Genomic DNA, 141,693 nt, shown 5'->3' on the forward strand with positions numbered 1-141,693 from the left:
AAATTACTCGAGCCATCCAAAAACCCTTACAGAAACCCTAATCCGCAGTCAAAACAGAAGAGATAAAAAAGATAATCTAGCCTCAGTTTTTGGAACAGTTTGACACAAGAATGGACTTTTTACGACGCAACTCGCTCTTGATAATGCAGGGAGAGGGAACCAATGCAGTGGAAGAAGGAGCTAATTGACAACAAAGCTTGTTTCTTTCTGGCACGTCGTCGCCGTCTGCATCTACCTTTGGTGGTTGAACACGAAGAGCGACAGGCATGTTGTTGTTGCTGCTGCTGTCCGCATTGACAGGGGTCGTACGAGGGTAATAGAAATCAGTGGGGAAGAAGTAATAATTAAGGCCAGCCATTAATGGAGCTCTACAAGCCAAACAGATTAAAAGATTTGAATCCTCTGGTTTGGTGCTTGGGATATGTGGGGGAGTATGTTGGTATTTATTTATCGTTCTTCATGGCTTGGGCTCCAAGTCAATCGGAAGAGTCGATTCCGTTTCCAACTTGAAGACTTCTTTCTCAGTTTCTTGCGCGTGAAATCGAAGTCATTGTTGGGGAGGGCGGGCCAGGCCCATTGTCGTGGACCGCAAGGTCCATTCAGAATTGGACCGTACATTTTTTTCGACCCAACTTTCTTAGAGGTTTTTTTTTTTTTTTTTCTTTTTTTAGTAAGAGTTAAAAAGACTAGGATACGTTTAGGTAGTGAGAAGTGTTGAGAATGTTTGTAAATAGTAGTAAAAAAGTAATAATAAAATATTAAATAGTAATAAAAAATAGGTGAAAAGTAATGAATAGTAAAAAAGTAAGTAAAAAGTAATAATAAAATAAAGAATAGTAGTGAGAGTACCTACTTATACCTTTTTCAAATTTTTATACAAAATATAATAAATAATTCAACTTTTTCAAATCTCAATACACAATTTTCAAATCCCAAAATAATAATAATATTAAAACATAATATTTTAAACTTAAAAACAAAATACAAAATTCTCATTCCACCTCCCAAACCTGCCCTAATATACCATCGTTTGTTTTCATATTTCTTTTCAACTCATTTTATTTTATCTAATCATTATAATTTTATCAAATTTTCATATAAAATAAAATAAACAATTAAATTTTTTTAAATTTTAAAATAAAAATAATATTAAAAAAATATTTTAATAATATTTTATTTAACTTATAACTTTAATCTTAATTTATATTATCTCATCTGTAAAAATAAATTAGGCCTCAGTGTTATAGGATCCAGTAAATTTCTCTCTATTTCAATTTCATGTTGAAACGAATTATATTAATTATTACAGCACGTCACTCTTTTTAATTATCTTTTTGTTTTAATTAATGTGTTATGCGTGTACTCAATGATGAATGTGGACAACAAATATCATTAAAATATTATACTTGTATTCAATATAGTATAGCCGTAGAACTCAAAGTTTCCTTCCTTTGTTTTCCCTCTCCTCTCTCATTCTATTTTCATTTTAATTTCTTTTATAATTAAATTTATTATTATTATTATTATTATTATTTTAAGTAATGTCTCTAGGCCGCATGCATTTTTTCTCGAAATTAATTAAAAGTAGTTTTATTTTTTCTTTAGCGAAATTAATTAAAAGTAGTTTTTTTTTTTCTCAGCGAAATTAATTAAAAGTAGTTAATAGCATTGACTCTGTGTTTGTCGTCATCGGCGATTAAATAAATACCATTTATTATATGTTTCCTCAGCCGATGGTATATATCTGATCAAGACCCACCGTCGATCTGATCAATTTTAAGGTAGTTTTCTGCCCATGGTATATACTCTTCTACAGAATAGATTAATATTAAAGAAATGATATATATATATATATATATATTTATATATTTTACATTAAAGAAATGATATGAGGTGAAGAGAAACATTATTTTATTTAACGTTTTGATTTTCTTAATATTTTATGAATAATATTATTATGTCGTGTCATTTTGATTATTTATATATTTAACTTTTTTTTTTAAAGAAATGTCTATTAAAGTATTGGTTTATTTTTTAATTTTTTAAAAATTTTTAAATATGTTAAAAAAATATTAAAAAAATAAAAAATAAAATTTGTAGTGGACAAGCGATCAAAGCTCGGCCGCACAACAACCCATATTTTTATTTTTAAAGATATTGATAAGCTGACTTTTAGCAGTTTGATTGCAAGGCTGAGTGTTACTTTTACGATACTGGAATAAAAAAGGTCTAAATTTTTTTAAATAGGAATTTGTCACTTTCACAAATGATACTTGTGAGGCATATTCTAGCATATTCACATCAAGAAAGCAGCCTCATGAAGGGCTGCGCGAGGCTGCTTACGTACCCATGATGAAAGTTGAAAGTCATCATGCTCTTGAAAATGAGAGAAAAATGAAGTAGTTGAAGAACCAGAAGGCATGTTATATTTCTTATTTTTTGGTGGTAAGCAAGCCATCTCAATCATCCCATAAATATTTGAATCCAATTTGTCAATCAAAAACAAAAAAAAGAATCTACTGGCCATGAGTTTCCTTTCCATTCATTTGTTTCACAATTGCAAGTTTCTCCACCTACATTGAAAAGTTCTGAGCAATTCTGTAACATTGGAAGTGCATATCCAAAATCACACTGCATGTTTAGGTTAATTAACATGGAATATGGGCTTTCAAATTAATGTAGACATCTCGATCAAGTTGTTCATCCATTTCTAGATATATATAATAAGAAGCAATAATCGTTTGAATACAGAAGTTGTAGAACATGCTGAATTCTTTCTTTGATAACCACAATAATAACTTGATTTTTACTAATTATTGCAAGAACATTACAGGACAATTTTTTTTTTCCTTTTTTATCATTACAATGTCTGCTTAATATATGCATGACAGAAAACTTCTAAAAAATAACCCACCCAGTTTCATGGGGATCAATCTACATGACAGAAACTTCTATTAAACTGCAGACTCCGTGGGATCTTGTGGAGTCGACGGCAACCACGCACGAAAGCGGTCGATTCTGCTAAAAGTTGAGATGTTGGGGCATACAGCTTGATCATGATCATGCTGTCCTTGATCTAACCAGCTTGCTTCTGATTCTTCTGTAGTACTAAAGGGTGTAATTTAACAAGGTTGTTCTGAACCAGAGTCTTGGAAGCTTCAAAATCTTTGGTCGCCTCCTTGATGGGGCCTTGCTGCTGGAGAGGAAGAACCACTTTGTGAGCAGCGTCTGAGGACACAGACTGTGGACGAGGGTAAAAGAAATCAGTGGGGAAGAAGTTGTACTGAAGGCCAGCCATGTGATCTGAAAGCGCAGCTGATAATTAGAGCTTGGTTGATACTTGATTTGAGAGAGATCACATGTACAAAATGGTTGATACTTGGCGTCTATATATTTATAGAGGAGAGACAGTAGTTGGGTTAAACATGTCATGAGTTATTTCTCAACCAATAATATAATTAAAAAATAAAATAAAAAGGCTAAATAATTAGTTTGTATGGAGTTCTGGGTGGGTGGATACGGCTGCCACTTTCCCACCAAACAAATGTTGTGCCTTGCTTTTAAACGTGGATTCATTCTCATTAGATGCATTGGGAAGATGGACGCCAACGAGACTCTAATGTGCCTACTTCGCGCCACCTCACGTGTCCATGTGTGCGACTGGTCTGGTTTGAGTGTCTAGCTATTCTTATTCTTATTATTTATTATTATTTTTAATATTTTATTATTATTTTTTTACTACTATTTATATTTTGTTTCAAAATATCTCACTAACTAAACGTAACTTAATTACTGTCGTCAGGGGTAGCTGAGTTTACTATTCTTCCACACCGAGTGCTTTGTCGCACTGCGAAAATAATCACATGCTTTTTGTTTTTTATGTTTTTGATGTAAAAAATAATCAGATGTTTTTATAACGAAAGATGTTCACTTTTTTATAGCAACTCACTCGGAAGTCGGAAGTGAAAGGGCTATTCATCTAAATCTACATTGTCCGTCACATCCTCCAACAGCATCATTGTCGCCTCCTCCGGCTACTGCCAGCATTCAGCAACACCACTACCACTCCAATTGACTTCTCCTCCCCGAGCTTGCAACAAGATTTACTATTTCGGGTACGCGGTCCGTGTGTAACAAAATAGAGGAGAGGAACGGAAATGCTCAGAGAGCATGAGGCATAGAATTCTGGAAAGTATTCACTGATTTCAATTAATCACTATGCACGATACAAGCATTCTCTTATACACATGTTTCCTAACAAACTAACCAACTAACAGAAAGAATCTTTATTATGGAAATATGTACAAAATAGCAAATGTAACAGAATAATCAACATAAGGAAAGTATGGCGTATCTAGTCAGCCTTCTTCAGACTTTAGTATCTGTACTAGACGACATGTAGCTGTTGTGGGTGTGGGTGAATGACGACCTGCAGCTTCATTATGTAATAGCCCCCCGCAAGATGGAGAATAGAGATTCACTATTCCCATCTTGGACAAATGTCTTTGCAAAAGGTAAGAAGGAAATGCCTTGGTAAAAATGTCAGCTAGTTGGTATTGAGATGCAATATGAGCTGTGGTGACAGCTCCTTCTTGAATTTTATCCCTTATTAGGTGACAATCCAACTCAATATGCTTCGTCCGTTCATGGAAGACCGGATTAGCAGCTATGTGAAGAGCGGCTTGGTTGTCACAATAAAGGACTGCAACTTGTGGATGTGAAATTTTAAGATCAGAAAGTAAGTAGCGCAACCAAGTGAGTTCGGAACAAGTTGAGGCCATGGAACGGTATTCGGCTTCAGCCGATGAACGAGATACCACAGCTTGTTTTTTTGTTTTCCAAGAAACAATGGAATCACCAAGAAAGATACAATATCCTGTAGTGGATCGACGAGTGTCGGGGCATGAAGCCCAATCCGAGTCGCAATAAGCTTTGAGTTGAAGTTGAGAGGTAGAGGGTAGCAAAATACCTTGTCCCGGGGCAGCTTTGATATATCTCAAGACTTTATGAGCAATGGCTGAATGTTGAGTCCTTGGGTTGTCCATAAACTGACTAAGGAGCTGCACAACGTAGCACAAATCAGGCCGAGTGAGGGTGAGATACAATAGACGACCAATGAGCCTCCTATACGAGCTTGGATCTGAAATGGGGTCACCAGAATCCTTGCTCAATTTAAAATTCTGGTCAAGTGGCAGCTTGGTGGGTTTGCTGCCAAGGGTTCCTGTGTCAGCCAAAATATCCAATGCATACTTGCGTTGGCATAGGTGAATTCCTTTAGAAGATCGGGCAATTTCCAAGCCAAGAAAATAGCGTAAAGGACCAAGATCCTTGATCTTAAAATGGCTATTAAGGAAAGATTTGAGAGCTGTGATAGTGGCTGAACAGTTTCCAGCCACAATGATATCGTCTACGTAGACTAACAAGACAGTAAATGCAGTACCATCAAGCTTGGTAAAAAGACTATAATCGGCTCTAGATTGTTGAAAACCAAAGGCAATAAGAGAGGAGGAGAATTTTGAGTACCATTGTCGTGATGCTTGCTTAAGGCCATAAAGGCTCTTAAGTAACTTGCATACTTGTTGAGGTCCTCCTTTGTTGTATCCCGGGGGTTTGCGCATGTAAATCTCCTCTTCTAAGTCACCATGAAGAAATGCGTTATTGACGTCAAATTGATGAAGAAACCATCCATAGATGGCTGCCACCGAGAGCAAAACCCGAACTGTCACAAGTTTAGCTACCGGAGAAAAAGTCTCCATGTAATCTACGCCCTCTTGTTGTGTAAAACCTTTGGCAACAAGTCTTGCTTTCAATCTCTCCACTGACCCATCAGAATTAAACTTAGTTTTGTAGACATACTTGCAGTCAATGGCATATTTTCCAAGAGGTAAATCAGTGATAATCCAAGTTTGGTTCTGTTCTAAAGCTTCCAGCTCTTTATTCATGGCCTGACACCAGCCAGGGTGTGCCACGGCTTGCTTGTAGGTTTGAGGTTCAAACACAGTGGAAATAGAGGTGGAGAAAGCACTAAAAGTGGGTGAAAATTTCTGGTAGGAAATAAAATTTGAGAGTGAACAGGAATTACCATGAGGAGGTGCAGGAATCTTGAATAACGATTGATCTGAGGTTGAAAATGAGGCCTGGTCACAGTGGAAGTCCTGCAAATATTGGGGAGCTCTTCTTGATCTAGTAGACCTGCGTAGCTGAGTATTGGATGGATTTGGTAGAGGTGGAGATGGAGGAGAATTGATGGGAGACATATGGGAGGGTGTAGTAGGCAGAGAGGAAGATATAATTTCTGGTAGGGCAGTGGAATTGGAGGGTGAAGTTGAAGTGGGAAAATCAATGTTATTAGGTAAAGGTTGAGAGAAAACAAAGCTGGGATTAGAGGATGTGGTGGAAGTATGAATGGGCAAGGATTGGAAAGGGAATATTGACTCATGGAAAATTACATCCCGAGAAATGAAAATGGTGTGGGACTCAATGTCAAGTAGTTTATACCCTTTGGTACCAAAGGGATAACCAAGAAAAATGCACATGCGACCTCGGGGATCAAATTTTTTTCTACCGTGGGAAAGGGTAGAAGCAAAACATAAGGAACCAAAAATTTTGAGGTGAGAATAGGTGGGTGGGATGTGGAACAAAAGTTCAAAAGGGATTTTATTCTTGAGGAGTGGACTAGGAGTTCTATTTATTAAGTAAGTTGCTGTCAACACACAATCATTCCAATATTCTAATGAAAGACCAGCTTGGAGTTTTAAAGCACGAGCCACATTAAGTATGTGTTGGTGCTTTCTCTCAACAATGCCATTTTGTTGAGGAGTGGCAACACAAGTGGTGTGATGCACAATTCCTTTGGAGTTAAAAAAATCTGTCATAAGGAATTCACTGCCATTGTCAGTCCTTAATATTTTTATTTTCAGTTCAAATTGGGTCTCAACAAGATTTGAGAAAGCTTCAATGGTTTTTCTTGTTTCTGATTTATTTTTAAGAAGATACAGCCATGTACTTCTAGTGAAATCATCCACTAAGGTAAGGAAAAATTTGGATCCATCATAAGCAGGAGTCGAACATGGTCCCCATAGATCACAGTGCACTATTTCAAAAGGTTTTGAAGTTTTGTGTATGCTGTGAGAAAAAGGAAGTCGATGTAACTTGGCCAAAGGACAAATGCAACAAGGCTTTTCATTAGAAGTGATATGCTGTTTTACAATAGGATCTGAAATTGAATGCAAAACAGGAAATGAAAGATGGCCTAGGCGACAATGCCATAGGTCAGTGACGTTGACAGGACTCAAAACAGATGCAGAAATTGAAGATTTGGCAAGGGAAAACTGTGAGAGAGTGGTAGCTAAAGTTGAAGGAGAGACTGTAGTTTTGAGCAGGTAGTAGAGACCATTCCTCACTTCACCCTTCCCAATCGTTATCCAAGATAAAAGGTCCTGGATGAGACAAAAATCAGAGAAGAAAACTAGGCAACATGTGAGTGTAGCAGTCAATTTTTTTGCTGAAAGCAGATTAAATTGAAAGGAAGGGACACATAAAACATCCGTGAGAAAAATGGAGGGTGTGAGTTGGACACATCCTATGTGAGTGACAGGGACTTCAGTCCCATTTGGTAATTTGACAGAATAAGATACCTGTGCAATGATCTTTGTGAAAGAGGAGGTGCAGCAGACCATATGGTCTGTTGCACCAGTGTCTATAATCCAAGGAGTGTCGCGTGTGTGCAATAGTGTGTGTGTGGATAAGCAAAGGGAAATACCAGAAAGCTTAGAAGCAGAAGCTGAATGAATGTTGGACTGGATCTGATTAGCAGATGGCTGAGCAGCAATGGGAGACTCCCTTGGCTGGAGTAGGGCCATTAATTGTTGATACTGGGACTTAGTTAAACCAATTCGATCATCACTGAGATCCTCAAGGTCAGAAACAGAACTTGAAGTAGTCTGAGTGGCAAACACAGCATGATTTGGAGTTTTATTGTAAAATTTGTGGCCTAGTGGGTAACCATTTAACTTGTAACATTTTTCCATCGTATGGCCAGATAAATGACAGTGAGAACACACAGGGGGCTCAGCATTACCGGCTTTGAAACAATTCTCAAAAGAATGTCCAGTGATTTTGCAGTGAGTGCAGTAGACCCGTTCCTTCTTTTGGTTTGGTTTGGATTGGAGTGATGGTTTAGGGGTAAAGTGGAAGGGCCTTTTGATGGCAAAGGCCATGGAATCAGGGGAGGGATTGGAAGTTGGAAGGAGTAGGTGTTGACGTTCCTGCTGATGGATAAGTGAGAAAACTTTTGTGATGGAGGGCAATGGATCCAAGAGCATGATCTGATCCCGAGCAGGAGAGTAAGTGTCGTTTAATCCCATGAGGAATTGAAAAACACAATCTCGTTGGTATCGGTCAACAAATGATTTCAGAGAGTCACATGTGCAGATGGGAAGTGGATCGTAAATAGATAGTTCATCCCAAAGCGTCTTAAGTTTACCATAGTAAATACTTACAGAGTCATTTTCTTGGAGGAGTCGAGCTAGGGTCTGCTTGAGCTGGTAGATGCGAGGCCCGTTCTGATGAGAAAATCTGTCCTGAAGATCGAGCCATATGTCGCGAGCAACATCAACGAAGACCACGCTGGACTTGATAGCTGGGCTGATGGAGTTCTGTAGCCATGAAACGACCATGTCGTTGCAACGTTCCCAGATTTCAAGAAAAGGGTCCTCTGGTTTGGTGGGTCGAGGGATGGCACCAGTGATAAATCCCAATTTGTTTTTGGCACGGAGGGAACGCCGCATAGCGCGGGACCAGGTTGCATAGTTATCGGAGGTAAGCAAATCAGTGACTAAAATCACTGCAGGGTTGTCGCCGTTGTCCAATCGAAACGGGTTGCTTGGGTCTGTTAGGTTTAGGTATTTTGTCGAATGGTTGGTAGGCAAATGGGTTGTGTGGGCAGAGTGGTTCGCGGAATGGGTTGGAGATGAATCGGCTGAACTTTCCAGAGGATCTTCCATGGATGGATGCTCTCAGGCTCTTGATACCATGTAACAAAATAGAGGAGAGGAACGGAAATGCTCAGAGAGCATGAGGCATAGAATTCTGGAAAGTATTCACTGATTTCAATTAATCACTATGCACGATACAAGCATTCTCTTATACACATGTTTCCTAACAAACTAACCAACTAACAGAAAGAATCTTTATTATGGAAATATGTACAAAATAGCAAATGTAACAGAATAATCAACATAAGGAAAGTATGGCGTATCTAGTCAGCCTTCTTCAGACTTTAGTATCTGTACTAGACGACATGTAGCTGTTGTGGGTGTGGGTGAATGACGACCTGCAGCTTCATTATGTAATACCGTGTTCACAAAAAAAAAAAAAAAAAAATAGGAGATTTTTTGAATCTTTGATCCATTATGGGAGATGTTCTGCTTCTCCACATGCATAAGCTTGCTGCTTACAGGCCCAAATATGTGGGTTTGACTCACCCACCCATGTTTTTCTTTTTAAGGTCTTACAATTAGGCAGACACCAATTCAGTAGCTAGCTTAATCCTGGTCAGGAGCCACCTGTATGCATGTTTGTTCCTTGTTCTTCATATGTGTTAATGTGGACGGAAAAGGTTTGGTTACTATATAACGGTAATTTACCTGTAGTCATTGGCAAGAGATGGTCTGGAGAGAGAAACAAGTATATATTTATCTGATAGTTTCCGGAATAATTTACAGTACCACGTTTTAAACTAGTGATTATGGTGAACCTTTCAGTCTTCAGAACTCGAAATAGCATTTTCCTGTATAAAAATGTGTAATAATAACTTCTCTTCATTTTTCACAACCTTTTGGCCTCAAATAAGCCTTGAAATCATACAAGAAGTGTATGCACCTTACAATCTTCATTAACTCATAACTTGCATCTACATGGTTTATGTACTAAATGATAGAATGAATAACAGTTTAGTTGTTCAGCCAAACGGTCGTCTCTGGGAAAATTTCCTCTAAGAGTGGTGCTACAGAGCCATCTCCAGTGACCATTTCAAAATAGCTGCTTTTTTATCGCCTTACCTGTATAAAAAGAATTTGTGAGACTCCAAGGAGATATATGCATTATTCTTGGATTAATACATGTTACGTTAAGAACAGGGGCATTATTATGTTCATGATCTGTCTCTGTTGTTATTAGTTTCTTCTTTCCAAGGTCTTTTGCCTACTTTTTTTTAGCTTTGTGAGCTCGTTTGTGCTATTATCATACTTCTCTTTGTGTATTGTTGGACTTATTGTCTTGCCTTGTGTGATTGAAAAGGAAAATTCAAGCTCTTTGTTTTTACCTTAGTGACGTATGGATTGAACACCGTTTTGCATTATTGGAAGCTGCTGCATCTTTTCTTTCATCTTCCAATGGTTGGGATGACTGTTTCGAAAGCTTGAACAAGCAGCTCCACTTTTCTTTTCCGTGCCGGTGTTAATCTTGCAACAACTTGTTGAAGTGCATAATCAAGCATCCATTCCTCACCATTTTTTCTCTGATCCATGCCCTGATGCCTCAAATGAACTTTTTCTCTTTCTGTGTTGGGCTCCAAAGGCAGATAACGTGGCTCCCGTGCATTAAATTTCCCTACCTTTTCCAATGCCTTGATGAATCTTTTAAGCAAGATCCACTTTTTCAGAGTGCTCCAGTTCCTTGGCATTTCCTTGTTCGACTTTTTTCCCACGTTCATTGCTGCTTTATCTTCTTCTTGGGTACTGATCTTACCATATTTGAGCCATTTTTCTCCTGGATATTTTTTGTGGGACTCTGTGAAGCCGTCTTTGTAATTAGAGATGAATGGTTCCCCTCCCTCACCAGTTTTCTCTTCTGAGAGTCCCTCAGCTGGAATCATGTCACTAGTGCTCATTAGATCATTAGGTGAGAGGTCCTGTATTTCTGGAAGACTGATTTCATCAATTGCTTCTTCTACCAGCTTAATGGCTTCAATACGGTGGAGTTCAACCTTTTGCTCATCTGCCTCATTATACCTATCTGTTTCTTGATCCATTTCTGAGGAATCTTGGCCAGAACTAGAAGTGCTTGTTTCTGGCAATGAGTTGGCATCATCCAATTGTTCTTCTTCACCTGCTTCACCAAAATGTGGCTTGGCTCCATCTGTTGCTGCAATACTCGACACCATGTGCTTATACACCAAGTACCACAGCCTCACGTTTCTCTTTTTTTCAAACCGGGCCTCATTTGCTACATCAATGGTGCAATCAGGCTTAAATTCTTCAAATGAAGAAACTTCTGGAAGGGATATAGATTCTAGCTCAGTTCTTCCATTTCCTTCTTCTTCGGCTTTTATCCGTTCCTTCAATTGGCAAGGTTCACTGATTAATATATGCATCCCTGAATCTCTGCCCTCTGATTCTGAACCACCGTTGTAGAATTCTGAACTTAAAGTTATTTCTTTGGAGACTTTCCAATTCTCTCCAACTTCTTCATGACAGGTGCTTACAATGTCCTCGGGCTTTGAGGAGAATTTATTACCTGAGCTGGGATCTTTGATCTCTGGTGAACAACTAATGATGGAATCAGGTTGACCATCAGCAAGAAGGAATTTATTGTCCACCTTATCAAGATTGATGGCGGAAATTTGCTTTTCCTTCGATTCTTCATCAGTGTCTTGAGAGGCAGTTATTTCCTGTGCTGTTTTAATGCAACAACAATCCGAACTTGTTTCTCTGAGCTCGGAAAATTTCATTGGAGGGATCTGTTTGTCCCTGAGAAAATCACCGACTTGGTCTGGGTAAGCTTTGAAATTTTTCTCATGAAATGATGTTTTCCCAATCAAAATTTCAGTAAACTCTTCATAGTTACTTTCTTGACTTGTTTCTCCTCCACTTTGAGTTGAGGAACCATCACAGATGCAGGCTTGAATGGGATTGGCTCGAGTGCAAACTGCAGAATTGGACCTTTGACTGGTTTCAACTTCTGACAGTGGAAGAACTGACTCAAAAGCTTCGACAAGAAGAGCTACTTTTCGTTTTTGAGCTGGAGCTAGTTTAGAAATGACCTGTTGAAGTGCATTATCAAGCATCCATTCCTCGGTGCTTTTTCTCTCGTCTGTTGTCTGGTGCCTCAAATGGACTTTTTCTGCTTCTGGGCCAGGCTTCAAGGACAGATATCGTGGCCCCCGGGAGTTGAAATTTTTCACCTTCTCCAATGCCTTGAAAAATCTATTGAAGAGAATTAGCTTTTTCAAGTAGCTCCAGCTCTTGGGTGCTTTCTGGTCGGATTCATTTCTCACGTTTGATGCACTTCTCTCTTCTTTGGGAGTGCTAATGCTATCAGCTTTGAGCCATGTTGTTTCTGGATTTTGTACCATGCTATCTTTAGCTGGCTCATATGAGGCTGAGATGCTCCATTCCCGGCCCTCTCCATTACTCTTTTCGAAGAGTTCCCGATCTGAACTTATGCTACTACTAATTGATGCATCATCCATTGGGTAGTCTTGAAAGTCTCGGAGAAGGATATCATCAAATGCTTTTTGTACCAGCTTAATGGCTTCGTTCTGCCTGATCTCATTCTTTTGGTTGTCAGGATCATGACTTTCCCTGGATGTGCCCTTACCTATCTCAGAAAAGCCCTCAGAAGAACTGCAGTGGTTAGTTCCAAGCAAGTTGTTGGTATCCTTCACTTGTTCTTCATCCTTCAATTCCTCTAGAGGAAGCTGGTTTCCAACTTTTCTGTTGATACCAACTACTGCATGCTTATACATCAGGTGCCACATTCCGATGTACTTTTGATTTTTAAACTGCATTTTGTGTTTTGCATCATTGATCCTATTGGGCATGGAGTCACTTTGGGTAGAGATCTTGTGAAAAAGTTCATGTTCTGGCTCCAATTCTCCTTTCTTTTCTTCATTGCCTGTGATTTTTTCCTCCAATGACTCCAGATCAAAATCAGAAGAGCCAATGCTGTTACTTCCTGATAGTTCTAGAAATTCATCATCGGTTGGTCTTCTAGTTTTGTCAGTGAGAATGGAATTAGCCTCCGCCTCTCCATTGTTGGATGTACCAATTTTCTCTTCTTTTCTGTCTTCATGAGTGGCTTCAGACATATTTGAGTGCGTAGTGTCACTAAGCAGCATCTCACCCTGATATTCCAAATCACAGAGATTTTCATCTTCTCCACCTGATGCGCCTACTCCATTTGCCATGCCCTTTGGATCTTCAGCTTGGATTTTTACAAACAAGTCCCTGCCTTCTTTTTGTTTGACAGGAGAGATTGCTCTGGTGGCATTAGCAACTGCAAGATCTCCATTATTGAGCATTTGGTTTGCCTGAAGTTCGTTCTTCCTATTTCCAGAACGTTTGCCGTTAGAAAATTGACACTGCCGTTTCATGCTCTTTTGGGTCTTCGGCAATCGCCGCCTCATGGAAATGAAGCGCCTCAATGGAGGTGCAGCATTATGGTGATGGCCATGAAGGGAGCAATAAGTATAAGTACAAACCTTCATGACTGAAGTTCCTGCAGATTCATGTTCACCAGGCTGAAGCTCGAGCTCTAAGGAGCTAGGGAATTTGGAATCCTTGAGAATTGAAGAACAGGTAGCTTTATGCATGCTTGAGTTAGGAGATTGACATATTTGACAACATTTTTCCGTGGAAGACTTCTTAGATTTGAAAGTACCCATTTTTGTTAAGACTCTCACAGGTCTCAAACTTGATGCTCTAGTTACAACTCTCACAGATTTGTTACTAGACAAAGTAGATTTCGGCTTTGAAACACATGATTTTTTGCTATTTTGATAACTGCTGCTAAAACTGGATTCATAATTACGGGATCTTGCCTGATACCGGAATTTGAAGCTTCTTGTGGAAGGACGTCGCCCCTCCAATTTTTCCTGTCTGATTGATCTTGACCTCTGTGCTTTCCTCTGCACCTCAGTCCCTCCAGAGCTTTTACTCATGAAAGTCCTCTTGAATTTCAAACTAGCCATTCTTGTCAAACTCTTCTCAGGCTTTAAACTCGATCTCCTTGCCGAGGTTGTCATTGGATTCTGTTCACAAGAAGTAATATTTGGTGTATAAGAAAATCTATTCTTGAATTATTGTTACCAAGACTAGATTCAATGATTTCAAGTACTTGCCTGAAAACTTCCCTTCCTTGCATCTGAACTGCTTGTGGCCTTCATATAACATGGGGACACATCTGACATCTTATTTGGAGTGGACTGTCCCGAGCTTGATGGATTAGCAGGTAAGGTAATGAGAAGGTGATTATTTCGAGATTTCATCAATCTCTTGGATGATCTTAAGCTTGGAAATCTTGAGAACTTGATTGACCTCAGCTTCTTCAGTTTCTTCTTTGGCTCCTTTCCTCCTCTGTCACTGTTGTCCCCAAAACAAGACGAGTCCTTGGTTATTGATGCCATCTCAGACTCCGCAGAACCAACACTTTCATAATCGGTGCCAGCTTCAAGCTTGTTAGAAATCATTCTTTGAATTTGTAACGAGAGTATTCAACGCTATGGAGGGTGGAGTTATCTTTTCAGTCTCTATCTTTACTCTGCGGTGGAGAATTAAGCTTTGGAAGAAAAGCATAAGTGCCCTTCTGGCTGTCTGGGAAGGACAAGGGATTCAAAAGCTTGTGCCTGGTTATAGTGACTGGTCTTCTTCATCTTCCTCCAACTGCTTTTTAAAATTTCAGCCATGACTTTGGCACGTTACCAAGTTTGATTATGGCGGAGAAAGGGACAGGAAGATGCCTTGACTTGTACAAACACAGAATACATGCCAATGACTTTGTCTTTCTGATGAAAAATTCAAAAGACAATAAAGAAATATTCAAATCTTAGCTTAGATTATAATATTGATTCCTGTGCATGTTGAAAGAATCCTGAGATATGATGAAGATCAGCTGCAACATGCTAGCATGACTTTCTTTTTCCTGTGAAGTGTAAAGGCGCATGCAGTGACCCACACGGTTTGTATGTGAAATATTATTCCTGAAAACAATGCGTGGCTCTTAAAATTTAATGCCATAAGATATATTAATGTATTCCCTTCAACGAGTCGTTGCTTTGAAAATTTCATTTCAGATTTCAATCAGTCTAACGTCAAGTAATTCCATTCCATTTTTTATGGTACATTTTGTACATTTTCGTAGTCCGAATTATTTTAAGAGCAATGTTACGTCCTTATTCGGAGACTGCAATTCAAGTTTAGACAATTTTATCTTTAAAATTTTTTAAAATTACAAAAATATCTCACTTAAAATAATTTTTTTCTTATTTAATAAAGGGTCTGTACATACAGTCTCCAAGTGAGAGATTGCAAATAGAATTTTTTTTATTTTAATATTTTTAAATCATGACATTATTAACTATCAAAAGGATCAATTTACATCATCAAACTGCCATTTTTGTGATAATCGATCTGTGTTCTCTCAATCACGATTTTCCATAAAGTTGAAGTTTTTTAAACATTATTCAACAAACAAATTAATTGAATTCCGCATTAGCATAATATAAAATAATTCAACTATGTATGAATATAAATACTGTCATGATGAGGTAAAAGCATTTTCGTTTGACTAAATTGATTTCATGTTTGGTTTAAAAAGTTTCCAAATCTAATCCAAACATCTTTTAGATCTTAGAATAATTATATATCTTAAAAAAAACAAAGCTTTTCATCTAATCACTTACCCTAATAAAAAACAAATTCAAAGATTTAATTTACTCGAACAATTTCTCATTTTTCCTATCAACTTTCACAAAACTCAATAAATATTCATTTCAAAAACAAAATTCTCATTTTTTAGTCTTAGGGTTCGTTTGGATACAAAAATCATCTCAACTCATCATTATAATTTTTCTAAATTTTCACATAAAATATAGAACAATGCTAGTGCCACCGCTGGCTCTAGCATGTGTTTTTTCATGTGTTTTTTTTAAACTTATTTTTTATAAAGATTTTTTAACATTTTTAAATATTTTAAAAAAATAAACATCATTAAAAAACACTCATTTAATCAGAAAATAAAAAAAATCATTAAAAAATACTTCCTTAATCACGAAGTAAAATAAAAAAAATCATCGTGATTAAGGAAGTATTTTTTAATAATGTTGTGAATTTTTTTTATTTTTTAAAAATATTTAAAATTGTTAAAAAAAACTATATAAAAAAAACTTTAAAAAAAAACACATAAAAAAACTTGCTAGAGCCCAGCAGGAGCCCCAGCGTAGCTCTAGCATTATTCTAAAATATAATAAACAATTCAATTTTTTCAAATATCAAAATAAGAATAATATTAAAAAATAATATTCTAATAATATTTTATTCAACTCATCTAAAATCAACTTATCTTATCTCATCTTAATATTTTTCAACTCAGGCTAAGTCTAATATTATTAACAGATTTTCATAACATATTACTTTTTTAATAGAAAAATGAAAATTTAATTTTGGAATAAGTTGAGAATACTTTTAAAATTACATAAGTTTAGTCCTTCATCTTGATCCCGATTGATTAAAAAAGAAAAAGAAGAAATTGATATATCCTACAAATGGACGGTTGAGATTTGAAAAAATGACCATCACAAGGGAGACAATAGGAGGTGGACACGAAACAAAACGCGTTGGTCTTAGGTCTATATCTTCCATGGACCATGGGCCATGCTGGACCAGCAAAATGCTTTCTGGCTTCGGGATCCATTTTCAATTCCCTGGAGTAATTTTCGGTGGCCGGAGGGACCAGGACCCATCTTCTTTTTTTTAAAAAAAAAACAACTCCCTTTTTTGTGGGGACCCGGCTGAGGAACTTCATGTTGGCAATTATGTTTTACAACTATAACGCATTGGAGTATTCTATCTCAATGTACAATTTTTTTTAAGGATTAGTTTTTTTTTTTTTTAAGAGAAATTATTATCATTCATTCATCAGAAAAATTTACATCTATGAATGGATACATTTTGAAATATTCCCATATTAAATACGATATCATAAATCAAAATAATACATTTAGAGCTCCACCAGTACATTACTTACTTTTGTGTATGGTCTAGTCTTCACTATTGTTGATACTCTCTACAGAAAAAAGTCTAAGAGACAACATTCTCTGCCTAAATAGAGATTCAACTTCACCATTTATAAAAAGAGATGACTCAACCAATATAGACAAACGTCCAAGAGACAATTTTTTTTTAATTAACAATAAGGAAACCAAAAAAGAAAGTAGTAAGATAGATGCAAAAAAGAATGGATTACAGTTTGGACCAATTTCGGTAGACTTTGAAATCTGTGACGGCTTGTGAAGGCAACACACTTATCTCTTTTCAACCACAAATGATTTTTTTTTTTTAAGACATGTGAAAAATAGAATGCAAAATTTAATTAATTATTCCTTCTTTTTTTCAAATTACAGTACTCATTTGGTTCAGGCAAATGTTGCCAACCAGACTTTTGACACTATGAAGAGTAGCTCTTCAGGAGCTTAATATCTTTGGAGTATTGATCAATATCTGATTTTCAAGTGAAAAAGCGAAAGATAAGATGCAATTTGGTGCTCTGCAATTCTTGGAGTTCCCTTTTTTGTATCTTTTTTGCTTTTAGTGCCTAGGGCAAGTCCATGGCAGTGCCCCAACCCCCTCTGGTGTCCTTGACACCGTCCAGGGACTCTGCTAGTGGAGTGTTTGCTAACAAGTCTTTTGTGCAAGCGGTTACGAGGTAAGAACAATCTTCTTTCAAACTTTCTATGAGGTACCCGGTGGACGTAAACGGCGAACCAGGATTTGTTTTTATGGATTCTGAGATGACGAAAGGCCATCCATTGACAAGATACGCTTGCATGTGATGAAATCTTGGGGTCTAATGAAGATTCCCACTATTAGTTTTATGGATGCATACCATGTTCTAATTCAAATGCAATCTAGAGGGACTTCATTGATGCTTGGGCTCGAGAGGGCAGAGCAATTGATGGTTACGTATTTAGACTTTTAAGGTTGACAAAAAGATTTTGACCTTCACGCGGAATCTTCTCTGGCGCCACAATGGATATTTCTACTGAGTCTACCGATGCATATGTATAGAACTGATTGTTTACAGATCCTTGCTACTAGATTTGGTCGGTACTTGGGCACAGAAAATGCAACGTTGCACAAAACAAGGGCTATGGGGGCATGTATATGTGTCGGGTGGATCTGAAGGAGGAACTAGTCTAAGGTTTTCCGATTGTTGTGTCGTTTGACAGGACAATCTGGCGGGAGGTATAGTATGAAAAACTTGGCTTCTATTGCTCTAAATGTTGTAGGCAAGATCACACGAAGGTGGTTTGTCGTAAGGGGAGCCTCGGCGTAATGCAGGTGGAACAGAGCATTGTGTGTATCAAAAGAAAAGTTAGAAAGGAAAAACAATTGAAAATGAGGGGGAAAAGGTGCAAGACGTGGGAGGAGTTGGTCCATCTTAGCCTGTTTCTTCGGAAGTTCCTCCACCTCAGGATGACGCGGCTGAAAAGATTTTAGTTTTGATATATGCGGATGGGAGTTTGCTGAAACAAAGCAGGGAGGAATCATTTACTTTGCAAAATGTGAGTAACGATAATGCTATTGAGACGAGGCCTATTGAAGAGGAGCCTAGCAATACTATGATTCATGATGTGTCTGCCGTGCATCCAGATGATCTTGGGCTCTTGCAGGAGAGTTTGGTCTTACCTGACATGGAAGGAAGAGGAAGTGCAAATCGTGGCATTATGGGGAGCCCTATGGTTGAATTGTTACCACTGGACAACGTTCTTACCATAGATGATTTTAAAGGGGGGCAAAATGCTTTGATATCTGAGCTATTGGAGTTGGAATGCAGGTCCAATATTGTGGTTGATGATGCGCTCGTTGCTGGGGATGATAATGAAGTATCTATTTCCGATACTGAGGATGGAGGCAAACTTTTAGTTCTTGCTCGAGAAAAGAATTATAACTCTGATCTGAGAAACCATGAGACGAGAGTTACGACATCTGAGACAAAGAAACAAACGGTGAGACAATTACAACGGGTTTTATCCTGACCCTTTAAACTGAATTTATGATTGATAACATATTGGTGTGAAACTTGCGAGGACTAGGTCGATCTAGAGGTCACTTAAAACGGTTAGTGAAGAAGTATGGTGTGAATATTGTGGGGATTTCAGGACCTTTTGCTAATGTTGGAAAAATGTCTCGCTTGGCTTGCTCGTTAAGGCTTCCCCATTATTGTAGCAATGATGCAATGGAAGGCAAATTGTGGATTTTCTAGAGTGATATTTGCAAATGGGAGGTGTTGTCCATGACTAATTAGATGATCATTGGGTGGTTTTGGATTGGTGAGGAAAAGATCCTTCTTACATTTATTTATGCGAAATGCAGGCCACTAGAGCATTTTGATTTATGGCATAGGAGCTGACCAAATGAGTCGCCATGACTTGCTATTGGGGATTTCAATATTATCAGGGCCGATGGAGAAAGAATTGGTGGGAATCCAAGGTCTATGTCTTCTATGGAGGAATTCAATGCTTGCATTGACCACTGTAGTTTACTGGACCATTAGGTTGAGGGACGTAGATTTTCGTGGTGTAATGGCCATGAGGGTCATACTCGTAGTTGGGCTCAGCTTGATAGAGCTCTCATTAATATCCCGTTCGCTTCTCATTTTCCTTGTGCTTTCTTTAAATATCTTGATAGGCAGTCTTATGATCATTGTTCGATGCTTATTCATTTCCAGACTAAAGTGGTAAGCTACGCCCTTTCTCCTTTTCAATTTCAAAATATGTGGTGTTCTCATGCAAATTTTAAATGTTGTGTGGAAAACGCTTGGAAGGTTCCTTCTCTAGCATCGAGCCTTTTACAGTTGGCGGAAAAATTGAAGAGAACTAAATTGGCTCTCCGAGCATGGAATAAACAGGTTTTCGGGCATGTAGGCCAGACTATTAAGGAGTTGGAAGAGAGACTGGAGGTCGTAGAAAGTCGTTTGCAAGAGAGTTATGATCCTGAGGTTGAATGTGATTTTTTGGTCACTAAAATTAAGATGGACACCTGGGAACATCGAGAAGAAACCAGACTTGCTCAACTGGCGAAAAATAAATGGCTTAGGGAAGGGGATCAGAACGTCAAATTTTTTCATGTTGTTGTTAATCAATGGAGAAAAAAATAAAGTTATCTCTAACATGTGGCTAGAGGATGGCACGATACCGGACACTCCGGAACAGGTTCACCAGGGAGCGCTCAATTACTTTCAGAATTTTCTTTCAGCACCATCTTTTGTTGAACAGGTTAATTTTTTGCATTTAATCTAGAGTTCTATCTCTGAGGTGGATAATTTGTTGCTTGGCCTTGATCCTACTGCGGAAGAGATTTTTGCCACCTCGAAGTCGATTTCGAATGAGAATTCACCTGGACCGAATGGGTTTGGCTCAGGTTTCTATTCAAGCTGCTGGGATATCATTAAAGATGATGTGATAAAGGCATCTAAGGATTTTTTCTCTGGCTTTCATTTGCCTCGCTTTAATACAACCTCTTATATTGTCTTGATCCCGAAGGTGAAGGATCCCAAAAGTATTGTCAAATTTAGACCTATCAGTCTCTATTCCGTTGCTTATAAAATTTGTTCTAAGATGTTTGTGCAACGTATGACCCATCTTTTACCTCAGTTGATTTCTCATGAGCAGGGTGCGTTTATCCAGGGCTGCATTATTTTTGAAAATATTACTTTAGCACAGGAATTGGTTCATTCAATGAGCAAGACAAAGGGCGGCAATATTATGGTAAAAATTGATATGGCCAAAATCTACGATTGAGTGGAATGGTCATTTTTGTTAAACGTGCTAGAATGTTTTGGTTTTTCGTCTCGGTTTCGCAACTTAGTGCGGGAATGTGTTTAGTCACCATGGTTCTCCATTATGATGAACGAGACTTTTAAGGGTTTTTTCCAACCATCCTGGGGGACTTCGGTAAGGTGATCCGCTCTCACCCTATTTGTTTATTCTCGTACTTTTGAAAATACTTCACATGCCAAACAACTTAAAATATTCTCAATGGGACCCACAAACCCACTTCAATCTCTACTCATAACTATTCACAAACATTCTATAATACTTATCACTATTATATATAAATAAAAAATAAAATCACTATAATATTTATCACTATTAAATATAAATAAAAAATAAAATCACTATAATATATAAATAAAAAATAAAATCACTATAATATATAAATAAAAAATAAAATCACTATAATATATAAATAAAAAATATTTATCAATATTATATATAAATAAAAAATAAAATCGCTATAATATATAAATAAAAAATAAAATCACTATAATATATAAATAAAAAATAAAATCACTATAATATATAAATAAAAAATAAAATCACTATAATATATAAATAAAAAATAAAATCACTATAATATATAAATAAAAAATATTTATCACTATTATATATAAATAAAAAATAAAATCACTATAATATATAAATAAAAAATAAAATCACTATAATATATAAATAAAAAATAAAATCACTATAATATATAAATAAAAAATAAAATCACTATAATATATAAATAAAAAAACTAATCATATAATATAAAAAAAATCATTATAATATATAAATAAAAAATAAAATCACTATCACTATAATATAAATAAAAAATAAAATCACTATAATATATAAATAAAAAATAAAATCACTATAATATATAAATAAAAAATATTTATCACATAATATATAAATAAAAAATAAAATCACTATAATATATAAATAAAAAATAAAATCACTATAATATTTATCACTATTAAATATAAAAAAAATCATGATAATATATAAATAAATAAAAATCACTATAATATATAAATAAAAAATATTTATCACTATTATATATAAATAAAAAATAAAATCGCTATAATATATAAATAAAAAATAAAATCGCTATAATATATAAATAAAAAATAAAATCACTATAATATATAAATAAAAAATAAAATCACTATAATATATAAATAAAAAATAAAATCACTATAATATTTATCACTATTAAATATAAATAAAAAATAAAATCATTATAATATATAAATAAAAAATAAAATCACTATAATATATAAATAAAAAATAAAATTATTATAATATTTATCTCTATTATATATAAATAAAAAATAAAATCACTAAAATAGATAAATAAAAAATAAAATACTATAATATTTATCACTATTATATATAAATTAAAAATAAAATCACTATAATATATAAATAAAAAATAACATTACTATAATATTTATCACTATTATATATATATAAATAAAATCATTATAAAAGTTATCACTATTATATATAAATTAAAAATAAAATCATTATAATATTTATCATTATTATATATAAAAGTAAAATAAAATCACTACAATATTTATTAATATTAAAAAATCACTATAATAAAATCATTATAATATTTATTACTAAAAATAAAATCACTATAATATTTATGGGATCCACACATTTTTCAACTACCTACTCAAAAGTCAACAACTCAACATATTTCACACATCCAAACAACTGAAAATACTCTCAATGGGACCCACAAACTCACTCTAATATCTACTCATAACTATTCACAAATATTCTCAACACTTCTCACTACCCAAACGTACCATTAGAAACTCTTCTCGCAGAAATTCGGAACAAAGTGGCAAGGTGGAAATTGAAACTTCTTTCCCAAGGTGGTAGACTCACGTTGATCAAACATGTTCTCTCATGTATAGCTACACATCTTTTGGCAGTTTTGAACGCGAAGTTGAAGGTTTTTTAAAAAATCAACTCTCTGCTGTCAACATTTTTTTGGAGTGAGATTAATGGGAAATCGAGAATGAAATGGTGTGCTTGGGATAAAATGTGCACACCAGTCAAGGAGGGGGGTATCGAACTGAGAAATTTTCATGAGGTTCAAAAGTCTCTCCACATGAAATTTGCATGGAAATTGCTTTCAGTTGACAATCTGTGGATTCATTTCTTTCGGGCTAAATATGTGAAGAAGGGTCACATTATACAAGCTGAAATTTGCCGTACTGCCTCTTGGTTTTGGCTTTCGATTATGTATGTTCAACCTGATGTGGCTAACAACATCAAAGTGAAGGTAAGAGAAGGGGGTCTTCATTTTGGTTTGATCGTTGGTTGGAGAATGGGCCTCTTTGTGTTTATGGGAATGATGAGCCAGCTAATTTTCGTATACATGATGTCTCGGTCGATGGCTCCTGGGATGAAAATCATCTTGTTCAGGTTGGCACTGATTAGGCTAGAGAGATCATGCTTGAAATTGTGGCAGGAAGAGAAGGAAAGGATATTACAATCTGGAAACCATCAAGGGATGGTCTCTTTATTTCTGCCACTGCTTGGGATATCATTCGTATAAAAGGGACAAAACTAAAGGGGATGAACTGGATTTGGCATCATCTTTTACCGAAAAAAAAATGGTTGTTTGTATGTGGAAAACAAGATTTAATGGCCTGGCTGTCGATTCTCTAGTGCAGTTGTTTATGGGAATTCAGTTGGCCTCTAAGTGTGATTGATGTGCACAGTGCCAGGTTGAAACTTTAGATCAAGTGTTACGGTGTGGGAGTGTTGCTTCTTAAGTCTGGAAGGTGGCTGCTAGTGCACTAGGCATTTCGCAAATTGAAGGTCTTTCATGGTGGATGACGGTGATGCAATGGTTCAACCTGGCTAAAAAGTCGAGTCACAGAGGTCTTTTAATTGGGCTCATTCCTTCTATCATCACTTGGCACCTCTGGAGGCGCCGCTGTAAGGCACGGATGGAGAATCACATGGAATCGGCAGCAGGTGTGTGGTTAGTAGTTAAGGTATGGATAAGGAAGCTCTCCTCACTTATGGTAAAACACTGGCATCTCTCTGCACGTGATGAGGAGATTCTTCGTGAACTAGACGTCCTGTATGTCTCTTGCACTAGGACTCAATCGAAGCTTATTGCCTGGGGGAAACCTGCAAGGGGGTGGATCAAATTGAATGTAAATGAGAGTTGTCGAGGAAACCCGAACACTTGTGGTGGAGGAGGTGTCATTTAGGACCATTGGGAAAATTTTAAAAGTGCATTCTCTTCCTATTTTGGTCACGATACAAATAATGAGGCCAAATTGAGGGCTCTAATTTACAGCATTAGTTTATGCAAGGAGCTGGGATTCAATCAAATTTGTATCGAAAGTGATTCCATGTTGGTCGTTACTAGGTTGGCTAGTCAGAAGTGCACGACATGGTATTAATGGGACTTTTGAGAGGATCTTTTGCTCCTTCTAAAGGGTGTGAACTTCACTATTGAGCATCAATTTAGAGAGGGGAACAATGCCACGGATTTCCTAGCCCAACGGGAAGAGGAAGGACACAATAACAGATTTGTTGATTTTGATTCTTTGCCTCGTAAATTGAAGGGTATTCTTCGTTTGGATCAAGCTGGCCTTCCACATGTTCGAGCTTAATGGTTTTGTCAAGTTTAATAGGCTTGTTTAGTTTGGTTTTTTATTTATAGTTTATTGTTTGCTTTTGCTTTCTGGTTTTGGTTTTTGGCTTGTGTTGGCTTGATATTTGGAATGTTTCTTGTAAATTCTAAGTGTATTGTTTGTTACAACGGTTTTCCTCTGTCATAAGTGAGGGCTTTTAATAAATTTGAGAGTGGGTCACTTTTGGACATGTGATATTGGACTCTTTAAAAAAAAAAAACTTTTGACACTATTTTTTGAAAAATATGACTATATTTAGACTTCTGACTTTTCTCTTTTAGTCAAAATGCAACCACGTTATACGTCACTACATGCCCTATATAGACTTTCTCAATGATTCATTTCATTTTATGTGTACTTGTGTATGTATATAAAACTGGGAGAAATTTTACAAATATAAATAGATTGTATAAAATAAATTTACCAAAATAAATTTATAATTTAACTTATCACATCATCCATTTGTGACTTTGTTTTTATAAATTTTCTTTTGTCATCAAAACAGTTATCTAAAAGTTGACGAAATAAACCTATTAACAACGAGGATGCAAGTAACATATATTCTTCCACAGGCTTTAACTTTTCTTCTTCGACTAATTGTGGACTGCGTCGGTACCTCATAAAGAGCTTCGGTTCGAGTCCCAACTATTTTCAGGTTAAGATTTATCGAGAAACAAACAAAAAATATAGAAAATGAGTAATTTTACTCTTTAGTCCCTTATTTCTCCAACACCACACACCCGGGTGAAGTGGACTTCTTTTGATTTTATTTTTTCAAAGAGCATTGCTATTCATAAGTCCATACACCACACACCAAGATTTTTTTATTTTTTTTTATTTTTTTTAAATTTTTTTTAGTTTTATTATTCTTAAAATAATTGAATTATTCTACTCATAATCTACATACCACACATTTGGTAAGAGAATAAAATTATAAAAATTATAAAAAGAATGGTGTGTGGTGTATGAGGCTTAGGAATAGAATTTTTCCGTTTGTTTCACTTCCCCCTCTCCATCTTTGTTTTACCCAGCCCCCCTCCCAAAATCCTGAATCATCCCATCCCCTTTGCATCAGGCCCCCACACCCAAAATCTAATCCTCTCTCTCTCTCTACAAATTTATATCTTGGGTTTTCCTCAAATACAAAATCTAGTTTTTTATAGAAGGATTTGATTTTTTTTCTCTACAATGTGGAAGCTAGAAGTGAATAAAAATGAAATGTTGATACTTGAGATAGAAGGATTTGATTTTTTTTTTTTCCTTTACAGTACTCAGATTTTGAATATTTGACATTTCACTCTATTGTGTTTAACGTTTGAGATAAATTTATCTGTATTTTGAAAATTTTGATGTTTAGATGTGCATGCATTGGTTAGACTCCTCAACTTAGTCATCCAAACATTCTGATGTTTAGAGAGAGAAAGAGGGGGGATTAGATTTTGGGTAAAATGCAGATGGGAGGGGGAAGTGAAACGAACGTTTTGAAAAAAAAAAATTAAAGGAAGTCCACCTCACACAAGTGTGTTGGAGAAATAAGGAGCTTAAGAGTAGAATTATTTAAAACCATAACATTCTACCACACTTCAGAATCTGATGTCTACGGGAACCCACTATATCGACATTAACAATGTGGTAGCCCTTTTTCTTTTGGCAACTTTACTCATCTATCAGTATTCAATGACTTAACAGTTAACACTATGTTTATATAAAGTACTAAGATAATTTAATCCAGCTTATAGGTCGTTCCTTTCATAACTTGAATCTGTGATGTGATCCTTGCTCTCATACCAATCATTAAAAACACAATCATTGATCCAAAAGTCTTATACTAATTTGGTTAATAACAAAAAACCAAATGATCAACCCCTCATATCGCCCAACAAATTTTGTTTTCGTTGTCATAATTTAAAGTGAAAAATATTTATTCTCTTTTTTCTTGTAAGCAACAAAATCAAAACGAGCTTTCTTTTACGCATAAACTTTGGGAACCAATCGTGTTTCAACTGTCACTTTCTTTAAATAGAAAGGTCTAACGATCTGACAAAGCCAATGTCTTTCTTTATCCTCTTCCACCTCATCTAACTTGTATTTACAACTCCGTCACATGCTTTATCCGAACCTTTCTCTCCGCCGTTTCCGTATTACTATCTGTATCTTTATCTATTCCCAGAATCCCAGATCTCAATGCTTCGTACGTTTCAATTTTTCTGGTAGTATTAATAACTCTCACGCGTCTCTCTTTTAAATCAATTCTATAATTGTATCCCTTTTCTACTATGTGGGATTTCGTTTCTGGTTTTTTGGGCAGGTATTGATGGTTTTGGGTCCCGATTTGAAAACCCATTTGGCGGTTGAGTTTATATTTTGGTTGTATTTGGGCATTTGAAGGGGAGATTTGCGTGTTTTTTTCCTCCTATCTGGGTATAAGATAGGATTTACAGGTATTTTGAACCACAGTTGGGATTTGAAAGGTCGCGGCAGTTGTTCTTTTATCAACGTTTTTGGGGGTGAAGTGTGTGGAATTGGGGAATCTGACCACCAACGAACACTATTTTTTCCTAATTCTTTGGAGCTAAAGGATTAAGCATCAGATGCAATTATAGGAGAAACCAGCTATTCGAGTTTTGAGGTTGAAATTGTTTTCTCATTGATTTCGTTTTTAGTTCTTGGTAGATATCCAATTTTAAGTTTGCAGAGACAAACCCATTCGCATAATCACCCTCTCATGTTTCATTAAATTTCACAGCCAAACACAACCTGTATTTTACGCATGTCCGGTCTTTCATTCTTACATCTATACATAATTTTTTAAATTTAGGTTGCCAAGTGATCGTCTGCATAATAGTATCTTAGAACTACGGTAGGTTTTTTTTTCTCCTTCAGCCTTGAGCAGATTCAGCAGTGATACCACCACTCATTTAGAAGCAACCTATTATATTGACAAAAAATGGATATTAGTAACGAGGCCAGTGTTGATCCCTTTTCGATTGGACCTTCAACCATTGTTGGTCGGACGGTTGCTTTCAGAATTTTGTTCTGCAAGTCAATCTCTCATTTGAGGCATCAAATACTTCATGTGTTGTTGAATTTCATATATAGATTTAGGGACTTTGTGGCACCCATGGCTGCATGGTTGCATCCCCGAAACCCACAAGGGATATTGGCGATGGTGACAATAATTGCCTTCTTGTTGAAACGATACACAAATGTGAAGCAGAGGGCTGAAATGGCTTACCGGAGAAAGTTTTGGAGAAATATGATGAGAGCTGCATTGACCTATGAGGAATGGGCTCATGCTGCGAAGATGCTAGATAAAGAGACCCCAAAGATGAATGAGTCTGACCTGTATGATGTAGAACTAGTGAGGAACAAGCTTCAAGAGCTCCACCATCGTCGCCAAGAAAGATCTCTGAGAGATATTATCTTTTGCATGCGGGCTGACCTTATCCGAAATCTCGGCAATATGTGCAACCCTGAGCTTCACAAAGGTAGGCTTCAAGTGCCCAAACTCATAAAGGAATACATCGATGAGGTCTCAACTCAGTTGAGAGTGATCTGTGATTCGGATTCAGAGGAGCTATCATTAGAAGAAAAACTTGCTTTCATGCATGAAACAAGGCATGCCTTTGGGAGGACAGCTTTGCTCTTGAGTGGGGGCGCTTCCCTAGGAGCTTTTCATGTTGGTGTTGTTAGAACACTGGTTGAGCATAAGCTTTTACCCAGGATAATTGCTGGCTCTAGTGTAGGATCCATTATGTGTGCTGTGGTTGCCACTAAGTCATGGCCTGAGCTGCAAATTTTTTTTGAAGATTCTTTACACTCATTGCAGTTTTTTGATCAGATGGGTGGGATTTTTACTGTAGTTAAGAGGGTCATGACACAAGGGGCTGTTCATGAGATCAGAAAATTGCAGATGATGTTAAGGCATCTAACAAGTAACCTTACATTTCAAGAAGCTTATGATATGACTGGTCGAATTCTTGGGATAACAGTTTGCTCCCCAAGGAAGCATGAGCCGCCTAGATGCCTTAACTACTTGACTTCACCTCATGTTGTTATATGGAGTGCAGTGACTGCTTCTTGTGCGTTCCCGGGCCTCTTTGAGGCCCAGGAGCTGATGGCAAAGGATAGAAGTGGAGAGATTGTTCCTTATCATCCACCATTCAATCTAGGTCCGGAGGAGGGCTCCGGCACTCATGTTCGCCGGTGGAGGGATGGTAGTCTGGAGATTGATTTACCTATGATGCAATTGAAGGAATTATTCAATGTGAATCATTTTATTGTTAGTCAGGCAAATCCTCATATAGCACCATTATTGAGGATGAAGGAATTTGTGAGAGCTTATGGAGGCAACTTTGCTGCCAAGGTATGTAATTGCATGAGAACCTCAATCCAGTTTATGTGTTATTCTTGGCTAATGCTTGTTCTTTCTTGTGTCGCTGATATTCTGGATTATGGTGTTCATCGCCAACAGAAAACGCATAAAAATGTTGCCTTCTCATTTCTTCTTTTACTTTTGCCCTAACACGCTCCCCCCCCCCCCAACCCCCTTCAATAATCCCCGAAAAACTGAAGAAACTCTAGTAAACAAGCAATATGAGTTTGTACTAAAGTTTCAGATATTTGACCATCCGACTCTTGCCTCGTTTGGTTACACAATTCAGATGAGATGATATGAGATGTTTTGTTGAAAATTGAATATTGTTAGAATATAATTTTTTAATATAATTTTTATTTTAGAATTTAAAAAGGTTGAATTGTTTATTATATTTTGTGTGGAAGTTTGGAAAGTTGTAATGATGAGATGAAATGAGATGAGATAAAGATAGTTTTGTATATCTAAATCAGACTTAGTTGTCTGATATTTTCTGAACATTATCAGGAGTCAGGACTGGTTCTCCTTTTTTATGCTTATCAGTGCACCAGGTGAACCGTTGCTACTTGATACCAATAGAATATAGCTTTCTGAAGATGAATGGGCTGACATTTTTGTTAAGATAATTATACCTTTTCCTCCCCTTCGAGCCCATCTCATAGGTTAAAAGAGATTGGTTGTACTGGTTGATCTGCAATGATTAAATTCCATTAATCTCTTCTTCCTTTTTTCTTCCTTTTTTTGGATAGTCTAGATGGTAGAGTTTGGCTTTCTTCTTCTTGTATTAGGGTCAACCTTTCTTTCTATTTCTTTTCTTCTTTTAATTATTTTTTTATTGGGACATAATTAGAGAATTTTTGAAACTTGTTGGAATGAAAAATCATTGGTACTGGTGAAACATGATTCTCTTGCATTAATTGCTTGACCTGTCATTTGAGTAGAGATTCATGGCTTGCTTATATGGTCTTAAAATTTCAAGCAGGTTAGGTTGAGGCACAAGTAAATGATAGAAGGTCACAGAGATTTGTTTATGTGCAATGCACAGAGCCACAGAGGAGTTGGTACACTTAGTTGGAACGTCATAGGACCTGCACTTGATTGCAATATAATGGCACCTACACTCAGTCGGAATGTTACAGCAGCAAATATTGATGTTAATTTGAACCGTTGAATTTCACACCACATCTTAAATGGACTCCAGCTCAAATCTTTTTCCAAAAGATTCTTAATAATCTGAACTAGTGTCTCATCTTGTTTGTTTATGTTAGATATGATTTGAAGGATAGGAAAATTTGGTTAAGAGTGGTGGGCTCATTGGTCCATGCCTAGTTCATATTGGTTTCAGCTATCAAATGTTTTTCTTGGCATTTTTGTGTGAAAATTAATCTTTCTTAATCTTTAATCTTGTAGCTTGCTCACCTAGCTGAGATGGAGGTGAAACATAGATACAACCAGATTCTGGAACTTGGTTTCCCTTTAGGGGGACTTGCCAAGCTGTTTGCTCAAGATTGGGAGGGTGATGTCACCATTGTCATGCCTGCCACGCTTGCTCAGGTATGTGGAAAGAAAAGTTGTAAATTGAAGTGGGTATACCCAACCTAACGACAAAACTTCTCAAAAGTTTGTTTGACTAAACTTCAATTGTTGAATACTTGCGAGCTGTCAGAAACCTAGCTTTAAAGTTCTCTTTGTTTTCATCAATTGAAGAATTCTCACGGCGACTAACAATTTTATCTCTCCCACCACCTCTTATTGTTGTTCCAGTACTCAAAAATTATACAAAACCCATCATATGTGGATCTTCAAAAGGCAGCAAACCAAGGGAGACGGTGCACTTGGGAGAAGCTCTCAGCCATAAAAGCAAACTGTGGGATTGAGCTTGCTCTTGATGAGTGTGTTGCAATTCTCAACCACATGCGTAGACTCAAAAGGAGTGCTGAGAGAGCTGCTGCTTCTTCTCATGGCCTAGCCAGCACAGTGAGATTCAGTGCTTCCAGAAGAATTCCTTCTTGGAACCACATTGCACGGGAGAATTCCACAGGTTCCCTTGAAGACCTCCTTGCTGACGTCGCTCCCTCATTTCATCAAGGAGTTAGTGGATCCACTGGAGGGGGACCTTCAGGTAAAAATTTGCGAACCCATCGCAACATGCATGATGGAAGTGATAGCGAGTCTGAAAGTGTTGATTTGAATTCTTGGACAAGGTCTGGTGGGCCCTTGATGAGGACTACTTCAGCTGAAAAGTTTATTCACTTTGTCCAAAATTTGGATATCGATGTTGAAGAAAACAGAGGTTTAATAGCTAATGCTAATTCCATTACACTTCACATAGTTGGCAACAATCAAAGTTATCGTAGCCCAAGGGTGAAAACTCCAGATAGAAGCTCAGAAGGCACAGATTCCGATCAGAGGGATCTTGCCAACAGAGTTTCCACTAATGGTTCCAGCATAACAGTGACTGAAGGCGATCTTTTGCAGCCTGAGAGTACCCATAATGGGATTGTGTTTAATATTGTTAAGAGAGAAGATTTGACAATCCCACCTAGGAGTCATGATGCAGAAAGTTACAGCAGTGACGTTCCTGAATGTGTGCATCTTGACTGTCTTGAAAAGGAGATGGATAATAGCTCTACATCTGAATATGGTGACGAAAATGTCACTCCAACAAACAGTCTAAATCTTCCAGTTTCTACTTCTAGGGATCCTCCTGGCATAGATGATGGTAGCAGTCAGCTTGTTGTTGATGATTAATTTTGAGGATCATTTTGTTTCAATGGTTCTGGATTTTGCATTTGATCGCTAGATTGTAATCAAATCCGAAGTTCTACTGTCTCCAGTGAAGTGTTGGACCATGACTTCAAGAAAATAGTATAAGGGATACCAATGCAGCTTGAAGTTTCAAATGGCTACCCCATTTGGTATTACACTTCGTGGTATTCCCACTTATTTGGAAAGAAAGTCTCTTGATTCTGGATTCTGCAGACATCGTCGCGTTGAATATGTAAGCTAATCATGCTAGTAGACACTACAGCTGATCATGTCATTCTTATATGTCAACAAATGAATCTCTCTTTATCTCACTTTCAATGTGTGCGTGTTTGTGTATATGGATGGAGGGATGGATGGATGTGTGTGTGTGTGTATGCACGTATAAATGTATATTGGAAACATAAAAAATGAGCCAAAATGTGGAAAGGCTCTTCTTTTTACACATGCTAACTGCCAGACGGCATGCAAGCCGAAAGGAAAAAAGACTAAAGAAAGTGTTTATTCCTTTTATGCCTCGTTTTATATCAAATTAAGTGGAGCATCAGGTCTATGAAATGTTTCACCAAAATTTGGTTCTAAATTTCTGGTGAACCAAGAACCTTTGGAAGAATCATGGATCTTTTTTCCCATCATGCAGTTCCATGCTTCTCAAAAGCACTATTTTCCTGTAAATTTTTCTCTTGGATAAATGAACCTCTTAATTCCCATCATCGGAATCACATCTGTGTGGATGATTTCTACCATTTTTAGATCCTTAAATAGGGGAGACTCCTACTCTTGTGGCTATTGTAACGGAAGAAATTCTACTAAATTCTACTTCGTTGGCAGGGTTTGTTGGTTTTTCTGGTTTTGTGGCTGGCTGTGTTTATTTGTAATTCTCTCAAGCCCGATGACAATGAGGGAGAAAAAGATAAAAGAAAAAGGCGATCATGCTGACCCATGATCGACTTCACATGGCTCATCTTTCCACCCAACATTTGCTGAGAAATTGCCCAAAGCACATTTTTCTTTGCTGATGAAAGTTTCCATTACTAATATGCTTTTGTCCTGGTACGGTGATAAATTAATTGGCATTGAAGTAGTTGAACAATCTAACTATGCACTTAAAAGTAGTATGAAGCGAAACTTCTCCGCAAGGATGGATTACTTTACCAATTTTGACTTGCATCCAAGTTCAGAACATAAGAAACACAGGACAGACCCGACAGCCCTGTCCAAATTCCTCGTGGACAAGATGAGTAAAATGGCAACATAAAACATTGACATTTCAATGCTTTTATCCTTAGTTTCTCACAATTTGGCGCCATGTTGTGTCTGCCGAACCCATTGCCCCACTCACAAACAAAATGCAAACAACTCCACTTTGAGTTTTCTTCTTTCTTTTTCCTCTTTTTTTTTTTTTTTTTTTTTTGGGTGTGGTTTTTGAGAGCAGTTTTTGGAATTGAATAGTGAATTATTAGTGATTCCACGTATCGTCTGGACAGTCAGGGCCAAGTAGCAAAAACACAAACAGCTGGGTTGGAAAAATAGAACATAATAATACATTGGCCCATGGCATCAAAACAAAACAAACAAAAAAAGAGAGAGACAAAAAGGGGTGGATACCAACGAGTCAAACACCCATCTCCCTTTAGACGTATCAAAAATAAAATAATAATTCAACTTATCATCTATATACATTATATATTATATTTATTTTAATTCGTTTTCTAATTTTTTTATAATAAACATGTAATTTATGAATAATAAGTAGAATAATTTAATTAATTTGATAAAAATAAAATATAAAATAATAATTTTAAAATATATAAAATATGTAGCATTAGAAGATGAGTAACATCCCACGGAGGCGGGACAAGTGGAGTGAATGTCCAGTTGTATTTCATGTCTCCGCGCGCGTCTCTCTCTCTCTCTCTCTCAATTATTTGAGATTTTTTCCATGTCGACCAAGGAGCTGATTACAATTATGATATATTTAGGGGATGTTTGTAAAATGAAATGAGATACAAATTTTATAAAAAGTAATGTTAGGTATAAATTTTAAATAGATAAAGTTTATACAAATTTTTTATAAAAAAATAGGTCCCACTAATAAAGATTAGTTTTTTTTTTTATTCTTTTTTTAGGTGAGGTTTATTTTTTTACAAGGGCTTGTATGAAGTTTGTCGATTTGGGACTTGTATAAATTATCTCTTTTGTTGTGAATAATAATAAGATAGTTTGGAAATAATAATGAAATAGTTTGAGTTAAGCATTTATTAGATTTTGAAAAAGAAAAGTGAAAGTGTTAAATAAAAAAATTATAAAGTTAGAATATTGTTATAATGATTAGTTTGAAACTTTGATAAAGTTGTAATGATTAGTTTAAAAAAATTATAATAATTAGTGTTTGTATTTGAATGATGTTTAGAAAATAAATGATTTTGTGACTTTTAAAATGTTTAGAAAATAACACATTAGGAGTTAAAATGGCGACTGTCATAATTTAATGATCCAAAAAAAAAAAAAAAAGAGATGACTTATGGGATAATTTGTAAATTTTATATTTTAAAAGTCTTATAATGGTCATAGTGTAGTTTGGGATTTATCGTTGAAGACGGACCGACATTGTAATAGTATCTATTAAATATATTTATTTGTGTTTGTAAAGCATATTGTATATTTATATTAAAAATACTATAAACATAATTCTAAATAGAAAAAAAGTATATCAATATGCTCGTGACTGTTGAAATATGGGATATACTGGCTTCAATATAAACCACGTCATTCCTCTTTGAAATTGTGGTTGTGAATGAGAGAAATTAATCGAAGACATTGAGGCTAAGTTTGGATGTTGACAACTCGAGTTATGAATAATAGTATTTTGTAGATCTGGATAGATTTAATTTTTTTAAATTGAGATTTGTTTAATTTTTTAAGTTGAAATATATGAAGTAAGTTAATATGAGTTTAACTTTTTTATGAGAAAATAACAAAATAGTGAGTCACATCAATGATTAAATTGAGACGAATTGAGTTTGATTCAACAACTAAATAAATATGTAGGAAAGTCAGGATTTTCTTTTTCATTTTTAAACTTAATATAGTCGTTATTAACCTTATGTGAATTGGATTTCCTACGTAAACATTTATAAAATTTACTATTTATAAAATTATGGCCATGATTTAAGGTTATGGACAATGAAGTGATACTATCTATCAATCTTTAATTTGTTTTTAAATAAATAAATAAAAGATAGTGTGAAGTACCTCATTTTGTTCATGATAAAAACGATATGAGAATACAATATGTAGCATTACTTATTATATAATAACCTTAAAAATGTAAATGTATTAGTAAATATATTTTGTAACAAGTCTATGCGTTGATGGATAAATAGTTGTAACTTGATAAGTCCATAGTAAATCGTAACAATTATGGCTCGTTTAGATACATAAATCATCGATTATCTAATCTCATCATTATAACTTTATTAAATTCTTACACAAAATATAATAAATAATTAAACTTTTTTAAATTTTAAAATAATAATAATAATAAATAATATTCTTATAATATTTTATTAAACTCATATAAAATCATCTCTTCTGATTTTACGATCCAAACTAGCTCTTAGGTTTTACTATTAATAAGTCCATATTAATAGTTGGGAACGTCATTCACAGTCGATGCAACTAAAAGATGGTTGGTATATTCATGGCGAACTTGATAATATAAGCCCAACTTGGCCTCCATATGTTTAGTGAGGTCTTTCTAGCCATTATAAAAGCAATAATTCAATAATTAAGTTGGCCATAATAATTTATGTTCACACGAGTTTTTCAAATAATATTAAATATTCAAATAAATATTATAAGGCTCATTCATGCATTTATTTCTCTTTTAATTGGGAGTTGGATAAGAACTTCATAATACATTTTTTCGGTTCCCTTGGAATGCAGTCTTCTACGCCTTGAATGCCTGAAGATTAATGTTTTGAATATTGTTTCGGTACAGACGTTAAAACGAGATATTTTGATATTAATATCATTTCGGATATCATTTTGAAATAATTTATATATTAATAAATTATATTCTAAAATTATATTTTAAAATAATAGTTTATATATAAATAAATTATATATAAATAGTTTGATCTGAATTAGGAGTCTAAAAATGAGGAAGAAATGAAAAAAAAAAAGAAGTAAAAGTTGAAATCCGAAATATTAGCCGAAATCTGAAATATCGGTCAGCATAAGCCAATACGGTCTAAATTCTGATCGGTACAAAACTCGACCCTTCTCTATACCGACTATCTGGCCGGTACAACATTTTTCAGGATAAGAAACGATATTAAAAACCTTGCTTGAAGTGCCTAAAGTGTCCACTACAATTACAACTAAGTCACCTTTGAATGCTAAGAGCATCTATATTGGTCTATGAATATATATATATATGTAAAATCATATTTACATAATATGACCTTAAAATTCTCTAAATTGATTTATGCATATCCAAATATTTAGCTAGCTATGAATAATACTTATCTAAATTTGGATAACTACTATTCATTCTATAAAACATATTTTAATCATTATTTATCTCTCCTCTCACTCTCTCTCTCACAATCATTTCATTTTCTTTCTCTTTCAACAATACAACAAACATTCACCTGCACATTCATTTTATTATTATAAAATATTATATATATTTTTTCATTTTATTATATTTTTAATATAATATATAAAAAAAATTATATTTTTTATTATTATATTTTTATTATTAAGGTCAAATATATGTAGTGGATGCTAATTACAATATATATATATAAATTGATTTTAGTAAAAAATTAATAATAATAAAATAATAACATTTTATTATTATTTTATCTTAAATATGCATAGGTCAATGTGAAAATTTTTTTTGAATGACAAAGTGATTATGTAAAAGAAATAATTTTATATATGTATATGTATAGACCTATACTAATACTTTTAGTGATCCTATAATAAATGAATAGTAATAAAAAAAAGTAGTAAATAATTTATAAATAATAATAATTATTTAAAAATAATAATAAATAACAAATTTCCTTACCAAACACATCATGATCATGCACCGGTTTACTCGAGAGCCTCACCCTAGGCATGGAAAGACTCAGCCACCTTTTTAAATGTGAAACATAAAACTATTATTTATTTGTATTCAGAGGTAGAAGTCTAGGTAGGTTGTTGAATGCTCTGGCAGGAAATGTGAACTCGTGAACTGGATTTTCTCAGCTAGCTACGTACAGGAGCTGAGCTTTCAAGCATGGAGTCGGATCGATCAAAGTCAAGAGACACTTTTCTTATTTATTAAACATTTTCCTAATTTACACGGCATTGTGACTTTGTGAGGCTTTATCCAGACTAATCAGAGAAACATCCTCAGAAGTTTCACAAAAAATAATATTTATGATAAATTATTTGTAATAAAAATAATTATTTAAGATAAAAATATATTTATTTTAATAAAAAATAATTATTTTGTTAAAAAAATTGATCACAAATAAATAATTTTATTATAGTGACGATTTTTCTAAGTACAAAAAAAGTGCTTGCATTTGAGGTTTGAGAAACAGTATAAAGTATGGTGAAACGAAAATGAAAAAAGATATTTGTAATCTTGAATTGTGTAAAATTTATATACTTTAAAAAAAAAAGTTAATAAATCAATAATTTATATAAAAATTTTATTTTTCTAATAATAAATTTTATTTTTTTCAACAAATATGCGATGAAATTTATCCACCTATATAAAACTGTATACAGTATTTGTTGAGAAAATCGTGATTGATATTATGGTTGTTGAAGATGGTGAAATAGTAGCCACGCTGCCAAATGCAATGCACGAGTATTGAATTTGATGCAGCAGTGTCTTATCACCGGTGATGATTATTCATGCTCCCATGTCTCATATTTTCTATTTTCTATGGAACATAAAGACAGAGAAATTTTCAAGCACAAATGAGTTTTCCATATCCTTTCCCAGAAACTGATCCGGCAACCAAGTACAAATGGTATGTGTTATTCGGTGATTGTCAAGTATTGAATGATTCTTGATAAATTCAAATGAATACTAATAAATATTTTAAGAATTCATCTTATATATGCATTTATTTATCATACTTTAGATTGCGCATAATATCTAACCAATATCAAAGCGTGCTAAAGAGTAGTTATAATTACATTCAAGCGATGTTCCACTTTTATATATAATCTCATCTTAGGTAAACAGTTCGTGCATTTAATTGTTATATTTAACCTAAAAAAGCAAAGTGTGAGTAGAAAATAAATGAGTGAAGCCATATTCATGCTAGACTTCTGTACCTTTTTATCTTCTAAATAAAAAAGGAGATCACTCTTCCTCTATTTAAGAGTAATAATTCTCTTATACTTTCTTTACTACTATTTTACTATTCAACTATTTTGTTCTTGAATCTAAATTAAAAATCTTAAAACATTACCTTTTTACATGGAGAAAAGCTACAAGCCAGATGGGTTTGAAACTCATTTTTGCACCAGCTACTTATCGAATATTTGTCGCAAGACTTTCCAGTATCTTTGCGGACCTTCCAAAGAGGAAAAAACACATCAACAAGATGGAGAGAGGAAGAGAGGTAGATTGAGTGAGAGAGAGGGTAGATTTCGTTGAGGGCAGATGGAGAGAGGGAGACGGGAGACTACTGGGAGAGAAAGCAAATAGAGAGTGGTTTGGTACTGCCGGATGTAGGAGAATTGTGTTAAAAATATTTGTACCGTAATGTTAGTGGCTGGGGCAAAAATGGATTTCAAATCTATCCGACTGGAAGCTTTTCTCTTTTATATAATATATATATAATAAAACAATAATTAATATAATCATGTAATTTAATTAAAAATAAATTTAATTTTATATAACTTTTTATTATCTAAATAACAAGATGAAAAGAAAAACAAAGAGCCGTTTGAGGAGGCAACGCCATTATGCCAGTCAAAAGAAGCAGATGAGATCTTTACAGAACACTCATCACCGGTTGGAGAATCCAAGGTTAGAATCTCTTACAGGACAACCAATTGAGCCATGCCTTCATTTGGTTACTAAACATCTCTTAACTCATTTCAATTTATCATTATAATTTTTTTAAATTTTAATATAAAATATAATAAACAATTCAATTTTTTTAAATCTCAAAATAATAATAATATTAAAAAATAATATTCTAACAATATTTTATTATCTCAACTCAATTAAACTCACTTCAACATCCAAACGCAACCTAACAATATCTGACAGGAGATTGATAGGTGTATTTCATATCCATATATAACTTTTTTATGTATTTTTTTAATATCTTTAAATATTTTTTTAAAAACAAATTCAACAACATTAATAAAAAAAATATATGAACCCACCATCGGGAAAACCCATCAGGACCATAGCATTTCTCTATCGAAATCGGAAAATTACTGGTCTTTTTTTTTCAAAATTAGTTTAATGCAGACTTTTATTTAATCGAAATTGATTGTATAACTAATAAATGTTGATTTTTTACTATGTATTTGCTAATAGTTACTCGTTTAAATCATAATAATTTTTTTAGAGAAAATAATAGACATACAACTCTTTTATAATAATTTATATAAATATATTTTAAATGAATATAATTATTATAAAATAACTTAAAAAAATAACATCATTTTATATAAATATCTTTATTTTAAAACAAAATTATAAAAAAAAAATGTACGTATCATTATTATTTTAAGTACTCTCCTGATATCCGGTAGTAACCCAGGTCCCAACATCCACACATGACCAAAAAAAATAGGCAAAGTGGCATGGTAAAATCCTCCACATAAATCTTAGGGTGTTTATTAAATATTAAATAGTTTAAATTATTGTGGTTGAAGTTTGAACTACATTCCTTGGTTTCTTAACATTTTCATTCCGATTAAATTTTCTATGTTTTAAAAAATATTATTCATCAAATAAACAAAAAATAACAAATAATTTTCACTCATTTGATATCTCATCAGCCAATTGATATGGCTCATTCAAAAAGCTACACAATTTTCATAACAGGAGTACTTCAAAGTTAAACCGAGAGCTAATTGAAATAACCAAATCTAATGTTGTCGCAGCCGAGAGCGTGATGGCATGTGATCGGTTCTCCACATGAAAAATCCGAGTTTGAAACCCTCCACCCTTTTATAATAATAATAAATAAATAATAATCTAATGTTGTCGTGTATATTAATATTAGAATATACTTATTTGATATTTTAAAATGATGCAACTGGGTTTTAAATTACATATATATATATATATATATATATATATATATTGGGCTGTAAATGAATCAATCTGTTTGATAGTCAGCTCGGTACTCATCCGGTTAAACTCGAATTGGACCCGACTCAAAAAAAAATGATCGCCCGTGAAAATAGATACCTACTCAAATTCTCAATTAATAAATGACACATACCCGACAAAACTCAACTCGGCTAAAACTAGTTAAGGCCCACTCATTTATGCCCGAGTCAACTCGTTAGCTCGACTCGATTAAAACTCATTTATATATTGACAAATATATACATACACCTATATATATACGTATATATATATATATATGTATTAGATAATAATATAAGCATAACATTTTTATAATTAAATATATAATACGTAACTTAATTATTTATGTTTATATATTGAATATATTTCATAGGTATATTTTATAATTTGTACAATATTTAGTTGATAAGATTTAATAATTTCATATACTAGTATGCCGGAACTATATATGAAATAGATATATGCTATCATATTATATATATGTATTGTAAGAGTAAAAAAAAAGGTGAACTGATAAACCAAACCAAACCGATTTCATTTTTTTAATAATATATGTGCATGTATTAAGAATATATGTGTATGAGTTCGGTCTGGTTCTAAATCGGCTCGATCTGGTACTAATTTCATTTTTTTCAAAATCGGTAGAAATCGGCATAATTCTATTTTTCTTTTTTTACACCAGACCAAACCGGATCGGACCAGTTTATATAAATATATATTTTTAATTTTTTTATATTATATATAATTTTGATATCTAATATATATAATTATATATAAAATAATATTGTGTTATATGTTAATTACTAATTAAAATAACATTAAAACTTAAAATCCTATATAAATAACTATATATTATTACTATAGTTTATAGTATAAGTAGTTATACTAACACAATATCACTATATATATTATAATATATCACAATAGTCTCTAATACAATTACAATATATATTATAAATTATTGCAATATATTATCATTATATTATTATATATTATAATATATATAGCATATTATATATATTATATATATATATAATATACTAGAAAAATAGGATCGAAACCAGTCAAATTAAAAGTATTAGTTTAGATATATAACCGGTATGTTATCGATTTTTTAAATTTAAAAACCGGTTAGGTTATAAAATACGTCCAAAACACGACCAAACATAATCGATTACATCCCTAAATATATGTAAACATATAATATATTGTTATTATAGATAAATATAACTAGTCAAATATTAATTATTTATAAATTTTTTAAATATTATAATTCAATAGAGGTTCTATTATTTGTTATACAAATTTAATATTAGATTTTTTATATATTTAATTTATTAATTATTGAATCTTATTAAAAAAATTAAACAATTTAAGCCAAGCTCAAGCTCAACTCAAGCTCATTTGTGGGACGAGCTTGATCTAGACTTGGAAGTTTAGTTTACCAAGTTGAGTTCAAATAAAGAATAAATAAAAATTTTGAACTCAGATTCGAGATATAGCTTAATTATTTTGAATTGAGTCGAGTTAGACAAACCAAAAATTGACTACACGAGCCGAGCTGAAGTTTACCGCAAGACGTACCTCTAGTCTATTTTTTATTTTTTTCTCTTTTATTTTTTTCAATAATTTTTTAATATTCTTAATAATTAAAAAAATAAAAAATATATATAATTTAATTAATAATTACTTCTACAATCGTTAAGTAAAAAAATTAAAAAATTAACATAATTGCTCCACTGGCATTTTCTATATATATATATAGATATAAAATATATACATGTCCTTGAAATGCTCAGAGGAAGCTTCCTCGAAGCTGCCATGCCACTCCATTCATTCCAAGCATTTAACACCCCATCCTTCCACCTTCTTTCCACTCAAACCTCTCTTCTTCCTCTCTTTCCTTTCTACGTTTTTTCCTACTGTTTCTTTGCCTCTTTGGTTCTCTCATTTTTGCCATGAAGCTCGTCAAGATCAACCAGCTCAACCCGAAGAACCTCATTGTCAGCCCGACACGCTTATTTCGGTCCAAAAAGGACCGGTCCTCTGTATCCAGGTCCGACCCATCTTCTTTCGGCTCCGGGACGTCGTCGGCATCGAGTTCCGATGCATCCACGTCACACCAAAAGCCTGGTTCCGGCGTCGGCATCACCAATCTTGGGACCCCCAAGAGTGTTTTGCCCGAGATATTGGGTAACTGGTCCGATTCCTCGGCAGATATGAACGTCGAACTTGCGCAAGCGTTCAGGCTCACAGACAGAGATGACGACGGGTTAGTGTCGAGAAAAGAGCTGCAGGCTCTTCTGAGCCGGATCGGAGCCGAGCCTCTGAGCGAGGAGGAAGTGAAGATGATGCTGAACGAGGTGGATCGGGACGGAGACGGGCACATAAGCTTGGAAACGTTGCTGAGCCGGTTCGGTTCGGCTTGTGGACCGGCTTGCGACTCGGAGCTGCGCGAGACGTTCGATATCTTCGACGCGGATCACGACGGGAGGATCACGGCGGAGGAGCTGTGGGGATTTTTCACGGCCATGGGGGACGAACAGTGCACGTTAGAGGACTGCCGGCGCATGATAGCCGGGGTGGACAAGAACGGCGACGGGTTTGTGTGTTTCGAGGACTTCTCGCTCATGATGGAGCTGCAGAGATGAAGTGATGATATGATACCATCGTATATGAATGATGATAAAAATGATGATCATGCGATGACGTGGCTCCCGATTTTCAAGATAATGAAAATCCTTTGTATTTTATAGTGTTTCCGTTTTGGTTGTAAGGTTTTTATGGGAGCCGAGAGCGATCAAAGGGAATTGAGATCTTGACGATTGTGAAATCGACGGCTGTCGTTGGTCAAAGTTTAAGTCGAGAATGAATTTGTGTTCGGTTTTTAACGTATGAATATTAACTTGTCTTGAGCATTTTCCTTTTTTCAAGTGTCAAATTATTTCCATGGTCGAGAAACATGAAATTGATCTTAAACTGAAATAAGAAAAAAATATTGATCTTAAAATATTGATTAGTGTTCGATATAAATAAATTATCCTGCCAACCTTAAATGCAATCAAAAAATCTATTTTATGAATCTATATATATATATATGAAGACTTCGATCTTATTAAGCAAAATAATTACATTATCATAATAAATATAAATTAAAATAACATATTTAATGCAAGAAATAAACGCCTTCATGACCCCATAATTTGCCAGCACAAAGATAATTTGTTAAATTAATTTACTAGTTGGTTGCTTAAAAACATTTGTTGCAATTTGCAAAAAGAAAAGAAAAGAAAAGAAAATGTACCATTAGCAAGGTATCCAATATCAATAGTTGAGTATTTAATTATAAAGAATGCTATGCATTAATTACTATACACTTCCACACTTCATACATATAATTTTTTCATTGGTTGTCTAGGGATGTAATCGGTTCGGTGCGGTTTTGAATAAAATTTAAGACCGAACCGGTATATATTGGTTTTGTATTTTTCAAAACCGATTACGCACCAGTTATCCTCCTAAGCCGATACTTTCGATCTGATTTTTCAATTTTTTTAAAATGTAAGTTGCATAATTTGTCATTAAAAATTTGTTTATAAAAAAAAAAAATTGATTTAAAAAAAATTGTTTTATACTTTTATTAATATATTAGACTATATAATAATATTAATATTAAACTATTGGTATAGTTATAAGTTATATATTAGTATTAGTTATAAACTTTTAGTAATTTAGTATTAACATTTTATGTAATAATTTATAAATTATAATAAGAAATTATTTCATATATGAATATATATAATTATATATATTATATATAAAAATTTCACATAAAAATTTATAATTATACATTATATATAAAACTTATATATATTAATATTTAATATATATAAAAAATATTCTGTATAAAACTTATATATAAAATATTATTTTTTATTTTTTTTAATCAACCAGTCCGGTCCGGTCCAAAAACTCCCAAAACCGGAACAGGACCGGAACCGGCCCGTTTTTACATTTTAAAAATCGGTTTCAGACCGGACCGGTTCAAAACTGGTAAAACCGGTCCGGATCGATTTTTCGGTTTGAGTTTACACCCCTAGTTATGTCGTTGTTAGAGTGTTTTTTTGGAGGTGTTTTCATAAGGTGTGAGGTAGTGAATAGTAATTAATGAGAAAATTTTTTCTTTAATTATATATCTACCTACACAAAAAACAATTAAATGAAAATAAGAGTATGAATAAACCTAAAAATAGAAATTACAAAATTTATTCGATGGTGATAATATGTGAGCGCGCGCTAGGACTGCAACCCGATCCACTGAGAATAGATTTGAGGCCGACTAGACCCACCAACAAGACAGAATAAAAACTAGCCCGACCCGAACCGCAACATTTGGGTCGGGTCAAAACCTTTCAGAACCGAACACTGCATTTCACCCAGTGTTTTAAATTTCGTACCGTACCGGCCGGTACAGCCGAAATTTTTCGTTTCGGCCGGTACAGGTATGATATATGTTCCGTACCCCGTACCGGTTAAAATACTGGCTGTACCGGCCATTTCGGACTAAATTTCGACCTGTACCGGCCTATATTTCGACCGATACCGGCCGGTACCGGCCGATATTTCGGCCTGTATTTTTTTTTTTCGTTTTTTCAAACTACAAATTTATTTTTTAACCCCCTAATTTAGACTAGACTATTATAATTTTTATATATATGTATTTATATATAATTTATTTATATATAGACTATTATTTTGAAATATAATTTTTATATATATTTATATATATAATTTATTTATATATCGACTATCCCGAAACGTTATTTCGAAACGGTACCGATATCGAAATATTTCGTTCCAATACCTTGACCGGTACGACGTCCAGTACGGTATTCAAAATATTGATTTCACCTCTTCCATTTTATTTTCTCCCTTTTCTATAGTCTTCCTCTAAGCACTGACTCACCAAGTTGAGGTGCATCACTACTGCGCACATCAAAACGAGGAGACGCTCAGCTTATCGGGTTGGAGTATGTCATATCAGAGCCCCTGTTACTGACGGTACGAGACTACGAGAAGCGCCTATGGTATTCCCACGAGTATGAGATAAAGAGTGGGTTGTTGTTCATGCCAAGAGTTCTAAGTCCAATCGAGAGACAGGACATGGAGAAGCTTGCCAAGACGTATGGGAAGGTTTTCCACTTCTGGCAGGTTGACAGGAGGGACAATCTTCCTCTTGGGATCCCGCAGGTTATGATGGCCTTCACTCGGGATGGCCAGATTTATGAAGACATTGTCAAATTAAGCTATATTTGATCCAACGGATGCAGGTGTTGAGAACCGATTTGGGATATCAGTGGCAAAGGAGAGGAAGAATTGAGCTTACATGTCGGGGCCAACGCATGGAATACACCCACTGGCAAATTGTGGAGGAAAAGGGCTCAAGGATGTGACTCAGGATTACAAGACCCACCAGCACTATAACTACGGTTTCAAATGCCCAAACATCTCCCAAACATTCAATTTCCATATCTAAATATATTGATCAGGTTCAAAATGACGCCCGACATTGATTAGGCCAAATGGGGGGTCAAAACCGATTTTATATCAAACCGATTTAACGGGTCGTATTAAATTAGGTCTTACGGGTTGATCGGGCCATCATATTTCTTGCACGGGCCTAGTGCGCGCGCGTGTGCACATTTTATTCATGACAAGAAAAAAAATATTAAAAAAAAGAGGATGTGAGCACAACTAATGTTTATAGAGTTAAAAGAACGTATTTTTTCCTATTTTATGGAGACTAAGAATTTTGGATGGAATTAAAAGAGAGTTATTTTTATATTTTTATTTTTTAAGAATCTCGAGAGGGTTTTCAAATCTTTTGGGAATAAAACTATTTTTTCAGTCTTTGTTGGAAGTTAAATAAATTTTGTTAATATTTCTTGGGGGCCATGGCAGCCTCTAGTCACCACTTGGATCATGGGGCTAGTGCTATTATGCACGATACATATAATAAATGAAATCGTGATCAGTCATGATATGTGTACATGGGATAGCACAATGTCTGCCATTGAGTTATGTTACCAACTGAACAAATCTTGTAGAAAATGCGAATATAAGAGTGAGACTTTCCCTTTTGATAGTATATATAATAGGTCCTTAAGGCCAATCATTATATTGATTCCATGCCCTCTTCCTTTAATATTCGGTAGTTAATATATATGAAAACAATCGTAATAATAAGCTTATAAAAGTTTTTAGGCTTCCCGAAAGATTTTTTTTTGTCGACAGAAGTTTTGCTTGAAATCTACGTCCATGCATGAAAGAGACACATAAAATAAGTCTTATTTGTATATCTTGATTTTCGAAACTATTACAATATTGGTCAATTATAAACATTTTCGCCTCACGGATTTATGACTCAAGACATTTGATACAAAGAAAAACAGTAGAGATGTGATTACAATTTCATTGAATTATTTAGTTATTAGTCATGATGATGAAATGGTTTCCGATTCCGGTCATGATACGTTAAAATATTAATAAAATTATATTCCGGTAAAGCTGTGATATTATTTTGATCAAAGGCCTGTTTATTTTCACTATCATTTTTATTTTATTTTGTTTTATTTAATCATAATAATTTTTTTAAAATTTTTACACAAAGCAAAATAAATAATTCAAATTTTTTAAATTTTAAAATAAAAATAATATATTTTAATAATATATTATATAAATTTTAACTTTTATCTAATTTCATTTCATCTGTAAAAATAAACAGGCTGTCGAATAAGCAGGAGAACGTGAAAGAAAGAAAGAATTTCTTAACACCAGCTTTCTTTTGTTGGTTGCCCATCTGTTGTTGTCGGTCATAGTTTCAAAGGATGGTGGAGGGAGAGAGGGGGGGGAGATGCAGAGAATGTTTTAATCAAATCTGTTGTTGTCGGTCATATTTCACGCATATTGTGCTCTTGTATCACAAACTTATAATCTAGCTATTAATTTATCCTCTAAATTATTGAAATCAATTTCTATAACCCACACTCTTACTCTTACATTATGTTTAATAAATTTATAAAAAAAAAATGCTTTAAACACCCTATGAATACAACAAATGATAGATCTGATAAATTAAGCATCAGACTTATAAATAGCATAACTCATTGAAAAATACGACGACTTAATTATGTGATTTAACGGAGGTGTTTTCGTTGTTTGGCAGAAGTACATGTTTTAAAGAAGGAAGCAAAACAGATTAGGATATGGTGATTAATCAAATGTTGTATGCTATTAGAAATAGTATTATTCATTAGTTTCTGTTAGGTTTCTGTTATTTCTGTTTTTAGTAAGTTACATTTTTAGTAACAGAGTTATATTAGTTCTGTTACTTAGGTATTTGAAATATTTCCTTTCTTTCTTTTCCCGCCTATGATACTGAGTGTATAAAAGCATTATATGCTTTGATGTAAAGACAAGTTAATGAAGTAATACAGAACTTCTTCTATGCTCTGCATATTTTTGGTATTTTCTTGATATCAATCTTAACATGGTATCAGTTTGAAAAATATATTTCCGCGCGCAATGACTGATTCTTTTGAAGTAGCACATTCTTCACCTGATCCTTCTTCTGATTCCTCCAGTCCTTACTATCTTCACCATGGAGATAGTCCAGGATCTATTCTTGTTACTCAAGTTCTCATTGGTGACAACTACCATACTTGGCGTAGATCCATGTTAATGGCCCTCACTGCCAAGAACAAAATTGGTTTCGTTAATGGCTCTATCACCAAACCAGCAGTTACTTCTCCTTTTTTTCATAGCTGGACCAGATGCAATAACATGATCTTATCTTGGCTTCTTAATTCTCTTTCTAAAGAGATTGCTGCCAGTGTCATATATGTTGAATCTGCAAATGAAGTTTGGTCTGATCTTCAAGAACGTTTCTCTCAAGGTAATGGTCATCGGATCTTTCAATTACAGAAGTCTATCGCTTCTCTTATGCAGAATGATCTCTCTGTTAGTGCATATTTCACTCAAATGAAATGTTTATGGGATGAATTGATGAACTATAGACCCTTACCTGTATGTTCATGTGGAGGTCTGCGTACACTAATGGCCATGCATCAGCAAGACTATGTTATGCGTTTCTTGATGGGGCTGAATGACTCATTCTCTCAAGTGCGTGGTCAAATCCTTTTGATTGATCCACTTCCTCCTATGAACAAGGTTTTCTCTCTTGTTCTTCAAGAAGAGCGTCAGAGAGACATTGGATCACCTCTTGTTCCTCACATTCCCTCTGCTGCACTCTCATCAACAGCAAAACAGCCTCATCAGATCAAACCTTCCACTCGCAAAGATAGACCTATTTGCTCCCATTGCTCTGTTCCTGGGCATACAATTGAAAAATGCTTCAAGTTACATGGATATCCTCCTGGATATCGCTCCAAAGGAAAATATTCCACTCCATCATCTTCAGCTCATCAAGTTGCTTGTGATTCTACCTCTTCATTTCCACTCACATCACAGCAATGACAACAGCTTATAGCTCTTTTAAATTCTGAACCACATGTGTCTCAGACAGCCAATGTGATTTCTTCAGTTGACCATCTTTCGGGTAAATTTTCTTCTGTTTTTTCCATTAAAACAGCATTGCCTATACACATTACTTCAGATGATTGGATCATAGACACTGGTGCCACGGATCATATGGTCCATTCCACTTCTTTTTTTACTACTTTTCATTCCACACATAACTCATTTGTCAAAATGCCCAATGGCATTTCTGCACCAGTCACACATATTGGATCCATTCACCTATCTCCACAACTCATTTTGCACAATGTTCTATGTGTACCTTCCTTTCAATTTAATCTTCTTTCTGTTAGCCAACTAACCAAATCAACATCTTGTTGCTTGATATTTTCTGGTAATGCTTGCTATATACAGGACCTCACCCATTGGAGAGTGATTGGGAAGGGTAAAGCCAAATGAGGATTATACATACTGCAAAAATCAGATGATCATGTTACTCTTCATTGTAATTCAAATTTCAATTCTGCTTTTGTTTCACACTCTAATCATTCTGAGTTTGATATTTGGCATAAAAGGTTGGGTCATCCATCCTTTTCTCGAATGAAGTTGTTGTCTTCTATTGTACCTACTGCTTCCATAAATAATGACATTCCATGTTCAATTTGTCCACTTGCTAAACACAAGAGATTGCCATTTCCTTCTCACAGTGCACACATTTCTTCATGCCCTTTTCAACTTGTTCACTGTGATATATGGGGCCCCTTTCAGTTTCAGTCATTGGATGGTTTTAAGTACTTCTTAACCATTGTAGATGACTTTTCTAGAAGTACTTGGGTTTATTTGATGAAGTCAAAATCTGACACTCGAGTGCTATTGCAGAATTTTATTCATATGGTTGCCAATCAATTTGATTCTTCCATTAAAACTACAAGGACAGACAATGGCATTGAATTTGCTATGCCTCATTTTTTTTCTTCTAAAGGCATAGTTCACCAGTTATCATGTGTGGCTACCCCTCAACAAAATTCAGTAGTTGAGAGGAAACACCAACACATTCTCAATGTTGCTCGTGCCCTCCTTTTTCAGTCAAATCTTCCCTTAGTTTTCTGGTCTGACTGCATTCTTACAACAGTGTATCTCATTAACAGGATTCCTTCTCCCTTGTTAGCAAACAAAACATCATATGAATTACTTTTCAAAAAGCCACCCTCATACCTTCACCTTAAAGTGTTTGGCTCCCTTTGTTATGCATCTACACTAGCTCATAATCGATCCAAGTTTGCTCCTCGAGCTAGAAGATGTATTTTCATTGGCTATCCTCTTGCAATTAAAGGATATAAACTCTATGACCTTGATAGTCACACTGTTTTTGTATCCCGAGATGTTGTTTTTCATGAACACATCTTTCCCTTTAAGTCATTAAATCAAAATCTCAGTGCCTTACCACAACCTTCTCATGTCCTTCCAACACCTATTCTTGATCAACATATTTCTTTTCCATCCATTCCAGTAAGTTTATCTCTACCTGATTCTACAGAAACTGCCCATTTGGAATCTATTATTTCAAAACCTATACATTCAGAATCAACTCATACAGAACCTGTTCCTAATCAATCCACACCTTTACAAAATCATTCTCTTCCTAGAAGATCTTCTCGAGTACATAAACCACCTGGTTATTTGCAAGATTTTCATTGCCATTTGGCATCCTCACAGGCTTGCTCTTCCTCATCTTCAACTGGGGATTCTGGTTCTTCATCAAGTAAGCAATATCCACTTTCTCATTTCATTGGTTATTCTCATTTGTCATCTAAACACAAAGCCTTCACATTAGCCCTTTCAACATATGTTGAACCCAAGTTTTATCATCAAGCTGTTAAAATTCCTCATTGGAGAATTGCTATGACTGAAGAAATTCAAGCCTTAGAAAACAATAACACTTGGACATTAACTAATCTTCCCCATGGAAAGAGCCCAATTGGATGCAAATGGGTTTATCGAGTAAAACTAAAATTTGATGGAACACTCGAGAGGTATAAAGCAAGATTGGTTGCTAAGGGTTTCACACAGCAAGAAGGAGTGGATTACTTTGACACTTTCTGTCCAGTTGCCAAAATGGTCACTGTCAAGTGTCTTCTATCCATAGCAACTGCAAAAGGTTGGCATTTAATCCAATTGGATGTCAACAATGTCTTCCTACATGGAGATTTGTTGGAAGAAGTCTACATGTCCTTGCCTCCTGGTTTTGGTGATAAAAATGATACAAGAGTTTGTAGGTTGAACAAGTCCTTGTATGGTTTAAAGCAAGCTTCAAGATAATGGTTTGCTAAGTTTTCTTCTACCATTCTTGATCTTGGTTTTAAACAATCCAAAACAGATTACTCTCTTTTTACACGATTGCAAGGCACTAGTTTCATTGCTGTATTAGTATATGTGGATGACATCCTCATTACTAGCAATGATATAGAAGCTGTCAATAACTTCAAAACATTCCTTGATCAGAAATTCAAGCTTAAGGATCTTGGGTCCTTGAAGTATTTTTTGGGTTTGGAAGTTGCAAGGAATAATTCTGGTATATCTTTATCTCAAAGGAAATATGCCTTAGAGATTTTATCAGATACTGGATTCATGGGTTCTAAACCTATTAAAACTCCCATGGAACAACACCTCAAGCTCTCTCGGGTTGATGGTGCTCTTTTGGAAGATCCTAAGGCTTATAGGAGATTAGTGGGCAGACTTCTTTACCTTACTATCACACGGCCAGACATCACTTTTGCAGTCCACACCTTAAGTCAATTCATGGACTCTCCTCGACTGCCTCACCTTCATGCTGCTCAGAGAATTTTACAATACATTAAAAATTCTCCTGGCAAAGGATTATTTTTTTCTACTAGCTCCAATCTTCAATTGACTGCTTTTGCTGACTCAGATTGGGCTGGCTGTCAGGACACTCGAAGATCTATAACAGGTTTTTGTATTTTTCTTGGCACCTCTCTCATTTCATGGAAATCCAAGAAGCAATGCACAGTTTCCAGATCCTCTGCTGAATCTGAATATCGGGCCATAGCTAACACAGTTTGTGAGCTTGTGTGGTTACTCTCTTTGCTCCATGATTTACAAGTTCCTCACTCTCAAGTTGTTGCTCTCTATTGTGACAACAAGGCTGCCATTCATATTGCCACTAATCCTATGTTTCATGAAAGAACAAAGCACATAGAAATAGATTGTCACTTTGTTCGTGACAAAGTCCAAGCAGAAGTTGTGAAGCTCTTTCATGTTTCCTCTCATCATCAACTGGTAGATTGTTTTACTAAACCATTAGGATTTCCTTTGTTTTCTGATCTTGTATCCAAGCTGGGCCTTATCAACATACATGCTCCAGCTTGAAGAGGGGGTATTAGAAATAGTATTATTCATTAGTTTCTGTTAGGTTTCTGTTTTTAGTAAGTTACATTTTTAGTAACAGAGTTATATTAGTTCTGTTACGTAGGTATTTGAAATATTTCCTTTCTTTCTTTTCCCGCCTATGATACTGAGTGTATAAAAGCATTATATGCTTTGATGTAAAGACAAGTTAATGAAGTAATACAGAACTTCTTCTATGCTCTGCATATTTTTGGTATTTTCTTGATATCAATCTTAACATATGCTATTATAATGTTAGCCACATGTAAGATTAAATATTAAGTTTGACAATAACGACTTGCTAACTAAGTCATATAGAGGGAATGACACACAGATTGATTCATGGATAAGTATTGTTTGGTAGATCCTCAACCTGAAGTAATGAAAAAGTATGAGAACTTGATAACCCATGTTTTAATTTAGGTCAGTCGGCTGAAAAGTCAAGGAATATGGGCGGTTTGGCGTGGAGTCAGCGGCTGTACCGGACTCAATATGCATGTGGTTTTCCTTATGTGCAAATGGAGATCAGAGATTGCATATCACTACAAAACAACCATCACTTTCTTTGAATAATAATGGAATGATTTTTTTTTTTTATTTGTTACCAAAATGACCATTGGTGACAGATTTCTGTACGCTAATAATTGAGTTTAAAAGTGAGAAATATTATGATAAAAAAAATTAAGATAAAAAAATAAAATTATTTTTAAATTAATGGGAGGTTTGAAAGTAAAATAGTTTTGCTAGAAATAAAAAATGAAAGAATAACCATACATACCACATTTTACAATAATATTTTAAGATTATGGCATTTTTATAAAATGGTGACAGTATATGACAGTGCAACTGCAACCTTTATTGCTTTCGGTAGAGGTTTTACTGTTTCTGCTAGTGTTTTCATTGTTCACATTTTTATAAATATATTTTCTTCTTTTTATAAGATGGCGTCTTTTTATAAAATATGTATATAAATCAAAAAATTGATATCAAATAAATCCGTCCACCACTTTATACTGTTTTCTATTATTTTTTAAAATAATTGTTGGAAAATCCACCTCCCTTCATGCATCATCTTTTTAGTTTAATGAATTAACTTGCTTTTTTTAAAAAAAAAAAAAAAAAGGGGGGGTGTTTTTTCCGAAGTTATCGGCCTTCTGGCGGTCCTGCTTGTGACATTTTTCCAGGGTTTCAACTTTCCCGGAAACTTCCTGGCCTATCCCCATCTGTTAAGAGGACAGAAGAAGGAAAAAAAAAAAAAAAAAGGCTGGACTCCTGTTGGCGACAATGACAAGGCAGTGGATTTAGACCTTGTTTATTTTTTAATTAAGATAAAAATTAAAAATTAAATAAATATTATTAAAATTTAAAATATATATTTTTATTTTAAAATTTTAAAATATTAAAGTATTTATTTTATTTTGTATAATAATTTATAAAATAATTATAATATTATTTAAAAATATTTTCTTAATTATTAAATAAAAAAGATTTGTGGCCTTTATTTATGGATTAAATATTATTTTTATAAAAATTATAAAAATAAAATAAAATAAATTGTGAAAACAAAAGGAGTGATTAGACTTTTGCTTTGGGTCATTGCACACTAGATTTGAATTCAATTATGAACTGGAGACCTTTGATACGATAAATATCATTGGATTCGTGCGCGCGCGCGCGCTGCTGCAGCTAGTGCAGAATACACAAAAACCCAAAAGAGTTCGTTTGTACTGATGGGTAATAACTATCTAATACTATTTTACTTTCTCATTTTGATCGCTCTATTTAATTCGCTTGTTAATTTTTTTTATTTAACAACTAAAAAAATGATTTTAAATATATTAATATATTTTTTTATTTTTTAAAAATATTTAAATATATTAAAAAAATATGAAAAAAAAAATCACTACACGGTAGTCCAGCAGTAAGAAAGTAACTCCACTCAAAAATATCAGCAGACAGAGAAGCTATGCTGTTTGATATGAACAATTAGATTCGCGTTTTTGTCACTTTGTGTGTAGAAAAGTAGATGAATAAAACAAAGTCATAATCGAGGCAAACCCAAAATTTGGTTCCAGAGTTGCAAGTAAATTCACGCCAAAATTAGGCTAGTTTGGTTGGTAAAATGAGATTAGATAAAATAATTTTATATAAGATGAGGTGGAATAGTTTTAAAATATTATTTTTTAATATTATTATTATTATTTAAAAATTTTAAAAAATTAAATTATTTATTATATTTTATATAAAAATGTGATAAAATTATAATAATAAAATAAGATAAAATAAAATTATATAAGATAAGATAAGAACGTTATTCTGTCCAAACGAACCAAATAACACAGCACAACAAAACAAAACAAAACAGCCTGCAGTTATACCAATTGATTGAAGGTTGAAAAGTTGAAACCATTTGATGGGGCAGGGTAGGGCATCGATGTCCCACCCCATTCATTGTGACATGACACCGGCAAAAACGACAAGCGCGCACTCTACATTCTACAACCTGGGGTATGAAAATTTGATTAAGACATGCTACTGCTACTAAGTATGGAGTATGTACCAATATTTTGAATACTATATGGATGATTGTTTTGATTAAGGTATTAAAATAAAATATTTTAATATTATTATTGTTTAAAAAACTGTTTTGAAATAATTTATATATAAATAAATTATATATATAAATTATATTTTAAAATAATAGTTTATATATGAATAAATTATATATAAATAAATGTATATAAATTATAAATAGTCTGATTTGAATTAAGGAATTTACAAATAAGCCTACAATTTAAAGAAATGAAAAAAAAAAAAAGCCGAAATAGGTATTAGCCGGTACAGGCCGATATGGCAAAAATTCTGATCGATATGAAACAATATACATGTCGATATCAGCTACCCGGCCAGTACGCCATATTTCGATTGTACCGACCAATATGAAACAGATTTCAAAATAATGATATGGACATCATACTCTCAAACTAGTATCTATGTTTTGCTATCTTTCTATCAAATTGTCAATTACCTTAATATAGTTACTCTCTATTAGAAATTATAATATTTAGAGTGGTAATGCTACATACAGTTATAGAGTATGTAAGCGTTGTGCAATCGTTTTGAAAGATTGAAGTTTACTATTTAAAAATTAGTTTGTTTCATGTAGATCTCGTATTTACTTATTTTTTTAAAAAAAATTGTGTTGTGCTTATATATTTCATGATTATAAATATTATTTCTCTATTTAAAAATAAAGTAAATACAAAATTGTACTATTTCTATTTGGTTTTAATTTTAATGGGGATTTTTTCTTTATAAATATTATAGGTTTATACTGTCTTTCTGATTTTCTTTAAGCGTAACTTTGACTTTTTAAAAAAATAAGTGGAGTGCGTTGAAGTGATTGCCAAAATTGACTTAGGTGATGATGGTAAAAATAAGAAAATAAATTGTGTAGCATAGAGGATTCAAGTGTCAGACTCTTTAAAAAAGTGGGGCAATAAAAAAAAATGTATGTTTTTTTTTTTTAATGTTCAATTCCACTTTTTATAAATTTATATCTAACGTTATTAAATGATTCTTTTAACACAGGAAATATAATTGCATACTTCGGCAGCCTATGCCATAGAAAACAAAAATTATTAACCAAAAAAAAAAAAAAAAAAAAATCAAAATGTAAGATCTCTACGAGCACCCTCATCTCGATGCCTAAACCTTCATTTATGCTCCATCTGCCTCCTCATTTTAGGATTTGAGTTGGGCGATGCTACAGTGGCTCCCCATATATCAGGAGCCACTGTACATCCTCAATCCTCCATTTTGGTTCCTTATCTTATGCAACTTATTTCTTCTCCGTGTCCTACTTGCCACTGACCGTCGTTCGTGTCTCCATCCGACAACCCCTTAAGTTGTTGTCTCTGATAAGGCTCTACACCTCGCACACGCACACGCACACGCACAAGCATACGCGCGCGCGCACACACACACTCTCTCTCATCAGAATGCTTTGTGTCGATTCCTCTTTATGTGTTTACCCATATTGCTTCATTGTTTTCAGATTCTTTGTGATTTACATCCATTTGTGTTCACTCATATTACTTAGTGATTTACTCCGATGGGTATTTGTGATTTACTCGAATGAATATTTCTGATTTACAGATTGTCTTGCCTTGTGATTTACTCAAATTTTGTTGTCATTATTTTTTGTGATTTGCATTTGGGTATCTGATTATGAAGGTGTAGCTATGAATTTTAAACCTCTATGTTTTGCAAAATCGGGGCTTTGATTTACAGTTCACCCGGATTGTTGGTCTTTAATTCGATTTGTTTAGGATTTTACATTCGAGTATGTGATTTTGTTACTATAGATGTGATTTTGTAGATTGTGATTTACATTTTCTTACATTCTCTAATTACATGTTACGATAGCTCTCATACATGAACTTATCATTTTTGATGCATTGGACAATGTAAATGTTTTTATTTGGGTCTCTGATTCGATTATTCCTTATGATTTATTATGTTTTGGTCTCTAATTTACATGTTGCTATAATTGTGAATTTGGAACTTTTCATTTCTCCAACATTGGGGATTTATACAAGTTTCTATTTAGGTAGATGATTCGATCATTTCATATTATCTACATCTAGGTCTTTGATTTATATTTTACTATAGTTGTGAATTTTGCCAAAGTCTTTTCTACAACATGGGCTATGATTTACCATTCCCATGGCTCTGATTGGAACTTTGTGTAATTTTTAGATTTTGTGGTTGGCGTTCGATTAGGGGTGTTGTTTGAACTGTATATGTAAAGTGGCAGGGCCTATGGTGATGGTCGAATTGTTGTTGTAGCCGAGTGTAATATCAGCAGCTCTAATGAATGCTCATCGATCGGTATGATAGGGTAACCCGGATGACCATCTTAATTGTGAAATTTTCACAAAGGCAAGGGGATTTGCAGCCATCCTATCTTGTGCCATTTGCTATGCTTGAAAATGAAAGATCTGAACCTCCTTGATATGTAAATATAAGCAATTGTGCTTTCTTGGCTTATTTGGTTGGTTATGCATGAAGGGTTGACCCTTGTTGGTTCATATGGAATATGTTTTCTGCTTTGACTTGTGCCTTATATCCTATTTGGGAGTTTGGTTTTGTGATTTCTTGGCAGTACTTAGTTGGTTGTGCTGCAAGTTGTTGTTCATTGTTAAAGTTGCTGTTCAGTTTTGTAAAACTTGGCTCCGAGATATATACATGTATACTATTCTTAGTGTCATTTCATAAAATGATGCTTGTAATTAATATAGGCCGTATCATTTTGATTTCTGATTAGTTGGCCTTGAGGCACGAGTTTTGTGATTTAGGTATTCTACTGCACTACATGCATGATGTTCAGTTTTTTGAAATAGATATTACTTTGATGAGTTTGTTGTTTAGTCGTGATTGGCCTGTGATCATTAGTTTTTTTATGAAGGATCAGTTTCTTATTTCACTAGTTTTGATGTGAGATATTTATGCTAAACATAATTTCATCTTCTTCAAAGCTACATCATTTCTTGCAGTTGTGTTGTGATACCATCCTTTTAAGCTTTGTTGGATTATTTATTACTTTTTAGAGACATTTGTTGTGCTATGATACCATTATTGTTTGTGATAGGAAATATATATTTTCCTTAGATGCTTTTCTTGGTTGGTATGATTTTGATTGTTATCCCCCTTGGATGTGATGATAGAAAAGTTTGGGGGTTTCGCAAGAGAAAATTTGAGTGTTGACAATGAAAATGGGCAAAAACTCCATGGCAGAGTAACTCAGATGTCCAATGAATTTGACAACCGATTGTTACAACTATTAAGACATTGCCGCCCAATCAAGGTTTTGTGAATTGTAGTAAAAACCTCACGCTTTTAGTTTGTACTCAAAATAAGAGTTATGCTCATTGTTTGTATACAAACTTCAAGCAAAACAAAATACAACACTATGAAATGCCTGGGTCAAGTAGTAGCACTAGGAATAACTCACCCTCAACAAATTATCGTCAAAATTAATACCTAATATGTTATTGTGGTATTAAAACATCTTAGCCAATTGCTCACACTAAGGATAATGAGGGACTCTGATTTTTTGGTTGTCAAAACTATGAGATACTTTTCATTTGTTGGTGATCTTATTTGTTAATTTGTGTCGGTACTGTCATGCTTACAGATTTCAGTACTAGTCAATTGTGTAGGCTAGACAGGCTTGTAGGTTTTTCTGTTGGTATGATCCAGAAATACCAGTATATGGTCAAAATACAATTAACCGATTAAAAACTGAACTTCATAAGATACAAATATCAATGAACATCCAAACCAGTTGACATTGACTAGAAATTGATTCAGAGAGGCGTAAGAAAAAACTAGAGAAAACCAGTTTCATTATGGCAATTTCAATGTTGTGGTTATTTGTTTTGGCAATTTATTTTGAAAAATTCTAAGCAACCTCATGGCGACATGTACTAAACTTTTAGGCCCGGTGTATGAATATTTTTTAGCAGTTGTAATTATAATATAGTTTTATTGTTCGCACATTCAACTTGTGTTTTGAGGCTAGTGTGAATGAGCAATAGTAGTATTTTATAGATGTATTTTAGCTATTTTCATTAACTATTTCAATTATTAAGATATTTCAGTTATTGAGAATGAATCTGCAATTTATGAAGTGGGTAATTTATCTTAATGTGTGAAAAAGCAGATTTATCTATTTCTTTCCTAAAGCTTAGGGCCAGTTAGATTTGGTGGAAAAATGATAATCTTTTTTATTTATTTATTTATCCATGACAAATAAAATACCATTAAAAAAGGTGAATATTTATTATTTATAAAATCGTAATAATTTCAAATCTATTCTTGTACCAAGATATAAAAATCAACTTCGTGTTTAAGATTTATGTATAAGGTGATATTGCTCAACATAAGGTAAAAGATAAAAGAGTGAGTAGTTAAGAATCTAAGATTGTAAATGAAAGTGAGAGAAAAAATAATAAAGAAATAATAGAGAAATATTATTTTAATAGAATAGAAAAAGTATAAGGAATGAGATGTTTGAGGTTTTTGAAGATTAGTAAAATTTAGGATAAAGTTCTAAGAATGATATATTTTAAGCTAAAATTAAAGAAAATTTATAGGAACTGAGATGTGATAACATACGATGCATCTAGTTTCTTAATAAATACGAGATTTTGATTTCTCTGAGTTAGCCCATTTTCTAGTCCAAGGAAGCACCTGAAGCACTATGTGAAGGATTGTACTTTGAAAGGCCAGAAGCCCAAACTGCGAAGAAATGGAAGAAGTAAAGTCCAAGCCCAAATCTCTCTCTCTCTCAAAATCTAAAAGAGTGTATAAACAGAGCCAACCTCCAAACAATTTCAAAGAAGTGGAGGCAGCGCATTCTCACTTCTTTGCCATTGTTGCTTCAATGCTTATGCACCTCAGAAGAATAAACCCACTTGGATTCAGGCCTTCAATTAGCTATTCTCTCAAGCTATTCTCAACTCTGTTACCGAATCCTTCAGCGGTCCCCCAAACACTACCTTCAACCCCGGACCCTACCGAACCCCTTACTAAACCCCAGCTAGAACACCTGGTGCTCAGACAATACTCCCACGGCAAGTTCTTCAACCTCGTCCAGAACGTCGTCGCTTTGCCCGCCGTCCTCCTCACCGCCTGCCAAAACCTCACCACCCGACGACCCAACAATGCCCTCAAACCTCCCGACTCATCGTCCCTTCTTCACTACGTCTCCAAGCGGTTCGATATCGCAGATATGGGCCGCGAGCTCTGCGAGAATAGGTTCGATGTTAAAGCTTGCTGTGTCACAATGCTGCCCTCGAGAAAGAAAGGTGAGTCTTTGGTTTTGCCCAATTTGAAACTGAAGGTTTTGATTGAAGCTATTAGGATGGTGTTGGAAATTGTTTATGATGAGCGGTTCGTGACGTTTTCTTACGGTGGGCGTGTTGGTATGGGGCGCCACACGGCCTTTAGGTACCTTAAGAAATCAGTAGAGAATCCTAGTTGGTGGTTTAATGTTTCATTTGATCGTGAAATGTTTGAAAATCGGCATGTAAATAGGTTATGCTTGTTTATCGAAGAGAAAATAAATGATAGGATTTTGATTAATATTATAAATACCTTATTTGAATGTGAGGTGGTGCGAATTGAATTGGGTGGTTGTTATTTGGGAAGGGGGTTTCCTCAAGAATCCGGGTTGAGTTCGATTTTCATTAATATTTACTTTAATGGGTTTGATAAGGAAATTCAAGATAAGCGTCTTCTGAAAAATCAGGAGAATCTCAAATTTGATCCGAATGAACTGGTTTCAACAACTGGTGTGTTTTATAAGCCAGTGAAGATATATGTGGTCAGGTATTTGGATGAGATATTAGTGATAACTTCGGGGTCAAAGGTGTTGACTATGGATTTGAAGAATTGGGTTGTGAATTATTTAGAAGGGAGATTGGAGTTCAAGGTGGACAGGATGAAAACAGCTATTCATAGTGCAGTATCCGAGAATATTAATTTTCTCGGCATGGAACTACAGGCAGTTACACCTTCAGTTTTGCATCCTCCTATGACAGAAAAAGCAATCAGGGCACGGAAGAAGTACCTCAGACAGAAGGAAGTTAGAACCTTAGAATTGAAAAATGCTAGAGAGAGGAATAGGAAGAAGTTGGGGTTGAAAATATTTCAGCATGTTTTTAAGAAATTGAAGCAATGTGATGGGTTTAAGTTTGAATTCCAAATTGAAAATGAAGTTCAAAAAATCTTCAGAAGTTGGGCTGATGAAGTAGTCCGAGATTTCTTGGGGTCCTTGGAAGAGCGTTGGGAATGGCACCGGAATCTGACAGCAGGTGATTTTCTCTCTTTAAGGCACATTAGAGATCAATTGCCCCAAGAGCTGGTTGATGCCTATGATAAGTTCCAAGAGCAAATATACAAGCATTTGAGTCCGGCCAAAGCTAGAAAGGAATTAGAGAAAGAAGAAAGGAGGGTGGAGGAGGAAGAGGAACTAAAATATGCTAACAGAACGGTTGAGGATTTGACGAGGCTGTGTATGAAAGTTGATGCACCTATAGAACTTGTTAGGAAGGGGGTTAAGATGGCCGGGTTTACAAACAGCATGGGTCGCCCGAGGCCGATCAAGTTACTCGTTGCTCTTGAGGATACTGATATTATCAAGTGGTATGCAGGTGTAGGGAGGAGGTGGCTGGATTTCTTCTGCTGCTGTCACAACTTCAAGATGGTCAAAACTGTTGTAACGTATCACTTGAGGTTCTCTTGCATATTGACGTTAGCTGAGAAGCATGAATCAACCAAACGTGAAGCCATGAAGCATTACACTAAAGACTTAAAAGTCTCTGACTTGGATGGAAACGAAGAAGTGTACTTCCCTACAGAAAGGGAGGTTAAAATGATGGGAGATAAAAATCTTTCGGATCCGAAGCCCGTTGATGGGACATTATCTTTGGCTTTGATCAGATTGGCTTCTGATGAGCCTTCATGTTCCTGCATTGCTCATTTCTGTGACCAAATGGCTACTGTTTTTTATCGGGTACGGTTACTTCAAAACTGTCTGAACGTGAACCCATCAGATCAAGAGAAGTGGGTCCCCGGGATGGGTGCGATTCATGAAAGTCTCAATCGGAAGTGCCTCCCTCTCTGTTCTGATCACATAAGTGATTTGTATATGGGGAAAATCACCCTTCAAGACATTGACTGCACTTCATTTGTGGATGAGGATTGAATTTTTCTCATTCTGCTACTTGGTTTAATACGAATTAATTGGTTCTGGAGGATTCTAAAATTCGAAGTCCTGTTCAAGAAATTCTGATGGATATCTTCTCAAATGAAGCCTGGTAGGCGTGTGTGAATTGTTTTGCTTTTCTTGATTTCCTTTGTTGGTAATATAACTACCACTTCTATTCCACAAAAAAGTACAATTACTACTTTTTTGGTGATGAATCCACATGCATATTTCAGAATAAGAATTGCATAGAGAAAAAGAAAAGAATGCATAGAGAACTTTTTCAAGTAGTCATTATCCAGAATTTCTTCATTTCTCTGTGTGTTTATGTAATATTATTTTTATCCAAATGTATTACGGGCCATTGTAGGGTGCAATGTTCATAACTCAGGATACGAAGCAGAAGTGCGTGGGTTTGAGTCTTGATGGCTATGCCATTTAAAAAAGAATACGGTAGAAAACGATTGTGCTTTTAGAGAATAATTAATATATGTTCGGCTCTTGTGAAAAACTCAAATTACTTCTCAAGTTTTTTATTTTTAAATAAACTTCAAGATTTGACACTTGTTTTTTAACCAGTCTCTGGTTTTTGGTTGTAGGAGTGTCTGCTGTTCGCTGCATGAAAGTGTTCTGTATGGGTTGGCTTCAACAGAAGATGCCATTTTTGAATCAGTCGTGTGTTATATTATTTGAACCTGGCAAAAATACTTCAGAAGGGAAGACAACGAACGTATTGGCAATAATTACTTTGATTAAAAACTGAGTTTAGATTGTGTTGCAAAAATGAGTTGATTTTTACAGTCGTGACTAATAAAGGGTTCGAGAAGTGATTGATTTGAGAGTGTGATTTTAATGTGTTAGATGGGAGCTATTTTTCGTTTTGTATTTTCACTTGTCTGATGCCTAATCTATATGATGAAGTAGCCAACTATCTGAACAGAAAAGAATGTTGGTCATTGATGATGTGCAAGATGATAAAAAGTTTTTAGTTTTGAAATTTTGGGTACTTCCAACATTATTGAGACAATGAGCCTCTAAAATGGATGATATTTGATAATCAGATAAAGTGAGCTACAAGAAAATAAACTAAATAAAATTAATTCCTGAACTAACAACATATAATAGAATGAATATTTGAAGCCTCAAATATGATATAATATTTTACCTACTTTTATAGTTCGGAAATAACGTTGCGTCCCACATCGGAAATATAGGCAGCAAAACAATGCTTTATATACCATGGCTAATACTCTAATGGGCACGACCTTACTTGAACAGGATCTGTTCTATAGGCTCGTACTACTGTATCCTTGAGTTCTAAGGAGACAGGATCCCAAGTCTGGTTGATGAACTATAGCCGCGTGATCAGAGCGTGATTAACAGCCTCGTGGCCCTCGGACCACTGATGCAGTAGAGGATCGTTCTCAGCCATCCGAGTGTGGCTGCGATGGTCATGCGGCTGTCTGACAGACTTCCCATTACCTTTTTTAACTTGCAAGTTGTTTTGGAGGAGAGAGCTCGCCCAGTTTATTCACACCTGTGAAACGGGATTTGAGCCTTTTTGCCGAGGATAGTTTTTTGCTTCAGAGAAACGCCATAAATGGTGCATTGCGTTTCGACGACATTTGGTTTTGAATCTTCGTGCATATTTTTTTAAGCAATGATCGAGGTTTACGTAGGTTACGCTCGATAATTGTTTGATGAGTTGTCTCCTAGATATTTGGTTTCTTGGACATCGATGAAAATGATCTCGGCGATGGTGAAGGAAACAGTAGTGGTGCTTTTGATTCGCTCCACGAAATGAGGACCCAATTGAGTGACTTCGACGGTAATGTTGCAGGCGTGTTGCGCCGGTGAAAGTTTGACCCCGGGAAGGCAACTTTCATGAGTTCATGGTAATGCAAACAGTATATACGTCCACCATTAAAGGACACGCTCTGATCACATGGCTATGGTTCTTCAAGCAAACATAGGTTCCTTTCTAACTACAACTTAAAGAACAAAAAAAAAAAAAGGTCTATTGGAACAACACAACTATAAACGTGGCATTTCAAATATCTATTAGTTCATGAAATAATAAAAAGATGTTGACACTTGTGAGTGAAGACCCTTCTGGATACATAACAAGCCAGAGAGGTCCTAATAGCAGAGGATAAGCCTTTAATTTGAGGCCGAGCAAATACCTTCGTCCTTCTGCTAATTTACATTTTTTTTGGCCCACACTTTTAAAATAAATGAGACCACCTCCACCAATCGTGGTCACTAGTCAGTGTTGTTCTTCAGCTAAGGATCTTTCTCAGATTTGTAAATGGTATGGTCCAACCGAATCCTCCTGAAATACCAGAAACCCAGTTGAGATAGAAAGATAATTAACAGAGAGGAAAAGGAATAAAGAAGGAAGAGAGGCTGAAAATGGGTGGGCATGCGCTGGTTTCGCCGTTTGATTCGAGATCAGGGCGGATGATAATGGTGGCTCTGCTAGTAATGGTGGGCACCTTCTACGCTGGCACCCTCTTCGGTTACAATGCCCCCATTTACGTCTCCCAGCTCCCTGTCAAGTCTTCTTCTTCATCCACTGGTAACCTCACTCACTCTCTCTCTCTCGCTGCAAAACTATTTTGGGTCTCCAACTTTTTTTGTTTTTCTTTGTTGGATACATGTTGAGTTCGGCAAACTGGACAGCGTGAATTGACGAATTACCCTATCGATTGATAATTTTTATGTACTAAAACTTATCAATATTCCATATCGATATACAAAAAATTTGGGTCAGTAACACATCCCCCTAAAAACTGAGTTTTGAAGGTGAACTATTTTACGATCATATATTGCAATATTCCAAATTTTTAGTGCTAGCTAGTGAATGCATGTTGGAAGTTTGATATTTGATGTATATTCTTTATTTTTGCCTTTTAATTAGCCTTAGTAGATGATTTAACACATTGTAAAGCCATGCAATCTGGTGTTTCTGAGCCTTGTGACTTCATATTTTTGTGATTGATATTTTTTGCATTTTGCACGTGCAGATAATTCTGAATTTCCAAACAAAGTTGCTATTACTTACAGAAAAACACCGCTTTTGATCCCTGAAACTGGGATGAATGTGTGCCCATTGACATTCACCCATTGACATTCAATGAGTATATCCCCTGCCATGATGTTTCTTATGTAAAGAATTTTGTCGATAGCTTGGATGTTTCTAGAAAGGAACAACTAGAGAGGCACTGCCCTCCACACAAGAAGCGGTTATTTTGCTTGATTCCACCACCAAATAACTACAAGATACCAATAAAATGGCCAACCAGCAGGGATTATGTCTGGCGAAGCAATGCGAATCATACAATTCTTTCTAAAGTTAAAGGAGGACAAAATTGGGTGCATGAGAAGAATCAACTCTGGTGGTTCCCAGGTGGTGGTACCCATTTCAAACATGGGGCGGCTGAGTATATTCAAAGGCAAACCTGTTCTTCTAAGCTCTTTTTTTTATAGACATGACTGGCCTTTGGGTTAGCATTTGACAATGTTTTGTTAGTCAATTTATTGGAATAAGATTCATATTATCTTAGAACACTATTAAAATGATTAATTTCACTCTTTCCCATCATCTTATGCTTTTAGGGTAGCTGATGTTTGGCAGTGTTAAAACTGTAGTCATGCATTAATATCTCCCAACACTACACCTCCTATATGAATTAAATATTCCACAAGTTAAACCCCAATTGTTAAGGGGGAGCATTTGTATACTGATGAGACAAGTGTTAGAAAACTAATAACTCATCCACTCCTTACCATTATTACCTCTATATATTTTTATGATTTAAATGTTTTTATCAGGATTGATTTCTAGGGTTTGATTTATGCCTTATATTTTCTAACTTTTCAGATTCTTGTCTTAAAATACAGGTTAGGAAATATGATTACGAGTGAAAAAGGCGATCTGCATTCTGCAGGGGTAGTTCAAATTTTGGATGTTGGTTGTGGGGTTGCCAGCTTCTCTGCTTACCTCATTCCCTTGGATATACAGACAATGTCTTTTGCTCCCATAGATATTCATGAGAGTCAGATTCAATTTGCATTAGAGCGAGGAATTGGTGCAATGATCTCTACTTTAGCCACAAAACAACTACCATACCCCAGTAGCTCCTTTGAGATGGTTCACTGCTCAAGGTGTCGTGTTGATTGGCATGAGAATGGTACACTCCTATCCTGAAGATATTAATATGTAATATAGATATAGTTGGAATGTTGGCCAATAATAGAAAGTAAAAATTCCTTAGCATCATATGAATTTAATTGAATATTTTATTTTGAATGATAAAAAGTATCCAACACGTATGATTATTTGTTATAGAGATTGGTGATGAAGGAAACATGTTCCTAGATAGCTTTGCCAACTAACATATTGTGTAACTTGTTTGTAATAATTTGATGCATGTGTTCAAAATTATGGACATATATTGGCTTCAACAATGCCACAGCTTGTGAGAGCTCATATATCTTCTGCACCTAAAATCACTTCATTTTGAAGTTGCTTACATGTCATAGTCATTCTGAACTCATTTGACTGGTTGAATGTGTGAATGCCGGGAATGGTTATTTATCCTTTAAGATGTCCGTTATGTGCTATTGACCTTGTTTATGTGAAGGTTACTCTCCACACCAGCGGGATTTGCAAATTGCCCTTTTTTGAGTTGTTAGGGTAATTTTTTGTTTGCCCAATGTAAAGTTTCCTTATTCTTGTTTTATACTCTTAACTCTTACTTGCAGATGGTATTTTACTCAAAGAAGTGAATCGCCTTCTGCGATCTAATGGATACTTCGTATATTCAGCTCCACCTGCCTATAGAAAGGATAAAGATTTTCCCTTGATCTGGAATAAATTGGTAAATCTGACTTCAGCAATGTGCTGGAAACTCATTGGTCGAAAAGTTCAGACAGCAATCTGGATGAAACTAGAAAATCAAATGTGCCTTCTGGTCAATGCAGAGCAGAAGCGGTTGAGCATATGTGATGATGTTGATGATTCCAAACCATCATGGAATACGCCACTGAGGAATTGTATACAAGTACGAAGTGAAGAAAGAAATTTTCAGAAGCTACAGTCTAGGGCAGATCGTCTTTCAAAATATCCAGAGACTCTCTCCAGAATAGGTCTGTCTACTATTGTGTGCAGAACTTTAAAGAAGCTACCTTTATAATTATAAAATTTTGAACATTTATATTGTGTATTACAGAGCAGTGCTGTTCAGTCTGATAAGATGGTTAATCTATTCACAACAGGTATTAGTGAAAAGGAATTTACTTCAGACACTCTGTTTTGGCAAGATCAAGTTCGCCTTTACTGGAGGTTGATGAATATCAGTAGGACAGAAATACGAAATGTCATGGACATGAATGCTTTCTGTGGTGGATTTGCTGTAGCTTTGAATCCGTTGCCTGTTTGGGTAATGAATATAGTTCCGGCAAGCATGAAGAATACCTTGTCTGCTATTTATGATCGAGGAGTAAGTGGCGCTTTCCATGATTGGTAAGATATTGTCAATCTATTACGTAGTGTCGATAAATTTTGATATTTTCAAAGAAAATTGACTGAGATTGCTAAAATACCTAATTCTAGTCTAATTTGTAGTTATTGGCAGCTAATACATATCTTCATCAGGTGTGAACCATTCTCAACTTATCCACGCACGTACGACCTGTTGCACGCTGACCATCTTTTCTCTCACTATAAAAATCATGGAGAAGGTTGCTTACTGGAGGATATTATGTTGGAGATGGACCGTATAATCCGACCCCAGGTATTTATTCTGTGATTTTCTTTGCTTGTGTGAGCTGGAGATGTCATAAGGAAAAATTCCTTTAAAGCCATCGGAATGAAAAAAAAAGAAGAGGATATTGATAGTCAACTTTGACATTTTGCTTCTAGCATTAGACCCCTGTGCCAATTTACTCATAAATTAGCTGCATGCATCACAATTTAAGTAATTACCATCCTGAGCTAATGAAAGATGAATGAAAATATTTTGACCAAGATGTGGCAAACTCGCAGTGTAAGGGTACTGTTGGGTGGCATAGGATGTAGGCGTTGGAGATCTCATGCCAAAGATGTGTGGAAATAGCAATACAGAACTTTAGTAATAGGACACATTTGAATATATCTTGGCCTTGGTTTTGTGAATAAAATAGCTGAAAAACTCAGCTTCTGGCCCTTTGGAATCGAACCAGAGCTAATAATTGTGTAGAAAGCATGATATAGAACAGGTCTATTTGGTTGGCATGAGGTACATTCTTTAGGGATTGTCTCTAGCCAAGGTTGGTATTTGAAATGATCTTGTTTGTTCCGTTCCAAGTTATTTCCAGAATTTTTATTGAAAATGTTAAAATGTGCAGGGATTTATTATTATCAGAGACGAGGAATCTATAGCATCAAGAATCATAGATGTTGCTCCCAAATTTCTGTGGGAGGTTAAATCACATTTGGTAGAAAACAATAAAAAGAAGATGGAATCTGTGTTAATTTGCGGAAAGAAGTTTTGGGCAATTTGATAAGGTGTAGCCCGCCTGCAGAGCTTTGCCAATACAGGTTTCTAGACATGTAGGCTGTTTTTGTAATGACTCTGTTTTTTTCTTTTGCATCTGCTTGTAGAATCAAGCAAGCTCACGTAAATCGTTGTCTATTTGCAATCGATTCCTCCGTACATGTAGAGAGAGAGAGAGAGAGAGAGAGAGAGAGAGAGAGAGAGAGAGACTTTCAATGTATGACATGCACTTCGCTGTTATAAATTAATTAACAGCCAACCAAGTTTTGTCTTTGTCTGTATATATGTTTGTATTTATTCTGTATTTCTTGGGGTGTGAACATGCATGGCTGTGCATTTTGAGATTGAGAGAGAGAGGACTCACATACACATTCATGCATACATACATATATATATATATATATATATATATATATATAGATGGAGTAAACGAAGTCATAAACACTTATTGGGCCTTTGTTTCGTGTTTATTTTCATATGTATAGTCGAGCGAGGGAATTTCTCTATTCTTCTAATTTTTTCCTTTTTGAATGAATAAGTTTCGACAGAATTAATTCGTGACTTAATGAATGGCAATAAAGCAATGATTTTATGATATAGGGAACGAAAAGGAAGTGGTCCATATGCAACATTGCAAGTATAATCATAATTACTTTGGGTCACAAATATGATAACGTTTAACGTTAAAACGAATGACACAAAATCAAATTAAAGGGGGGAGATCAGAAGCCCTTGAAGTTATATACATTCAGAGAGAGAGAGAGAGAGAGAGAGGCATTGATGAAGATGATATGACAAGACAACCCCACGCTTTGTCGCCCTTTGCCTCCGCCCTCCCCCCCACACCTCTCTTAAATTATAAATACATAGATATAACGTACCCCACTATTTGATCGATCATTTTGGTGATGGTACTGCATGCTTCTCTGCAATATTGATTTATTACCCTCTCCGCTCCTTCAAACCAACCCTCTGCCATAATCCAAGTTTCATCTGCATTTATAAAGTACTGAGAGTTGCATTAACGTATGCTTCGACTATTGTGACACACGTACTGGGTTCTAAACATGTATGTTGTCACCCTTCTCGGACACATCCTGATCACCTCACTCATCTACTTCATTTTTTGGGCGACAAATGTACTTTGAACGAGTACTCAATTTCTTCTACTTCTTTTTTTTTATTTTTTAAATACCTTTCTCGATCATGGGTCTTTTGTCTGTCATGATCAAGTACACATGAATTGGTTTCGAAGTTATGGGTCCTATGTTACCGATCCAGGGCCGCTCGTGCTCTGTTAAACAGTTTTCATCTCCCCCCTCCCCAGGGGGTGCAAAATCCCCTATTCATGTACGTGTCGTTGTATGCGACAGTGCCAGGAAGTAATAATATGCAGCTTGCTGAATGACATGATGCAAATTATAGATAGTATATAAAACAGCTCGATCGTTAATTAACCTTTGGAATAAACAATATTACATGTACTAGCCAGTACCAGTGATTGGTCATAAGAGATTAAAGGATTTTACAATCGATGGTCATAATTAGCATGCATTTGTTTATTATATGATGTTTCAAAAAAGCTTGTCAAAAATTCGATCGATCGGCCTTTATATATAACAAATTAAATGGTCGCTAGCTGATGATCATCGTCTACTTGCCAATTTCGTTTCTTTGTTTTCTTTAATGCAAAAGGTTATGAATTATGAACTTCCATTTTGAGGCATGCATGCATGCATGCATACCCAAAAGCAGTTTTTGCTTTTACAAAAGATATATAGATAGGCTAGCAAACTAATTACAATTCTTAAATGCACCATCCGTACTGCGCGCTTAATGTCTGGCAATTGTCATCATCATGTGGACCAAGAACAAATTCAAGTTGTTTAATTGTTTGGAAAGATAGGGAGGCCCACGTCTTGATCATGATTTTTTATACGATGTGACACATGATCACTTAATCTATTATATATATATATTAATAGGAGCAATATACTGCTACTGCATTCTGATCTTGATCTATATAAATATCATGAAATCATTTAATGAACGGCTTGGGTCGTGGGTGAGCCGTTTGAGTGTTGATGATGATGATGATGATCAGGGCGCTGGGGTAGTACTAAACTTTTCTTCCTTGTATTATATTATTACATGTGAGAGTGGCCGGCAATTTGGTCAGAAAATTCCAAGCTAGCAATCCAATTTCCTTTTTCACGCACATACGTACGTCTTATACGTCAAATGCACACGGCCGGATCATACATCATATTGAGGTGGTGAAAAATCTGCATCCTACATATCACAATTCGAGATGATCAGTAGCATTGTGTGAGACTTGAAACGAACGACAAAAGTACACATGAATCAGCAGTACTACCGAACCAGCTTAATATATTTCCTTATAATCGATCTACTACGTCGTACGTACGAACTTCTCAAAAGTGGACGTGTGTCGTTCGTGTATATATATAGATATAATCTTCAAATTATAGGATCTATTATCATTATGATCATGGAAATAATAAGATCATGCAACATATATATGATAACATGAATTGGTCCTCATTGTGGACTTGATCCTAAAGTATTTTATATATACATATATATATATATATATATATATATATATATGCTTATGATCATCATCATCCTCTCCACTATCTAAGAGACAATGTCTCACTCGACTACTTTTTCAAGGAAAAGCTAGCACTTGGTGCTGCTTGCTTTGTAAAAGCAAAGATATGATAACATGAATGAATGCAATTAATTAATTAGAATATTAAATCCTAAAGTTTGGCCCAGCTAGGTGTCGAATTCTAGCAGGTGATAATGTTTATAAATGGGTGCGTTGAGTAGTTTTCGATCTCCTTTTTGTTTTAATTGGTTATTAATCTCTCTTTTTTCTTTTTTATGAATTTAATTTAAATCATTTTAATACCCCTAGAAAATACGATCGAGAAAGTATTAGACGAGGCTAGGGTTTACCTGTTGATTTGTGTGTATTTATGTGCTGTAATAGAGCATATACTTTTACGAGACATTTGAAGCCTAAACCTAAAATTATCATATATTAGATGGTGTAATACGCTCAATAAACTACCAATTTTGATAAATACACTGTATTATATACCTGCAGACTACTAAAAGGTTGTATTTAATCATGTATATTCCGATCAACTCTAATTGCTAGCTAGCATGCCCGGGGTAGTCTATTTTGTTTTTAAGCCAGAGATTCATGAGGATGATGAGTCTCGTTTAAATAAAATTAGGGTCTGCATATTATAAGTTTTTAAAAAAAAAAACAGTACACCACCTTCACCTCGGGGGAGATCTTGGAAGACGTACGATTCAATTCATTAAAAAAAAGTCCACAAAAATATTTAAAATGCAATTTGATAAGATGACATGAGTGCCAGCCTACACCCATGAGAACATGCATGTTAATTTTTTCTGACTGCGAAAACCCAATGGTCACAGACCCTTAACTGCAGTGAGCGCAGTGGAGTCCTTAAGGCGGAGAACAAGACCACTCGCTGCTCTGAGAGGAAGGGAAAGATGGATCAATGACAAAACCAGAAGAAGGAAAGGCAAAAGGAATGAGGGGGACGTTGATGGAAGGGACGTGTGAATTAAACTTATCTCAACTCTCTGATCTCCCTCTATCTTTCTCTCCGTTTTTAATGAAGCGTCCCCTTGCTTTTCAGTACCTCTGGCTAGTGGCTAGTTCGAGATCGAGGGAGACCCTGTATCTCGCGTGTCTGTCAAGTGCATGGATCATCGTTAGCACGTGGGAGTCAGTGCCCATTCACACAGTAAACAAACAGACTAACAAATACATGCCACCTTTCCAAATACGTGGACCTCTGGGACTTGTCGTCTGTAACTAGCAATAACTGTGGAACATCCGAGCTGAGAGAAAGCGAATACTGAGGATAGGGGCGGGTAGTGGAAGAGATTATGAGTTGACGACACGTGTACAGTTTACGTAATCACTTCCCAGGGGACCGTTTCTCTAATCGACGGTACGGGTTCTTAGCCGTTTTTATAGCATAAAGGCTCTGTGTTATGTGGCTCATGTCTGTGTGCCCAGAATACTGCCATGGCTGGAATTGAAGGGTCATGTCAAAAGTCTACATCACATCCCTCACATGCACTCCATCGTCTTGTCAAATCATTTAGAATCATTTAATTTCCAAGTTTACCACACAAAATTACAAAACGGGGCGTATGTCACTAATATTATTTGCACTGTTTCTGAATAACTTTTCCCATACACGAAGATGCTTATGTTTTGTTTTGTTGGGTCGCAAATGGTTCAGAAAACTAGGGAGAGTCGTGTTGGCCGTATATACGCACTGCATGGTCTCTGATCTTTGTTCATTTTTAATGTAATTAACGAAAGGATCTTCTTGCTTTGGAAGATCAATTAATTATGAGAGTCAGTACTGCATGTTGTTATTTTTGCTTGGAAAGTCACACTATTCATATATAATAAATGTCTTGATACAAAAAAAATCTAACAAACCAAAGTCATTGGTCCAAAAAACATGCAAGGTTCTGAAACTGAAAGCATATAATATGGCTTTTAAGATGTTGGAGGGAGGCAGCCTTTCCAAACAAGATATCAAAGATCTAATTCACGTGTTGGGGGAAATCTAATATAAAGTCTACAGTTTATCAATCGCACTTTATGATCTGGACATCCTTGGAAGGAAAAAAAACAAAAACAAAAAAACAAAAAACTCTTACAAATGGTCAAAGTGGGAAACTTTTCGAGGGTTATTAGGGAAGAGAAATTTGATGTATATATTTATAATTTTTTATTTTTTTATAAGGTGCGGGGTGTAAGATAGTGAATAGTAATTATCGGAAAAATTTTTCATTTGGAAAAAGTAGGAATAGGGCACCGATACATGAGGTCCAAATTTAGTGGGACCTTTCAGGACCCTTGCAAATGAAATCATCTCAGGTTATGGTCTTCATGCATGGAATACAACTAATTCTGGTTCGAAAAGATCATGTCTAATTTATTATTGGAAACTACGTACCCAATAACCACTTGAATTCAGGCTCGGTTTCTATCTAAAACCACCAAGATTGTTGAAAGTATAATGGAACTAACTAGCTAGGAAGACAACCCATCCATCTATATACGTTGAAGAAAAGAAGGGGGGGGCCGAAGAAGGTGGTTGTACGTGGGAGAGAGTATGAGAGGGAAGGAAAACCACAACCTAATTCCCACTCAAAGGCCGGGATGGTTCTGCCAATCTCATGATGGTATATTTGCCCTAATTGGTGGAAGTCAAAGGGGGCCGGCGTAAGAAAGTGGGTTTCGCTAGGGATCCCTCGCCCTCCTATACATACATATATACATATATATATATGTGTGTGTGTATGCTTTTATCATTAGTGGTGGTGGTCTCCTTAAGGGCTGCAGGGTCACTCAATGATATGAATTAGCTAGCTAGGAGTACTAGGCCTTGTGATCAAATTTAAATCCAAATTAAACTCCGGCCACCACATTAGGGATCGGATTTCATCAATGAGACTCCGGCCACCACATGATCGGATATCAGAAAAATGGCCGGCGGCCCTTCCACAATTCATGCCATTAATTGACGACAAAAATTTATAAATAATTTTATTTGAAGTTCTTTACCACATACTAAAATTTATATATATTTTTGTTTTGTAATTCGTTAATTCTTGTCGTATTTAATTAATGCCCTGTGCACATTATTATTATTGATTATAAAAATTTATGTCACATTAATCAATTAAGTAAATTAATCACAATAATCTCTGCTTCTCTATTTCATGTAATCATGACTTGCATTCCTACTAGGATCGATATTAATTATAATAAATTCGATCGATAGTGATAATCAGATGGTTAATTAATCATATGCATGCGTCAAATGCTAATAATTTTCCCCACGACCAATATCATATTATATGCATGTGGACAGATGGCATTATTATATATATATCACAAATGTGGCAAACCACATGTGTAGTCAAAACCTTATATCTAGTGTTCAAACCTTTCGGTCTGTCATTTCACTAAGTCAAATTAAATTGGTCGATCTTTAATTGGGGGGGGAAAAAAAGGATCAAAATGCTTCTCCAAAACGCAAAGGGTTGAGGAGACATAAGAGTTACGAGAGAGAGAGATAGAAACCTAAAAGCTTTAATTGGTGGAATGTGCATTAATAGAAGAGGAATTTGTAATGGGATGGGAAGGCATTGAGCTGACTCGAATAATGTTCGATCCACTACCCATACGCAAAATTAATTGTGCTATTTTTTGACCCTATACCCACCACAAAAACTTAACGTGATTCTTTCACTCACTTCCCATTTATGGAATATATTGTCATATATCCTCTCCCAATAACATAATATCAAGTTACCAAGTACTCGATCGTCATTCATCACTTTGACACAGAGAGAGAGAGAGAGAGAGAGAGATGCAATCCAAATGGGCACCACCTATTAATTAAGATCAGTGCCTGATCCTAGCTAGTCAAAAGTCAACCGAATCCTATCATTGTAACCATTCAATAGACATAATTTAGTTGGACACCGGCCTTCTCCCATTAGCATCGACCCTCAACCTCTCAAAAGTGAATATTGTACTAGAATTAGATAGAGGCGATGCATGCATGCTATGACAGTTTTAATTGCCAAGTTGTCTGGCCTTAATATATTATATTGGCAGAAGCTTTCGATCGAAGAAAACTCTGGATCATTAAACCTCGATCGGGCATATATAGTATGATTGGCATACGTACGCCTATCTAGCTAGCTGAACGTCTAGCCGTGGCTTTCTCAGCTACAGTACGCATATCCATCGGTATATATACAAGCTAGGAGTACTTGGACTTGGTCATTTAATGAATGGAGGTGCCCATCATTTCATGTCCAATCTTTTCTCTCCTTTTCTTTTGGCAAAGAAGATACGACACTCGTAATTTTTTATTAAAGGAAACTCATGACTTGTAGCAGCCGAGAAATACCGCAATTACAATTAATATATTTTATTGGTTACGTAGTCCTTTATGGCTTAAAAATATGGTATTCATGACTTGAGTAGTACGCGAGCGCCAGGTAGGGGCCGGCCGGAATGTTGACCACATATACCTGTCCAATCTCAACTATATATATATTGAATTGAATTAATGTCGGTATTCAGAGCATGTACTATGTAAATTCGTTTGATATTGGTTGAATGTTCATGAGCATGAAATTAATTAAATAAGATCTACCATAAATTATTACAAATATTGTTGAAGTGATTGGTACTGAAAATCCAATTAATTTTACTGCCTAGCTTCCAATGATTGGAAGTGGTCGGCCTAATAATTATTCAATCCTATATTAAACTAGATAATAAATGTATTTGAATCATATAATTAATATAACACGAGCTCGAAGGTGCACTTATGCGTGGGAGAAAGTTAGGCATGCAACTTGTTTCGAGTAAAGGACACATTTAGATCCGATCGATGAGCTTGCTAATGGCCGTACCCTTATTTCAATGATCTAATATATTTGAAAGGTATGGACATGATTCGAAGTTAGGCAGCCTGCAAAAAGGATCCATTTTTAAGGTTTTGACATCGATCTTTTAGAAAAGACAGCTTTGAGCTATCTAGTCTTTGACGACACATACATTGTACGTGCCAGAGACAATCTTTGCACATGCATTCTTTGACATGAACTTCATTGACTTGCCTTTCATCACTTTCTTTATTAGCTAGTTTGATCTCCTATATATATTTCTAGTTATATCATAACCTTTTTTTTTTCAATCTTTTATATATAGCTCGAATGGCCCTTTTTATTTTATTTTCTCTACATTTTCTGTCATTGGAAAACTTGATGAATGATCTATTTTTCCAGTGATAAAAAAAATTCCTTGATTTCCCCTTAGATCTCTTTAATAACTCATGCATCCCGGATATGTAAGTCCAGTCTCGATTCACTTATATCGACGACACTCAATGAGCTTTCAATCGGATGCATCTTACAGCAATCACAAATATTAATTTAAATCTAAACGTACGTACATGGTAAGAAAAATTCCGCATTTTTGTCAAAAAATACATAAATTAGGACTAATATTCTTGGCCAATCTTGGTTGTTGATCAAATCCTAGTTGCATGGTCAAGATGCTTGTAAAATCAAAATGGGTTGCCACAGTACTGATCGATCTCTCCAACCTAACAAATCAGAACGTAGTGCATTGATTTCAAGAAATTATTAGGTTGGTAGTGTTGACATCAAAAGCTAGCATTGGTCTGTGCATGAAAAGCTAATTAGACGATCGAGTCAAGAAACAGGTTGCTAATTAAGTATGCATGCTTATTTTATATTATTTCCTAACCTTTAGGAATGAGATATTCGTCAAGTCTTTTGAACTTGACTAGTTTTATAATTTCAAGATAAATGCTCGAGCTCGATCTATTGAAATAATAATTATCTAATTAGGCTGTGCCAATCTCGAGCAATATATATGGATTTGACTAACTTGGCTAGCTACTCTGTACAAAATCATGTCGCTTATACTTGTTTTATTTTTCTTTTCAAAAAAATTATAGGGCACTATTATGTATCATGCAATCTCATGACCTTATCGCAATATGCCACACATATAATTAAATTATCGATATAAATATTAAATTTAATTTACATGTTATCTTAATTATGATAAAGGGTTTGGCTCAAAAACTAAATGAACAAGATTGTTTAAAGTGAAAAAAAAAATTATTATTTAAAAAAAATTTAATATTATCCATTTACTTTTCTTGAACATGATGATGTATATATTTCTTGGGGTGCTTCTATTAGTTTTATTAATTAGCTGCTTCACAGGCTGGCTTTAAAAAAAAAAAAAAAAAAAAAAAAAAGAAAGAAGAAGAAGAAGAAGCTGGTTCTGATTGATCATCAACCTGACAATGTTACTTTTTAGAACTGAAACATTCTGAAAGTTGTGTTAAGTGGTGAATCATTAATTTATTATGGAGCCTTTAAGAAGATGTAGTCGCGTTAAATGTGGTCGTTACTCGTGATTTTGTGCCAAAGTTAGTGTTGAGATACTACGTAGTACTGTATGTAAGTCACCTAGTATTTTGTATTTATTTTGGTGCCAGCTTTTTACTGTTGATCAGAACTACTACTACTGCACACCATGCCATGCTCATAACTAATCAATTAATTCCCCCAGCAGCTAGCTATAGAGGCCAGAACCAGTACGCCACGATGCATGCTGGTTTCAGATCAAAGCTACCTTTTACAGCTCCCACCTCTCACACTCTCTGATCTCATTTACTGTATATATAAACATGGTCAAAGAAGATTACTGGCTGTGATCATATCATGTTTGTGGGCATGCTGCATGCGCAGTTTTAGGGGGGCGGCTAATATTAATTTTTTAGAATACTCGAGAGATCAGCATGCATGCTATTTTACATTAATTCTTATATATACAACGGTCATGTGTTAAAAGAGAGTTTTTTTAAGTTAATTCTGCTGATCATGTATATATAATTAATTTTACTAATTTGGTGAAAGATGATCGTGCACATGAGGGTAGCTGCTCATGTACTATATAATATATATATAATTAATTGTAGACCGACATGAGATCACTTGTGAGAATTAGAAAATATTGAAACATGATGATCAGGCTGATCATCTTTAATTCAGGGCTTAGATGATCAACATGTTAAATGTGGATAAAATAAGGAACTAAAAAGAGATTGAAGTGACTCTCAATAGACAGAAAGGACCAAATCACATCTGCTTTTGGTGATGTCTATGTAATTAATTATTTTTACACCAAGCATCTTCAAGATGCCTACTGTACGTACCCATAAAGATTAAAGAATGCGTTTAACTTTATAACAGCAAGCTGGATTTATCTATTTCGGGGTAAAGGGGACCGCCAGTACTCCACCACGCCATAGACGACTAATTCATGAAAGCACTCCTCCAAATCACAAGAAACATGGCTTTACGCAAGTAATTAATTAAAGGTTAATGGTAGATCATCGATAGAGCATTTTTACTTTAGGATCAGGAGGGTCATGTAATATCAACGGGCCGGGAAGAGAACGGCCTTGACAAGGGTATCTTAATTCCAACATATTATTATCAACGCGGGGGTTAAATAATAATAATAATAAATAAAGAGAAGATGATCATGATCATCATATGTTTATTATAAAAAAAAATATATTGTTTATTTATTGTCAATTATTAATTTTTTATAAAAATAAATCTATTTTCATCGTAAATAATTATTTTCATAATAAATATAACTCATCATAAGTATTCACTTTCTTGCAATGACTTACAGTAATTAATCTTGCAAAGAAAATTGGGAGGGCGTACGCGTACTCCTACCTTATGGTGGCCAGATCATGTTAACGCAATTTTCCTTCAACTCAAAAAAATAAAAAATAAAAAATAAAACGTAGGGATGGGATCGAGCTAGCTCATGACGTCCTTATAACGAATGACAAGAACCTCTCACCAACCCAACTCCAACAAATATTAATTAAGTAAATTATAAACGAATGCATATAGTATGTTTCTTTCTCTCGTTACGAAAAACAGATTTTTGTGATTAATTTATTATAATTAAAAGATTATTTATAATTAATTTTTATTATAAATAATTATTTTGTTAAAATTAACTGATTGTAAATAAACAGTTTTCTTGTAATATCTTATATATATATTATATATAAGAATGTTTTAATTTCATGCATGCTCTTGGTCGATCTGAATAATAATAATATATAATAACGTTGAGGCCAGTACTACTGTTATTTTTCCAGTCAAGCACTGCAGTAAGTAGGTTGAAATTAAAGCATTTGATTTAATTTCTGAGGTCACTTTCTTTCTTTTGATCTTTTCGATCGTTTCTTTTTCAACATGACTCATGAATATACTTTTAAGTTTTTAACTCTTCTCAAACTCTATCCACGGAGTCCTACGTACGTACGTTGTGGCCGAAGAGAGAGAGAGAGAGTTCTACAAAAGCTGAGTCCCTATCTCAATTGGTGTGTATATATATATATATATATATATATATATATATATATATATCTAACAGAATTTTACAAACAGAAATCTGCCTCTGCTAATTTCTTTCTTTGACCTCAAAGCCGTCGGCAATGATGTAATACCGCTAGCTATTATATATATCTGGTACGTGCTTGCTCTGGTATTCTTGAAAGAGATGGGTCCAGCTTACAGCCAATTAAAACTGTCACTAATTAAGTATATACAATTTTACATGCACTCCATTTTTACGTGTTTTCTCCACCTAACAATAACCGAAAGAGACATATATATATATATATATATATATATATCTATATATATATATAATAATAATAATTCAAACATACCAATAATGATAATTCCGTAGAATAGTCATCGGCATCGACCGAAATTGCTTTTAGTAATTCATCTTGTATATATCTCAATCGTTGCAAAGTGAGAAGAATAAATTGAGATTAAATTTAAAAGTTAAATAAAATATAGTTATAATATATTTTTTTATTTTATATTTATTTTGAGATTTGAAAAAGTTGAATTATTTATTTTATTTTGTCTAAAAATTTATAAAATTGTAATAATTAGATGAGATGAAATGACTAGATGAATTGAAATAGTTCATATGAAAATAAACGAAACCTAAATTAACAAATGAATCACAAAGGGTTGAGATCTCCCTCTCATTCGCCACTATATATTTAATATTGCGGTGCCAACATTAATTGGGTTGAAAATTGATATTCATTATACTAAAATATACCTGAAATTTTGCGAAATTATAATCGCCTCTAATTATGATCTATCACTATTCATAAAGAATTGAGATTTGCCCTATTTAGTCATCGTTTGTTTTTACAACTATTGTCATCTCATCTCATATAATCATTATAATTTTTTTAAAATTTTCACACAAAATAAAATAAACAATTCAACTTTTTCAAATCTCAAAACAAAAATAATATTAAAAATATATATTCTAACAATATTTTATTTAACTTTCAATTTTTATCTCGTTTGTTTTCGCGAGCTATAATATTGTAATTAAGCTGAATTCATGAATCTAGTTTTGAGTACATTTCTAGTCCGGATTGAATGTATTCAAAATTAGACTAACATTAGTTGAAGTTTTTAGTAAAGAGGGATCGAAGTGGTTTTTTGTTGTAATTTATTTCTGTTTGTTTTAATGAAGTTATTAATTACTTTCTAACTAAACACTTTGAAAACATATTATTAGTTACAAATAGGGGTATAAGTACTATAACTTTTCGATAGGGATCAACTAATTGCATAAATACATGATGAGTACATAAAGAAGAAGTTAGGATGTCCATGCATCCATTGGTTTGCCGATAGCCAATGTTATTTGGTAAAAAAAGACTTTGAACAAACATCTTAATCAATTAACCGATTAAATCGACCCTGCTTGACAGCTCTACTGATATGATCATTACATTATTTTTAAAAGATATTAGAAACAAAATTATTGCTTGGTCCTCGAGAACTCTAGACTAGACATGATTTGTTGTTTTAAAAGTTCTACCAACCATATTTGTTGTTGGGTCCTCTTACCCAACTTAGGCTCATGTTTTTGACCGACCAAGTAATACCAAGCAATCGTGTAGGTACACTTTAGTTTAGGTATGTTTGGATTCAGAAAGTGTTTCATTTTATTTTTATTTATTATAATTTTTTTAAATTCTCATACAAAATATAATAAATAATTCAATTTTTTTTAATTTTAAAATAATAATAATATTAAAAAATAATATTCTAATAATATTTTTTTTTAATTTTTATATTTTATTTAGTTAAAACCATCTCATCTCATCTCCAGATCAAAACCTCACTAATTAGCATTTTCAATCTCCAATACCTAACATCTTTAAGGCTTCGTTTGGAACTAAAAATACTCTCAACTCATCTCAACTCGTCATTACAACTTTTTCAAATCTCAATATAAAATATAATAAACAATTCAACTTTTTCAAATCCCAAAATAATAATAATAATAAAAAATAATATTCTAACAATATTTTATTATCTCAACTCAACTTAACTCAACTCACTTCAACATCCAAACGCAACCTAGCTCCCAAGTAAAGTAGCAAGGAAATGGATCATCCCATCAAGAAGCCAGCTAGCACGTTTTATTTATTTATTTTGGGGCGTATTGATACGCGTAAAAAGATTTCATTTATATACATATGTATATATACACACATATATATATATATATAGAGATTGAAGTGGCTAAAACAGATGAGAACGATGTCAAATTGTGTATGTGTATAAGCAATTGACATGGTACACAGTACAGACAGAGAGGTGGGTGGCTTCTTTTGAGGGCGGTGTGCAAGGATTAAGAGAGTGAAAAGACAAGTCAAATGTCAAATCGGAGGTCTTTGAAATCATAAGACAGTCAGGGATGTGCTGTCAATCAACGGGATTTTCTGTTTTTTCCTCTTATTTTCTTTCGATACAGAGTAACAGATATACTTTTTTTTTTCGGAAAATGATAGTATCACTTCTTACCGTTCCTTTTTATGGTTGGATTTTTTTATTTATTTTATTTAGTGATTAAAAAAATATTTTTTAATAATATTATAATATTTTTATTTTTTAAAAAATATTTAAAAGTGTTAAAAAATATATGTAAAAAAACACAACAAAAAAATAAAAAGGGGTTGGTTTTTTTTCAAGATTAAAATACAAAATTTTGAATATTTGCCTCACAGTCTTACTGACCACTAAACTAACAAGATTGCATATACAGTTTATAGCATTTTGCAATACCTAATTCTATCAAAAACAAAATGGGCTGGTTTGTTTTCAAAATTAAAATACAAAATTTTAAAAAAAAATTATTTTATTATTATAATTTATTTTTAAATTTTCAAATAAAATAAAATAAAAAATTAAATTTTTTAAAATTTTAAAATAAAAATATTATTAAAAAATATATTTTAATAATATTTTATTCATTTTTTTAATTTTAGTTTTAATTCATCCCATCTATTTTATTTTATCGATAAAAACAAACTAAGGTACTTGGCAACACCTCTTTCTACACGTGCCAGTTCTTGTCTCACGTGTACAAATCCTGTCCTACTAAAAATTAGGAAAAACCAAACTCTCGATTAGTTAAGGTTCATTAACTGCTATCATGTTTTGTTTGGCTCCAGTCCCAATAATATGAATCTTGAACGGTTGAACCAACCCGCACGCTCCCCAGCTCCAGTACACGGCCTCCGCTACTGTGTTCATTTAAGTTGTGTTTGAGCAGTGAATAGTGAATGATTTCAAACATCTTATAAATTATAATAAAAAAAGAAAAATTCTGTTTACAATTCTAAGTGGGGATTACATAATAAATAAGAAAAAATATTATTTTATAAAGGATATTTTTATAATTTTAAAAATAAAATTTTCTAAAATTATATTACAATTCTCATTTAGGGACTGTACGTAGCATTGTTTATAAAAAATATTAAATAATAATAATAAATAATAATAAAATAATAAATAATAATGAAATATTTTGAAAATACATGAAATATTCTCAATACGAAAAATTTTATTCATATGCCTCATACATCACACATCATATTTTTTGTAATTTTTTAATTTTTTTTCTCTCACTAAATATGTCGTATATGGATGATGAGTAGAAAAATTCAATTATTTTAAGAAGAATAAAAAAAAGTTTTAAAACAAATTTTAAAAAATAAAAAAATTATAATATATAGTGTGTGGGGCTTATGAATATCAATGTTCTTCTTTCCCTTTCTTATACTTTTTCTAGTCTAACATCAATGTGATTCAACGTGACAAGAAAAATAAAATTAGTGTGTATTTTCAAGGGCGGAAATCATGATATCTCCAAATAATGGTTTCGTTGAAGGAATAATGGACCTTCATGATCACAAGTTAACAACTAAGTAATTACTAATAAGACAACTTTCATCATCATTTGATCTTATATGATCTTAACAATATATGTATTTATATATACCAATTACGAACATATTTATTAATGTAAAATATAAAACAATGATGCTTTATTTGTTTAAATAGAAACCTCATTATTTATTTATTTTCCATATTGGTGAATCTTTTAATAGAGAACGACAAGTCTTGCAAAAAATAAAAAAATAAAAAATAACAGTAATTAACATAATAAAATTTTGGCTGTATCATGTGCATATATATATATATATATATATATATATATTTGTATGTATTTGAATGGTACTTGGTGATCAATAAATTATAATCTCACTGATGATGTATATACGACAGACCTTTATAATATTTTTATATATTGGTTTGAAGTAAAGTATTTTGTGTCAAATCAACTCTAATTTTATTAAAAAATAGTGTGAATTAATATTATTGGATCTCCTCCAAAATGGACGATATATTATATGATGGTACTACTGCTGATCTCTCGCGAGAAATTATAACGATCGAGCTCATGTACGTGTAGTCGTGGTTTTAAGGGTAATTAATTTCCTTCTCACGCGCGCTATATATTTTTTTTAAACTTGTCATCAACGACATTATAAGGTTGAGAGAATTAACAAACTTAATAATAAATAAATAAAGATGTTGGGTAATTGGGTACGGATTATATATAGAAAACTTCCAACATCGGTAAAGGTAGTAGCTGCTAGCTACGTAATTTTGTATGGAAGTCAAGCTATCCCAATCCCAGATATCTTATATTTCTAAAGGCTAAAAGCAAGCTAGCTAGCTCTAAAGAATCTTTTATTACCAAAGTAGGGCAAAAATAAATTAAAAGCTAGCCTTATTTCTTCAAAATAATATATAATATTATATCGAAGTACAAATAATTAGTGGGAAAATAGGTAGAAGATGTTAAATTAATGGACTTTATCAAATTAATATTATTGTTCGGTATTGATCATGGTGAGTTACAGTTCATGTACGTACGTTGGTGCGACATGGGACTGGCCAAGAAAGTGATGGCACTAGTCGGCAAAGGCAGAGATGATCAACAAGATCGATCATCAGTAGTCTCTTCTCTCAGAAACCAAAAAAGTCTACAAAACGCTTTAAATTTTTAATTTTTTTTTTGCCTATATATATATAGTCTGTTAATTAAGGATATTAAAATTCGATATAATGATGAAGCCCTTGATCAGACCACAACAGTAGTAGTAGCAGTAGTCGTCGTCGTGATCTTGGCAGTCAACAGCACATCCATATATGTCGTCTAAAGTAGTACAACACTTTTTACAAATAATTCTTTTGTTTAAGACTCATGACGTTCTTCTTCAATATCATGTTAATAATGTACTGGTTTTTTAGTATTTACAATATTACCAATAAGTGAAACACGGACTAACCAATAAATAATTTATTTTAAATACACATAAGAAATGCTTTCATTTCCATCTAATCATTAAATATTTATTCTTTATCCACCAATCTAATTTATTAATTAATTGTCAATAATTATTCCAATTTTTTTTTTTTTTTTTTTAAATACCTCAGCCGCCCAGAACAGCCACCCATATTGCGCTCTCTCTCTCTCTCTCTCTCAAAATATCTACTTGTACACTTCTACTAACACAAAAACACCGCCATCCCCACACACGCACTACACCACTCCATTTGAGTCTTTGACACAAAGAATCTCATAAAAACACACAATAGTGCCATCATCAACAAGAGAAGAGGAGCAAATGATCCCAATCCTCTTCCTGTTTTCTTGCACTACTTCCTAATAACTCTTCTGTTTCCACCTTTCTCTCCCCCTCTCTCTCTGATCAGACACGCACTCCAGTAAGCACAAAAAGAGACGACGCAACCCTAAAACCAGAGACAATTAACCATGACCCTGGATGACTCCCTAAGATCCCTTTCCATGGACTACCTCAACCTCCTCATCAATGGCCAAGCCTTCAGCGACGTAACCTTCAGCGTAGAGGGTCGTCTAGTCCACGCCCACCGATGCATCCTGGCGGCGCGGAGCCTCTTCTTTAGGAAATTCTTTTGTGGGCCAGACCCGCCTTCCGGGCTGGATCCAGCTGGGTCCAGAATCAACCCAGCGGCGTCACCGGGCTCGAGGCCGGGCGTCATACCGGTGAACGAGGTAGGATACGAGGTGTTCTTGTTGCTGCTGCAGTTCTTGTACAGTGGCCAAGTCTCTATTGTGCCTCAAAAGCATGAGCCAAGGCCTAATTGTGGGGAGAGAGGGTGCTGGCACACGCATTGCACCTCAGCCGTTGATCTTGCTCTCGACACTCTTGCTGCCGCTAGATCCTTTGGTGTCGAACAGCTCGCATTGCTCACTCAGGTTTCTTTCTACTTGTGAGACGATGCGTCGTTCTCTGTCTTTCGTGGTCAGCGTGGTAGCTAGAGTGAGCAAGTCATATGTTTTTGTGGGTTTTGGGAATTTGGGCAATTACTGGGTTTGGATTTGGAAGTGGGTGAGATCTTAATTTGGCGGTTTTTCTTCTTTAATTCTTTATATATTATCGTTTAGGAATTTACTTACTCTTCGGATGAAGTGGGTAAAAGACTGGGTTTCTGTTCTATAATCTGCAACTTTTTTTAAAAGAAAAGTTATGTCCAGTCTTCTCCTTATAAGCACTTGAGCTTTATTTCACGCCGTTTCAGTTCTCCTATCGCGCGTGCCCATTTGAATTAGTACTCTCTCCTCGTTTATCTGGTCGGATACAATCTGTTATATATTCAGTTCGTCTTCGAAGTATCTCATCCGATTAGCTTTTCAATTTTCCTACAGAGTTTGTTGTTCTTTACCACCTCCTCTTCAATATATATTGTCTTCGTTTTCTTTTGCCAGTTACACACTAAAAATAATAATTTCTTTTCTTCTGGATAAAATGTTGATATGTTCGTGTGACAAAAGAAGCATATATATCTTGGTTTCATGTATAATTTCGTGTTTCTTGAATTGGGTTCCTTCTATATATCTTTATGCTGCATACCCCAGTTTCTAAATTTAGATCGTGATAGTCTTGTCTTCCACAGTCAGCACACCAAATCTTTCCCAAACATTTTCACTTTCCTCATTTGGGTTTAAATTGAAAAACTTTAGAGAGAGCAAACCACGACAGAATGGCTACTAAACGCAATTTTACCACCACAAAACATCCCATCATTTTCTTTTCATCTATGCGAAAACTTCCCAGACATCTAACACCTGTGATGTAAATTCTACTTACCATAATTATCATCTTTTTGTCTTTTGGGCCACAGAAGCAATTGGCGAGCATGGTGGAGAAAGCCTCAATCGAAGATGTAATGAAAGTCCTACTAGCTTCAAGAAAGCAAGAGATGCACCAGCTTTGGACCACATGCTCCCACCTTGTTGCAAAATCTGGCCTCCCTCCTGAAGTCTTAGCCAAGCACCTCCCCATCGATGTCGTGACCAAGATTGAAGAGCTTCGCCTCAAATCCTCTCTCGCCCGCCGCTCCCTCATGCCCCACCACCACCACCATCACCACCACCACCACCAAGATCTTGGTGCAGCCGCCGATCTCGAAGACCAAAAGATCCGTCGTATGAGACGGGCACTCGACTCGTCTGATGTGGAACTTGTCAAGCTTATGGTTATGGGCGAAGGGCTAAATCTCGATGAGGCATTAGCTTTGCATTACGCAGTCGAAAATTGTAGCCGAGAAGTTGTGAAAGCCTTGCTTGAGCTCGGTGCAGCAGATGTTAATTACCCTGCTGGACCGGCCGGGAAAACCCCACTTCACATTGCGGCCGAAATGGTGTCGCCCGACATGGTGTCGGTCCTTCTCGACCACCATGCCGACCCGAATGTTCGGACCGTCGATGGGGTTACTCCCCTCGACGTACTGAGAACCCTAACGTCCGATTTCCTTTTCAAAGGAGCCGTCCCGGGGCTAGCACATATCGAACCCAACAAGCTCAGGCTTTGCCTTGAGCTGATTCAATCAGCAGCCCTCGTTCTTTCTCGTGAAGAAGGCAATGCAAATGCTCCTTCTTCCACCAACATATATCCGCCAATGAGCGATGATCATAGCAGCGGTAGCAGTGGGAACAACATGGCGAACCTTAACCTTGATTCCAGGTTGGTTTATCTCAATCTGGGTGCGACGGCTTCAGGTCAAATGGGATCTAGATCAATGGATGGAGAGGATGATAGCAGCCACAATAGCCAGAGGGAGGGCATGAACAGGCATGGGTCGCAAGGTGGCTGTGGCCCAACATTGTATCACCACTCTCATGACTTCTAAGCTGAATCAGATATATTTATCTTTAATCTAATATAATATATCCATGGATGGTGAAAGAGAAGTTGAAATTTGATGAAAACTACTCATGGAGTTTATTGGATTATATATTTTCCTTTAATTTTAGTCACTCGCTTTTCTTTTCCTTCTCTCTATGTTCTGTAGGGCGTACTTTTGGGTTTTTGTGGGCTTTTCAGTGATCAGAAGATGAAGTTCAGTTTCATTGGAGATGGAAGATGAGACAAGGTGGATCTGAGATTTTGCACCGAGGATACCCGACGGAGGATAGACGCAGGTCAATCTTTTCACACCCGGCTTGTCAACTCCTTTGTATTTATTGATCAATATCTAATATCATGGCCTATTTATTGTGATCATTTTGTTTCTTGTCCCCTACTGATCACCTTCCTCATGTTGCCCCCGTTATATATATTTCTATACACGGGAAAATCTTTGGTTTCTTTTGCAAGGGGGGTTTCCTGTTTTTTCATTCTTTTTTCAAGCTTTTGTTTGGATATGGGTGCTTTATATTCGATCTAATGAAGGAAATGAGCTGTCTCGACTCTCTTCCCCTTTTACCTATTTCTTTTCTAGCACCCAGAGGCTTTTGGGGAAACTTGATTGGCTATAGTTTTGGCTGATTATTTTAAGATAAATGTATGGCTGTGGACAAATTGATTGGTTGTCTTGCATGAATGCAACATGAGTGAGTGTGACTACACACGACAGCCTACTTATATGTTAATGCTATATATATATTTATCTAATTCTGGATTCCCTCCATGCAATCCTCTTTTTTGTCCCCCCCTCCCTTTTTGGACCTTCTATAATTTTAAAATCTTCCTGCTAAAACCCTAGGGTTTTTAATGCATTTTTTTCTTGACCAGTGGGTATAATGGTCTGTTTCGTTGATCTTTGAGCTTGTCTAGTGTTTTCCTGTACAGTGTATCTTGTTCTTGCCCCGTTTTTTCTTCGACTTAATTTGGGTTCATCATCTTTGAAAGAAAAATTAAAAAAACGTCAACTAGAGTACTTGGCATCACTCTCATGAGAACATTCATGTCTTCGTCATGACCTCTCACGGATAGACAATTTAATTTGAGAATCCATAAGGTCAGACTCCAATTGAACAACTGAAACACAGTTGAATCATTTAATTAAGTTGTATTTCAGTTAGGGAGTTGTTTACTCCAGCCATTATTCATTGTTATTGCTTTGAGTTCATCGATCAACACTTGTAAATCTGATCTCTTGCAGAGAGAAAATAGCATTAATATACGGTCAGAATGCCATATAAAATGATTCTTAATTAGTCATTATGAGTGTAGTTTGGCATAAATCAATTGTTTATTGTTCTGACAAGTTCTACTTATTATGATCATGATGATCTATATATATATATATGATGCAAATTCCTCCTTCGTCAAATTGACTCTTCAAGTTTTTTTCTTTTGTAGCATGTCACAATTGAATTATAAGCAGACAACAGGCTTTTAATTATTGGTTCGGTTATGCTTGAGTGCCTTTCGAAAACCCTAAGGAGTCAAGGACCAAGGAAGCTTTATAAAGCTTATACATGATAGCTAGTTATACGAGAATTTGATCTTATCGTGTTCCATTAATCTTAATTACCGTGTTCTAAATGAGTTACTTTTGTAAACTATAATATATGATCTCACAACACTAAATATATATCACGGCCCTCTAATAGATAGATAGTCGTGTGATCTACAAATTAATTATCCGGAAAAAAAGCCATTTGCAGCAGAATATTAATTGGTACATGCTAATTAATAGCATTTCATGCAGCTAAGAGGCCAGCTTCCAGCTTATAATTAAATATCTTATGCTTGGTCATTTTCTTATATCTATATCTATATATATATATATATATAGCCTGGAATACAGAAATGTAGGTTCTTTCCTCAAGAAGATTATTATATATATATGTTGTATCAAGAAATGGTTGCTAATTGTCTAGATTTATCTTCCAAATTCCAATGATCATCAGCTTCCTCATTCTCTTTTTCTCTAATTCCGTTGTGTCTGATATTATATATGTCAACTTATAAGTGCGTTTTGTGAATGTCCATATATAATCATCTATATATGCTTCAAAGTGAATGTTGTGCGTTCTTTGTTGTTCAACCATTAATTCAAGTTAATGTGTGGTGATGACGATATCCTTACAGTTACATCGATCGCTTTGAAAATTACTAGTATTGTCGTAACAATGGCATGCATTTTGTTTTCAGATGCATCAAGCATGTCGATTGTGCGAATGAGCAGCCTGAGATCGGGAATTTTAGGCTGAATTAATCAAAATAAGTTGAAGTACTACTATTGGACATTCGTGTACTTATACCCCACAAAAACCTTACTCAATCACTGCTCTGTAGCCTCTGTTGAATACTAATTAACTACTACTAAGTACTTGTATTGCTCCAAAATATTCAACGCTAGCTTAATTACAATTAAGTACTGCAAAAGAATAAAAAGGTTTCCTGATTCTTAAGCAAATGCTGCATGGTGGTCTCTTCCGAAAATAAAAAGAAATAAAACATATTAAAAGGGTAGTACTTATTTCATTGAAAATTAGGTTCTCATCTATATATATATATATATATATATATATATATATATATGATCAACTTGGGGATTCCCTTGGCGTTTCTACGGTTCATCTAGCTTACTACCTTGGGAAACACAGGTACGTGGAAATTTGGAAACCTGATCTGCATGCAATTTTCTTTCTATAGAATAGTCATTCGTTTGAGATTGGACGTATCACAGCACGTGAAGTAAGATGATCATGACTCATCTCTCCTTCATATACACTTGACGGAAGCTTCTGAAGTAGTAGTATTACTGATCCATTTTGCCAGGAATAGATTAAAAGAACTCAACCAGCTAGCTGGCATCTTTAGAAACTCCATCGATCTTGCAAGAATTTAATTCAATATCTAGTATTGCATGATCCAGCCTCGCTTACTACTATATATATATGATCAAGAAAATAAAGTTAGGGTACGTAGGGATCATGGAGCAGTGGTAATTTATAATGGCTTTGCTGCCATATAATTGAGAAATTTGGAATCTTTCGATCACGGCCAACTCATAAAGGTGGAAAAATGGTCGTGGACGGATTTTCCATTAACTTGTTGGCTTCTCATTTTGTCTAATCGGTAACTGAAAGAGATCGATTTGACAGTGTTTCCATGACCATGAACGTTAGTACCGTAGGACGTCTTGATATTTTGTGGTGGAGGTGCTATATTTGACCAGAGAGAGAGAGAGAGTTCTGAGGAAGAAGATTGGACTATTGATTTGATATGAGTCCTAACGTAGAAGAAGAGATGCTGGCTTAGCTCAGTTGTGTCAGGCTAAGTGATTGATATAAGAGGACACTTTGTTTGTATGCTCGACCGCCTCTGAGTGTGAGTAGGTAGTAGCTGGCTAGAATTTTGGGCCAGTTTTTCTTATTAATTGATAGAAGTCTTTTTTTCTTTTTTTTATAATAACAATAAATAATCAAATTATAAATAAATAATAAATGTCCTTAAAAAGAAAAGAATGTTGGACCTTTCTTAAGGGCTTGTTTGGATTTGCAAGTTATCTCAGTTCATCTCAGTTCATCTCAACTCATCTCACTACTATTCATTACTATTCAGTAACTTTAACTCATAAATCTCACTACTATTCACAACTCATCTCAGTTCATCTCAAATCATCTCAAGTCATCTTCGAATCTAAACATCTCCAGTGCTCATTGGGCTGACCATGAACGGGGAAAATATTTTTATTTTATTTAAAAAAAGAAAGAAAGAACAGTTATGAAGTAATATCTACTCCATTATATAAAAGCTAGCTAGATCAGTAAGATGATGGATTTGGCACAAGGCAAGTCTTCTTTGTATTTTCATCAAACCCACCATCTTCTTGAAATATGATAGAGCAATATTAGAAAATAAAAATAAAAAATTAAGAATTGAATGATATTAAAGAGGAACAATTAGGACGATGGCATATATATATATATATATATATATAGTTTCTTAAATATTAAAGCTAGCTAGCATAATTAAAGTGGGCACTATTTCTTGATTTTAATGGAGATGAAAGATGAAATCTCTGATCAAGGCTATAGATCCAAATAGAACAAAACAAAAAAATTCAAAACAAAAGTTGAGAGAAGAAAATTGAAGGACACGTCATGATCAGGGGATGGATGATCATCAGAGATATGCAGATCTGGCCGAGGCCCTCTATATATCTATAGCCTCGATATATGGCATCGATGATGATGATGATGATGATCTGCCCGCAGACAGGCCAGTCTCCATGAAATTAGGCTGCATATAAATTAGGGCGCGCAGGTAGCTAGCTCTGATCATCTCGTATGGACGCGGGGGGAAGGCCCCTCCAAAAACCATGAAATTAGATGGCATGCTGCAGTACTACTCATGTGCCAGACAACCCAACATACATCAGTTATTCATGTAATTGTCAGCAAACAAATATGCATTATGATCAGCTTTTCTACGTACTGATTCCGCTATCTGCTACAGCCTGCAGCTCTCTTGAACTCTCCGCCCCTACCATGCGCCATTTTTGCGCACCTTTTTCTAATACACACATATCAAATGAAACCGAACATTTCAACATTACTTACGTACTAATATATATATATCTCGGAAGAGTCGGTATTGCAGAAGCCAAAAGAGCCTGGGCGCTAGCTAGCTGTGCTGATCATACCGCTGCCTACAAAAGGTAACTTATGTCGTGAAAAAGAGGGGTGGGGTAGGGGCCCTCTCTCTCTCTCTCTCTCTCTCTCTCTCTGTTATGTGTAATGAAATAATATTCTTTCCAATCTTTCATTTTATGAGTTTGCTTTATTTGATCATATAAAAGTTCCTTAAACACTCGAGTTAACTAGACGTGCTTACTTAATACATATTTGTTCATGTCTTTCTTGCCTAGATACATTATATCTATTTTTCCATTATAAATCATCTCTAATTATATTGGCTGACTTGACATGGGACGATTGTATTCAGTATTTTATAATTAGGACATGACTTCGTCAATTTTTTTTGAAATGATACGTTTTATTTTTTTCACATCAGTACCGTTTATGCACAGATTATATTGGGCGATTGTATTCAGCATTATATATATATATATATATGTTGTATAATGAGTGTAATTACTGATTTTTTATATACGGGTGGCTTGGGGTTCGAACTGGTACGGTTCTACCATTTGGAGAGCCTTATGCCATCTGGTCCTTGGCATAATTAAAGGACCGTGGCAAGTGTGTAACTGAAGTTGATAACATTTAATGTAGCGAAAAAAACAACATTCTTCATAAAACAAAGAAATTTTATTCTCATTTTATCATTTTCAATCATGTAATTAATTGTCTAGCATATTTTAAGTGGATTTTTATTGAAATAGCTAGTTGATCATCTACCAAATCAATTAATTAAGCGTGCGTGTCACATCACCCACCCAAGATTATTGAGGATGATAAAATACATGATGATAAAATATATATATAGCCCTACTAAAATATAAGTACCATTCCTCTTAATTACTTTGTATTTATTTTCATCACAATTAATGTTTAGTAAATAAGTATTCTGCTGTGCGCGCATGATTATCATTGCCATTCAAATGGTTAAGGCTGCAACCCTGATCTACCTCTGGTACTGCTCAATTTTCTTGTTTTATTTTCTCTTTGAAGCACTGACATGGGGATCATATATATATATATATATATAGTTTTGAATATCATGACCAGTTCATGAGCAGCTTCTGCAATCTGTTTTTTCATTACCCAGTACCGGAAGGAAGACACGAGAGAGAGATTTACATAACCGAGGAGGAGTACTATCAGAGACTGTAGGCATGCTTCCAAGCCCCTTTTTATTTTTTTCCTCCTTTGCTACCTCTCTGTCCTGGCCTGTAAAGCTAGGGGAGTACAATATTTTCTAAAGAACATGATATAAATCAACAGGTGAAAGAACCAATTTTCACAGTTAATTAATCAATTATTATATTTGGCTATGTTAAGATATGATTAAATAATAAATTAATCTATCTCTTTTTATTAGTCTAAATTTTTGAGATAAATGATAATTTTACATACTATCAGAACAGAAGTCTTGGAATTCAAATTTTAACTCTACCCTCATCTATTTCATTTAAACAAGAGAATAAAATTTATGTAAATTAGTCAGTCATGAGAAAATCATAGGAGAAAATGCATATATATATATATATATATTCTTTGCAAAGATGAAATTCTCAATCATAATGTTTTTAATTAACTTAATTGACTATTGAAATTACGGCTAAAGATCACATTAATCAGCTTCTCAATCATCATCTTTCCAACGTCTTCATGACTTTTTACTCAACGAGACTAGTTCACTTAGAAATGAAACAATATTTATGTAAATTAATTATTATATATATATATATGAAACCCTTTGCGGAATTAAAAATAGTCAACTTAGAAACAACGTGATCATTATGATTGAAAATAATGATTTTGTGGAAAGAATAATGCGCAGATTCTATTGCATTGCCTTTGAATATAAACGTTGTCCCAAAAATTAGTGTCAGAGCAGGACTAGAGTACCATGAAAGGTCAAACACTTCACATAATAATGTACATGATCATGATCATCTAGATCTAGTGGCCGGCCGGCCCTAAAAAACATTAGTCCTTGATGAATTTTTCTGTGTCACACAATTAGTCTTTATGTTAATGATTTCGGGCACGAAAAATATTTCATTTTGTTGGTACTTGGCTTTCTCTGCCAATTCAATTATGTGTACCCATATTTACATTATTCTTTTCTTTCTTTCAAAGGAAAAAAAAAAAAATGATTTAAACAATGCTGACTCCGACTTGACTCAAACTTACCAAACCAAGCCAGACTTATCCATTTATGCCTGCCAGCTAGCCCACCAAATTAAGATCAGACTACCCTCGCTTTTGCTTAATTAATTAATTAATTAATTAAACTTGTGAATTTGGGTATTTCCAGGAAATTTAAGGACGTAATTAGAAATTTAGACTGATTAGAAACAAAGGCATTAATGGGTTCGAATTCAATAGTTTGGAGGAGGGTAGTATAGGGGTTTTAAAATGCATGTACTTGGGGTTTTGATATTTTTCCTCTCTATATATATATATATATATATATATAGTCATTTTTGTAGACTTTTTAAGCACTCCGCTAATGTGGTTGGTTGCATCATTTTTATTTAATATAAAATAATTATTTTAATCAAACATATTAATAAATTGTATAAAAAGTATATAAAAGTAATTGTATATAACAGAATTGAAAAGCAATGAATTAAGGGGAAGAAATTATTATCTTTAGATCTCGAGTAAGTCTTGTCAGTATTTTTAAGAAAAAGGGACACACTTGATCACATTCCAATAAAAGATCTATATTTTCATGCACCTTACTTTTTTCTCATCTATTGTATTTTTGCGCTAGATTTACATAAACAAGTCATTTTTTCCAATAAAATCTTGGATACTCGAGACCCGAATCTGGGCCAACAGGGCTGGCTGGTCACGAGAGGACAAGGCCTAAACGGCAGTAGTTTAGCTCTTCTTAGTTTGGGAATGAAACAATGTAGAGAACCCAGCTATGTTACTGCGCATGGATGATGCTATATATATATATATTATATATATTATATTGTGATCCAATGTGTAAAAACTCAGTTAATTCTACACCGACTTTGAAAACGTGGACCAATTATATCTAAACACCTTCAATAATTGTTTTTTAATCGACAGATGATAACTCATGCATGCAGGACAACAACAACAAAACTGTTAAAAGAGTATTGTATTATTCACGAATTTGATAGATTATTCTAATTAATCCTACTTGATTGTCAGCATTCATGCAAAAGTTGAGAAAGATATGAAACATAACGCGTTCATTACATGCTTTTTTTGACAATTTTATTTATTAATTATTTTCTTCAAAGCATATATATATTCCGTGGAGAAGTAGCAAAGCTATTGGTTTAACTTTCTTATTTTCTTTCTCAAAAACTCTTTTTATTTTTATTTATTTTTATAGCTTTTCATGCATCCGACAGCTACACTTACATATTCTCTTGATCTTCACGAAGTAAAGAATCCGAAAATGAAAAGCAAATGTACAACTCTGCTGGATTTAGACACTCTTTTCGCGATCACACACCTTAGAAATAGGCTTTTGGTTTTGCTTTTTATTCGTATGAGGTGGAAAACTCATGCTTGCTAGCTTCCAATGTGAAATGCTTTTGAAAAAAAAATGGAATCCAATTCTAAAGTAGACAAGTCATGTACCCGAACCGGCCATGCATGCACATCCATTTCAGCTCAAAAGATTAAGCAAAAGAATATTAATGCTATTCTACTCTCGATCTCAACTCACGCTTGCTTGCATACATGCATGCATGCATGCAATACCGCGTTCACCATGCAGCTGAGTGGACTGTGTTTTTGTTTATTGCCGACCCAAAAAAGATGGAAGCCTCATCTGCCAATTGTTATATTCCATTCCCCCATTTCCATGTAGGGAGGGTTACGGGTTAGTGTGTATATATATACTATGGCAGGGAGAATACAATTAGAGCACCACATGATCATAAAAAGACTAATACAAGACAGTGACTAAAAGGCACAAGCTAGCTAGCTGCTGTTTCTGTTTCCCTTCCAAAATGAAGTCTTCTGCACAGGAAAACCAGCCTCCTCCACCTAGAGGTTATTATTTCCTAATCTCTCTTCCTGTCTCTTAATTTGCTTATTGCTTCTGAAAGGATACAATATATAGAACTCACTGTTTTATGTTTGTTCTTTCGAATTGAAAGGATACCCGACTGAGAACCCCCCGACGGAGAAGAAGAAATGCTGCAGTCGTGACAAGAAGAAAGGAGATAGGGGCTTCATAGAGGGATGGTAAGCCATGAAATTCCTTCATAGCAATCTTAGTAAGAGGAAGAATATAAGCTGATTCTCCTGACTATATATATTTGAATTTCATAGAAAAAGATAAAAGAGTTCTGATCAGAATTAGGAAGGGGAAGTAGAATACATGAAGTCCGACCTGCTCTTTCCTTCATCATGCAACTAATGTTCTTTAATTCCTTTGCCTGCTTCTTATTGGTGCAGCCTTTTCGCTTTGTGCTGCTGTTGGCTTTGCGAAGCATGCGTCTAATCCATCATCTTGAAAACGATGGGGCTCGGAATTAAGCTTAACAGCTGCTGTATTGAGTAGTAGTGTACACCATCATCGATCTTTCCCCCTTTTTATTATTCCTTCTTGGGTTCGTTTGTTGTCGATCGGTGGATTTCCAACTAGTCTAGTACAGCTATTCTCTGTGCGAGCTAGTATCATGTTGTAATACATATATCAATTACGACCAGCATAGTATCATAATTCTGCTACTTGATTGCCATTGCCACAGCAAATTCTTCCGATTGCATGATTTCTTTTTAACATTTCAATAAATTAATGATTTCTTTTTAACAAGTCGAATGGTATAAATTTGGTCTGTCAAAGATGATTTAGGGATGCTGTGCATTTGAAATCCAATTTACAAATGCAGCCATTAATTTAAAGCCTAACGAGATACATGATCCGAAGACGTGTGGAAAAGTAACATAAAAGATAAAAGAGTATAAAATGGTGATACATCCAGAGCTGGCTCTCTCATAAGTCATGATGCTCAAATGGACCACTCGACCCCTTTTTCTGGCACAAATTAAAGAACGACTTCGAGAGATTTGAGCAAACCCTCTAATTGGAAAAGGCCGTAGTACTGCAGAACAAGACCCCGTTCACAAGGTAAAGAGTTATTGTTATTGCTCCACAATAGATTCGAACGTAGCAACTTATTTCCTAAAAGGCCTTTTTCACCCATATCACCTGATAATTTGGCCAAAAGACTAAATGCATATATAAAAAAAAACAAATCAGTGATTAACACGCATACAAAGGCCATCACTTGACAAAGCACAAGAGGCATATGTTTCATGGAGAATCCCTACAGTCCCATCATACGACATACATACATATACATATACACTTGGTAAATGCATACTTGCTGCAAGTAGCCAAACAATTTATTAAAAAAATCTCACCCTCCCTTCAGAACAGTTAATACTCACTGACTTTTCTGACTCCACTTACTAATTTACATTTCCTCATATTAATGTACGGGAAATATATGTGCGCTAAAGATCCTCGCATCAGTGAGTAGACAAAAGAAAGAAAAACTCCATGCAATGGAATTATAAAAGCACTTATAGATGAGTGACTAACCAACGAAGATGCTTCTCAGATGGTATCTGATTATTGGAACAGCTTCTCCAGTTTGTTATTAGAAGGATCCTGTTAGGGTCCAATTCCCTTCGAGCGTTGTTGTATGAGTCCACAGGAAAACGCTTCCTCAATCTTGCTTGGAGAGCTACAGCTCTTCTTTGTCAAGCGGACCCGCATGTGAGTGTTTATATGATAAAAAAAAAAGAGAAGGAAATGCTTTTAATGTAACACTTATTTGACAGTCAATCCGCCAAGGTTAAATCAGTACAAAATCCTCTGAAAAATCAGATTGATGAGCTACTCAAAGGTATTGTGACTGCTTGGCATTTTTTTGTTTTTTGAGGACCATTGGGGGGAGGGGTTACGGTTTTAGGGGGTGGTAGTTCTAGACATGTTCCAAACAAGATAAAGGAATTGAAAAATTCTACTCATCATCCCCACACCACATACCACACATGATTTTTTTTCCCTTATCAAATGTGGGGTGTATGGATGATGAGGTAGAAGAACTCAATTAGTTTAGAAGGAATAAAACCAAAAAAAATTAAAATAGGTGTCGTGTGATGAGTAGCAAAGGATTTATATACAGTTTTCAATTTAACAAATCCCTTTTAAAACAAAAACAAAAACTGATTTATTAGAATTAACTAAGATGTAGAAACTAAAATGAATTTTGAGGAAATGTGGAATATCAAAAGGTTCCAAATAAATTTAAGCCAGAAAGTTTCTATGCATTCCAAGATACCACACAATGACATCTCATGATTTAAAACTTATGAAGACATGAATAGAGCAGTTTTTCCAAGATTGAATTAGTACCTCAATCTAAGCCCAATGTTCATAAGCAAAATATTGATCCCACAACCGTGACTGGGTCAGATGACGGTAATGGAAGAACTCCTCTGTTATTTCCTTTCTCTGGCAGGCGTCCATTGTGGGAAGGTACATGATTATACCAACCTGATCCACAAGCAAAAAGTAAACATGAATATTTCTTTTTATAAATACTTTCACACCATTCTGTCAAACAAGATTAAAATCATAAATTTCAATAACATGTAGAGTTGTCCCTGGAAGCCATGTTTCTAAATTATGTCATGTTCAATACCTTCGACTACCCAAGTACACATCTTCACTTGGCAATAGATCTCTCCCACTACTTCCTTACTAAAATGAGGCTAACATTCAAAAATCAAGAAAGGAATGAAAGTAGAAAAAGGAAAGATGTAAGTGAAACTACCCATGAGAAAATATCATCATCTACTGAGCTTGAAGCAGGATTCATGGCACTCCTGGTGCGAGCTGTCCAGCGTTGCTCTATTGGAGCAGGTGCAGGTATCTCTTCCTTCTTAATGAGCTGCTTCAGCTCTTCAATGTATATTCAAGGTCTTTCATGCTTGGCTTGGCTAGCGTTCCTGCAGGGAAACATGTCTCAGAAACCCACTGTTGGCCACCACAATCAAAGTCCAATATTTCATCACTCCATCCCACTCTGTATCCCTCTTGACTTCCTCCAGAACTCAGCCTCAGCTTGATTGACCTTAATGACATCGTCTTTGTTGAGAGGATCCAGGGCAAGTAATTTATCTCTCAACTCTGTAAATGATAGCTCATTTATGTCTGGATCATAGCTGTCCGGAGATCCAGTTTTAAATTTTCTGCAGGTAACTAATATAAGCAATCGATTGATTAAAATAAATTAGTCAACACAATAACAATGCAAACATGTCAATAACAATAGAGAAAAAAAAGAGAGTTTTTATTTTTTATTTTTATGAGTAAAAAAATGCAATAGGTTTAGGTAAATATCTTTCATAACAGATGAACCAACAGAGCTGGAAAACGACCTAAGCTACTCTAGTTCAGATAGTGATTGGCATGTCTGAATGCAAAATTAAACAAGCAGAGCAGAGCTTGCACAAAAATCTTACCTCAGTATTTTTCCAAGCCAAGAAACAAAAAATAACATGGCAATCTTATTATATCATTTGAATACATTCTTCATTTTTTCATGACTTCTTAAATACTTATCAACCCTACTGGGTAAGCTAGATAAGAAGTTATAGACTGATTTCATTTTAGTTTACATCCTAATCCCACGTCATAATCAGACAGTGACACAAGGTAAGCAGTTTCTGATACATCGTCAAGAAAAATTTAAACACAGGATGAGGTAGCATGTACGCATCCGAATGAGCATTTTTAGCAATTCTGATTTCTTCTCAATATGACAGAAACCTTATCACTCTTCCAACATATCTCTCGACTACTGCTTGTATCTCTCACCAGTGCTTAGTTGTAATTAGGCATGTTCGATATATACTCCCGGTGTACTTGGGCTATGTCTTTACTATCAATAAAATTTTACTGACTTACTTGTCAACTATTCACCCACCTTTAAATAACGAGGGCACCAACCTAACGATATATGAGTGTTAAAAAAAAGCTTAGAACCAAACTATTAACCAAAAGATGCATATATAGATTAGACCAAGATGCTCTGCCGACTTACTTGTCAACTAAATACTGCATTCACCCACCTTTTTTATTCTTATGTTTGTCCTTTTTCCCAGTTTAAGAACCGGAAATATCATGAAAGTGTACATTCTCGACCACCATTAGACTAACAGACTGACAAATTACAACTTATAACGGCTCATAAGTTTCGAACTCTCATGTGTGGAGCACAAGAAAAAGTAGATTCTTGGATGGCGACAGAAAGCATCAGAGTCTTTATCAGCTATAGTTCATAATCCATTATACTCGTGAACAATCATCAGAACCAGAGCTAGTCATGTATACCACACAGCTTATCGTGTTTTTAAGTTACAGGCTTATCAGTTCTTTCGTAGCTCTCTTCCCCAATCCCCAGGCTCTCTCATGCGCTCCAATATAGTTAATGCTCCTCACACGAGAGATTATTCTCACACGTTTAATGAAATATCATATCGGTACGTGTATATTGCAGCACTTTTCCAGCCTTTTTTTTTTTTTTTGAGTAAGTATTAAGAATTTCATTAAAAAGTCCAAATGAAATTCCGGAAGCTGCCATTAGATTAACGGTCAATATCCGAAGAGAGAAAAAGAAAGACTGGTCAAGGCAAGCCCACCTGCACAATGCCACCAATCTGCTGCTCCCTAATAGAGGCGAAATTCTGCAACGCAAGGCCATCGTCTTTGATACCATCCACCAATTGCTGAACCCTTGTCCCGGCCTCAACCCTCGCCGTCTTCCTTTCCTTATCCACCACCAAAACACTATCCATCAGCGCCAAATTCACCATCCCGGCCCTTGAAAGCCCAATACCGTTGGGAGGCAGGCCCGACCCCACCGGACGAATGCGGGTTTTCTTCTGATGGGCCTCCTTGACGACATCCTCCAACTGCTGGAGGTTCTCGGGCTAGTGGAAGACTCGGGTCTGGGCCTCGTGGGTTCCGCTCCAGTTGGAGACGGTGTGGAGGTCATCGGGCAAAGGAGTGTAGCGGAAGATCTGAGCCTTCTTGTGCTTGGCGCTGTCGGGGAAGGGGAAGGGGAAGGAGCAGTAGGTGGCGGCACCGCAGAAGAGGAGCATTGCAGCGTAACCGAGGTACTTGCAGAGGTCGGCGTCACTGGCGGAGGGAGAGTTGGTGGAGGGAGGGCGTGAGGAGGGGGGGCTTAAGAGGGTGTTGGGGGAAGGTGGAGGAGTGAGGGGAGCGAGCGTCTAAAAAGTGAGGGCTCTCAGCATATTTGAATGAAATGAATGAATGCGTAGGTGTGGGCTGGGGGGTTTGACTTTTCAACTTTCAAAGTGTTGGAGTTCTTCGGTACCCTCCACGTAGGCGTTACACGTTTACAACGACACAAAACTGGTTTGAATAAATAGGGGAGGGGAATGATGTGTGTTTGGGCCAGTTGGAAGGCCCCTTTATTTCTGTTACCCACAATTGAGTTGGGCTTGGGCCCATCTTTCTCACCAAGCATAATAGTTAGAGTTATTCTACCAGCTACACACCAAACACCTGCTCAAGAAAAAATATATATATATATAAAAAATAAAAACAGATATATGGCATGTAATTGCTGAATAGAAATTTTCTAATAGTTATAGATAATTTCGAATATAGAAATGGTGCTCGAGAGAAAAATGAAAAAGAATACATTTTTGCACGTGGATAATTATGCTGAAAGTCTCTAGTGATGTTTGGAAAAGAAACGTGGTTTGGATTCGCAAGTCATCTCAGCTCATCTCAACTCATTTTACTATTATTCATTACTATTCAGCAACTTTAACTCACAAATCTCACTACTATTCACAACTCATCTCATTACTATTCACAAATCATCTCAACTCATCTCAAGTCATCTTCGAATCCAAACATCTCCAGTGATTTTTTTATCAGAAAGAAGATGCAGGTTATCTCCATCACCCTAGGCAAGCATTTATTCCTTCAATTGAAAGAATCCAGCTCAGACAAGACATCAATTAATTCTAAATAATGCTAAATACAGTCGGTAGAATATAAAATACAGTACAATCCTTTTATAAAATAGTTAGATCCATTATTAAAAAATTTAAATTTTTATCATGTATCTTGTATTTACTCACTTTTTTCTAAAAAGATTGCGCATCAACATTCCACGACTGTAAATATCATTTCTCTTAATTACTAAATCTCTTTTCCCACATCTATCCAATACAATAAAACACTGCGTAATATGACAACATTGGAACTTCTCATGATCTCTGCCATTACGAAAAGTATTAATATGGCAAATTTTCTAGGTACAACTGTCCCAAGAACACTGAGAACAGACACCTCCCTTCAACAACGTAATAATTATGCTACAAGGATCCTAGGCTCTTCAACCTCTAGTCCAGGTTCTTCCTCTGCTGAGTAGAAAATTTCATCGTCTGAATCATCAAGTTTCTCCATTAAACTGTAAAGAGCCCACCTGTAATTTGGGTTACAATAAGGGAAGCTTGGGTTTCCAGATAATCCGTCTCAAGCTGGTGGGAAATTTCTAGGTATTTATTTGGATGGCAAATTTTGTCCGAGGTGCACCATACCACATGAAGATGATACTGTACAGATAGCTTGCATATGTATATAAAATTAGCAAAAACTTAACCCTGCACCAACAGCTGAGCTACGACATATACTCCCTCGATTGCCATCTCTCTTCATACCTCCCAAATGAGTAGGCCGTGGAAGGCACTTCACTCAAGTGTAAAGAGTCTGGTTCAATGCCATAGTCTGTTAGTGGTCTATGCTCGAGTACATCATCGTGCTCTTTCACAAAATCAGGAATCTCAACCTCTCCCTTCTTTATATCATCCCAAAGGTACTGCAGGCGACTTACGTACTTGATTTTCCAATATAAGCTACAAGAAGAATAGAGAATTTCAAAAAAAAAAATACAACAAAAAATTGTGTTAAATCATCATGAATAAATCACTGATCGCATAGTAGTAATTGAAAAGTCTACAATAATTTGTGCTCAATTCTCATATTAAACTACCAATCAGAAAAATATTCATGGCCTGACTACATGCTAAAATTTAAGTCTACGCCTTAAGGCGTCTTTTTAAATCAACTTTGTTTTAATTTAATTTAAACTTTGTACTTATAAAAAAAAACCAACTTTGTGCGGGAGTTCCTTTTCCTTCTTCTTGTTGCTTGATATACACATCTTCTCTTTGTTTCTCGAGCCTATAGTGAGTTACAGACAGAGTTCGAAAATGTCAATTCTTTGATGAGTAAAAAGCCTAAAATGAACTCTAGTGGCCACAAAAACTTCTAATGGCCAAGTCAGAGCATATGTCCTCCAACTTTCCATATCTTATTGTTACTAATTACAGCCCACCCAACTTTCCAGGACTCTTGTTCTCTACAAAATTGCATTGGTTACGTTGACTTGTAGTTCTTTGATCTGAGTGCATAAAAAAACAAATGAACAGAAGTATTTGCATTCAGGTAATGCATAAATTTCAGAGACCTTTATACGGATAGGAATGACAAAAATATCTATCTTAGAACATACTTCATTCATAATCTTTAGCATGATGCCTGCCTACTGAATATGTATGACCATGGCAACACTGATGCCTGGGCAACTTGTAAATCTAGCATGGTCACATAAAAAATAAGCATGTTGCATACTTAAGACTAATGGCGATCAGGAGTCCCTATTCCTAGTCATTTAAAAACATATCCTACTGAGAACTTGAGTGCAATGCAGGAGTCTCTGAATAGCATGGTCAAATTGATTCTTATAACTTGTAAAATAAGGTTGTACTCCAAAACATGATTTATAATTTCATGGTATTACTTTTGGTAAGTAATTTTAAACTTTTCAAGTATAAAACAAAATCACTCACTCTCCACTTAGGAATAATCGGCCAAGAGTGGCAAAGACAAGCCTCGAACGAAGCCCAGGGTGAACAAAGTAAAGAGCTTGAAGCCTGTCCTTGATATCTGATGGAAGTTCTTCATAAATCCACCTCAAGATGGTGATTCCAGGGGAGTTGTCCTCCTTCTGCACGGCGCTATGCAGGTAAACAATGCAAAATGGCCCTTCTGACAATTCACTGCATATTTTGTGGAAAATGTACTTCTTCAATCGCTCCCCACTCACAACTGGAGCTGCATATCATAAATGAAAGCAGTAGCTCATAAGTGTATCAAAATAAAGAATAACCAACAACAGGAACAAAAAATTACTGAAATAAGAGACATTTTAGTTTATACTAAAGAAGGAGAAGATCCTCACTTGCATCATTCCAAATACAATTGATTTCAAGCACAAAGAACCGTATCACGTGATTTCCTTTTCAATGAAAAAATGTACACCACTGAAACATCAAATATACTCTTCCATTATGTCCATATTTATCGACAAAATAATTTAGCTGATAAAATTAGAGTGGATGTATCAAAACTAAAGCTACATAGGAATAACTTAGTACAAATTTGAGGAAAGTAATCACTGATAACCACTAGATATGAAGAAGTGCCAGTTCCTCCAACCTCTATGTGTCAGGAGTCAAAGAGGTTGCACCTAATATGATTAGTCAGGAATGATAAAAAGTGCCAGTTAACCCCAAGGGGTTAGCCCAAGTGGTGAGGGCCTTGGTCTTGGGGTATCACTCCCTTCAAGGTCCAAGGTTTAACACTTCATGGGTGCAAACAATCCTTTGGAGCCACAACCCCTGGTGAAAAGCAAGCGATTTAACCAATTCCGTGTAGGAAAACTTTCGAGGGTGTAATGCACGGGACTAGAGTTTACTCTGCAGGGGTGGGTCCGAAAGGCCCTGCATTGGAGAGGTTTCCCGACATAAAAAAATAAAATAAAAATAAAATAAAAAGTGCCAGTTCCTCCAACCTCTATGTGCCAGTTCTTCTTAACGTTGCAAAACACAATAATAGTTGTTTCCATGAACGAGTAAAAAAAAGTATGAATTCAGGTACCAGCTTCTGCCAATAACATATAAACCATTACACGGAAGATTTTCCAATGTCACAAATACTAGGTGATTTCTCAAGTCCTTCACAAGTATATATGTTTCCCATAAGCTCATAATGTTTCCAATAAGCTTAAATTGTTGATATACAACCAACTTAACCCGGATGCCAGAACAGATCAAATTGTTGATGATAATACTCAAATCTCAATTTAGGCCACAGAGGAAAAATAAAAATACCGATGTTATTTCAGAAAGAACCAAATCCAAATTCCAAATAGCTCAAAATAATAAAACTCATAACAATCACTAAAAGAAAGCCAATAAGAATTTAATATCGTACAGAAAAAACCAAATCGATTTTAGAGAGTCGAGACGAAGCATCAATCGAGAGAGATCCAGGTCAGTATGTTTACCGGGAAAGTACTTTCCGACAATACGATAAATTCGGCTCCCATGCTTGTCGGAGCCTTGGAGGCGAAAGAACTGGAGGAGGTCGAGATCGGAGAAGTCTTCGTCGGGAGAGAGATACTGAGAGCAATCGTGCCAGTTCTCTTGCTCCTCTTCTCCTTCTTGGTGAGACAAGAAGGGACGGGCGTCTATGCCCAGATCCGAGGCCAGCACCACCACCGAGAATTCGTCCGATGAGGCTGCCATCTCTGTTTTCTCACACTTTCTCGCTCTTTGGTTTTCTATTCCCCCTTTCGCGTGGTGGAAAGTTGGATGGGGATGGGGGTGCGTGGAACAAGATGGACGCTTTTGATTGGCGGAAACAAGCAACGGTCAAGATAGTCGTGTGTACTTCACCACATCCTATGATCGCAAGCTTCATGACTCATGAGCATATATACCCTCAATAATTGAGAGAAGGTTATTGGAATAAAAAATCTATTTATTATTTATTTTTTTATAATTTTTTTTTATTATTTTATAATATAGTATTAAATGATAAATTTAAAAGTAAAATTAATAAATAATTTTTAATCATCTAATATCACATCATAAAATAATAATAAAATAATAAAAATTGAGATAATGAATAACATTGCTCAGTTGACATATTGTCTATATTGTTGTACGAATTTTTATTTTTTTAATAAATATATATCTATCAATTAAAATAAAATAACGTAGATTAGTTTCCGTGTTATTTTGTGAAAGCAATCCAATTTATTAAAAATATATTTTGATTGAAAAATATTTTTGATATAGTTTTAGGTTATTTTTGGGTAGTAAAGTAATTTTTGGTATTCTTTAAATAGTAGTAAAAAAATAATAATAAAATATTAAATAATAATAAAAAATATGTAAAAATTAATAATAAAATAATGAATAATAATTAAGTATTATAATAATTCTCAGTATTCAAACTATACCTTATTAAAATAAAATTTAACAAAATAAGAGATCTATTGAAATTATATTTTTTTAAAAACTTATTAATATACACTTTTTTCATTTCTTAAAAAAATTAATTTTCAAGAATACGAGCGAATAGCTCCCAACATGATTGAAAAAAACCTTAAGAATTGTCAACTTCCAAATCAAAAGAATGTAATCCCAAAAAATACAAAAAAAACATGAAAACCATGGATCAAAAGGGGAAAGAAGGAGAAGAGAGAGATGTTACTTTAAGGTTTTGGTTTTACGAGGCTTTATGATAGCGTAAACAGTATAATAGACGGAGTGGTAATATGTGGTACGATCCGTTAATCCAATATGAACACGATACGATAATAACGGATTTGAGTTTTGTCTTAACGGGTTCGAATTAAAACGGATTAACCCGTTAAGATAAAATTACTTAACAGGTTGATAACATGTCAATTCGTTTTGACTTGTTAATAAAATTAAAGTTACAATTATACTCTTATACTTAAATGTGAAATTGTTAGATTTTTAATTTCGATATTTTTATTGTTTGGATTGTAATTTTGAACTTGTAGTTAGTTTTATATTTTTTTTATAGATATTGTGATTTGAACATTTATATAAAATTATGCTAAATTTAATTAGATCAAACGGGTTAATTTCAAATTTATTCAACCCATTTACATAAACGAGTTGGGTCATGTTAACCTATTTCGTAATATTTACTAATGAGTCAAAACGAATTGACATGACACGATCTGTTATGTTAATAGGTTGTGTTAGGGTTTGAAATTTTAACACGATAAGTTTAACGGGTCGTGTTCAGATTAATTCATATAATATAATATACATACCTTAATACGATATAAATACAACCTATTAACATAATTTGTACACCCCTTGTCAATGGCTCTCACGCGAGATGATTAAATTTGGAACCTTAATGCTCTCAGGGATTGATTAATCGAGAAAAGAAGTTCAGGAGCAAACGACAAGCAGATCAAAATCCCAAAAGTTTTAGTTGGAAAATGGACTCAAATTGTTAAGAGAAGTATTACACAAAAATATCACACTCTACATGTTACTTTAAAAATATATGATTTTATTTATTTATCTTTATATTTCATATTTTATAAAATATAAAAATAAATGAATAAAATTATTTTTTAGTGGTTTACACGAGGTTTATGTCTAGAACCCATTTTTCAATTGTTATCCGGGTAGACCCACCTACGTTGTCGTCGAGGACAGGCCACACATGCTTTACCATTACAAAATCTCTCGAAGAGCACCTTTGCTTCAGAAAGTTGGGCTTCCAAAATGCCTCTCTCTCTCTCTCTATCTCTCTCTACTTCGTGGTAAGTCATCATCTGTATCTGTTGCATCCGTGAATTGCTTTCAATTCTTGTATTTCTTTGTGGAACTTGTTGTTCTTTGTATAGGAATCCGTAGATTCTTCTGAAAAGTTTGTGGACTCGTTTCAGTTTCTCAGTTTTCCTGTTTTTTATGCTCGAGTTCTTGCCGCCAGTTGATGATACTCTGAGTTTCAGTTTAGACTAACTCGTAATTGTGTGGGTTCAGGAGTTGAGAATTTGAATTGGAGGTGTTGCTCGGACTCATATCGCCTTTTCTGGATTTTGTGGTGACCAAATCAAGATTTTAGGCAGATATCTTAAACCCATATTTGAGTTACATGGATACGTTACTCAAAACACCTAACAAACTTGGATTTTTGCACCCACTTCATGGGTTTCCTGAAAAAATGAGTAATTCAAGCTCTTCAAAACTTCAAAACCAGGAGTTTAGATTTGGTCCCAAGAAGTCTCATCTGAAACTGGTTAGAAATGGTTTTGTTAAGGCTAGTACTGGTGCTCTTTTGGAGCTTGTTCCAGAAACTAAGAAGGAGAATCTTGACTTTGAGCTTCCTATGTACGACCCATCAAAGGGTCTTGTGGTGGACTTAGCAGTTGTGGGAGGTGGTCCTGCAGGTCTGGCTGTTGCGCAGCAAGTCTCTGAGGCAGGGCTTTCAGTTTGTGCGATTGACCCGTCTCCTAAATTAATTTGGCCCAATAATTATGGTGTTTGGGTGGATGAATTTGAGGCCATGGACTTGCTTGATTGTCTTGACACTACCTGGTCTGGTGCTGTTGTGTTCATTGATGATCAATCAAAGAAAGACCTTGGCAGACCTTATGGAAGGGTTAATAGGAAGCAGCTGAAGTCAAAAATGCTGCAAAAATGCATATTAAATGGTGTCAAGTTTCACCAAGCTAAAGTTATCAAGGTTATCCACGAGGAGTCCAAGTCTTTGTTGATTTGCAATGATGGTGTCACAGTTCAGGCTGCTGTGGTTCTTGATGCCACTGGCTTTTCGAGATGCCTCGTTCAGTATGATAAACCCTATAACCCTGGATACCAAGTGGCTTATGGGATTTTGGCTGAGGTTGAAGAACACCCGTTTGATGTGGATAAAATGGTTTTTATGGACTGGAGAGATTCACATCTGAACAATGATATAAAGCTTAAAGAGGGAAACAGTAAGATCCCCACCTTCCTATATGCAATGCCTTTTTCGGCCAACAGGATATTTCTTGAAGAAACTTCCCTGGTAGCTCGACCTGGAATTCCAATGGAAGATATCCAAGAAAGAATGGTGGCAAGATTGAGGCACCTGGGCATAAAAGTGAAAAGCATTGAGGAAGATGAGCATTGTGTCATTCCGATGGGTGGGCCCCTTCCAGTGCTCCCCCAAAGAGTTGTTGGAATTGGTGGTACTGCCGGGATGGTGCACCCCTCAACTGGGTATATGGTAGCAAGGACTCTAGCAGCAGCTCCAATTGTTGCAAATTCCATAGTTCGATACCTTGGTTCTGATAGAAACTTTTCGTGCAATGAATTGTCTTCAGAAGTTTGGAAAGACTTGTGGCCCATAGAGAGGAGGAGACAAAGGGAGTTCTTCTGTTTTGGTATGGATATTCTTTTGAAGCTCGACTTACCAGGTACAAGGAGGTTTTTTGATGCTTTTTTTGATCTAGAACCTCGCTATTGGCATGGATTCTTGTCATCTCGACTGTTTCTTCCCGAGCTTCTATTTTTTGGGCTTTCCCTGTTCTCTCATGCTTCTAATACTTCTAGAATAGAGATTATGGCAAAGGGAACTGTTCCTTTGGTAAACATGATCAACAACTTGATACAGGACAGAAATTAAGTTGACTGGGAATTGGATACCCGTGTGTTTTATGCTTATTGTTTTGACATAGCCACTACTTGAAGTTTTACTTACTGTTGCTAATAATTTTCTGTACAATAAATCCATATGAAATAATTGCCATGCAATTACTCATTACATGCATTTCTTCCTGGAGTGGTGATTCTTTGTGAGAGGAGTTCTCAAAAGTCTGGGATGTCTATTTATTTTTTAGTGGATCCATACACGCAGGCAAATATGTTTATGTTTAATATGTTCATGTACAGTATTAGAAGCTATATTCATTTGTCTTTTGGCTACTCATCTGGCTTGATAAGAATAAAAGGACTGTTGTGCTGTTTGACCTTTCAGATTATTTTAGTGACAGCAATGTCATCAAGTCATTAAACGTGACTGCTTTTACCAACATAGAAGAACTTCATCTGCAATAATCTTTTTCCCGACAAGATAGGAAGATGACCAGAGTCCGTTTCTTAGGAGAGTGGGCTATAGCCTATAGACAAGAAAGGCTGGGCATCATACCTTAGATTAAGAAAATTTTGTAATTGAGTAGGTTTAGCATGTGTAAGATAATGAGAGTACAGGAAATACGGCTTGCTGCTCGGCTGATATAGGCTTGGGATGCATGGAGAGATTTGCGAATGAGGATGAAAGCAGTCGTTTTTGTGAATAATTTCTCTCTTTCTTCGCAAGATAGACATGACTGAAACATATAATTTATAATACATCGAATAGTCCATGTACATGTGGGAAATCATTTATGATGCACATTCAAAATCTTGATGGTATCTTGGTTGGACTATTTATGCTTTTTAAACTGGCACCTCTGGTGAAAATTCATCCATTTGCAATCTAATGACGGTGCACTAGAGAGACAGAAGTAATCCCACCACTCACTTTTATTTAAACCTCACATTTAAAATCTGGCACATACGTTAGTTTCGCACACATCACATCAATTAAGACATATCATAAACACACTCCAAATTATTTGTAGACTGACTTACAGCTTTCCATGGGTTGAGGATGTACCTGAGAGGACCTTTATATTTGCACTCGCGAGGAGTGCAGAACTCCAGTGGGGGAGTTACCACTATGGAACTGTGTACCACGTCTGTATGGCAGTTAGACCAAGTCCTATTACTGCGGCTAAGAAAGCCAGAAACGTCCAGGGGCTGCTGAAATGGTCGTGAATGGCTTCAGCAATCCAGGTCTTCCACTTAGTATAGTAGTAACTCTGACGTTGGCATATGTTGCTTGATATGGCACCAAGTCGGTGCCTATCTTATTGAAGAGTTGAGCCACTTCTTCGTCGCTGCCCAGGAAGTTGTGGAGTATGCGCGCTTTTCTCAGCTCCTTAACGTCGTCGGGATGATCAATGAGTGAATCAAGCAAGGATATGTAAGAGCTGATCCCGAAGTCATTTTTGAAATCCGGTCACATCTCGTAGGCTATCAAGTTGAAGAACTTGGTAACCGTGGAGTCATCAACTCTTATGGGAGGAAGCTGAAGGTATCCGGGAAAGAAATTGAACAGTTCACTAAAAGATACGTTTCTCAATAAACCAGTTTTGCTAGGCCTTAAATGGATCCCTGCTGCTCTAAGTTCCCGCACGTTGCGATTCGACTCATGCTTATTATTGTCATCTTGACTGGATGGCATGGAACCGTCTAGAAGGCTTGTCCGTAGGAGGTCGAGAAGATGGATGGGGTCATTCTCACCAGCTTCATTGTGACCTTGTATCATATTATTAGAATATATGAAATTTTTTATAGACGTCGCCAACTCTTTATTCACGCTCAAATTCATTAAATCCTTGAGGAGTTGATAAGGAAGTTGGTTCTCCAACAAGAACAGATCCTGTTGCCCAAAGGCCACTTGATCGTTCTTAATATTCAGTTCCTTGAATTTCTCTTTATCTGCACAGTGAATGAATTGTAATGTCGCACACACACGTCCACGAATAGCATCCAGGCGAGGGTGACGTTGTCATAATGGTCGATCACCTTCTCATCGAAGCACTTCTTTAGTTGCTTGATCTCCTTCGCAATCATGTCGCAAAAACTTTCAGCGCTCATTCCACTTTCCGTGACGAATTTTTTCGCTAATCTGAGCTTTAATTCCTCTCCAAACCGGTACTGATCCTTACCATGATGGATAGGACCGAGTGATAGCACCCTTGGCTTAAAATACTTCTTGAAATTCTTGTGATCTCTCAGCAACAATGGAACCTCCTGTGTTTTGAGACTAGTTTTGATCTGGGCTTCATTTGAATTCGAAAATTTCTCCGACTTGCTCTTCTTTAACTCGTCAAGGATATCGACACTGCTTCCGCTTGTTTCATCAGTTTTTGGTGGGATCACGTCATGGGGATCTGTTGTCATCTTCCTCGGAGATTCAATGGGTATAATTATTTGATCTTTAGCACTCATTCTGGCAAACAAGTGAATTATTTGCTATGGGAACTAGTTGTTATGGGAACTTCAACATTCCGGTAGTAAACTTTATACGTACTGGGCAGCCATGGAAAGTGGAAACTTAATTTATGTTGAGCTTTATTAATTTCCCAAGTCAGGTATCCAATTTACTTTATTGATACTCTTACATCTCATTTATTTCTGCTATATTACTCAACTATTATTTTTTTCTTTTTTCTACTTGAATTTGGATTAAGAATCCCAGAATATGACATTCTTGCATAACCTAAAAGAAAATAAATTCAATCAACCAATATAATCATGTAAATTAATTTAAAATAAATTCGATTTTATAAAAATTGACTCAAAGAGTAAAAGAATGTCAAATTTTATAAAATTAAATTTATTTTTAATTAAATTATATGATTACGTTAATTAATTAAATTTATTGTCTTCAAGATTATACAAGAAAGTCATATTTTAATATTCTTAATCTAGATTCAAATAGAAAAAAGAAAAAATAATAATAGTTGAGTAATAAAGTAAAAGTAGATGAGATGTAAGAGTATCAATAAAGTAAATTGGATACCTGACTTGAGAGATTAATAAAGCTCAACATAAATTCAGTTTCCATGGCTGCCTAGTAGGTTAGTTGATTGAAATTATACAAGAAGATCATATTCTGAAATTTTTAATTAAATTTAAAAAAAAAACTGAATAATAAAACAGTAATAAAGTAATTGTAAGTCATTATTATCAAATTTTGAAGCAGTCATGTTTCACGTAGTTTAGAGGGCTCCATAATCAGAAGAAAAAAGACTGAATAAATATTTAAAAATTCGATCTAGAAAAATTCTTAGAAGTACAAGAGTCGGTCTATTCTCTTGTTAGACTACGACACTCTTCTTCCTACTTTCACAGCATGATTTGATTTGTAAAGAAGATTTAAATAAAACAGAATATTTAATGGAATAAGAATAATATATACATACAAAAAATTTTATGATTTAAATTAAGGTTGTGTAAACTTTTTTTTTTATAGAATGAAAGTGAAACTATCATATAAAATAATTATATATTATCATTAAAAAAAGCATTTTTCCGCACGCTCTTTTTTTTTTTTTATGCGATTATATCATACTAACTAACTCACTGTTCAAGAATTTAATTTCTCGTAAAAATATAGTCATATCACAGAAGATGCATGATTATTGACAAAAGGAAAATGATTTTTTGACGTCTCATATATTTTAATTTTTTTATTTAATAATTAAGAAAATAAGTATTAATATTTTTTTATATTTTTTAAAAATATTTTAAAATAATAAAAAAATATGAATAAAAAAATTGAGAAGATAAATTTATCTCATCAGTTACTATTTACTATCTCACATCCTACACCCTATGAAAAACATCCATACACTATAAAAAATACCTCCACACCTTATAAAAAGTTAAAAATAACTTTATAAAAAGTTAAAAATATTGTAGTGTGTGATGTGAACAGTGATTAATTTATAACAAGAATAAATATAGATAGAAGTCACTATTAAGAGTATCTATTTTATACACATGATGTAGCATCATCTAGATCACACATCTCATCAAGTGAGTATTGTGAATAATCAACTAGAAGCAATCATATAATGAGTGTAAAATATACACTACTATAATAACTTCTCCATAGCATTACTCAAAGCTTGACCAAGAATACTTGTACGGTGGAGCCAAAGCACGCACCTTTGCAACGATATAAAGGCATAAATTAACAACGGCTGTATCTTTTTAACTATTGGAGGGTTTTATATTGATTTAACATGTAAACTATCTATATGCATAATTTGATTTTAAAAATATATTTTAAAATTTAAATCTTATAAATCAAATTATATCATGTGAATGATATATGATGTAAAAGCCTTTAAATAATACTATTCGTAAATGTTTTGCCTATAAAACACGTTTTTAAACTTAAAATACATAGTTTTAACTTAATTAGTTGTATTATTATATAGGGAAAAATAGAGAAGCTCCTTTCAAATTACGTAACATTCAACTTGCAAGCACCCATTCATAAATTTATCAATGAGAAGATGCAAAGATAATGGAACACGTACAACCACAATACCCATTTGTATACATGGAAAGAGAAGCTTATACACACATATGATTAATAGATATGATGCCAAAACCAGATATTGTTATTTGTGTCCACATACCAAAACAATGTGCAAACAATCTACAAATATATATGTTACATGACAAATACTTTCACCTTCATGCTCAAAAAAGGGAGAAAACAAAACACACAAAACAACTCACGTACAGGGCAGGGACAATGGCCACGGTAGTTTACATAAAAAAAGGTGACCCAACCGGCCACCCCAAGTCTGCAGCTCTCTGATCAACACGAACCATTCGGTGGATTGGCTGCATAGTAAGTCTGCAGGCAACTGAGGGTAATGGCAAAAACTGCAGCAACGAATGCCAGAATGGCCCAAGGGCTACTAAAATGCGTATGCAGCCAATCAGCAATCCAAATGTTGACTCTATTCTTATAATGTGTTTCCATGAGAGCTTTAACTTGAGAATAAGTATCGGGATTGGGCACCAAATCATTGGCTATTCCATTGAAGAGGTCGGCAACCTGTTGGTCACTACCCAGAACATTAAGAAGCACGCCGTTGGATCGCAGCACCTTCACGTCTTCAGCCGTGTCAATGAGTGTATCCATGAGACAAACATAAGAAGTGACTCCAAAGTCATCAGGGGCATCAGGGCATGTTTCATATGCTACCATGTTCAACAGTAGGGACTTAGTGGAGTCGTCTACAGTTATTTGAGGAAGTGTGAGTTGTCCACCCAGGAAGGTTGATTTAAAACTCACATCTTTAAAGTTTCGAGTCTTACCAGGCTTGAAATGTATTCCCACTGATTTAAGCTCGCTGGCTGAACGATAGGAGTACCAGCCACTGATTGATGCAGGTTTTTCGTCATCCTGACCATTTTGTATTAGGACTTTTGGACAAAAGTATGTCAAACAATTCTTGAATTTTCCAAAACATGAGGCGAACAATTCCCGTATTGAACTAGATTTTCCGTCTTCTATTGCATTTGTGTCGATGAGTTTTTCGCGAAAGATTTGAAGAAGATGAACAGGTTCTCCAATCTCTCTGTTCACTGACACATCCTGGGCAACTGATCCGGTACAAATTTTAGAAGAAATATACTTACAAAGTCTTTCCCTGAACGATACGACTCGATGGGGAGATGTGGCCTGAGTCATTTCGATGAATTTGTGGATAATGCTCTCGCTGTCATCAGTACCGTCATTAAACTTAAACGTCAAGATCAACTTCTTGAGGACTAGATAAGGGAGTTGGTTCTCAAGCAATAACAGATCCCGGTGCACGAATGCCATGATGTCTCTTTTCATTCCCAATTCCCCACGCTTCTGCTTCACCGTGCAATACATGAACTGCAGAATGAAGCAAGCATCAAGACACATCATTCGAGTGAATTCCTCGTCGCTAATCTCTTGTTTCTCATCCTTTTTAATCTCTCGTTTCAAGTCCCCCTTATAGCATTCTCTTGCCTCTTTAGCCACCTCGGCTACTTGGTTGCACACATCCTCAAAATTTGATCCAGTCCTGGAGAGATACTTCTCTGTCAATAAAAACTTATACTCCTCTACCACGCTGAGCTCAGCTTTCCCATGGTGGTAAGGACCGATGGAAACCACCAACGGATCATAGCACTTCTTGTTTGACTCGATCAGTCTAAGCATCTGCGGCACATTCTGTATCTTGGGTCGGTTGCTTCTAGACTTATCTTGAATCCGATAGCTCCTTATGCACTTCTCGAACCACTCATTATGAGAAAGTGAGTCCCGTATGTCTATCTTAATGTCAGCCATTGCTCTATATTTTTCGGTTTTCTCTACGAATGCAGTGCCTCCATCCGTCCATGTTGTCGGGTTTAAATCGTGCTACGATTGATTCAGTTGTGTGACTGACGTAACCTTTCAATCGATCTGGGGGAATATGGCATATTGAACTTTATTGGTATGTCAAGCTTAGTATCGCTTGACACTTGGGCAATACAGGATTCACTTTACTCTACACAAGCTCGTGAGTGAATTAAATTTGATTCAAATTGTTCATTGGATATAAATACCAGATTGGCCTAGAAAATAGAAAAATCCTATTAATACCTGCTTCGCTGGCTGGCTGGGCTGGTGCAGAGAAACCCAGACTCGGTTCAATAATTCTCCACAGTTTCGGTTATATTTTACTGCTCCTATCAAATGACAAGGGTGTACAAGCATCACAGAACCTATTTTACTCCAAACTAATAAGACTCTTCGTGATCCAGTTAATTTATTGTATCACTTCATTCAAATTTAGTTCGTTCATTTTTACCATCAAGTCCACTGGTGACTAAAGCATTTCATCAAATACCGTATAAAAAAAAGGGGGACAAAGTTGCTCAACAGATGCTAACTTGGCCTTTCAATTTCCCTTTTTCTTTTTCTAGTCATGCAAAAGTTAAATTTTATTATAAATTGGTATTGATTTCTTATTAAACCAAGCAATTTCTTCTAAGAAAAAAGTTGAAGAATGACTAAAAGATCACCTAGTAAAAACTCAACAAAAAAGACAAAACATAATTGCAAACTCCAACGTTATACCGGCATCACCATTTACCAGTGTTGTGAAAGAAATGCATATGACTAACTTTGGGAAAGTTCTTTGCTGCGCTTCGAAGCGGCAATAACTGCATTCATTAAAGTTCCCCGGAAACAACCTTTCTCCAACTCATGAATACCAGCAATGGTTGTCCCACCAGGTGATGCAACATCATCTTTGAGCTGACCTGGATGCTTCCCAGTTTTAGCGGCCATAGATGCTGCTCCCAATACCTGCAAAAGAAACAAGGAATTCACTTGCTCGATGATATGGCTGACATTTAGAAGGGCATATACAAGTAAAAAGGAAGCAAATCTACTTCTAACTACTCTGGCCCTTCCCCTTGCTAGTCTCTCCACCTCCAAAAATAAAAATAAATAATAAAAAAATAAGATACTCTTTAATTTGATTATTTGAACAAGTAATGCGTAATGTAAAGAGTAGCAACAGTGAAAGTCGTGAAAGGTATTTCTCCTGAGCACGTTAGATACTTCTATTCTGAACCTAAAGAAATTCATATTATGAAACTCCTCTTTTTTTATACATCATTTATTTTGCACGGTACCTACTTAATGGTATCAACATTTCAGTCCAACAAGTATCATGTATTTTACATAAATGCAGGTAATATTCCAAATAATGTCTTAAAAATATTAATTTGAACAAAAAATCTGCAATCTCAATGATCAAATATTTTTTTGACAAGTCTTACTCTTCTGCAGCTAATAATACAAGTTAATTTCTGGCAGACTGATGCTATAGTACTCTTGACTTCCAGTTAAGAGTTTTGCAATTAAGTTATACGAAGTACTATCATTTAAATTCCCAGAGAGCAATAAAATCCTAGTTCCAGTAAAAGCATCACCAAATTACAACAATAAGTGATTTCCTTTTGTAAAAGAAAAAAAAATAAAAAACAGAAGAGAAGGACTAACAGTTTGAGAAGCAAGACCCAGTGCAAGTTCTCGTGGTAGACCAGCAGCCACACCTCCATCAGCCAAAGCTTCAATTGCTAAGAATATATATGCTGGGCCACTGCCACTGAACATTTCCGGGAAAATGTTGTATTTTAAAATAAATTGTAGTTACCTAATCTCCCTATAGATACAAATGCATAATTTTTTTATAGGTAAAAGAAAAGTCAACAAAAATTCAAATGCTGTTCTTGCTTGATGAACCCAAAAACCTTTTCTGAATAAAATAGTTGAATCCATTAAATATAAATAGTGTGCCAAGGTGCTCTTATATAACGACAGATGCCACATACCTCAGACCAGTGACTGCATCGAAAAATTTCTCATCAGCTCTCCATATCTTACCAATTGATCCAAATAGTTGAGCTATTAGGTCCGCATCCTCTTCAGTTGCAGATCCTCCCAAGCTCATAACTATGTAATTCAAGTATATTAGAGACCTTACCATTTTGATGAAAGTTCTAATTTTTTAACAAATTTTATGCAAAAGGTAAAGCAAACAAGAACTACAAGATTTGAGTGGAAAAATACATGTGACAGAAGAAAATGGCATTGTTATGACCAGAAATCCATGTTCAGCCCCTAATCCCCCTTCATTAAAATGAGTTAATGAATGTGTTATGGCACGAGTTTTGATCATTAGTTTTATTACTATTCAGGATAAAATGAAGGGGAGATCTCATCACCATGAGAATAGGGTGGTTTGGGAGGAGTCCCAGTTTGCATAGGTAGACAGTTTGGCTAAAGAGTAAGCTTGCAGTTGACAATATACAGCCTAATCAAAGCTTGCTAAAATCCGTTTTACCACAACCATGAGTGGTTGTGGACATTGTGAATCTTTCCCAGAATTTTTCGTCCTTTCGGAATACTATCGTCTCGTTTCTTTCTCCTTTTTTTTGGGAAAAAAAATTAAGCATGCGTGTGACACCAACATTAAAAAAAAAAAAAAAACATAATTTGAAACCACATGGAAAGCAAAGAGTTGCAGTCCGTATCTAGGGAAGTTATTCCAAAAGGCCACTAAAAGTTTGAACGGAGTGAAAGGCATAACTTGGCCTCATACTGTTAGACATTTACCTTGTACAAGTAGAATGTAATGCTCTCATACTCTTTGAAAGTGATGCAGAATTTAGCCTTCTAACTACAATGAACAATAGTAATCCACAGAGCACACTAAATCTCCTTCACCTCACAACATTCCATACTCTTGACCGACCGAATGAGTAGAAATGCATGCCCCTCCTTTAAATCAAATTTTTAAAGAACAGGTGACATTCACAAATGCACCCATCATGATGAGCTGCAGTGACTTCCAGCTCATAAACTTTTGTCTAACAAAATTCATTCACGCTTCTTTTTTTTTTTATAGGCACCATGTGTCCGGGAACAGCATCTCGACAATTCATTCACACTTAACAATCGGAGAAAATAAATCCTCAACAATGTCTGCAAATTGAGAGTAATTGAGAATAAGACAGTATACTCACATTCCCTTCATTAGAGATATTGGATTCTTCACAGAATGCATTGCTACTTTAATGTATGATACTTACAGCAGGCAAAGCTCTTGCTTTATATCTAAGGGAATAGTAACAAAAGAACAAGGGAATATGTGAGCACAGCAAAGTTGCCTACGTGCGGGCTGATGAGTAACCCTAAGTCCTAACCGAAAGCCAGGAGGAAAAATAATATACAACTCAGTAAAATGAGTATGATTTTAACATGATAATTTTGCATGATCAAGATGATAATAATTATAAATTAAACAACATAAAAGAAGAGAAAAAAATACCAGATGCTGCCTCGCCTACAGCTGAAGGAGTATTTGGCATTACCCTTATAAATCGGCTTTGATCAGCACATTCCTAATGAAAGAGATCGCTTCAATGAAGTATGTAGAGTTTGAAAATCAAGGATGTGTGCTAACACATAAGATTGGAGAATGAACAGATATTTTGTGAACATAAATGAAACCAAATTTAATAAAGAAGGTTTATATTGCAGCCTTGTTCATTTGTGCCCATTCATCTAACATATTCTGAAAACTGATGCTGGTTCCAAATGTCTTCCTAGATCGACCTCAGGATACCATATTTTAGAAATATAATTATAAAGATGAAGATGAGGAAAAAAATTAAAAAATGGCCAATTTCTAATTCACTCAATAAGATACATTTTTACGGTGGTAGTTCTACCATTAGGCCAGTGACAGGGCCATACAGAATCCTGGGCCTCGCTAACTGAGAATGCCATGTAAGTCATATATGAGAGATGAAAACGACATCGGCAGTGACAAGGGATGAGTATTTCTAATATTCTTGGTAGATAACTCATATTGATCATCATGGATAGGTTTGGCTATTTTGAGACTCAAAAAGCCCATCCAGATAAAATTTGCATAGAGTAAGAAGTGTTCACTTTCACAAACCTCCAGATCTTTCAATTTGACTCCAGCAGCAACAGAAACCAGAAGCTTCTTTTTTGTTAATAGTGGCTTCAACTGCAAGAGTACACCTTTGACTAAAGCAAAAGAAAAATGTGAAAACTGATTATCCAATAAGTAAACTCACAACAAAAGCATCTACATAATTATCATCCATATGAGTCTAGAATTTGGTTTTGATATGAGCTACAAGAGCAACACCCGATTAATAAGAATTTCATAAAAACACCTCATCAAGTATGCTAACTTTTCTCAAGCAATAACTCATCCTTCAATATTCTTCACCACTCAAAATTCATATAATTTAAGGGGGCGCGGAGACGGACTTGTTTGGAAAAAGTTTTCATCCCAAAATTCTCATCTCATCTCATCCTATCTCCTTTCCAAACATCACCTCAAACACAAATACTTTCAAACTAATCATTACAACTTTCCCAAACTTCTAAACAAAAAATAAAAAACAATTCAGTTTTTTCAAATCTCCAAACAAAAATAATATTAAAAAACTATATCTTAACAATATTTTAACTTTATAATATTTTTTATTCAACTTTTTCTCTCTAATTTCTCAAAACCCCATAAAACATTAACTCAAACTATTTCACTACTATTCACAATCTATCTTACTACTACTTACAAAATTCTCATCTCATCTCAGTCCCCAAACTTGTCAGGAATGTAACAATTTGTAGATCTAAAAACAGATAACACAAAAAAAAAAAAAAACAGAGAGAAAGGAAAGCAAACCCAAATTCATTATTCTTCACTACAAAGCCTTCGCATTCATAAACTCAGATGTTCAAAAATCTCAGAACGTAAATTTTTTCTGCACTTATGTTTCCAAGCGTTGGATTAGAAAGAATAAAACAGCCCAAAAACCAAATATTTCCCCAGAAGATGAGTTCTTGAGACATAAACGAGAAACAAATTTCAATTAAACATTCACAATGAGCACCTAAAAAATAGAGGAATTAAATTTCAAGAACATAATAAGTGCAGACACAACAACCAAAACTGTGAGTGGGGCGTAGTATAGGACACAAGGGCTATACCAACTTGAGGTTTCAAAGAGAAAATGACCACATCACTGTCTTTGATCACCTGTCACCACGAGAAAGTAACCGATATAATTATAGAAAAATAGACATATCATATACGAAGCACACCGAACTTAAGAAATTGCCTGAGCGGGAAAGCCAAGTTTCAAAGAAAAGAAAGACATAAGGCTCTGTTTATCTAGTAGCAATGTTGTTACATCCTAAAAATGTGCAAAACCTGACATTGGCTTCGCAGTTAGCATCGAAAAAGGTTTCAGTTGAAGCACTCCATTACTAATTTCCGTTTTTCCTTCAAACTAGGGGAAATAAGGACAAAAACGAAAAGGAGTGTGGGGAGGGGGGAGGGGGGAGGGGAATCATACGTCTTCGTTGCGGGGAAGAAGAGTGACGCCGAAGGACTCGAAGGCGTCGCGGCGTACGGGGTTGGAGTGAGAGGTAATGATACGGGAAGGAGGCAAAACACCGGATCGCACCACTCCACTGGCGATGCTCTCCGCCATTTTCCCCGCTCCGATAAACCCTAGCTTGTACGTTTCACTCGGAATAGGAAACAGCTCCATTGTACGTCGTCTTCGGTTCAACCACGCGGTTCAACCACGCGTTCCAACCACTGGAGTGAACTTAGGAAGTGCAGACTGCACAGGGTCTACGAATTGCAGATTAACCGGAACGCCTTTTTTGAGAGAAATCAAATGAAGATTCGTCCCAGTTTAATTGGGACTCGTACGCAGAGTTTCTTTTAAAAAAACATTAACGGCAAGAGATAGGAATAGAAATTGCGATAAAATTTTATAAAATAATTTGAGTTAAAATATTTTATTGAAAGGGAAATTATAATCATGTTTTATAATAAAAAAATTATAAAATTAAAAGAAAAATTAATATTATTTTTATTTAAAAAAATTGTATTTTTGTTTTGTTTTGTTTTGTTTTATATTTAAGTTTGAAAAAGTTGTATATGTGTGTTTAGATAATGATTAGATCAAAATATTTAATACTTGAAATTAAAAAATATTTTATATTTGAGTGATATATCTTTTAAATCAAATTATATCGTATATGTATTTATTAAACTTATTAATAAGATTTTTCTTTCTCCGCCATACTTTGCAACAAAAGTATTAATTTGAAATATTATTACTTTTTCTGGAAGAAGTTACAACAAGCTTCCATATTAATAAATTATTCAATATTCATGGTATTTTTTCATTTTTAAATAAAAAAAGTATTATTTCCTTTAGCACCATATCCAAAACAGAAAAATAAATAATATGACTCCCTTTAACACAAAATTTAGTTAGAAAATCAGCAACGGCATTATATTTCCTATAAATGTATCAACATGTGAAGCGAATTTGACCAAGTATGCTCATAATTTCTTTCCAATAGTTTTCTAAATATCATAAACCACATCTTCTTTTTCCAATCTAGTCAATAATCAAATTAGAGTCCATCTCAATCAAAACCCATACGCCTAGTATGCCTCAAGCCATGAAGCAAATCCATAACCTCAGCATGATTATTAGAGCCGCAACCAATATAAGCAAAAAACCCCAAATGCAATTTCCCATCATGATCACAAACGACACCTCCTACTCCTGAAGCACCCGGGTTTTCAAGTGAGCAACCATCTACATTAATTTTGCATCAACCAATGTTTGGTTTCTCCCACCTCACAATCTTATCACCTCTTATATGAAGTCTAGGGATAGGAGGGTGTAAGGCTTGCAAAAATAGAGAGAGGTATCTCTAGGTATATGGAGATTCTTATCTTAGAAAATTTTAGAAAGCGTATGGAGATTATAGTTTTTTCTTTTTTGGAGCATCTTCTATATTTGTAAAATTATGTATAAAAATTAGGGGATATGTTATGTTTTCAATTTTTATTTTTTTTGGGGGGCATTGGCCCCCTAAGTATAACGTGGGCCCGCCACTTGTCCTAAAAAAATAAAAATAAAATTTTAATGTAAGTTTTCAAACTTTTTCATCTTGAGTTTGGAGTCAATATTTAATCAGAGACAAATTCATGATTCATGCGAACATATAAGCATAAATATACATACATACATACATACATACATACATACATATATATATATAATGTGGTTCATGCTTCAAACAAATAAGATTCTGTTTGGATGTTATGATCAAGTATTTAAGATCATCTGCAAATAATAATATTGAATAGTAAATAAATAATAGTGAATAAAAATAAAGTAATTTGAGAATGTTTAAAAATAATTTGTGAAGATTCTCTTATGTATGGTTAGCTAGCTAGTTTGGTGTGGATATACATAACATTTAATTAAACATAATCATTAATAGGTGGGGAAGACTATGGCCACGTTTGTTTTCACAATTTCATCTCATTTAATCATTATAATTTTTTTAAACTCTCATACAAAATACAATAAATAATATAACTTTTTAAAATCTCAAAATAAAAATTATATTTTAATAATATTTTATTTCATTTTTAACTTTAATTTATCTTTTATATATATATAAACAAAAGAAGCCTAAAACTCTTGTAATGTTAGAATTAATTCACATTTTACGAATAAGATTTATCTATTTAAACTTGTACATATCATTTGATCTCTCTCAACATTCACGCCCGAGTTATATAATATTGTGGAGTGAGTTATACGTACCTACCGCAAAGCAAACGACGTACATGATCATTGTCGTCCCAGGATCGTCGAAGTGGTAACTAGTACTTTCAATGAGCTAAATATAATATGCATGTACTGAGTGTGAAGTAACGAGTGGTTTACAGTGACTAGCGCCGAACTCGGCCTCGGGAATTACCCCTGTCTTCTTTGAATGAGAACCAGGTCTGTACGAAAGTTAGACCCAATACTATCATGGCGGCCGAAAAAGCCAGAATAGTCCAGGGGCTTCTGAAATGGTCGTGGAGGGCTTCAGCAATCCAGGTCTTCCACTTAGTTTGGTAGTGAATCTGAATGGCAGCTTTTACGTCCTGATATGCGTCTGGGTCAGGAACCAAGTCGGTGCCAATCTCATTGAAGAGTTGAGCCACTTCTTTGTCGCTGCCAAGGAGGTTGTGGAGTATGCCCGAATTCCTTAACTCCATTACGTCGCTGGCGTGATCAATGAGCGAATCAAGGAATGATATGTAAGATGCGACCTCGAAGTTGTTGTAGAAATCCGGACACATCTCGTAGGCTATCAAGTTCAAGAACTTGGGCCCTGTTGAGTCATCAATAATAATTGGAGAAAGCAAGAGGTATCCGGAATAGAAATTCAGTACTCCTTTAGTAAATGATACGGCCGTCAAGGAACCAGTTTTGCTGGGCGCCACGTAAATTCCTGCTGCTGTAAGCTCCTGCACGTTGCGATACGACTGCACGTCAATTGAGCTACTGTTGTGCCATTTGACTTTCTCAGCAGGGTTCATGGGGAGGTCAGGACTGAATTTGCTTTTGCCTATGATTCTCGTCCGGAGGAGATCGAGCAGATGGGTCGGCGTTTCCGTAGTCCCTTGTTCCTCGTGCGCCCCCATACTCTGCATTTTGATGAATCGATCGATCGAGTCCCTCAATCCATCTTTCTTTGCGCTGGAATTCATCAAATCAAGTAAGAGTTGATACGGAACTTGGTTCTCCAACAAGAGCAAATCCTGCTGCCCAAAGGCCATATGATCGATTTTAATTTTGAAATCTTTGCATTCATTAAATACATAATATATGGACTGTAATATTGCACACCCGTCCACAAACAGCATCCAGGCGAGGGCCTGATCATCATACTTCTTGGTCACCTCCCCGTCGAAGCACTTCCTCAGTTGCTCGATGTTCTTCTCAACAATGTCGTACAAAATCTCATCCTTTGTACCACTGTCTTGGACAAAGTAGTTTGCCATTCTAAGCTTGTACGCCTCTGCTGGCTTGTATTTTGGCTCACCATGATGGATAGGACCGATTGCAACTATCCTTGGTTTGAAATACTTGTCAAAATGTTGGTGATCTCGCAGCAAGAGCGGAACCCTTTGTATTTTTGGAGAAGCCTTTTGACTTTGAGCTGCATTATTTGGCGTGGCACTTTCTCCTGCCTTCCTCAGTTTCTCAAACCTCAACTTTTTCAGCTTGCACACGGCCGGCCTGGGAGGACTGCAGTCTTTGTCTTCGAGTTCAATGATCCGCCTCCGCAAGCCGGAAGTGTCGCGGCCTCTGCTTGTTTCACCAGCTTCGGTTCCGACAATATTAACCTTTCTCGAAAGCAACTCCTCCACGGAAATAACATGCTCCCTATTTCCTGCCATGCCGTGTGTTAATTGTGCGCGGGCGTACGTGCACCCAAGCAATTAGTGAGCTATCTGCTAGCTAGCTGTGTGATCGATAGACCGCGTGAAGACGGTCTTTATTAACACAGCAAGTTTGGTATTATATTAATATACAGAACTGATCTTTCTGCGATTTAACTGTTGTTCACGGTTTAACTTTATCATTGCGGCAAGCTTGGTATCAAGCAATTAAGCATATATACTACTGTTCATGCAAAAGTGGTCGCTAGCTGATCAAACAATTGGATCAGGTTGGAACCTCGTGACAAGTTTGGAACAAGATCAGATAAACAGTCTCTAGTCTAACTTTGATGAAAAGAAATCATAATAAATAAATGACGATTTTTTTAATTAATTTCTTCTTATTTTTCGTTAAGTTATAGTACTGTCCTTCATTAATTTTAGGAGGATCCGGCGGATCCCAGCTTGTAGACTGTAGAGTCCTAATTATAGACATGATTAATTAATTTTGGTCTAATTAAGCTGTTTTAATAATATCAATGTACTGTTAAACGTACGAAAAGAAATACGCGTGTAACACGTGAAACAACTGACGTGACATGAGATACATGCACGTACGGTCTCAAGTCCTTATTGCAACTAGTGTAGCTGGCTAGTACAAAGAAATTCTTTATTACCGCAGCAAGTTTGGCATTGTGCACTTTATCATTGCATCAAGCAGTACGAAGCATATAGTTGGTGCTTAAAGATGGTGCATGCTATATATTATATATATATGATAGTTACATTCTACAAATATTCTTGGTCGGGTTTGCTAGCTTTACGCTTAAAAAGGTAAAAATAATTAAGTCGTGACGCCATCAATTTACTTTTTGACCACAGCAAGGTATTTGAAATAGTGTGGAAATTGCAAGGCAAAAAATATGAGGATTTAATATTTAAACTCAGTAAAATACCGAGAACACCCCGTCAACACAAGTAAATTACTCAAACAAAATGACTCGACAAATGAGCTGGACAATGACTTGGAAGAACCCACCTCAGTAGAAGCTTCAGGAATTTCACCATGACCTCGCACTCTGTTTCCCTTTTGGCAGTTAGTGTAACAGAATTGTAATTCTTTGAAGATTCTTTTCCTTTTCTTAACTGTACTCGGGTCTATAAATATACAGAACTCTAGCTAGGGGTGATAAACGGTCCGGTCAAACCGACCGGACCAGACCGGACTGAGACTTAGACCGGTCTGGTCTGGTCCACATTTTAGAGGACCGAAAACATTTGATCCGGTCCACGGTCCATGATTTTTTCAGACCGGACCGGACCGAATGAAAAATATATATATATTTTATATATAATAATTGTACAATTAACAATATAAATTTTTAAATATATTATTAACACTTGTTAATATTCTACAAATTAACAATATTTTATATATATCTTCATCTAACCTATCACTATTAATAATATAAAATTTTAAATATGCTATTAACACTTGTTAATATTCTATGAATTAATAAATATATAATATCAATTAGTTAATTATATAGTAATTATATAAATTAATAATATAATTTTCATCTAATTTATTATCATTGACCATATAAAATATTTTTTTATTGAGTTTGTTACATAATCAACATTAATAAGTCATTTAATTTAATTTAGTATTTTAAATAAATTTTTATTTATTAATTATTTAAAAAAAAATAGGCCGGACCGATAGCTCGGTCCGGTCTGGTCCCTATGGGTGTTCGGTTCGGAAAAATGATGGGTCCATCGTAGGACCGGACCGGACCGTTTGCAGCCCTACCTCTCGCATTGTAAATACATTGAGTGAAATGAATAGAATTCCAAAAACTCTTTTCTGTTTGGTGTTGTTATGGTATCAGAGCTGCTGACTAGCAGTCTTTTGATCCGTCTTCTTCACCATGGCCACAGAATCCCCAATTCCCTCCCGTCCTTCAGCTTCTACTTCTCTTTCATTCTCTCATATAGTTACCATAAAACTTAACTCTGACAACTATCTTCTATGGCGTGTTCAAATCTCAACCTATCTTAGAGGCCAAGACCTCTATTCCTATATTGATGGTACTGAACCGGCACCTCCTGTCTTTCTTACCACTACCGATTCCAACCCAAAACCAAATCCAGCCTATCTAGCTTGGCGAAAAACAGATCAATTTATCCTAAGCATCCTTTTCTCCTCTCTCTCAGACTCTATCATTAGTCATGTCATCACATCAACTACCTTCAGATATCTCTGGAAAACTCTTGATTCCATGTTTAGCTCCTACTCCTAGGCCAAGGAATTTCAGATTAGATTCCAACTTACCAATCTTTCTCGTGGTGACCAACCAATCTCTGAGTTTTTTAGCAAAGTTTGAATGCTTTCAGGTACTCTTTCCACCACTGGTACTCCTCTCTCAGATAAGGAATTTGTAACTTATCTGTTGAACTGTCTTGGTCCAGCCTATGAAAACTTCATTACATCAATCACCACTCGCACTGACCCAATCACCTCGCATGAGCTCTATCATCTTCTCCTTATCCAAGAAAGTTGCATGTCTCATACTTCTCGCAATAACACCAACATCAACTTCACTGAACCCTCTGCCAATTTCACCTTAGGAAATACCCGTGACAATAGAGGTAGACCACCCAATCGTGGCCAACGTTTTCATAGAGGACGATCCAGATTCACCCAACCCAGAGGGCGTTCATCACAGTCCAATCAGTCCAACCCACAACCTTACCACTCAAGCAGACCCACTTGCCAAGTCTGCAACAAACCCGGTCACGTTGCCCTTCAATGTCACTTCCGTTTTGATCACGCCTATCAGTTCGACCCCCCTCAATCATTCTCAGCTAACTACACCTCGCCTTCCGCCATATCAGATTCCTCTTGGTATCCCAATTCTGCAGCCACACATCACATTACACATTATCTCTCCCACTTAAACATCTCATCGGAACTGTATGGAGGAGCTGACCAGATTCACGTTGGGAACGGTACCGGGCTGCCCATCAGTAACATTGGTGAATCTTCCTTCAAAACTCATTCCTCTTCCTTTAATCTCTCTAACTTGCTTCATGTTCCTTCAATCACTAAAAACCTTGTTTCGGTTTCTCAGTTTTGCACTGATAACTCATGTTTTTTTGAATTTCATTCCAACTATTTTTTGGTTAAGGACAAAGTGACAAGGAAGCTCCTCATCAGTGGACCTATTCGTGATGGACTATACCAGTTCCCACCACCACTACCTTCTTCCAGTCCATCTACTCATGTCGGCGAAAAAGTCTCTCTCGGCCACTGGCATAAGCGCTTGGGTCATCTCTCCATTGATCTAGTATCTCGCATTGTGCACGGCAACCATTTGCCTTATTTCCCAAATCATGTTGTTTTTCGTTGTTTTGATTGTCCTTTAGCAAAATCACATCAATTACCATTTTACCCCAGTCCAATTCGGACCACAAAGCCACTTGAACTTGTTTGGGCTGATGTATGGGGTCCAGCTCCCTTAATTTCAAGAAATGGATTTCGGTATTACTTGTCTATTGTGGACCATTTTACACGATACACATGGTTGTTTCCCATTAAGCTCAAATCAGATGTGTTGCAAGAATTTAATTCATTTATTAAATTTGCCGAAAGATTCTTCAACACCAAGATAATAACCATACAAACAGATGCCGGTGGGGAATTTCGTCCCTTAACCTCCTTGTGCAAAACACTTGGAATTTCTCACATTTTTTCTTGTCCCTATACTTACCAACAAAACGGTCTTGTTGAACGTAAACATCGTCACATAGTGGAAACTAGCCTCACACTTCTCTCCCAAGCATCACTCCCACTTTCTTTTTGGGATGATGCCTTCCACACTGCCACATACTTAATAAATTTACTTCCTACACCGGTTCTTAAAAACAAATCTCTTTACTACATGATTCAACACAAACCCCTTGATTATTAATTCCTCAAAATTTTTGGTTGCCTTTGCTGGCCAAATCTAAGACCCTACAATCATCACAAACTAGACTACCGATCCACTCCTTGTATCTTCCTTGGTTACAACCCTTCACATAAAGGATATAAATGTCTTGACATAAAAAAACACAAATTATATATCTCTCGAGACGTGACCTTTGTTGAAGATATTTTTCCATACTCAAAACAAATGGCCTCCTGCACTCCACCCACTCAGCCTAATACACCCACTGTCTCTTTACCAATTTTCCCAAACTCCATACTCAGCCCAGGTCCTTCTCAAGGCCGAATCAATCTCCCTGCCTCCCAACCCAACTCAAGTGATCCCTCTTCTTTGGCTATTCAACCCAATCCCATTCTTTCTAACTCAAACACTCCAGAAAGTTCTTCTTCTTCTTCCTCCACTCAACATGTTCCGTCTGGCACTTCATCCGATCAACCCCAAGCTCCTTTACTCCCTCCTTGTCCTCAAATAATAACCCGATCCATGACTAACTCATCTAAACCTCATCAATTTACTGATGGCACCGTACCCTTTCCACCTCGATGCTGTTTCATCTCCACTGCAACAGTTCCGGATGAACCCTCTTCTTTCACCTTAGCTTCAAAGTTTCTTGAATGGCGTCAAGCCATGTCCCGTGAGTTTGATGCACTTGTTAACACTAATACGTGGACTCTCGTTCCACCTTCTTGTGCTTCTAATTTGATTGGTTGCAAATGGGTCTTTAAGACCAAGTTATGCGCAGACGGCTCCATTGAAAGGCGAAAGGCCAGGCTCGTCGCAAAGGGGTTTCACCAACAACCAAGAATTGACTACACGGAGACGTTTAGCCTAGTTGTCAAGCCATCCACCATCAGACTTGTTCTTTCCATCGCCATTTCTCATCGATGGTCACTACGACAAATCGACATCTAGAACACCTTTCTCCATGGCAAGCTTACAGAGACTGTCTTCATGCAACAACCTTCCAGATTCACCGATTCAAGTAGACCTGATTTTGTTTGTAAACTTAACAAAGCTCTTTAAGGGCTCAAAAAATCCCCATGTGTGTGGTTTGCCAAACTGTGCTCTTGGCTTCTCAGCTATGGATTTTCGGCATCTCAAGGCGACCCATCTTTATTCACTTTCCATAAAAATAGCCTCTGTATCTTTGTCTTAGTGTATGTCGATAACATGGTTATTACTTCCTCATCATCTAATGTTGTTGACACCCTGGTAAATGCACTTGGACAAGCCTTCCCAATCACTGACTTGGGCCAACTTTCATATTTTCTTGGTTTAGAACTCAAATACATGCCTGATGGAGTTTTAATGTCACAAACGAAATACATCACTGACATTTTAACCAAAACCAACATGTTGGCTGCCAATCCCATCTCCTCTCCAATGTCTGCCTCCACCAAATTGTCCAAATTTGACTCTCCAACCTTTGACAATGTCACCTTATTTCGAAGTGTGGTTGGAAGCTTGCAGTACCTTTCTCTTACCAGACCAGATATATCATTCTCAGTCAACAAGGTCTGTCAATTCATGCATGAACCTAAGCTTACCCATTGGACAGCAGTCAAACGCATCCTAAGATACCTCAAACACTCCATCAACCATGGAATCTTCTTCCCATACACCTCCAATCTCTCACTTCATGCGTACTCAGACGCTGACTGGGCTGGCTGCCCAGATGATCGACGTTCAACCGGGGGTTTCTGCATCTTTCTAGGTCGCCACATCATTTCTTTTGGAGTTCTCGCAAACAACAAACGGTGGCCAGGTCTAGCACTGAAGCTGAATATTAGTCCTTAGCAAATACTACTGCTGAGTTAATCTGGTTGCAGACTCTAATCAAGGAACTTGGTTTTTCTTTGGCTAGTCCCCCTGTGTTATGGTGTGACAACCTAGGGGCAATGTATCTCACAGCCAATCCTGTGTACCATTCATGCACAAAATACATGGATATTGATTTTCATTTTGTGAGAGATAGAGTTGCTGCGAAAACACTTCAAGTCTCTTTTTGCAATAGCAATGATCAATTGGCTGACATCTTCACAAAACCCCTAGTAGCAGACAAATTTACTACACTTAGAACGAGTCTCACTGTATGTGAACCCCCAATGGACTCGAGGGGGCATGTCAACACAAGTAAATCACTCAAGCAAAATGACTCGACAAATGAGCTGGACACTGACTTGGAAGAACCCACCTCAACAGAAGCTTCAGGAATTTCACTATGACCTCGCACTCTGTTACCCTTTTGGCATCTAGTGTAACAGAATTGTAATTCTTTAAAGATTCCTTTCCTTTTCTTAGCTGTACTCAGGTCTATAAATATACAGACCTCTCGCACTGTAAATATATTGAGTGAAATGAATAGAATTCCAAAAACTCTTTTCCGTTTGGTGTTGTTACACCCATATCCGAATAATAATATATATACCAATAACAGCCCTGCATGCATGTAATTATTGGTTTTCGTTTATTGACATGAAATATATATATATATATATATATATAAGAATATTGGATTAATATTCTCTCAGGGAGATCATAAAATAGATAATTTTTGTATTTTCATAATCTGTTTTATTCGAATAAAATAAAAACTAAGAAGTAGAGCTTGTATTGATAAAGTTTGATGCTCATATATTAATCTAACTGTTAAAAGATTTTTATTATTTTATTTTTTAGTTGAGAAAGCATGAAGAACCAAAATAGCATGATGTGTTATATATTTTGTAATATTTTTATAGATGCACGAGAAAGTAAAAAAAGGAAATGTGGAAAAGAACATCCATGTAATAGGGAATTTGCGGAATAAACAATTACAAATATCCTCTCTTCGGAGTCGGCCAAATTCCCTCACCTTAAAGGCCCATGGACCCGAGATCGCAGATCCATCTAACGAAGAGTCAAGGAGGCTATTATAATTTATAACTGATAGACATGCTGTGGTAGAACTCCAGTCTGACCATTGTTAATAACGAATTAATAAGGAAATGAAAAAGGGTTAATACGAACATATCCGAACAAGATAATTGCCAAGATTACTTACCTAGGATGATATCAACTCCTCCTGATATGGGTGTTCACCCGGATTTCAATTTGAATATATCCAGACTGAAATCCAGATTTTAAATTTGGGCCAGAATCCGAATTGATTGGTTCGGATCAGACCTAGGTCGAAATCTGGATGGATTCGGAATTTTTGAAATCCGAAAATCCAGATTCGGAGCTGTACCATTTTTTTTAAAATTTTAAATAAAAGCCTTTACTTCATTAATTATGGACTTAAATTGTGGTGTTTATGGAAATTTTCTTGGACTCAAACAGGGCATGAATGAGTACATACAAAGAGTGAAAAGGTCGAAGTAAACAAATTTAAGTTTTTTTCCTTCAACTTTCCCAACAATCAAACATATTCATTCAAATAGAGAATCAACGAATCTAAAAACAAGTCGATATCCAATATAGATTAAAAAAAAAACAATATTCCAAAAACCACACGACCACCAACAAACACATGGTCAAAGCATCCATCCACCACCGCACGACCCATCTCAACGGTAAATAGTTCACAAACCCAATGACCTTGTACTCACACACAGAAACATAGTTTGTACTCACACACAGAAACATAGTTACAAGGAATGAGTGAGAGTGAGAGAGAGAGAGAGAGAGAGAGAGAGAGAGAGAGAGAGAGAGAGAGAGAGAGAGAGGTGAGTCGGGGGGGTTAACCGGAACAACAATCTAGAGGCAAAGGTCGACGGCGACAGAGATGCGACGATGACAAAGGAGATGCGGCGACGATGTCACAATGGCAGCTGCTAGGGACCTAGAGTTTATGCTTTTGCCGCAACGCAACGAGAGAGAGAGAGAGAGAGCGAGAGACTAGAGAGAGAGAGAGAGAGACGTAAGTGGGGAGGTTTACCAACGTTTTTTTTAAAAAAAGACCCGGGTACCGGGTTTAAATCTGATACCTGGGTCACAACCTGTACTCTGACCGTGTTGGTTCGGGTTTTGCAATCTGGATTTCAAATCCGTCTTGATCTGGGCCAGATCCTGGAACCGGAATCCAAATTAGGTCGGAGAAAAACCCGGCCTAGATGAACAGTGCTACCTCTTGATACGATGGCAAATTTTAAATGCTAACAAGCCCGTAATCTCACCAAGATCAAAGAGGCCAATCAAGTTGTTCAGTAAGTTATATCTATTAAACCTTCACTCTATATATATGGGGCAAAATTAAGCACACTTTAGAGGTAACTTTGAATCCCTCTTTTGATTACTATACTCTGCATCCTCTTCCTAGTTTAGACATCGGAAGTGTTTGATCATGTCATCTCAAGCTCTTTTATATTTTTTTGATACAGGTCATTGAGGCCGCTTGCAGGAATACGGAATGCTTCCATAACAAAATATATCACTACAAGAAATTTGAATTTTAGGGATGAAATCAATTTCGTCCCAAAAAGTCATTTTTGGAGATGAAATTTACCTTTCGTCTTAAAAAATGTCTGAGCTACTAAATTCATTCGAACGAAAAAATATCCATTCGAACAAGATATTTTGTGACGAACAAAATCGTCTCAAAAAAGGGAAACCGTTCGAACGGAACAAAATAGATTCGAACATGGAATTAATATCCGTTCGAACAGTATATAATCTCTTCGAATAATAATATTGGTAGGAAATTAATTTATTTTTTCCGGGAGAAGTTAACAATCGTTCGAACTTAAATTTTTTTGTTCGAACAGATAGAGATTCAATTAATTTTTTTTATTAGTATGGATTTGTGCATATATTTTTCCATTAAAGTAATAAATATTTTTTCCATTAATTTGTTATCATTTTCAAAATATAAAAATGTGTATATATTATATATTATGATTAGCGGTGAGTTAAAATATTTATAAATTTATAAATTACTTTTATGTAATTAACTTCAAAACTTTATATTGATTTCTTTTATATTAAATTTATATAAATATAACTTTAAAGATAATATCATTTTTTATATTATCATGAACGACAAGTAAAATGAAAAAAATAAACAAAGTAATAAACACGAGAAATAAAAACCATACATTAATTACATCTCAAATATATAATGTTCAATACAATATAAAAAAGTAAAATAATAACTAAAACGATCATAATTATTGATTCCTTAGTAGATTAACATCCTCTTGCAACATTCTTCCAGATCCCTAAACTTCTCCATGATGGGCTCAACGAACTCCACAAATAGAGCTCGTACCTGATCTAAAGTAGCCCCAGGAGGCTGTCTCTCAACAGCGGCAGCACAACTAGAAGCTGGATCTGTGGGAGGATCACTAGGCTGTTCTGGTGCAGTCTTTCGCAAGTGGCCCTTGCTCTTGCTGAATGTGATCTTGTTAGGGAGCTCCAACTGTGGCAACCTCCGCTCAGTGGCTGACACTGTAACTCCCGATCGGAGTAGGATGTTAGATATCAGCAGTGTAAATAGTAGACTACCTCTACTGGAAAAACGTGACTCCGATCGAATGCGGAAGAATAAATATAATGTCAGATCAATGAGATCCCCCGTGCTATCCGCAGCATGTTATATCATTTGTGCATGCATATAACATTTTGGAGTCGCTGGAAAATCGACAAGAAATATTGGAACAAACATTTGGAGCATGAATACATGGTAACAAATTTTACTGTTCATTCATTGTTGTATAATCAGTGCGAAAAAAATATTGCTCTGATCCATGCACCAATAATATTCCAGGTTTGATCCGTGCTTATAGCAAGACCATGTCCACAATTCTTTTCGTAACCATTTACGTACACAATGTATTTTAAATGTGAGATATTTTTATAAAATAATTTATAAAAGTGATATAATTTTATATAAATAATTTCATTTAAAACACATATCATATATACATATATTATATATTTATATATATATAACTGCAGAGTTGATATCTAATAAGTATGCTTTTTGTTTTTGTAAGAAGGGCCCAATTATTCTTTGCAATGGCGGCTCGATCTTTGGGGCCAAAGGTGTCGGATTTGTCTCTATTTATTTAATTATTTCTTATAATAATAAGGGTAATAATAGAGTTACTATCCCCTTACTATTTATTTATTATTTATAATATATTTAAAGTTTTTTATTTTTTATTTTAAGTATTTTTTTAAAATCCTTAATCATTAAGAAAAAATTAAAAAAATTTATAATTTTACTAATAGTCACTTCCTTAACCATTAAGGAAAATAATTTTTTTTTTTTATTTTCAAAAATCAAATACAAAAGGAATAGTAAATGGGTAGTAAGAGGGTATTAACCTTATCATTATCCTAATAATAAAGAACCTCTAATACTTCTAAATTCGGATTCGAACGAGGGAAGAACGAATTGATACCGAGAACTTATATTATCATCAGTCCAGATAGAGTAGAAAAAATATTAGACTTTACACCGGGGTGTAAATTGGTCCGGTTTAGTGATGAATCGAAATTTTCAGTCCATTATTTTTCTTGATTGGACCAGACCGAACACCCATAGATACCGAACCAGATCGTTAGCTATCGATTTGGTCGGTTCGGCCAAATTATTATTTTTTATTTTGTTTTATTTCTTTTCAAATAAATTAATAAAAAATTATTTAAATTACTAAAATTAAAATTAAGTGAATTATTAATATGTATTATATAATTAACTCATTAAAAAAATATTTCACTATAATTATATTTATGATGCTGATAGTTACTACTTACTAATTTAGACTTTACTCTTTAGTATGCATAATTATTAATAATGTCATACATTTTATATATGGTTAATGAATATCAAATAATTTCATTGTACATAGTTTTTCATGCTTGCTTGCAACTTAGGTATTTAAGAAAAAAATTACCTGATTAGTTTAATTAAGAGTAAATAATAGAATATGCATGAATGTATAATGTATTAACTATTTACGTACATATAATAATATAAATTATCACAGTATTTATAATTTATTATTAATTGATAGCATGTATTATTTAATATTTTATATGATTCATTATAATAAATTATAAGAAAATTAATCATTAACTTATATGATTATTATATAAAAATAATATATTAAATTATTAAAGATATTTTAAATATATATATAGTTCAGTCCAGTCTAATCTAAAATTTATAGACCTCGAAATTAAACCAATTTCTTTGATCCACAATTTATGGTATCAAAACCGATCCGTACAATTTTTGGTTCGGCTGTACACCCTACTGGCATTTAGTGAAAATCCGACATATATAAGAACTTCTCATTATCAATTTTTATTTATTTTTTAAATGCACATACATGACTTGATTATTTTTCATTTTCAAAGGGTAGACTAGCGGGATATATATATATATATATATAATGAAAATGATATTATGCTCCTTGAGTTTGTTCTCTTAATTTGACTGTTCATATATTTTATTTTATATTTTAATATTTTTTTTACCTAATAATTAAGATTAGTGTATTGGTATTTTTTTATTTTTTAAAAATATTTAAACATGTTTAAAAAATATTTGAAATAAAAAGCACAAAAAAAAAAAAAAATACAATTTGCACTAGGGGCACACCAAGTCAGCAAACTTGGGTGGCATATAAATAGCACTATCCTATATATAAAGTAAGAGAAGTGCATGATTTGTATAAGCTCCATATAAGTCATTGTAAAAAAAGTATACTCTACTTAAAAAAAGTGTAAAAAAAATTATTTTTTTATTAGTATGACCCAAGTTTTTACCAAAAAAAAAAAAAAACTTATATGAGACTATGAGACTTGAATATTTAATATTTGTACATAGCATTACTCACTCTATTTATCGGCCTTCAGACCAAATTAAGCTATTTTAATTTTCGTGTTAGCTCATGCATCAAATGATCCTTTTTGGGCACACAAAAAGTAACTTGTTTGGGATCACGGATAACATTTAGATCTCGTTTATTTTTATAATTATTCTTATTTTATCTGATCATTTTATCTAATTATTATAATTTTTTTAAAATTTTACACAAAATAAAGTAAATAATTTAATTTTTTCAAATTTTAAAATAAAAATAATATTAAAAATATATATTATAATAATATTTTATTCAACTTTTAATTTTAATCTCAATCATTACATCTCATCACATTTCATCTCATCTCATATCATGTCATATCTTCTCATCTAATCTACATAAACAAATGAGATCTTAGTTAAACATACTAATTAATAGACAAGGAAGAGTACTCTTATTATATTATCTTTAATAAATCTAATGATTACATCCATAATATATCAAGCCCATGCCTGTGTGCATGGGACTTAATCATTCGTAGCGAATTATTTTAGATTTCAAGACGGTACTGCACTGTGCAAACGACACGCATGGTCGTTGCAGGATTTAATTCATAACAGCTATATACGTGAACTCGGACTTTATAAATTTTTTTAAAATATATTTATAATTTAAAGAGAAACAAATATAATACGTAGATATTCTTGCATGTAGATTTAAATGATAAGATCTATCAATTTTATTTATGTCTCTCCAAATTATCATAAAAATTATATTCATCCATGCATGGTACTCTGAACTCGCGACTAGCGCCGAACTCGGGGTCGGGAATTACCTCTGTCTTCTTTGAATGCGAACCAAGTCTGTATGAAAGTTAGGCTGAGTACTATTATGGCGGCCGAAAAAGCCAGAAACGTCCAGGGGCTTCTGAAATGTTCGTGAAGGGCTTCAGCAATCCAGTTCTTCCACCGAGTATCGTAGTGACTCTGAATAGCAACTTTGACAGCGGCATATGCTTGGGGGTCAGGAACCAAGTCGGTGCCAATCTCATTGAAGAGTAGAGCCACTTCTTTGTCGCTGCCGAGGTGGTTCTGGAGTACGCCCGCATTCCTCAACTCCATTACGTCGTTGGTGTTATCAATGAGTGAATCCAGGAATGATATGTAAGAGGTGATCTCGAACTCATTGTAGAAATCCGGACACATCTCGTAGGCTATCAAATTCAAGAACTTGGGCCCCGTTGAGTCATCGACCATTATTGGAGAAAGCCGGAGGTAGGACTTGAGTCCTTCATCAAAAGTTATTGATGTCAAGGAACCATGATGTGTTTTCCTGGGGCTGGGCGGCTTCACATGGATTCCTGCTGCTTTAAGCTCCACCACGTTGCGATACGACTGCGTTCTTTCCAGGTTTTGGTCGTCCCTATGCCTTTTGCGTAGGAGACATTCCCGGAGGAGACCGAGAAGTGCTTGGATAGGCCTTTCTTTTTCTTTGCCAGCGTTAATGGAGCCAGGATCAGTACTTTCGGCCGGCTTGCCTATGATTCTCGTCCGGAGGAGATCGAGAAGATGGATCGGCCTAATTTCCTTCTCGCTCGGCGACGCCGTACCCTGCGTCTGTGATTTCATCATGAAGCTGTTAATCGATTTCCTCAATTCATCTCCCTTTGCGCTGGAATTCATCAAATCCTCAAGGAGTTGGTAAGGAAGTTGGTTCTCCAACAGGAATAAATCCTGTTCCCCAAAGGCCATCAGATCATATTTCATTTTCCAATCTTTGCATGGTTTGCTAACAGCCCAATGGATGGACTGCAATATTGCACACCCGTCCACAAACAGCATCCAGGCCAGGGCCTGATCATCATACTTCTTGGTCACCTCCTCGTCGAAGCACTTCCTCAGTTGCTCGATGTTCTTCTCAACAATGTCGTACAAAATCTCATCCTTTGTACCACTGTCTTGGACGAAGTAGTTCGCCATTCTAAGCTTGTACCCCTCTGCTGGCCGATACTTTTCCGTATCATGATGGATAGGACCGAGTGCTACAATCCTTGGCTTAAAATATTTGTCGAAATGAGTGTGATCATGCAGCAACAGCGGAACCTTTTGTATTTTTGGTGTAGCCTTTTGACCTGATCCATTGGGATGATCTATTGCTTCCCTCAGTTTCTCAAACCTCTTTTTTTTCAGCTCGCAGGCTTCCTCATGATCTCCGTGTTCAATAACTTCAATGACCCGCCTCTGCAGGCCGCAGGAAATGTCACGGCCCCTGCTTGTTTCACCAGCTTCGGTTCCGACAACACCGACCTTTTTCGACAGCAACGTCTCCACGGATATCACATGCTCCTTGGTTCCGGCCATGGCGTGTGTTTGTGAGAGTAGCTCTGTAGGTGCACCCAAGCAAGTGAGATATTTGCTAGATATTATTGGTACCATTAATGTTCAGGTAATGAAGCATTTTATACTAAGCTGAGGACAAAAATAAAATTACGCTTAACCCCTTTTCACAGTACTGTATTTTCAAAACTATCAATTTTAGTATTTGCATGCATATGGCATCTAATCATAAGTTCGAGAAATCGATTGCAATCCAGACTGCCTTTACATGCAGCTTAAAGCTTAATTAATTCCCCTTGATTTATTTATTTATTGATTGCTAGATAGCTGGTTAGCATCCCTATCATGGCACCACCTGTCATCGTACGTGCATCACATGTTACAGTACGATACGACAGTACTTATGGAATTTCTTTTATCTTTTATATAATACTGTCATGACAAGAAATTAGAATATGATCCAGAAGTATCAAATAATTCTTTTTTATTTTCACTTTAAATTTTATATTAAGAAATTTAATATTGTATAACAAAATACTTTAAGATCATATCAACAAGTTCATTATTTATCTTAAACTTAATTTTAATTTTAATTTTAGAGAAGCCACATCCTTAAAAATAGATAATATATAGAAATTAAATAAAATTTTGGGACTAACTAAAGAAAATTGGAGAGCGATATTTTTAAGTATAGTGAAATTTTAAAAAAATTTAGAGTATATAGAGATTATAAATTTTTTTAGATGATTTTTTTTTTATATTTATAGAATTATGTATAAAATTTAAAAATATTTTATGATTTCAAAAAGTTTTGAGGGGAGGCCAGCCGGCCCAGCCCCCACTCCCCAGGCCCACCTTACTACAACGTGGGTCCGCCACTGGCTACTCATAGCCTTACATTTAGATATAATAATAATAAAAAGATGTTTGTTAACACAGCAAGTTTGGTATTACACTTTTGTTTTTTTTTTTTTGGGATACAATTATTACTGTCGTTCACTTGGGAGTTTATTGCGGTATCATCAATCCAGCACATATACTATTGCAAAAGTGCGCGCTTCGAATAATTTAAGTAAAAGTTAACGATATATTATGCCATTCTTGCTTGACCTAGGGGTTGCAGCATGTGCGACACGAAATTAATAGAACAATGTTAAAGAGACGATTAATAAACGAATTAATAACCGATCAATCTACTTATGTTTAATTATTGATATTTTTTTAATATGTTTATATTTTTATTAGATTATAATTTTAGACTTATGCTCATATTTATTATTGTGTAGTCTGTAATATTAATTTTATTATAGGATAAAATTTTAAAAATATTGATATTTTTTGTTATTCATGTAGTCTTATTGGTTTTCTTTTAGATATTGTGACTATTAATAAATATAAATTTTAATTTTCATGTGAAATTATATTCAAATGGATTATGCACATTAGTTTAACATATTTATATAAAACGGGTTGAAATAAGTTATGTCGTATTGATTTATTTCTAATTAATTATTAAACGAGTCAAAACGAGTGACATGACATGATCCGTTAAAATTTAAAAGTTTGATACATTTAATTTAATAGGTCAAGTTTGGATTGAACCATATATTCAAATGTTCATATATATATGACTTGAAATGACCCGACCTCAAACACAAATTGCCACCCAGCTTCATGCATGCAATACTCAACAATTTTAACTAATATTCATCGAAGGAATATGGATTTTTTGCCAACTATATATATGCATAAGAGATCTTGTATTCTCGGC

At 35.1% G+C, this 141,693-nt stretch overlaps 13 protein-coding genes, 1 non-coding gene and 2 pseudogenes across 21 annotated transcripts; 8 read left to right on the top strand and 8 right to left on the bottom strand.

Moving 5' to 3' along the window:
- Window positions 1-9,805: 9,805 nt before the first annotated feature.
- Window positions 9,806-14,945, bottom strand: LOC108988408 (calmodulin binding protein PICBP-like). The gene is made up of 3 exons (XM_018961665.2): window positions 14,123-14,945; window positions 10,325-14,032; window positions 9,806-10,061 (listed from the first exon to the last, which is right to left on the bottom strand). The coding sequence occupies exons 1-2, from the start codon at window positions 14,468-14,470 to the stop codon at window positions 10,385-10,387; spliced, it is 3,996 nt and encodes a 1,331-aa protein (XP_018817210.1). The 5' UTR covers window positions 14,471-14,945; the 3' UTR covers window positions 9,806-10,061; window positions 10,325-10,384.
- Window positions 14,946-26,587: 11,642 nt separating this feature from the next.
- LOC108988407 (triacylglycerol lipase SDP1-like) lies at window positions 26,588-32,087 on the top strand. The gene is made up of 3 exons (XM_018961664.2): window positions 26,588-28,867; window positions 30,287-30,430; window positions 30,641-32,087. Exons 1-3 carry the CDS (start codon window positions 27,449-27,451, stop codon window positions 31,625-31,627), a joined length of 2,550 nt encoding a protein of 849 aa, XP_018817209.1. The 5' UTR covers window positions 26,588-27,448; the 3' UTR covers window positions 31,628-32,087.
- A 9,699-nt stretch (window positions 32,088-41,786) lies between these two features.
- LOC108988409 (probable calcium-binding protein CML36) lies at window positions 41,787-42,928 on the top strand. Its single transcript, XM_018961667.2, has one exon. The coding sequence runs from the start codon at window positions 41,960-41,962 to the stop codon at window positions 42,650-42,652; it is 693 nt and encodes a 230-aa protein (XP_018817212.1). The 5' UTR covers window positions 41,787-41,959; the 3' UTR covers window positions 42,653-42,928.
- Window positions 42,929-59,344: 16,416 nt separating this feature from the next.
- LOC108988417 (nuclear intron maturase 3, mitochondrial) lies at window positions 59,345-62,553 on the top strand. 2 transcript variants are annotated; one of them, XM_035688501.1, is made up of 3 exons: window positions 59,345-61,828; window positions 62,087-62,169; window positions 62,316-62,553. In XM_035688501.1, the coding sequence occupies exon 1, from the start codon at window positions 59,392-59,394 to the stop codon at window positions 61,714-61,716; it is 2,325 nt and encodes a 774-aa protein (XP_035544394.1). In that variant the 5' UTR covers window positions 59,345-59,391; the 3' UTR covers window positions 61,717-61,828; window positions 62,087-62,169; window positions 62,316-62,553. The 2 variants fall into 2 exon arrangements, with proteins under 2 accessions (XP_035544394.1, XP_018817226.1); XM_018961681.2 differs by lacking the exon at window positions 62,087-62,169.
- Window positions 62,554-62,976: 423 nt separating this feature from the next.
- LOC118348077 lies at window positions 62,977-63,189 on the top strand. The gene has a single exon (XR_004801223.1). It is a non-coding gene; the product is annotated as a small nucleolar RNA U3 (small nucleolar RNA).
- Window positions 63,190-63,900: 711 nt separating this feature from the next.
- Window positions 63,901-68,536, top strand: LOC108988416 (annotated as a pseudogene).
- A 16,376-nt stretch (window positions 68,537-84,912) lies between these two features.
- Window positions 84,913-90,049, top strand: LOC108988395 (BTB/POZ domain and ankyrin repeat-containing protein NOOT2). 6 transcript variants are annotated; one of them, XR_004801153.1, is made up of 4 exons: window positions 84,913-85,650; window positions 86,577-87,559; window positions 87,747-87,876; window positions 89,837-90,049. XR_004801153.1 is itself a non-coding variant. In XM_035688502.1 (3 exons), exons 1-3 carry the CDS (start codon window positions 85,186-85,188, stop codon window positions 87,790-87,792), a joined length of 1,494 nt encoding a protein of 497 aa, XP_035544395.1. In that variant the 5' UTR covers window positions 84,913-85,185; the 3' UTR covers window positions 87,793-87,958. The 6 variants fall into 6 exon arrangements, 2 of the variants coding, with proteins under 2 accessions (XP_035544395.1, XP_018817190.1); XR_001995658.2 differs by having other exon boundaries at window positions 86,577-87,540; XR_004801154.1 differs by lacking the exon at window positions 89,837-90,049 and adding an exon at window positions 89,039-89,327.
- Window positions 90,050-98,689: 8,640 nt separating this feature from the next.
- Window positions 98,690-102,844, bottom strand: LOC108988386 (annotated as a pseudogene).
- Window positions 102,552-106,108, bottom strand: LOC108988396 (ganglioside-induced differentiation-associated protein 2). The gene is made up of 3 exons (XM_018961648.2): window positions 105,789-106,108; window positions 104,290-104,554; window positions 102,552-103,293 (listed from the first exon to the last, which is right to left on the bottom strand). The coding sequence occupies exons 1-3, from the start codon at window positions 106,027-106,029 to the stop codon at window positions 103,059-103,061; spliced, it is 741 nt and encodes a 246-aa protein (XP_018817193.1). The 5' UTR covers window positions 106,030-106,108; the 3' UTR covers window positions 102,552-103,058.
- A 1,860-nt stretch (window positions 106,109-107,968) lies between these two features.
- On the top strand, window positions 107,969-110,157 carry LOC108988394 (lycopene beta cyclase, chloroplastic/chromoplastic). The gene is made up of 2 exons (XM_018961643.2): window positions 107,969-108,101; window positions 108,325-110,157. Exon 2 carries the CDS (start codon window positions 108,437-108,439, stop codon window positions 109,949-109,951), a length of 1,515 nt encoding a protein of 504 aa, XP_018817188.1. The 5' UTR covers window positions 107,969-108,101; window positions 108,325-108,436; the 3' UTR covers window positions 109,952-110,157.
- A 1,231-nt stretch (window positions 110,158-111,388) lies between these two features.
- On the bottom strand, window positions 111,389-112,383 carry LOC108988398. The gene is made up of 2 exons (XM_018961649.2): window positions 111,907-112,383; window positions 111,389-111,811 (listed from the first exon to the last, which is right to left on the bottom strand). The coding sequence occupies exons 1-2, from the start codon at window positions 112,381-112,383 to the stop codon at window positions 111,389-111,391; spliced, it is 900 nt and encodes a 299-aa protein (XP_018817194.2).
- A 2,165-nt stretch (window positions 112,384-114,548) lies between these two features.
- LOC108988385 (UPF0481 protein At3g47200-like) lies at window positions 114,549-116,527 on the bottom strand. Of its 2 annotated transcripts, XM_018961634.2 has the most exons (2): window positions 115,279-116,527; window positions 114,549-115,197 (listed from the first exon to the last, which is right to left on the bottom strand). In XM_018961634.2, the coding sequence occupies exons 1-2, from the start codon at window positions 116,282-116,284 to the stop codon at window positions 114,773-114,775; spliced, it is 1,431 nt and encodes a 476-aa protein (XP_018817179.2). In that variant the 5' UTR covers window positions 116,285-116,527; the 3' UTR covers window positions 114,549-114,772. The 2 variants fall into 2 exon arrangements, with proteins under 2 accessions (XP_018817179.2, XP_035544396.1); XM_035688503.1 differs by having other exon boundaries at window positions 114,549-116,527.
- A 331-nt stretch (window positions 116,528-116,858) lies between these two features.
- On the bottom strand, window positions 116,859-122,304 carry LOC108988414 (pyrroline-5-carboxylate reductase). The gene is made up of 7 exons (XM_018961678.2): window positions 121,894-122,304; window positions 121,526-121,574; window positions 120,459-120,550; window positions 119,823-119,895; window positions 118,324-118,444; window positions 117,992-118,097; window positions 116,859-117,289 (listed from the first exon to the last, which is right to left on the bottom strand). Exons 1-7 carry the CDS (start codon window positions 122,089-122,091, stop codon window positions 117,101-117,103), a joined length of 828 nt encoding a protein of 275 aa, XP_018817223.1. The 5' UTR covers window positions 122,092-122,304; the 3' UTR covers window positions 116,859-117,100.
- Window positions 122,305-124,140: 1,836 nt separating this feature from the next.
- LOC108988413 (UPF0481 protein At3g47200-like) lies at window positions 124,141-125,889 on the bottom strand. The gene has a single exon (XM_018961677.2). The coding sequence runs from the start codon at window positions 125,814-125,816 to the stop codon at window positions 124,314-124,316; it is 1,503 nt and encodes a 500-aa protein (XP_018817222.1). The 5' UTR covers window positions 125,817-125,889; the 3' UTR covers window positions 124,141-124,313.
- A 4,384-nt stretch (window positions 125,890-130,273) lies between these two features.
- LOC118347927 (uncharacterized mitochondrial protein AtMg00820-like) lies at window positions 130,274-130,702 on the top strand. Its single transcript, XM_035688273.1, has one exon. It carries the CDS (start codon window positions 130,274-130,276, stop codon window positions 130,700-130,702), a length of 429 nt encoding a protein of 142 aa, XP_035544166.1.
- A 7,605-nt stretch (window positions 130,703-138,307) lies between these two features.
- LOC108988388 (UPF0481 protein At3g47200-like) lies at window positions 138,308-140,010 on the bottom strand. Its single transcript, XM_018961636.2, has one exon. It carries the CDS (start codon window positions 139,944-139,946, stop codon window positions 138,393-138,395), a length of 1,554 nt encoding a protein of 517 aa, XP_018817181.1. The 5' UTR covers window positions 139,947-140,010; the 3' UTR covers window positions 138,308-138,392.
- Between the last annotated feature and the right edge of the window lie 1,683 nt (window positions 140,011-141,693).

This window comes from Juglans regia, chromosome 3, assembly GCF_001411555.2.
Source record: "Juglans regia cultivar Chandler chromosome 3, Walnut 2.0, whole genome shotgun sequence".
In the NCBI taxonomy this organism is placed as follows: domain Eukaryota; kingdom Viridiplantae; phylum Streptophyta; class Magnoliopsida; order Fagales; family Juglandaceae; genus Juglans; species Juglans regia.

Bases quoted from the DNA above. Each gene is read 5' to 3' on its own strand.
- LOC108988395 (XM_035688502.1), top strand. From the start codon at position 85,186: ATGACCCTGGATGACTCCCTAAGATCCCTTTCCATGGACTACCTCAAC. The intron at 85,651-86,576 runs GTTTCTTTCTAC...TTTGGGCCACAG, and splicing joins AGCTCGCATTGCTCACTCAG to AAGCAATTGGCGAGCATGGT. The intron at 87,560-87,746 runs GTATCACCACTC...TATGTTCTGTAG, and splicing joins GGTGGCTGTGGCCCAACATT to GGCGTACTTTTGGGTTTTTG.
- LOC108988413 (XM_018961677.2), bottom strand. From the start codon at position 125,816: ATGGCAGGAAATAGGGAGCATGTTATTTCCGTGGAGGAGTTGCTTTCG.
- LOC108988398 (XM_018961649.2), bottom strand. From the start codon at position 112,383: ATGAGTGCTAAAGATCAAATAATTATACCCATTGAATCTCCGAGGAAG. The intron at 111,812-111,906 runs GTGTGTGTGCGA...TTTGGGCAACAG, and splicing joins CCTGGATGCTATTCGTGGAC to GATCTGTTCTTGTTGGAGAA.
- LOC118347927 (XM_035688273.1), top strand. From the start codon at position 130,274: ATGACTAACTCATCTAAACCTCATCAATTTACTGATGGCACCGTACCC.
- LOC108988409 (XM_018961667.2), top strand. From the start codon at position 41,960: ATGAAGCTCGTCAAGATCAACCAGCTCAACCCGAAGAACCTCATTGTC.
- LOC108988407 (XM_018961664.2), top strand. From the start codon at position 27,449: ATGGATATTAGTAACGAGGCCAGTGTTGATCCCTTTTCGATTGGACCT. The intron at 28,868-30,286 runs GTATGTAATTGC...TTAATCTTGTAG, and splicing joins GAGGCAACTTTGCTGCCAAG to CTTGCTCACCTAGCTGAGAT. The intron at 30,431-30,640 runs GTATGTGGAAAG...TTGTTGTTCCAG, and splicing joins TGCCTGCCACGCTTGCTCAG to TACTCAAAAATTATACAAAA.
- LOC108988388 (XM_018961636.2), bottom strand. From the start codon at position 139,946: ATGGCCGGAACCAAGGAGCATGTGATATCCGTGGAGACGTTGCTGTCG.
- LOC108988394 (XM_018961643.2), top strand. From the start codon at position 108,437: ATGGATACGTTACTCAAAACACCTAACAAACTTGGATTTTTGCACCCA.
- LOC108988414 (XM_018961678.2), bottom strand. From the start codon at position 122,091: ATGGAGCTGTTTCCTATTCCGAGTGAAACGTACAAGCTAGGGTTTATC. The intron at 120,551-121,525 runs GTATAGCCCTTG...CTTTTGCTTTAG, and splicing joins CTCTTTGAAACCTCAAGTTG to TCAAAGGTGTACTCTTGCAG. The intron at 119,896-120,458 runs GTTTGTGAAAGT...CTCTTTCATTAG, and splicing joins TCAAATTGAAAGATCTGGAG to GAATGTGCTGATCAAAGCCG.
- LOC108988417 (XM_035688501.1), top strand. From the start codon at position 59,392: ATGCTTATGCACCTCAGAAGAATAAACCCACTTGGATTCAGGCCTTCA.
- LOC108988396 (XM_018961648.2), bottom strand. From the start codon at position 106,029: ATGGCAGCCTCATCGGACGAATTCTCGGTGGTGGTGCTGGCCTCGGAT. The intron at 104,555-105,788 runs GTAAACATACTG...TATGATATGCAG, and splicing joins TGTCGGAAAGTACTTTCCCG to CTCCAGTTGTGAGTGGGGAG. The intron at 103,294-104,289 runs GTGAGTGATTTT...TTCTTCTTGTAG, and splicing joins CGATTATTCCTAAGTGGAGA to CTTATATTGGAAAATCAAGT.
- LOC108988385 (XM_035688503.1), bottom strand. From the start codon at position 116,284: ATGGCTGACATTAAGATAGACATACGGGACTCACTTTCTCATAATGAG.
- LOC108988408 (XM_018961665.2), bottom strand. From the start codon at position 14,470: ATGATTTCTAACAAGCTTGAAGCTGGCACCGATTATGAAAGTGTTGGT. The intron at 14,033-14,122 runs GCAAGTACTTGA...TCTTGTGAACAG, and splicing joins CAAGGAAGGGAAGTTTTCAG to AATCCAATGACAACCTCGGC.